At 47.7% G+C, this 140790-nt stretch overlaps 9 protein-coding genes and 5 non-coding genes across 17 annotated transcripts in view; 8 read left to right on the top strand and 6 right to left on the bottom strand.

Annotated features, from left to right (window-relative positions):
- The window catches only part of LOC105181743 (aminopeptidase M1-C), a 7999-nt gene extending 2731 nt beyond the window's left edge, over positions 1-5268 (top strand). Inside the window, exons 4-9 of the mRNA XM_025307456.1 lie at positions 25-293; positions 788-922; positions 996-1279; positions 1883-1971; positions 4999-5078; positions 5147-5268. Of these exons, the coding sequence (XP_025163241.1) occupies positions 25-293; positions 788-922; positions 996-1279; positions 1883-1971; positions 4999-5075 (854 nt within the window). The 3' untranslated portion in view covers positions 5076-5078; positions 5147-5268. The remainder of the gene's footprint in view (positions 1-24; positions 294-787; positions 923-995; positions 1280-1882; positions 1972-4998; positions 5079-5146) is intronic.
- Positions 5269-6161: 893 nt separating this feature from the next.
- On the top strand, positions 6162-12270 carry LOC105181727 (uncharacterized). Its single transcript, XM_011138690.3, has 7 exons — positions 6162-6259; positions 6527-6635; positions 7812-8026; positions 8426-8642; positions 8728-8892; positions 9656-10215; positions 10731-12270. The coding sequence occupies exons 2-6, from the start codon at positions 6576-6578 to the stop codon at positions 9794-9796; spliced, it is 798 nt and encodes a 265-aa protein (XP_011136992.2). The 5' UTR covers positions 6162-6259; positions 6527-6575; the 3' UTR covers positions 9797-10215; positions 10731-12270.
- Positions 10827-11642, top strand: LOC105181741 (spermatogenesis-associated protein 17). The gene is made up of 3 exons (XM_011138717.1): positions 10827-10946; positions 11026-11315; positions 11549-11642. The coding sequence occupies exons 1-3, from the start codon at positions 10827-10829 to the stop codon at positions 11640-11642; spliced, it is 504 nt and encodes a 167-aa protein (XP_011137019.1).
- Positions 12271-13440: 1170 nt separating the features above from the next.
- Vgn (vitellogenin) lies at positions 13441-20397 on the bottom strand. The gene is made up of 7 exons (XM_011138688.2): positions 20208-20397; positions 19183-19862; positions 18141-19061; positions 16691-17744; positions 14863-16440; positions 14208-14650; positions 13441-14129 (listed from the first exon to the last, which is right to left on the bottom strand). The coding sequence occupies exons 1-7, from the start codon at positions 20236-20238 to the stop codon at positions 13572-13574; spliced, it is 5265 nt and encodes a 1754-aa protein (XP_011136990.1). The 5' UTR covers positions 20239-20397; the 3' UTR covers positions 13441-13571.
- Positions 20398-21873: 1476 nt separating this feature from the next.
- Positions 21874-31103, bottom strand: LOC105181725 (alanine--glyoxylate aminotransferase 2-like). Its single transcript, XM_011138687.3, has 9 exons — positions 30932-31103; positions 28196-28302; positions 27987-28105; positions 26990-27224; positions 25233-25326; positions 24125-24333; positions 23822-24047; positions 23159-23557; positions 21874-22858 (listed from the first exon to the last, which is right to left on the bottom strand). The coding sequence occupies exons 2-9, from the start codon at positions 28258-28260 to the stop codon at positions 22751-22753; spliced, it is 1455 nt and encodes a 484-aa protein (XP_011136989.1). The 5' UTR covers positions 28261-28302; positions 30932-31103; the 3' UTR covers positions 21874-22750.
- Positions 31104-39117: 8014 nt separating this feature from the next.
- Positions 39118-39199, bottom strand: TRNAS-AGA (transfer RNA serine (anticodon AGA)). Its single transcript has one exon. It is a non-coding gene; the product is annotated as a tRNA-Ser (tRNA).
- A 13850-nt stretch (positions 39200-53049) lies between these two features.
- Positions 53050-122252, bottom strand: Dora (zinc finger SWIM domain-containing dorado). The gene is made up of 21 exons (XM_011138686.3): positions 122078-122252; positions 61875-62126; positions 61423-61598; positions 60701-61011; positions 59462-59888; positions 59131-59382; positions 58727-59026; positions 57996-58601; positions 57748-57924; positions 57440-57626; positions 56860-56986; positions 56611-56767; positions 56330-56529; positions 55735-56227; positions 55501-55629; positions 54995-55208; positions 54602-54897; positions 54320-54424; positions 53862-54229; positions 53486-53635; positions 53050-53226 (listed from the first exon to the last, which is right to left on the bottom strand). Exons 1-21 carry the CDS (start codon positions 122097-122099, stop codon positions 53160-53162), a joined length of 5016 nt encoding a protein of 1671 aa, XP_011136988.3. The 5' UTR covers positions 122100-122252; the 3' UTR covers positions 53050-53159.
- Positions 107373-107443, top strand: TRNAG-GCC (transfer RNA glycine (anticodon GCC)). The gene has a single exon. It is a non-coding gene; the product is annotated as a tRNA-Gly (tRNA).
- Positions 107706-107777, top strand: TRNAD-GUC (transfer RNA aspartic acid (anticodon GUC)). The gene has a single exon. It is a non-coding gene; the product is annotated as a tRNA-Asp (tRNA).
- TRNAD-GUC (transfer RNA aspartic acid (anticodon GUC)) lies at positions 108011-108082 on the top strand. Its single transcript has one exon. It is a non-coding gene; the product is annotated as a tRNA-Asp (tRNA).
- Positions 108252-108323, bottom strand: TRNAD-GUC (transfer RNA aspartic acid (anticodon GUC)). The gene has a single exon. It is a non-coding gene; the product is annotated as a tRNA-Asp (tRNA).
- A 4044-nt stretch (positions 122253-126296) lies between the features above and the next one.
- mre11 (double strand break repair nuclease mre11) lies at positions 126297-129314 on the top strand. Its single transcript, XM_011138685.2, has 12 exons — positions 126297-126539; positions 126607-126778; positions 126875-127011; positions 127090-127280; positions 127354-127555; positions 127639-127893; positions 127980-128061; positions 128167-128311; positions 128399-128562; positions 128643-128769; positions 128848-129075; positions 129153-129314. Exons 1-12 carry the CDS (start codon positions 126431-126433, stop codon positions 129213-129215), a joined length of 1875 nt encoding a protein of 624 aa, XP_011136987.1. The 5' UTR covers positions 126297-126430; the 3' UTR covers positions 129216-129314.
- An 841-nt stretch (positions 129315-130155) lies between these two features.
- On the top strand, positions 130156-131509 carry Rps14 (ribosomal protein S14). Of its 3 annotated transcripts, none has more exons than XM_011138681.3 (4): positions 130156-130328; positions 130623-130783; positions 130868-130955; positions 131237-131509. In XM_011138681.3, the coding sequence occupies exons 2-4, from the start codon at positions 130635-130637 to the stop codon at positions 131453-131455; spliced, it is 456 nt and encodes a 151-aa protein (XP_011136983.1). In that variant the 5' UTR covers positions 130156-130328; positions 130623-130634; the 3' UTR covers positions 131456-131509. The 3 variants fall into 3 exon arrangements, with proteins under 3 accessions (XP_011136983.1, XP_011136984.1, XP_011136986.1); XM_011138682.3 differs by having other exon boundaries at positions 130212-130328; positions 130633-130783; XM_011138684.3 differs by lacking the exon at positions 130156-130328 and adding an exon at positions 130501-130518.
- A 244-nt stretch (positions 131510-131753) lies between these two features.
- On the bottom strand, positions 131754-134285 carry DCTN4-p62 (dynactin subunit 4). Of its 2 annotated transcripts, none has more exons than XM_011138679.3 (9): positions 134055-134285; positions 133857-133927; positions 133584-133783; positions 133325-133467; positions 133083-133248; positions 132810-132993; positions 132512-132716; positions 132237-132427; positions 131754-132139 (listed from the first exon to the last, which is right to left on the bottom strand). In XM_011138679.3, exons 1-9 carry the CDS (start codon positions 134181-134183, stop codon positions 131926-131928), a joined length of 1503 nt encoding a protein of 500 aa, XP_011136981.1. In that variant the 5' UTR covers positions 134184-134285; the 3' UTR covers positions 131754-131925. The 2 variants fall into 2 exon arrangements, with proteins under 2 accessions (XP_011136981.1, XP_011136982.1); XM_011138680.3 differs by having other exon boundaries at positions 132512-132701; positions 134055-134284.
- Positions 134286-140790: the final 6505 nt, after the last annotated feature.

The raw sequence follows: 140790 nt of genomic DNA, 5'->3' as shown, positions 1-140790 counted from the left end.
TCAATTGGAATTCCCGCTGAGCAGACCTGGTCGCGGTCCCCGACTTCGCCGCCGGCGCCATGGAGAACTGGGGCCTGGTGACCTTCCGCGAAGCGAAGCTCCTCCGCGACGGAGCTCGCACCTCGTACGCGGACATGCGGAGCATTGCTCTCACGGTGGCGCACGAGCTGGCGCACATGTGGTTCGGCGACTCGGTCACCATGAAGTGGTGGAACGACCTGTGGTTAAGCGAGGGATTCGCCACGTACATGCAGCACCGAGCCGTAGATTCTATTTTTCCGGCCTGGCGGCAGGTTCGCGAGAATTTATCCCAGGATTAGCTTAGAGCGTCCTCTCCCTCCTTCCCACCCCCCTCCCCCCGCGCCACGAATGTTAAAGCGGCCTGAAATTATTATCCTTGATAAAACGAACACGCGCGCGCGCGTGGTCTCGCGTACATTTGCGAGACCCGTTTAATCTCGTGCGCGCGAAATTCGCTATCTCTCTCTCTCTCTCTCTCTCTCTCTCTTTCTCGCACCCCTCTTCCTTTTCTCTGATTTTTATTAATCGTCGAATTGATACGCTCTTCTAAAAACGTGGCCGATACTGCATGCGCTAATTGTCGATCTTGTAATTCCTAGTCTTGTAATAACTTCCTTCGCTTTTATCGCTTCGCCTTTTTATTCACTCTTTCTTGGCGTTTTCTGACGTTTCTTGTCCCGGGAAAGCTTGTTCTGAGACATTGATAGATGTTTCTCATTCGCTCACTCTCCCTCTCTCTCTCTCTCTCTCTCTTTCTCTGTCAAAGATGGCAAGTTTCCCGCTAAATACAAAATACGTCGCGATGAAGGAGGACTGCAAGCCGAGCGCGAGGGCGATCGCGACGGACGTGGAGACTCCCGACGAAATCAGTGAGAGATTTGATCGCATGTCTTACCAAAAGGTACGAAGGACCACTGCCAATGCTGGAGCACAGTGATTGACACGGTGTCAAAGCGTCAATGACGGTTTGACAGGCGGCGGCGGTCATCAACATGCTGGAAAGCGCGATGGGCGAGTCCAGGTTCGTCAGCGGGATTAGGAACTACCTCGAGAGGTATCAGTTTCGCAATGTGGAGTCCCGAGAGCTCTTCGAGATCCTGCGTCTCGCCGATGGCGCGGTTGACGTCGTCGAGTTTATGGACCGATGGACGAAGCAGCCCGGGTTCCCGCTCGTCAACGTCCGTCAGGACGGCGCGGCTTTCCGATTGTCGCAGGAGAGATTCGTGGCTAATAAGCAACGCGAGAAAGGAGACTTCACGTGCGTGGGAACACGTCAAGTAGCGGCCGCGAGAAATCGTCCTTACCTTATTAAAACTGGATTCTCACCGGACCCACCTAAGGCTCCGTCATCCTCCGTCAAAATTCCTCTTTGTATTGAAATACGGTCGCGGTATCCGTCGTTTTCGAAATTTTGGTCCTGTTTCTACTTGAACCGACAAACTTGTAGGTTCTTGAGAGAATCGGCAAATTATACGCGTTAAACATTTATACGCGAAATGGACTACTGAGGTGGTCGTACGGCAGCATCCAAACGTCTAATTCGGAATAAATTTGAATTTATATAGAAACGAAAGTTTCCTCCTTTAAATGTCAAAGGACGCTCATTTTGCCACTCGCAGGCTCTTGATAAGACCTCTCGGCAAAGCTGAGCGAGCCCGGCTCATTCATTCGAATCCAAAGAGAACTTGACGGAGGATTGTCACTGTAGTCTGCCGCCGTCTATAAGGACGGTGAGAGAATCAGTTTCGCGAGTTACATTTATTTAGCGCGTCTTTTTGGCTCTATTTGGCGATACAAGCTCGAGTTGAGCACTGAGGAATAATAAGCAGGAGTTAAGAATGCCGTAAATCGATCGTCGCAGGCAAACCTGGATCATCCCTCTAAAGTATGTGACGGACGACAAGAGCGAGGGTGTCCAGTTCGAGTGGTTCCCCGCAAACTCCTCGCGCGGTAAATACGAGCAAAGTACGACGCAACGAAACGAAACGTTACAAGTAAAATTCACACGATACCGTTGGAAAGCGCAAAATTTAATATAAAAATTCTATTCTTACGTGTGTGTGTCATTTATATGCCGAATTCCACGGCTGCGACTGAAAGCTTTCGACGCTCCCCGACCTTACGACCGCGGACGGCGATGATGCGACTCTTCCCCTGGGGAGAGCGAAAACATGAAGAGAGCGAGACAACTCGTCAGAGAACTCTCTCACATTTTCGTCGCTCGAAAACGCACGCGCAATCTCTAAAGTCGAAACATAGTTCGGCCGAAATGCTTCGCTCTTCATGTTCCCGCTATTGGGGACAAGTTGACATGACCGTCAACCGACTAAGCTGCAGATTGCATCCACGGCGTACCGTAGCGACAGTTGTTGCTTTTTCTTTCTCCCGATATAACCCCGACACCCCGTGTGACAAATCGCAGTGAGGCTGTCCGTCCAGAGACCGGCGCGATGGATCAAACTGAATCACGGCTCGGTCGGCTACTACATCGTCAATTATACGGAAGACGCGTGGGCCCGATTCGACGATCTATTGTCTCGCGACACGCGGGTAAATTCTCCCGGATAAACGTCGGAAATTATAGTTTAACGAAGCCTGATTCTGCCGGTCGGTTTTCCCACACCTTTTGTTTTGCCTCTGCTCCCCTCCGCGATTTATTCGGGCCGTGTTGCAGCCTCTGGACGCGATCGACAGAGCGGATTTACTGCACGACGCGTTTCTCCTGGCGGATGCCACGGATATGTGTTATTGCGTCGCCATGAATTTATCGACTTATCTTCGACACGAAACGGCCCTGCAGCCTTGGACCGTCGCCAGTCGGTGGCTCGTTCAGACTAGCAGACTGTTGCACGGCACATATGCCTATGCTCGATTTCAGGTAACCACCGTTCCCGTTCCCGAAGTTTCGGTCGTTTCGCGTCTCGTGACCGAACGAGCGCACCCCGTTGTGCTCCGCGAGACCGGCCTATCGGGCACAATTCGCGTCGCGAAACTAATTCCAAGCAAGTAATCATTGCACTCTCAGCCCTTCTGGCGCTGACAGAGGTACGCGCGGGTCGGCTGATCGGCGGCTGATCTACCGGAGACTTATGCATACACACTAAGAGCCGAATGAATAGAGCAGTTCGAAGTAGTAAACACAAAAAAAACAATAGATAGCGTAACGATAATACGATAATTCAGATGCCCGTCGGTGGAGGTCAAGCGGGATACGGAGACGCACCGAGTGCCAGAACACCTTCGAGTCAGGCTTTCGCGCAATTACCTCACGCGATAATTGATTAAAAATGGCGGTCCGAATGGGTACGCGCACGAGGAAATCACCAACGTATCCCGGTCTAAAGCTCACCAGCACCGATAGGTACAATGGACATCAAAGGAAAGCGCACGAGATGTCCCTCTCAGCTGCTGGCTCAGATCACTCAGGTCATACCGGCTCCCCCTCCCTCCCTCCCCCCCCCCGCCCCGGGAAACGCACGTCGAGCCCGGTCACTGGCGGCCAAGAAAATATCTGAATCGGACCGGTGTCGAAGGGGAAACGCACGACGACACCGGTATTCGGAATTAAGAGAAATCAACTAATTGTGCAAGGGAACAATGCTCGACCCCGGTCACCCGATGAATATTAGAAAACAATGATTTGATCAACACTCACCAAGCTTCCGCACGAGTGACGATGGCACGTCTACTTCGGGCGTCCAACTGCCTACCTCTATCGCGACATCGTTTTTATGATACGCGTCTCTATCTTCCAAACGTAAACACATCGTTTTCTCCACCATTGACCTCACTGCGATCGTTATTGTTTTTCAACGCTCCGAATGCCCATTTCGGATTTTCATATGCAGTACTCACATCTCGTACGATATGAATGGTTAGGTATTGTAGAAGCAAGAATAAATTCATATATTTTTATTACAATTGTGCGCTTTTCTTCAAAGGTATATATACAACAACAGATCGACGGTATTCTTTAGAAAAGGAAAAAGAAAAAGGGGCGAACAAGCAAAGAAAAAGAAAAGAAAAGAATATTTGTCTCACAATTGAATTAATATAAAAGTTTTATTCTTGCGTGTGTGTCATTTATATGCCGAATCATTTATTTTAAAGTAATATTAATTATAAAAAGTATTAGAAAAAAACTGCACTAAATAAACTGCACTAAATAAGTATATATATATATATAGGTAAATATATATATATATACAGGGTGTCTTAAAAATACCGAAATCCCCGGATAACTTTGCAAGATCAAGTTTTCATGAAAAACTTTAAATATCGAGGAAAACTTGATAACTTTTTCAATATTTAACTTGCGATATCTCGCTAACTATTTGTCGGAAGAAAAAGTAGTACTAGACTTTCTTGTTTATTTAGTCTTAAGAATATATTGTTACAATAGCGCCCTGACTTTTGTTAACTTGCTGACTTTTGGAAATTTTAAAATCATCAAATTAACAAAAATCAGGGCACTCTTGTGACAATATATTCTTGAGACTAAATAAACCAAGAAAGTCTAGTACTACTTTTTCTTTCGACAAATAATTGGAGAGATATCATAAGTTAAACATTGAAGAAGTTATCAAGTTTTTCTCAAATATCTCAAAAAATATTAGGCAAATAAAAAATGTTTTAGACAAAAGTTGTTCATATTAATTGGTAAAAAAAAAAAAAAAAACAGTATAATAAAAAATAGGGGTTCCTACTTAAAAAACGCAAGTTGACCTCCAAATGACCTTGAAAATAGTTCAAAGTCAAGGTCACCATAAGGTAGCTCACTTAAATCCCTACAACTTTTATTCAGATCATTTTCCTTGAAACTCCAAAAACTGAAGAGTTATTAGGGTGGTCCGTTACTTTTGTATATACACATATATGGAACCCCTGAAGACACAAGTGTTTGAATATCATGGGCAACGCATGATGCCGGGAATGCTATAATATATTTCTCAAGCCAAACATTTGTCACGTTTGCAGAGGTACGCGCGGGCCCTGATCGACGGCATCTACCGGAGACTCGGTTGGGACGTCGACAGCAGCGAGTCGTTCGCTAGCAGGTTAGTTTGACCTCGCCAAGTATTTTATCCTCCAGACTAGACTATCAAGTCAACCTGCTCTTTTCAAGAGAGCTGCGCGCGATAATCCTGCACGCGGCCTGCGGCGCCGCTCATGAACACTGCCTCGCCTTCGCCAGCAACTCCCTGAGAGCCTTCGCGAGCAACGACAACGCGGAGCCGCCTCATCCCGACGTCCGCTCGGTCGTGTACTCCTTCGGTAAGCAGGTTGAGCTCCGCTCAGGGTGAACACGTCGATTTTCCATCCGTTTTCACGAGAACGCGTCGCGCGTGGTCCAGGCATCGCCGCACGCTCGGACGACGCCGAGGCTACGTTCGACAAGCTGTGGCGACGGTTCCTGCGGGAGAGCGACGTCCACGAGAGGGAGAGACTGATGATCGCGTTGGCCAGCGTTCGAAACGTCACCGTTCTCCGCCGGTCTGTGCTTCTATCGCGCGCACTGCGTTTCTCGAAGTAAAAATGTCATTTGCCTCGAAAGAGCGCTCCTCGCGCCCGAATTCGCGAGTTCGCGGCGCGGCGCGTGAAATTTATTCAAAAGACGTCCCGAATTCCGCGAGTGAGTTCTCAGCGCACCAGTCGGCGATATTAGATTGTGAAAGAGTATTAAGTGGAAAGGAGACTTCGCTTGGCGCTTTTCTCATGCGGAGCGGAATTTTCGGAACATCCTTGAAAGGAGAACAAATTCCCCTCTCTTTAGGCTACGCGATAGTGAGCTCCTTTCAAATTTGCGACGAGTGTATTTCCAGGCCAATCTCAAGAGAGCTTAAATATTCTTTGCTGAAGATGGTCGTTACTTAACAGAGGAAAGGTGTCCCAAGCGATCGCTTCTCTCAGCAAGGAGAGAGAGAGAGAGAGAGAGAGAGAGAGAGAGAGAGAGAGAGAGAGAGAGAGAGAGCAAGAGTAGAATATTTGTCTCTGCGTGCAAACGATCAGAAGGCTATCGACAGAATTTATAGTTTCTAATATTCCCATCTATTTGAAGAGAGAAAATTACGCGGGTCGAGGCAGCGGAGCCAATTTGAAGTAATTCTTTTCTCTTCCCCGTCAGGTATCTCGAGAGAGCGGCGAGTGAGAATTTTATTCGTAGCCAGGATTTCCTCGAGGTGCTCGTGAGAGTCGCTCTGAATCCCGCGGGACTCGATATCGCGTGGAACTATATACGGTATATATATATATATATCTTTTGTTTTTCGCGCGTTCATTATCGCGTTACATTGGGGGCTTGCAAAAGCCCCCGTCGTGTTGTCAACAGTGCTTCTCTCATTAGCAGCGACGAAACGGTACGTGCGCTGTGTCCAGTCACAGTTCACAACCTGGCGTCATTATTCGCCGCCCGCGTCGCGTCTCAGATAATTGCCCAATTGCAAGATCCCGATATTAGCGATATCGCGTTATCGTATAATTAAAGCCGTTTTTTACGCGTGTGCAGGTCAAGGTGGGACGACCTCGTCAGGAAATACACGCTGAGTGACTACACCATGGGCAACGCGATTGCCGCGATAGTGTCTCTTTTTAAAGACGAGGCCAGATTGAGAGAGGTGAGAGACAGAGATAGAGTGAGATGGGAAGGGAGACGGGAGAGAGAAGCAGACAGAGCGTTTTGTTAGATTAAGCAGAGTTGCTTCATGCCCCGCCGACATTGCTATTTTAGGCCTTGCAATTTTTCGACAAGCATCCGGAGGCGGGGGCCGGCGCGAGCGCGAGGATAAGCGCTATCGAGGAAGTGGAGTTCAACATCAACTGGCTCCGGGTAAATGTGCGGAGAATAGATCAATGGCTGAGAGTCAGCGGCTGCGATCGAGTAGCGGCTCTGTGCTCGTAGGGATCCTGGGAGATCTGGCAGATTAATGATGCCTTTAATTCGTCAGGCGTAACGAATGATCGAGGAAATACGAGGCGGAGATTTTCGTGTGCAACGTACACATTGTAACAAAATTTGTCCGAACACGAGGCATAAAATACAATGCGACGAACCAAGTACTCGATCGTATATCGTCAATGTTATAGACTCAACGTTACGCACAAATGACGTAAAAACAGGCCGAAAAAGTGAGGCAGGAATAATTCAGTGTGATAAATTTAATATCATCAAACCGACAGCAGATACAACTTCTAACGAGTGTCGGGAGAATAAACGACTAAATCGTATCGCTCCGCGGGGACGCGACTTTATACAACTTTATATATAACTACGTTTAACTCGTATATATATATATATATATAACTTCAATCTGTATCCCAGATAATTATGAATTTCCTCGCATATTATTCCCTCTCAGTACAGAGAACTCGAAAGTCGCTTATAATCCGTTGACGCTTTAATCGGAGACCCTGCTTTAAAAAGAGCAATCGTCCACCGTGAGAACAACGCCCGTGCGTTGTTCGGCGCGACAGTTGGTCGCGCTCGGCCGAAGAGAATTCGGCGATTCGCGGCGATTAATCGGACCGACGTCCGCGCTGCGCGCACGAAACGGCCGAGAGCGAGCGTGTTATCGAGTTTATCAAAATTTCTTTCGTTGCTCACTGGCTACGTACAGCCGGCGTAAACAACCCGCGCAGCCTCTCTCTCTCTCTCCCCCCTCTCCCCCCTCTGTCTATCTGTCTGCCTGCCTGCCTGCCTCTCTCTCTCTCTCTCTCTCTCTCTCTCTCTCTCTCTCTCTCTCTCGTTATGACGTGTCCAAACGCGAATACGATAGCAGCAATCTGTCATCCAGCGCTTTTCGCTCGCGGCGAAAGTTTCTGTCGTCCGCGGCAGCGAGATGAACGGACCGGTGCATTACGCGCTGGTGGCCTTCTGGGAGAAGTCCGGCTGCAAGATCGTGGCGGATTACCCCGCGGATCGGGACCCGGCCTATCGAGCGATCGCCCTCAGCACCGTCGACGGCCTGAAGACGCTCGAGGACGACAAAATCAGCATCGATCGGGGCAAGTAAGATCTCTCCTCCTCTTCCTCCTCCTCCTCCTCCTCCTCTTTGCCCGTCGCGACTCGCGCTCGATCCCGAGGAGAGACGCGCTTCTTCTTTCCCTTTCTTTTCTCTCGCGCGCGATAAGCGACGTTTATTCCCCGAGGTTGCTGAGCGCGTCGATATATGCCGGCGCATCAGACGAGCGTCGAAGGTTTTCCTCATTATGGCGCCCGCGGATGCCGTTTAACCAGTGTAATAGCTCGCGATGGATTAATTAACGTCCCTCTGCGCGCGCCTGAGCGATAAGATCAATACTCTTTCTCTCTCTCTCTCTCTCTCTCTCTCTCTCTCGCTCGCTCGCTCGCTCGTCTCGTGGTCCTTTTTGTCGCTTCCGGAGGTGAAGTGACCCAATGCCACCGCAGGTACACCGTGCACGTGCTGATCGGCGAGCTCCACTACGCCTGCTTGACATCCAAGTCGGACTGCCCCTCGTCGGCGATTCGATCGGAGTCTTGCTCCCAAGTGTTCCTGGAGAGGCTGCGGACCGTTTACCGGGAGTTACCGATGTTAGCGGATCTCTCGAGAGACCTGACCAACCTCGCGGTGGTGGATCTCTCGAAGCCGCTGAAGAAGATAACCGTAAGCGTCGGCTTTCTTCTCGCCTCTTCGTTCGAGCAAGAAGAAGCCATTTAAACGAGGGACCACACCCGCCCTGCTGTTGCAGGAAGAGTTCAACCAGCAGGATGTCGATCCCAAGACGCTGATCCCGAGGCTGGAGGGTGAATTGGCGGAAATACGCCACGCGCTGATGGACGGGGTGCAGAAGCTGATCGACCGGGGCCAGCGACTGGACGAACTCGTGCGCAAAACGCAGAGCCTCCAAATTACGGTAAATAAAGCTAACTTCTCTGCGAGTGCGCTCCCGCGCACCCCCTCGCCTTAGCCGTTGGCTTCACTCCGAGGATCGGGAGGGTTGTGGGTGGATGAGAGACGGCGACCGCGATGTTTCCGCGAGCTGACGCTCGTTGATTCATTAATTAACCCTAATTTTGTCACTCACAGTCAAGCCGAGGAGCGAGCTGAAAATTAGAATTGCTGAATCTCGGGTTAAATTCTCTCTTCGTGGTAAGCGCGATACGTCCACCTGCTACTTCACGTGTAGAATCTACATTGTCGCCTCCTGCATTCTCGAGGTAACGACTGAGAGCAATTCTTCGAACGTAACTTTGTGTTTGTGTTGAGATCTATCATATCTGCACACCGAGTGAGCGCATTTATAAGTCTGCCCGCGAGCAGCGAGGAACAACTGCTGCGCTAACGAGGGTGGTCGGGTCGCGACTTCGCGCTCGGCAATTCAGCGCTCTGAATATAACTCGCTCGTCGGCGAGCTTGAACGCCGGCTGCTCATTAAGCCGAGGGACATGCTCGCGCCGAATGACCGCGGCGGAGGAACGCCGCCGAGTCGTCTCAGTATTATTTATGGACGACCGTAACACGCACGAGAGACACACGAAGGAATTAATTATCGTAATCTCGCGCGCCGATTAAGGCGGGGTCGCGACTCACTGACCGCGAGCGAAGGTTACGGCAATCATCGCGCGCTATTGACTATCGCGGCAATCCCGACACTTGTGCGAACGTCCCTGTTGCAGCTGCGGAAGGACTTTCACGTGGTGCCGAGGAACTCGCGGAAGAAGAAGAAGAAGAGCGTCCTGCTGGCGACCGGCGCGGCGGCCCTCATGTTCATATCGGCCTCGCTCTTCATGCTCTTGGTCTACATGGGGATCCTGTGATCGTTCCCTGCGCGAAACATCGTTTCGATATCTTCAAGTGCGCCGTCGGAGTTTCTGCGAAATAAAAGAGACGCGTCGCTCTCTCTCTCTCTCTCTCCCTCTCTCTCTCTCTCTCTCTCTCTCTCTCTCCCCCTCTCTCTCTCTCTCTCGAGTGGCGAGGAAACGCACAACGGAGACTCTTTGTAACCCTGTCCGTTATCATTGTTCCCATGGCCGCAACTCGCGCTGCATTCGCGTTAATCGCACACGCGATATAATTAGGTTACTAGGTTACTTTTTTAACCGCGTGCGATATTGACGATCGATTGCTCCACGAAGGATGGCAACGCGCGCGATGAGTCAAGTCGCTGATCTGTGCTGCGCTGCGATAGTCGCTCCACGCGATAGTTCGCGTCTGAAAACGAAGGTTATAAAACAAGGTGATAAAGGAATAATCTTGCAGCATATAATAGTATTTTTTATAGTAGATACCCGCGAGCAAAAAGGATTATACATATATATATATATATAAAAATTATATATAATTACAGGTGAAACCCACATGTTAATCTCGTCGCGTGTACATTGTGTTAATTGTGTGTCGCGTGTTAATTCTGTGTAATTATACACGTCCGCATGGAGGAGAAGCGCCGTTAACCGAGGGAGAAAAATAATTGTATTCAATTAAACGTCTACGTCGCCGGCTGCGCGACAGAGCGAAGCGAAGCGAGCAAAGTTTGCTTCAATTGTATCTGCGTGCAGCCGCAGCGATATTAATTGCGACGATATATCTTTTCGCACAGTATACGATTGCGTGCAGGAAAATGATTAATAATCGAATGGCACAATTACACATGATTGACACGTGACCGTGTAGAGAGACAAAATTCCCTTCTACCTTCTCTTCTGCAATTCAATCCTATTTTGTCTTGTATAATTCTCTTTTCTCGGGTAGGCATATTGCGCGATTAGAAGAGCGGTTTGCGGTGAGCTCCACATGAGTCTATCTAGGCACGAGGTACCTTGTGCCTAGCTTCCGAGTAGCCGAGGAATGGCGACGCTGCTGAGGTTCAAGATCGAGCCAGACGAGTTGCGACGCGCGATCCAAGCGAGGCACGACCAGGCCGAGCTGTCGAGACGCTCGCACTTTGTCGCGGCGCGCAAAATTCAAGTGAGTCGCCATCCGGCCGGTGTCGACGGTAACCCTGAGGACATTACGTATACATATTGGAAATCCCCGATGAATCCAGGCCTGGTTCCGCGGCGTCGTCACTCGCGCTCATCTCCGTAGGCTCCACGAGTGCGCGACGACGCTGCAGCGTCACTGGCGCGGCTACCGCACCAGGATACTCGCCAGGCGCTACCTCATCGAACATGTACACCAGATGTGGCAGGATTATTACGACAGCATGGCGACGAGGATCCAAGCCATCTGGCGGGGTTATTGGGCGAGAAAAACGCGGGCGAATGTTGTGCAGCTGCGACGGTGGCTGCGGGCCGTTTACGCGAAGAACGACGAAGTTTGCGAGAACATGAAGAAGTTAGTTAGTTCTTCATTCATACTTGTCGCTTGTTATCAGAGCCTCTGATGCATCAGATTGCGGATTAGAAGTTAGGTTTGATCAGAGTTAATTAATCTGAATTTAATTTTGGACGGATTTCGATCCTGGCTTCGTCGACCTTCGTCGCAAGTTTGCGACCTCAAATCTTCAGTTTCCAGTTATCTAGCACGATGCGAGCTTCAGCTTGACGCGTATTCTCTTCGTCTCATAGATACAGGCAAGCGGAACTCGAGAACATGGAGAGCGCGAGCGAGCGAGAGTCGTTGCTACGGGTTTTGTTCGTTCTCTTCAAGGTAGGACGTTAAAGCTCTTACTTTAGAATAGAGTTCCCACATGCGAGCTCGAGGTCGCATTTAACGTCTCGTTCGTGTGACGCGTCGCCGCAGCTGCATCATTTGCTGAGGACCGAATGCCGTCCTGGTGTCATCACGAGGATCGACGAAACTCGCTTCACGTACATCGAGGAGATGCTCAGGTGTCTGCGTTACAAGCACTACCTCCCGCGAACAAAATTCCCTCGCCAAGACCGCCGAATCGGCGGCCGTGGGTCCTCCTCAGTCTCCCGCGACGTTTGCTCGCGAATGTGCAAGAGGAAGTTGCAAGAGTTCGAGCAGAGTTTGCGAAACGTGCCCGTTTTCAGAAGCGCGGTCGGTTAGTATACGTCAGCCTTGACTCGCGGCGTAATTATATTGAGAGAGAGAGAGAGAGAGAGAGATAATTATATTAAGCCAAAAGACAAGAAGAGAATATTTATTCGGTGGATACGGAATGAGATATCCACTCAGATCTAAATGCTCTTCTTTGAACGGAACGAGCGATTGCACTAGGAAAAAAATTTAGTATCTCTGACAAAACTGTTTAGTTGAGGCATTTTTTAACAGCAACCAAATATCTTGTTTTATATAACAAAAGATTTAGTTGTCTCAACTAAATATATTTTTCTGCTTTGTTCTCTGGACCAAATGATTTTGTTCTCAGACTTCATCGCGTAAAAATTAAGCATTTTAGTTATTTTTATCCTTTTGTAAGAATTACATGATAATGAAATATTATTTTGCATAAACTAAAATAATGCCCAATGGATACTATTTTGTCCTTCTGCGCACTGAAATTTAGATTTTATGTATTAAGAAAAAATTATAGTATTTTTAACAAAATTCATACATAGTTGAAGCTTTTTCGTTGCTATGACAAAAGTATTACGTTATACGAACAAACCGTAATCAAACAAGATATTTGTTTACAGCAACTAAACAGTTTTGTCGGGCATATTTTAACCAAATTATTTTGTTGTTACGACAAAATTTTGGTTCACGCAACAATACATTTTTCCTAGCGTGCTTTCGCACGGAGAGCTGTATATAATTTTCTCAGTCGAACGAAATCTTTTCTCATGCCGTAAAAATGTGTGTACTGATACAAGTAACTGTATCATTGATAACAACGGTGAGCATAATAGCAGTGGTAATGAAATAAAACTCGATTGAACATTTTATTTTTTCAATTCAAATTCTCCCCTCTCCCGTGTATGACTCCCTAACCGTACGCGTTATTGATTTATTATTTATTGATTATTAGTGCGGCAGTACCAAACTGTGCTGCTGCGGTGGCTTCGCGTCAGCAACCACCAAATTACCGTTCGCGTTGAGGCTAGTCTGCGAGTGAACGTGCGTCAAGCACGGTAGTTCGCTTCGATTTCTTGACGACCAAGGTCATTGTACCAAATTTTGCCACCGACGCAGGGCCGCCATATTTCCTCACCGACGTGAGAACTTTCTCACCTTTTGCCTGCAGGGCAGCCTTCCGCCGGAGGAAACAGAACCGCTGCGAGAAACGAGCGCTCGAGTGGCGGACGAAGCGACGAATTTTCCAGCGAGTGTCCGCATCGGAACTTCGCACCTGTCGAGCTGTGCGAGACTATCGGCAGGATGGACTGTCGGCTGGATCGCCTCCGGCTCAAGTGTCCCATCCACAGCTTCGTTGCTTGAAGTCCGGCGAGCCCGGCGACCGTCGCAAAGTCGTCCGCGCTTCTCGCGCCTCGTTCGCGGTCAAAGGGGGAAACGAAGGGGTAACCGCGCGGGAGAATAAAGTGGCGGTCGTTGGTACGTTGAGAACGCTCAACTTTATTGCATTACTAAAATAACAGGTTTCTAGTTTCTTAAAAAAAGGAAGATAAAAAAGCCTCGATCAATCGCACGTCTCGGCGATCCGCCAAGTCTGCCGACGTCGCCGAATTATGGCCTGCATGAAGCCGGAACCTGCAAGTTCTCGTGCAAAGAGACCTTCCTGTCGCGGAAGTCTGGATTGGCACCCGACTGAATTCTGTTCTTCAATGCCACTACCTCGGAATTTATCGGCTCGCAGAAATGCGCAATTGCCTTCGAGACCATTTTCGTGGGTTTGCATCCTTCGTTACAGTATGGAAGGGGTCTCAGAGAGAAGCAGTACTCGTCGTCCTTCTCCAACCAGTGAGTCTTCATCGTCGTGCAATAATGATTGAAGGAAATTCCTGCAAATTTCTCGCGCCAGAGCTGTTGTTGAGTAGCTTTCCCTGTCTCCAAGTCGGTCACATAGTCGGTTTGATGGTGCTCGTGTTCGATGCAGTTCTTCGTGGCGTATTCTTTGGCCTTTTCAACTAAGGGATCTTCATTCGCGGGATCGTAGGCATACAACTCGACCACGTCTGCGGGTTCCTCCACGTAGCATCCTGCCGGGGTTATCAACTGGTGCTCGCGGATATTGGCCTTGGCGCCGCACAAACCGCGCAGTTCTCCGTTGTACTTGTCGGAAGCCTGGCACAGAACAGATTTGTCTCGGGTTAGATCTCGCACAGCCGCGTGTCAACCGCGTCGTTCTTGCTTCTCACTTACCTTGATTTGCACATTCGTAGAGTCGTACCAGATGGTGATCTCGGACGAGTCCAATAAAATTTCGTGCACGTTGCTCGGTAATGTGGAGATATGTATATCTAGTTGTGTCAAGGTGTGCCACAATTCCAGCGGGGATTCTAAATTCTGTCCGTCCACTAGAATTCGTACATCTGTAGAACCTGGAGCGGGTGGCAATATCTCGACCGTCCTCTCCTTTTTCATTATAATTAAACTCCTCCTGCCGTTGTCCAATTGCTGAACCAGAACAGCCACGTTCGTTTCGTCCGGTGTGCCCTGAATAGCGCTGATTAAATTCGACCTCTCATTGAGCCCTTGACGCGTGGGATTGATCAGTAACACGTATGGATGTTTCTGCCCCAGTCTGACGGAGTACTCCAGGCCGTTGAAACTGACAAGGTGGTCTGCGCTGAGTACGCATTTTCCTGTAAACGGAAAGATTTGTTGATTGCGACACACAGCTTGGAATACAGGTTATACATATTCGCCGACGAAGCCGATAAAACGCGTGCGAGACGTGTCTTATTCGTGCTCCAATAAAAACCATAATATGTGGTGGTGAGAAGGAAGGAAAATATTGAAAGATCAGACACGAAGGTGTTTGCAAGTTTCGTGCAAGTGAAATTTTAACACTCACTCGCGTCTGACTGGCCAAACAATAACTCCAACTGATGTTTATTGAAGAAACTATCAGGTAGATCGATGAGATCCATATGCATATAAGCCCTTAATGGCGGAGCGACCATGGTGATGTTCAACATTTCGTCATAGAGCGGCTTGTTGACCATGACGCTGATGGACCGGTGCGAATGTTCTTGCGGTTGCGGTTCCCAGTCCTCCAGTTCTAGGTGCATTATAGGCATGAGATGAGCAGCGAGCGCTTTAAGGAAGAGGTATTTCATATAGTGGAACGGCTTGTTGCCAACCTTCATCGTCATATGCATCTCATCCTTCTGATCGATGAACTTGCAGAATTCCTGGCAGTTCTTCAAGCCAACGGTGTGCCTTTCCTTCTCCATCATGCACTTCTTGTGCATTTCGGAATTTACCAAGAAGTTATTCAGTTCTTCACTTTGCTCTTGAATCGCGAGTAAATGGATTGTCTGCTTGGTTTTGTCAGGTGATTCATAATGTAGCAACGCATTCCATATATTATGATGCTTGGAGTGTAGGTCTAAAGTCGGACATGCAGAAGGCGCGCTCTCTAGATCTAGTACGGCGGCAAACTTCCACGCGGAATGCGACGTTTGAAGAATGGCCTTGTAATGCATTGTCGTGTCGTGCTCGCTGTGTTGCATTATAGTTTCATTCATGTGCCAATGAATATGTTTGTTCGGTATTTTCATGTCCATTCTGACCAACTTCATAGCCTTTGGGTCGCTCTTGTGTTGCTTTGATATTTTCTTCATTTCACTCATCCATAAATCGTCCGATATCTCAAAATCATCTTCTATCCTCTTATGCAACATGTCATTAGGCGGGAGAATGTCATCGTAAGAGATCGTGAAGGATATAGTGTTGTCTGTATTTGGGTCGAATTTCGTTCCCACTTCTATCTTATTATAATGGACATCTTTGTCAATTAATTGTGTTATTTGCTCAACAACAACCGGAAATAAGAAATTTTGCATAGTCACATTAGGCCTGAAATGATCGGTCTCAATTGTGATGACAAGATCTCCCATATTTTCTACTGTTTTACTGGGCGGTTGCTTCCAATACAATATGTACGCTTGCTCGTGCAGAAGAACAGGCTTGATGGTACAGAAATCGACGATCGCGTTATGCGGAACGACGCTGTAGTGCAACAACGTCGTGCGGAGTTTGTCTTTGGGTGGCTCGTAAACAACGTTGAGTTGTCTCGCCGCTTCATCTACGTGGAGTTTCAACTTTGCTGGTAGATGTAGTTGCATATTGACATCAAAACCGGAGAGATAACGCTGGTTGTCGAAGACTGTTACAAAATCGAGTCTGCTCATGACCTTTCTGCTCAATAGTACATCTAATTCGACGTCCATCTGCAAATCATATGGATTCGGTTTGTCCTTCCAGTGCAATTTGCTCCTCATGTAGCCCAGCTGGGGCTTCTGCAAGCGATAAGTCACAGGCAGGCCGAGTTCAGACGGGTAACTAATCGCTAACTCCCAGCTCATCATGCTGGCTAACATAAGGTCGCTCTTATCTTCTTCCGCAAGTTTAAAAACTCTCAGGAAGCCTGCGATACAAACAACGATCCTTATATTCTTCAGGGTAACGTACACTCATGTGCAGGTAGTATGCCCGTAACTTTTGACGAGTTCCAGGACGTATCCGTCTGGTCCAATGGAAGATTTTGTTTCTCGCCGAGAGGGTTCTCCCATTACGGTCAGTACGGAGGCGTTCCGCAACTCGGACAAAACAAATTACGGACGGGCTTCCTGCCCACGCGACTGGACTTGAAAATATGAAATTCACCATATACTTACTCTCGAGTAGGTCGAATATCTCATGCTTGTCGAGGACAATCAAATTCACCGCATACTCGGAGTCCATGACAAAGCTGGTCTCTAATAACTCCTCATCCTGAAGTGGGATCTGCAGGTTCTTAGCTACTGCATCAACTGCCGACAGGCTTTTCGTTGGCAAATTCGGGTGGAACAGCAGTTGTAGCAAGCGCAATAGAAGTTCACTGCCCGTGCTAGCGACCGCTATTTTTAAATTGGGCGGCGAAAGATGGGACCTGTTAGTCCCTAGTTCTACAGACGCGGAGGCGGGTGAGAATCTTTTGAAGCCACGGATGGTATTTACATACACCGCGGCCTCGAATTCCTTCTGTTCATTCACATAATCCTGGCCGAAAATGTAAGATTCGCGCATATTGGGCTTTACTTTTGGATTCAACAGTTTCCTAACGGCTTGCGCATTGTGTGCATCTTGACGGTTTCTCTCTCGGCTCAATTTGCTGAGGTATCTTATGCCGGTTACAACGGCGTTGTTCACTTCCCCGTTGGGTTCGTAGTGAGTTCTCTCCGCCATGCGTTTCAACATGTCCAGAGGTGGGTGGGACATCATCAGAAGTTGGACCGCTGCGATGCGCACTTCCTGATGCTCTTTGTCGTTCTGGTAGATCCTGTAGACAATCGGCCTGACGACGTCCGGCTGATGTTCCATTAGCTTCCTCAACGAGGCGACTATCGTCATACGCTGGAACGAGGTTATCTTCAGCTTGCCCTCCAAGTACGGTTCCAACACCGGAACGATGGCTGGGTGACCTATATTACCCAGAGCTATAATATACGTCAGGATTTTGCTGTTATGGTGTTTTTGTTGGGCATCCATCAGCTCTTGGGCTAGGTAGGGGATATAGACATCGGTCAGCGCTTTTTTCTCCTCATTGTTGACGAACATGCCAAATGTACGCACGGGGTAAAAGAACTTTTGATCCCAGACCATGACGTAGCGAACCAGTTCGGCGAAAGCGTAGGGCGCGGTGGTGTTTAGGAGAAATTCGTTCTTCACGCTCGGCTCTTTAAGGAGTTCCTGTATGAAGATTGGATCACAGTGAAATGAAAGTCAGAGCGCGATTTGCGATCGTCGTTACAAAGACGCGAGTTTCTCGTTACGTGGAATTTTGTGGTAAAAATTACCGTGGAGTTTCGCAAGCGAGAAACACATCGGCATTCTGTCTTAATTTGTCATCTCGCCGTTGTATATAAAGAAATCAAAGAAACGAAAGGAACGTGTAAAAAATATATCTTTAAATCGGAGTTCTCCTGCCGCGCGTCAGAAACTTATTCCTTGAAAAAGTAAATTTTACGGTCAATTTCTGCACTATGAGCAAACTATGAGGCAAGGTCGAGAAGAGCTGATAAAGGGGGAAGCGATAACAGTCTCTTCGTGTATTCTACTTCAAGCGCACGCGAGAGGTATACTCACGAAAAAGGCTTTGATGTATTCCGCCGTGGGCATGTGCACGACTCGGGGGAGTCGTGAGAGTAATTGCGCCGCTTCGAAATCCCGGACTTTCTTCTCCAGAATCCACCCGCGGATTGTGAGAAAAGCAGGCCCGGTCCCGGCCTGCACTACCGCGTCGCGCCAGATCTTCCAACGAAGTAACGGTTCCTTACTCTTCTGAGGTAATATCTTCGGTGAGAGGTCGTTCTCCACGGTGGCCAGTTCTTTCTCGTTCAAGTGACGCAACAAGCTCGTCAACATCATGAACTTCTCCAACGTATGTTGCCTCAGCACTTCGTCGGATGACTGGACTTCCGACACCATCTCGTTAACCAGTATGACAACTTGTTTCATCATCTCAGCCGGGTCAAGCATCTTGCTGCCGTCGTTCTTATTGAGGCCGAGAATCGAAGGCAATACGTTGTTCATACTCTCGTGCATTTCCGCCTTTGATATAAAGTAACCGTACTCTCGGTCGTGGAATTCCGTGTTGCTCATAAAGTTATTACCAAAGCGATTAAGTTTCTGGTGAATGGAGCGCCTGAGGAAGTTGCTGGAACTGGCTTTCTCCGAGGAGCTCGATTCGTGACTTTTGTCGGACTTCGGGTCCGTTTCTAGATAGTCGACCTTGGGTTCGATCCTTGTCTTGTCCAACTGATGATCGTGCATCAGATGATGAACGTACAACAGATTGCCGGCGGGCACCAGATTTAGGGGTGGGTCTTTCATTTCTGTCATAGGCTCCAACTTCGTCAAAGTCAGCTTCATCTTAGTTAAGATATTGGAGTTTGCGAAATCGTTGAGCTTGGGCCTGACGTCTATTGTGCCTTTCATTACGCTGGACCGAATGGTAGTGAGGTCATCCTTGTCACGCGAGATAACCATGTTCACCTGGGTCGATCTCTGCAACAATCGTACAACAGTCACGATCAGTCTCACCAGCCTCACCTCTTCGCGACGTCGTTTTGCGCACGCACGGAAAACGCGAGCGCGCGTTGAAAATTCCGATGAAAATTCCACTCACCTTCAGATACCGCTCGTGTATATCGTGATCCATGTTCTTCACTATGCTGAACTGGTACATCGGCATGCTCAGGCAATCTCTGTAGTTCCGAGTCTTCATCACGTCCCAGTACATTTCGTCCTTGAGTGCTGGTATACGCACTAGTGGATGTAATTCGAGCTGGGACTTGGCCATTGGTTGGATGTTGTAACTGGTATTGCAGTGGCCACTGACGGACTGCTCATCGACAATGAACTCGGAGAAGCTCGCTTTTTCCATCGGCAGATCCTCAGGTTCCACAATACTCAACTGCAGCTGGCTCAAGATACCCTTCATAACGTTCAATTGCCAGCGGGGTGACTGCGGCTCGGTGTATATCTTCTGCATATTCCCATGCTGGAAATCGACCTTGTAGGTAGTCTGGATCCATGAGTTCTTATAGTGCAGCTGCTGGTCGGAGACTTTAGTGTGCCAGCTATCTTGCAATTCTTTGAGTATCTGGGTATGCTGTACGTTCTGCAGATGCACTAACAAGACGTTCGGCTCGGTCACCTCAATCACGAGCTCGCCCCTCAGTTGGAGTCCAGCGAACTGCTGAGATACCTTATTCATGCCCGCCAGGCCTTGAGTCTCTACACGGTAGTGGTACGTGTGGTTCGGCTTCCATATTAGCAAATCCGTATGAGCTAGAGCCGAGCTAACTGTCGGGGGAAGAGAGAATCGTCAGTTTCCTCTTCTGTCTTCTATGTATGACTTACAGTAATCGAAACGTCTGTCGCGTCGCGTCGAGTCAGGATTCGCGTGCAATTCGCGCGGAGAGGAGTTTCTCACGCAAGTAGCCATTGGAGCGAAAGAGCTCGGCAAAGGAAGACCAAACATCTCCGTGGCTCCCGTTGATCCGGATTCACGCTAACGCGACGGAGATGATTTCAGGAACACGGACAGACGAAAGACGAAGGACTATCGATTCCGATATTCGATTCGGGCCTCGAATTCCCGTCGGAGAGCTTTCACGCCCGCTAGTGCGCAAAGTCGACGATACTCACCGAAAAGAAGCAGGGCGAGAGGGGCCCACATGGTGACGTTATGTGGTCAATACCCAAATGCGAAATGATGGCTCTCCGTCGTTGATTGAATTTATATGCACCGGCTGCTAACTCAGCACGACCTGCCGCCGATCGCCACCGATTCAAATCCCGTGTCCGCGCGAACTTGAAACTGCGGTGTTTACGCGTGACGAACTTTTTCTGACCTTGCACACTCTTGACATCTGCAACATAGTTGAGAAAGTGCTGGCACGCTCGTGACGTCGGATTTCCGCTAGAACTTCGACTCCCGGCTCGTACATCGATCGAAAAAAGCCGGCACTTTTATCGATATTTGCATTTTCCACTTGTACCGTGTTGAGAGAAAAAGAAAGGACGAAGCGGGCCTATCCCGGATACCCGAGGTAATCGTGAAATGTTCGAGAAACAACGCCGACGGTGGGTAGGCGGAAAGAAAAATGCCGAGACTCCTCGGAGGAGGAGGAGGAGACGTTTGCTTGAGGAAAAAAAAGTGCGATGAGAGTAATCGATATCACCAAGTATATTTAATTTTGATAAGAGACGCGCTGTTATGCTACATCGCGTTAGTACTTTATGTAATGCCGTATTTTTCTATGCTTCTAATCATCAGGATTTTTCTTCTCTTCTTTCGCCGCCGAAGACCGCACGAGCTCTCGTAGTTGCATGTACCTAACATGTTGGCCGGATAAGCGGCACCGCGCAGGTTCGCGACCTGGTCACCGATAATCTTCCGCAAGCGGTGTCGAATTGCCGTTTCGTGCTTAAATGAGCTTACGTCGTCGCTCGCAGTTTTCTATCTCCGGATAACGAGCGACGGAGAATCTCGCCGAGCGGATGTTGCGTAAACTCGCGTGTACGGTCTTTAATGAAACATAAAAGTTAATAATATCGCTCCCCGGGTCGCGACATGTCGTTGTCGACGACAGGAGATATTTTTAAACCACGATTACACGATCAGAAAGTCCATACGAGTGAATAATAATATTCCTGAGACTGTCATTTTATCAATAAACAGCGATAAGTGTCGTTTAAAAATTGCATTTCTTGCGCCGCCGAGAAGAAGATATTATGAATGGACGATGATTCTTTCATGCGGGATGCTGGTTATTGCTTCAACGATTAATTCAATCGAGCCGTGTAGCGTTTTATTAAGAAACATCAAATATTCGTACACATTACATACAAGTTAAAAATATTATTTATATATGCATATATGTATATATATGTATATATATATATATATATAATATATATATATATATAATTATATAAGCGCGTGCGTAATTATTATAATATGTAACTCTATATTATATATTGTATACAGTTGTTATATATATAATTATATATATATAATATATATTTTATATGTTATATATTATTATATGTGTAATTTATATATATATATGTATGTATGTATACGTGCACAATATAAAGTATCACCGCTACACACGGAGAAGGAGTTGGTTGAATTAAAACGACACGATTTATTTGAGCAAACAGAATTTCGGATTTTTACGAAATCCGCTTTTCAACAGCGAGAAATTCCGTTTCCACTTTCACCGAAACGCGCTCAGTTACATTCATTCAATCCTTTAATTCAATCAATCCTTTTCTCTCTCTCTCTCTCTCTCTCTCTCTCTCTTTGTATACGTAAGTTAAACGCACCTCAGTGGAAGTGTCTCACACATCCTCCGTTGAATTAATTCTAATTCTTATTTATACGTATATTTCTACCTTCGGCATGAAACAGGTATAAAATACCATAATAAATGATATAACAAAAATCATCTTAAACTATAATAATACTTTCACAATGAAACGACCACAAGTTGGACACCCTTGAAACTCGACGTTTAAAATGTACCTATCGTTCAGGCTCCTCTTTCCTCGTTGCAGCTATCTTGAATGGTGACGTCGAGAGCAAGGAAGTCCATGCTAAGAATTCCTACGAATTACGTCGGAAGAAAAGGGTATGTCCACAAAATAACACGTGTAATCGTCTCTGAGCGCATCTCTGAAATGCTCCGAAAATCTCTTTCTTGCTGAAGCGCCCAATAAGCGAAAGATCAACGCGACGAAATCACGAGAGAAGGCAGGTTGAAGTGGAAGATTGCGTATCACATTAATCTGCCGGTTATTTACTGATTGTTCGAGCAAAGGGACAGTTTTCGGAGCATCTTAGAAGTGCGCTCAATCTCAATTGCGAACGTTATTTTATGAATATATATCTTTCTTTATTTAGACTTAATCCGTAGGAATTGTTAGCGTGAATCTCCTCGCTTCTGACATCACCAGGTAAGGGTTCTGCGACGAGATGACAGAAAAGCCACACTGAACTTCCCTTTCCCCTGCTCATTGACAAGTCTAGCTCCGAAACAAGACGCAACCATGAGATATTTTCGTAATTATTACGAAATACATGTTATTTGACGAATAAAACCTGCTTCGACAACCTGTGTCATCGTTAGATCATGCACGGCGTGGCCGTCACATTACGTAAAATAACTCCGGCACAGAACTTGTCAATTAGCACGAACGAGCAGTGAATTGCCGCTGCTAACCCCTGTGCTTCTGTCGACGTCGATGGGCGAGAAGGTCGCTTGAATAATGGCCGTGGTGGGTTCCGGTTCCTGAAACAGTCGGTCAGTTAGCCGATTCCTTCCTCAAGATGAAACAAGGATAATCACTTTCATTTTTTATAATTTGTTTTATAACAGATAACTAGGACGTCGTCTAAGTCGTAACAACGATTGAATAATGATGATATTATTTACATCATTATTGTTATCATATTATTTATCATATTAGTGCTAATATTTTTATATATCAAAAAATTAAGTCAAAAAGAAACACATATGTAACGGCAATATCGGGAGTAGCAGTGGTATGATAAAAAATAATAGAGCAATAGAATGGGAGCGAAAATCCACCTCGTCGAAACCGATGTCGATCTCCTCGAGGACTTCTTCGAGAACGGATACGAAATGGTTGACGTTCTCAATGGTGAAGACCATCGGCGGTTTCAGCTTCAGGACGTTATTGTCGGGACCGTCGCTGCTGACGAGAATCTTCTTCTCCTTCATCCTGGACACAACGTGTTGCGCCTCTGCCGTCGCCGGTATCCTCTTGGTCCTGTCGCGTACCAGCTCGATGCCCACGAACAGCCCAACGCCGCGCACGTCGCCGATGATCTTCCGCCGTTCCGCCAACTTCTTCAGCTCGGCAATTAAATGACTGCCGACTTTCGATGCGTTATCTAGGAGGTTCTCGCGTTCGATCACCTCCATCACCGCGTTCGCTATCGCGCAGGACACAGGATTGCCGCCGTACTGGAATCGTACGAGACATTGTTCGTTTTTATTTCTTACAGTGCTCGGGAGATTTGCGACCGAACGCGCATTCACTCGAAATACCGGAGTCTCGGAATTTGAGAACTCGCTAAAGTTTTGTAAATTTATAATGACAAATCATTAATTTAATTTAATTTAAATTAATTTGCATTTTGACGAAATTGCATCTCCGGGAGACCTGCCCGGGTAATCGGATTTCCGCATCACGAGTTTTCGGGAAACTTTCTTCTGTTACAAACTAACCGTGTTGAAGTACTCGATGCCGCTGGCGCGGAAACTACTCGCGATTTCCGGCGTGGTGACGACGGCCGCTACCGGATGGCCGTTACCCATCGGCTTGCCCACGGTGACGATGTCTGGGATCACGTCTTCGCCGTACACTTGGAAGGCCCACATGTGAGTACCGACCCTGCCGAAACCGACCTGGACCTCGTCGACGATGCAGACACCGCCGGCTTCGCGTACGTGCCTGCGGAATCAAACGTCGCTTACGGCCACCGCGTGTTTTCACGCGTGTACGCGGACAATGAAATGACTTGCACTCACTTGAATGCGTTACGAAAATAATTCTGCGGCGGTATGATCTGTCCGCCGACCGATACAAAGCTCTCCGCGATGTACGCGCAGAGTCCGCGGCCCGTTGCCTCGATGTTCTGGCAAATCTCCCCCACGTCCTTGGCGTACTTGATGCCGAGGTCCTCGTCCGGGTAATCGTCAGCGCGGTATTTGCCGCGATAGACGTCCGGGCACGGAGCCTAGAAGCGTAAACGAGAGGTATGTAGAAAGAGAAATACCGACGTTGCGAGCATCGAAAATGATTGAACATCAAACAAAGAAGGGGATTATATAAGTATACGATTAAATATATAGTATAGTAATAATAAAAATATTAATAAAAATAATAATAATAATATAATAATAAAAAATAATAATAATAACATTAATAAAATCACTAATAAAATCTAATATTAATAAAAAACGGAGCCTAGAAGCGTAAACGAGAGATGTGTAGAAAGAGAAATACCGACGTTGCGAGCATCGAAAATGATTGAACATCAAATAAAGAAGGGGATTATATAAGTATACGATTAAATATATAGTATAGTAATAATAAAAATATTAATAAAAATAATAATAATAATATAATAATAAAAAAAATAATAATAACATTAATAAAATCACTAATAAAATCTAATATTAATAAAAAATGATAATAAAGATATTAATAAAAAAATATGGTTATATAGAGATATAGAATATTATTGATGTTGACTGCCATGGTAGTCTCACCGGTATAGCCGACGCTATAACATTAAACATCGTTGTGTTTCACCGATTATGTATGAAAAACCCAGCCAACTGTGTACAACGAATTAAATGCATCGCCGATAGGGAGGTTAATAAAATGAAGGGGATAAAATTATCGAACACGAAACACATAGAACGAAACAAATAGAATTAACAATAGAATCGTTCAGAGCCAGGAATAAATAACCAGGAATGAAATTACAATTAAAAGTGTTAAATACGAAAAGTCGATCAGTGTGTGAGATTAGAAATAGAAATTCGAGATAAATTCAATCGCACGTACAGTTGTTAATTAATGAAAAATGTATGAAATGGACTACGAGGGATAGTTTCTCAGATACTCAACCACGTGCACCCAGTCCTTCTTGCCGGTGCCTTTCGCCTGGTTGAACTTGTACGGCGAGATATCGATGGTCGTGGTCAGATGTCCATGGTAAGCGCTAAAAGCAGAAGAAGCAAGCGGTCATTAACATCGCCTTCGTTCAAACCTTCGTTCTTCAACTCTCTACGAGCTATCGCGCACGTGACCCTCGGAGACTCGCCGAGACGCATCTGAAAATGATCATCAGTCAATATCGAGTCGCTCGAAAGGTCCGCTGCGACCGCTGGGAGCGAACGGCTCGTCAACGAGACTCATCATCAAGCAACCGTATCGCCGAGGCAGACGGCTAGCAGGGGCCGTGGTCGGTGAAGAGAGAAGGAACAGAAATCATCAAGTGCGAGACAGAGAGAGGAGAGAGAGAGAGAAAAAGCGGACGACAAACAAAACAGGAAAAGACGATCTTTGCCCTCCGCCGACGATCCCCCGTGCGGCTCATTCGTGCAGGGCTCCGCCGTGGACCAAGCGAGAGCGGTCGAAACGCACTTTTCGGCCGACCCAATAACGCTCTCGCCTTCGGCGAGAGCGCAGACACTCTGAAAGCGCAATTGTCCTCTTTCCTCCTCCGCCGTGGCCGCGCCGAAGGTGAGCGCAACGAGCCCGCCGTGGTAACACGTCGCGCAGAGCGATTCCAATTAGCGAGTCCAACTGCCGCCTCTGACCGAGATCTATAACCCACTGACATTACCTAATGAACTCCCGCCTTCGTTTCGCGCTGTCCCTCCCGGGCCGTGTCCTCCCTCGGCGTCGGCCGTTCGTCACTCGCTACGACACCTAAAACGACAAGATCTTTATGCCTCTGTATTTTATTCCGGCTGGGCTGCGGAGAAACCGGACTCGTCCATCCGGTCCGTTTCGCTGGAGTCACCGCTGCAGCCACCGCCGCCGCCACCGCCGCCGCTGCCGCCGCCACCGCTGCCGCCAGCACCGCCGCCGCAGCCGCCGACGCCGTCGCCGACGCCGCCGCCAGCACCGTCGCCGCAGCCGCCGCCGCTGGCCCGTCCCGCTGGTCTACCTCGGGAAAAATCAAAGCTGCAAACAGGCAAACAGACAAGTACGGTTTCGATTAGTTCGGCGGGTGAAATCGTTTCGCTCATCGTGCGTCGTGTTCGCAGCCTGAAATGTCCAAGAGGCGTAGCCTCGCCGCTTGCGAGGAACGAAGGTCACGAAGAGAAGAAGAAGAAGAAGAAGAAGAAGAAGAAGAGAACGAGGGTACAGAGGTACAGAGGTGAAGTAGAAGAAGCAGCGGTAGAAGAGAGGACCGATCCGAGAGCAGGAACATGCAACGGAGGTGTGTGTCTTTTCGCATTCGCCCGCCTGTTAACCTCGGCGGATCCTTGTTCGGCGGAAACGTTCTCGGAGATCGTTGCGGTAAAGAGTTACGGGTCGGGATCACGTTCCTTCGTACACAATACTTCTGTAAGTCTGGACTACACCGATAGATCGTAGAGTTCGAGTCTCGCTAGAAAAATAGCAGACGATCAGCAAGGATCAGGATAACGAGACACACTCGAGAAGTTGCGATACCGGCGACGAAGGGCATAGTCCAAGGTTACAAAAATCTTGGCTCGCACTTTTTACCGCACTTTCTTATCTCCTCCGTGAAGAGTGCAGCGGGTGATTCTCGCTTCTCGACGGCGAGACGAGGGTGTTGAAGCGCGCGTGCGATGCTTTCGCAGGTTGACGAACGTCTCGCCGGAGTCGGCTCGCGCGGGGGAACTTACTGATCCAGCGCGATGACATCCCGGCTCTTCGTGTGCGCCTGTGCCAGCCGAAGGGCGAGATCGTTCGCCTCGCTACCGGAGTTCACCAGGAAGCAGACCGACAGCGGTTCCGGCATCGTCGACGCCAATCGGCTCGCGCATATCACCAGATTGTCGTGTAGGAAGCGGCTGTTCGTCGACAGCTGGGCCATCTGCTTCTGCCCGGCCCGCACGACGTCCGGATGACAATGGCCGACTGCGATGAGTAATCGACGATTAACACGTCACTCGCGCGAACGCCTGATAATTCAATTACTCGATGCGCGGTGAAGAAACATCATTTGTGTTTAGCGACAGATATAAGTATATTGAACTTTGGACGCTGAATCTTGAACCTGTCGCTGGACATGATAAAGTCATCATATATAATTGTAAATTAGGTAATTCTGAACCTGAAAAGAAATCCTTTATCATATTTGGCAAATAAGCACGCAAATTTTCAAGTTATCAATTAAAAGAGCCTCTAGATGCGGTGTCATTTTCAACCATTACTTGATAATTGAAAACTTGATAATTATTGCGATTTTTGCAAAATGGTAAGAGACCTTTCTTCCAAGCTTGATTCGATTAATCTCCACAATTCTTTCTTTCCAATAGATCCCGGACATCCTGTATATATATATACATATATATATATATATATCGTAATATTTTTATATTATGATACTGTAACATGTTGTAATCTGATTGTCATCTTGACGAGTTTGATTGCACACTTGATAACAACCGTAATTCCAAGTTAGTGCAACAACATCAGTCCGACGACCTTCACGGCTGAGTTGATCGAAAGCAAACATGAAATTCACTCGTCCGACACAGATCGCTCAGTCTTTCTCTCTCTCTCTCTCTCTCTCTCTCTCTCTCTTTCTCTCTATTTTGATCAGAGATTCAGCCTGACGATAAGGATCGCGAGTGTCACGCGCGATAACGCGCGTTATCCTGCGATTTGCGTACTTACCATGCGCAACGTTGTTTATGCAGTCCAGATAACGATTGCCCTTCTCGTCGTACATATACTGCCCCTCGGCTCTCACGATTTTCAGCGGGCTCGACTTGTAGAACAGCTTGCACGATTGTCTAAAGTTCGATTGAACAACATCAACGTGAATCATCGATTATCGCGCTTTGTCAGCTTCTTTTCTCACGACTCTCGGACTCTTTACTCACCCGATAAAACGGTCGCGCAGCCTCATCGTGTCAGTCTTCGGCATTTGCTCCAGGGATTCCGCCATGGTGAGTATCCTTCTCGATTGGTCCTTGCCGAGTTTCCGCACCTACGAGAAATCCACCATCGACAATCATCGCGGGGACCTCAGCCATCCGGCTTATCGTATCAATCGATGACGATCGCGATTACTAGCACGCGCTCCACCGCGCCGGTTTCTCCAGATCGATAAATTTGTTATTGTAGTAAATAGAGCGATTGTTCCTCTAATTAACGAGAGAAGCGCGCGCGATAAGAATAAGTGGATCATAATAGGAGCGCTTATCAGAGCCAGAGCCAGTGTAGCTTCCAGCGAAGCTGCTTCGTTACGCGAAGAGAGTCATCTTCGTGCAAATGGAAAATTACACGGGGCTTTGGTTCGTTGCAAAAGATGTTGTCTATATTTTATGTTCACTTTATGTTTATCTTTTATTTAACACGCTTTTTTGCGAAATTCATTCACGGTCGCGTCATCTGGCCTGAAAATCTCAGTATGTTCGGACTCTACGTGTCACCCAGAGCAGATCGGTCATTTAACATTCCGCATATTGACTGATAATGTCGTCGTATCAGTTATGGTAAGTTTGAATCGGATTCGTTTGTTATCGAGCGAATATTCGGTGACCTCTTTAAAGCGTTTTAAAGACGTCCGCAACGATCCCAGACGTAAATTGCCGACGAGAAGTGCGGCGTGTGTACTCAAAATATTGGTACACCATTTCCTTGCATATATAGGGTGTTTCAAAAAGGGCTGGCTCTATATAATATTCTTCTCATCGAGCAAACGAGAAAGTTCCTTCGTGAAGAAAGCGGCTAAAACGCTCGAAAGGATCAATGTCGAGTCAAGATTGAGAGTTTGACAAAGGAGGAAGATATCAATTCGTAGTTAATTTTCCATCACATAAATACGCGACGCGTTCTCTACTAAATTCATACTCGCGAAGCTTCGAGTGTACGCAAGAAGCAAGTGCTTCGCCTCGAAACAGCCGACGCAAAACAACAATGTACGGTAACAATGCGAACAATCGTTGGCCTCGGTTCGATTCTTTCTCTTCCTTGCACGCGCTTCTCACTTCGCATTGTCTCCGAAACACGCGAGGAGCGCGTGTTAGAGAAAACGCGGTAAACGCGTAAGAAAATATTGTTTTACTCTGCTTTGACTGCCGGCAATAAGTATTATCGTCGCGTTAAAACTCTGCGTATTCCCGTCCAGGAGCATTTCCGTTTATGGTCTCTCCGACGACCATAAACGGAAATCTACTTTTCCTCGATCTTAACATCACGATATATACGTGAAGTTAAGTTAATGTACGACGAAGAAAACATCCCTAAATATTTTGAATACATTTCGCTTCATGGTCCGGCAACTTTTCAACGACAATGTGATCTGACTCGCGTCTTCTCTTCTCGCCGACTTCTGTATTTGTATAATTAAATATTCATGTTAAAAGTCCGTATGCAAAATTTTCCTAAGAACTGAGCATACCAAAGATTTTTACTTGCGTGGAAAAATAAATAAGCGAATAATTAATATTAAAGCGCCGGTTATCAGTGCGACAGTCGGCGTGTGAGACAGCAATTTGAAGAAACGTCATCAAACTTTTCTGCCTCTCGAGTTGGTTCACCAAAGTAATTGGCAAATCAGTCATCAAAATTAATCAGTCGCCAAGCACGTGATCGCACGCGCGCGCTCGCGTGGATAATTTAATTTCTGCTGATAAAATTAATCAGCGTATAATCGATGAAATCGAAGCGATCGATCGGAACAATCTTTACATTACACGCAACTCGCTCGATTAATTCCGTTAATTTCGATTACTTTTCAAGTATGTCTCGATTATTACAGTCGAGTAAAATTTTCATCGATCCCACCCGACGACTTTTTCCTCTGACTGCGAATTGTCGTGAGAAGAGACAAATTATCAAAGCGCGCTATTACACGCGCGTATAGCGCGGACTTTCCGTGTGTGTGTGTGTGTGTGTGTTCATATATTATATATTCGAACGCTCCACCCCCCGCTTTTCCCGTGGCGAAATAGACTTCGAAATGCACGCGCTGCAAGTCGCGGCTGCTTTATTTTTAACAATTGCGCATAGGACCGTTCTTCGACCGAAGGTACGTGTCGCGCTGATCGCGTGCGTCGCATATTTGCAAATGTGAGATAAACGCGTCGATGTGCGCGACTTTCTGCCTAACTATCGGTCTGCCGATTAGCGCAGTTTATCGCCGGGCTATAGCCGCGTCGTCCGATCGTCGGGCTGACACGCGAGAGTGCTTCTGCATCGCGAGCGGAAGCTCGCGCGTTGAAGAAGTACCGATAACGCGCGATTACGTCGCTCCGCTTCCTCGGGAGGGAAAATCGCTCGCGGGCGATAACGCGAAAAATTGGCCGTCGCGTCGCTCTCGGCGAGTGCGAGACTCGCTTGCCTCTCTTCGTCGCGGAGATAAACGAAAATCGGCGATCATCGGTGAGCGGTGACGAAAAAGCCCCCTTGTCGTAAAAGAAGGAAATCCAATTTAGGGGGTGAGATCAGCGCGACCCCCGCCGACTTTTCCATCGCTGGGGAATTACACGCCGCTGAAGACGACCCGGGTGACGTCTCACCGTGGAATCGAGGCGAGACGAGAAGTAAAGAAACGAAGAAGAGGAAAAGTGAAGAAAGAGAGAAAAATTTGCGCGCGTTTTTCTCGGCCGTACCTGAATTTCCGGGCGACGTCACGGTTCCTCGATCACTGCGAGTGCAGCCGAAGGCAGAGTGTTGCGACCTGCACCAGTGACGTCATATATATAGCAGAGTAAGTCAGCGGGGATGAAAGGTAGGAAAACCTGCGCACGCGTGCCAATTGTGCCTCCCTCCTCGAACGACACCCCACTTCTCGTGCGCTTGGCGTACGTCATTTCGTCGTTTGTCTATATTTCGACAGAGTTTATTGTAGAACGTAATGCTTGCATAATAAAGAGCGAGCCGAGCTCCGTGTGCTGCACAATCCAGAGCCGCCGTCGAGCCGACGCACTTTGCGCCTCGCGAATCTGATCTCAGGATGCAAAAAAAGAGAAAAAAAGAGAGAAAGGGAAGTAGACAGGAAGAGATTCGCTCCGCTCCGTGTCCTTCGAGGGTTGATCGGCGCGTCGATCGCGTCAATTCGCCAATTATGCGGCGTGAGTTTCGCGTCTCGACGAGGTACGAGTGAAGCGTACAAGCGTCGCGGAAATACAGGACGTCCTTCACAGCTAGAGCAACGCGGGCGAGAAACGTTCGCAGTGTTCTTATCGTCACTTTCAGTGTCGTTATTTTTAGTGTCGCGCGAAGAAAAGAGACCTTGCGCTTGCAAACGCAGAGAGACGCTGACCGGTCGGGAGCAAGGTTTGGCAAAATAGAACGTCGACACAGCTCTGCGCTTGGCCGGTCGCTCGCGCTTGCCGGCAAAATCAGCAAACACGCTCGGGTGTCGTGTAGACCGCCGCGATCGCGAGGGTTGGATCGAGGATATCATGTTTAACGAACGGAGTGAACTTTGATTCCGTCTTCTAGACACGTGTGTCGTTCTCGACTTCGTGTGTAATTTTCCACTCGAGCCGCGTGCTTCGACCGACCGTGGTGTCTTCTATCCGGGCCGCTCGAGATTTATTATTTATTATTATTATTTCAGTTACTCGGGCATTCGGTGGAACAAAGTGTCTCGCAAGCTCTTCGAATGATCAGGGCTACCGACCGGGAGATCCATCCTCTCGTGTTCTCTTTTTAAAGCCTTCAATCTCCGCGGGTTCTTAACTTTAATCCAGAATTAATTTGAGTTCCAGATTAGTTAACAACCTTTCTTCATCGCGTACATATCAATTTACATTAAGATCAAACTTGCTTTATGATTTTCATGGAGACATGGAGAGTTTTGTAGTAGAAACTAAAAGACTTTTCGGTACCTCTACAGAAGGAAATTGATAGAAAGTACTCAACGAGCACTTTCCGCGGTCAGAAGAAGCGTTTTTCCTGAATGACCGCCGGGGTGATCTCGCCCGACGGATTCTTCCCACGAGACTCTCGATCCCCGCGAAATTCCGGAAACAGGAAAGATCAACATTTGCTCGCTCGACGAGCAAGTGTTTCGGGACAGAGAATTCGGAACAGAGTCTGGTTAACGCTCGATAAGGTCAACGGGTAAATATCGGCAAAGGCGCAGCTCCGACAAACGTGCGAGCAGCACGTGGACGGCGGCGGTATGCCGACACGTGACGCGCATTAGAGAGCGGATCGAACGCGACGGCGGCAATCGCGTGATGCACAATCGCTCTAATAGTCGCCGCGATATCGCTGTTTAGCAAATACAATCACATGTAAGTCACGTTCGTCCGATCACAAATCTTCCACTGCGGGCGCGAAGTCAACAAGCGTCGCTGCCGATTTTCAGGGAGCCGCGCTCTCGTTATCTCGCTAATAATGAACGGGCTAATTATATCGGAATCGCAATTACAGGCGACGCGTTTTCGGCACGCCGGCGCCGATCTCGCGATCTCGCCGCGGCAGTTTGTGATCATTTATTTTATCCGCTGTACAAATTATTAGAGATGTGCGAACTATTCGAATTCGAATCGAATCGAATCGAATCTAATGTAATTCGATTCGATTCGAATCCGAATCCTTATGATTCGAATCTGAATAATTCGAAAATTTCGAATCGAAGATTCAATTACGAATCAAATATATTAACGTGCATTATATTTACATGCATCAGGTACAAAACGAGTCATCTGGGCCTGTATGTTTGAACCCTTAACTTGTAATTAATTCAACTTATAATTAATAACTTGATTATAAATTACTTTAAATATTTAAATATATATTTTACTTTAAGATGATATTACAATATCAATATCCCTTTTCATATTAAAATCTTCCATCATTATATGCATGTTTAATAGTCATGTTAAATTTTTCAATGATTCGATTCGATTCGAATTCGAATTAAAAGAAATGAGATTCGATTCGATTCGATTCGACATAAAAATTCTTGATTCGCACATCTCTACAAATTATACATGTGTCGCATGAGCGACGTAGACTACATATATTTAAGTTGAAGAGTCAATAAGCTTTAGCTCAACTCACAACAGACAGGTAACTTTGGAGGAGTTGATTTTTAACTTGGAGTGACTTTAGAATGCATTGACACGTAAAGTTGTGGACTTTCTTTCTTTTTTTTTTATATAAAATGAAACAGCCCATCGGTATTGAGATTATCGCGAGTTGTTTATGACGTACGAAAGAGGCAAGCAAGAAATAATGTCGGTAAAATTTTCTTTCCTCGTGTGCAAAACAGTCGGTATTTTCTCGTAAAAGATCTTTATTTTTTCGCAAAAGATTTTTATTATTTCGCAAAAAATTCAACACGCGATTAAAAGAACTGCTTCACACAGAAACACGTGACTATTGATCTACACGATTAACTCTCTTTTAACCATAATAAGTTAATCCCATTTCAACTTGACTGTGTGTGTTAATTAAGTTAGTTTTCCTTTAAGTAACTTTTAACGCAGTCAAGTTTGTTTCATAGGTGCTTAACAGTGAACTTGATTTAGTTAAAAAAAATATACCAACTTCTACACTAGGAAAAATGTATTGTTGCGTGAACCAAAATTTTGTTGTAACAACAAAATAATTCGGTTAAAATATGCCCAACAAAACTGTTTAGTTCCTGTAAACAAATATCTTGTTTAATTACGGTTTGTTCGTATAACGTAATACTTTTGTCATAGCAACCAAAAAGCTTCAATTATATATGAATTTTGTTAAAGATACTATAATTTTTTCGTAATATATAAAATCTAAATTTTAATGCACAGAAAGACAAAATAGTATCCATTGGGCATTATTTCAGTTTATGTAAAATAATATTTCGTTATTATGTAATTTTTATGGATAAAATAACTAAAATGCTTAATTTTTACGTGATGAAGTCTGAGAACAAAATCATTTGGTCCAGAGAACAAAGTAGAAAAATATATTTAGTTGAGACAACTAAATCTTTTGTTATATAAAACAAGATATTTGGTTGCCACTGAAAAATGCTTCAACTAAACAGTTTTGTTAGAGATACTAAATTTTTTTTCTTAGTGTATAAATAAATATTGGACCAACCCTGATATCTACCGTCTCGGCCACCTTTAAAACATTCGACCGAGCGCAAACACCATATTCCACAGATGAAAGCGAATAAAAAGGTTTTGACAAAGTTACATCAAATCAAGTTACATCAGTTACTTAAAATTATTTTCTGAGACATATAAAGAAAAATCTGGCTTGTCGCTGTTGTCAATCCCATCGACTTTTATCTTAAAACTTTGGCTTGCGCCTCGCGAGCGCATCTCGTAAAATCGTTCTTTTGCCTTTGGCCGACTTCAGCGGTTCCTGAGGAGTCGTGCTTCAGCAGCATCTACTGCAGGCAGTCACACACACACACACACACACACACACTCGGTCGGTTCTTGTGTCAACTTTATTACGCGAGTAAAGTTGAAGTCAGCCTCCTCGTCGTTAACGTCAAATCAACGCGCGGAAATCCCGCGCTCGTTACTGCACTCGCCGCTCTTCGCCCTCGCAGCGAATTATCGCCACGTTATCCACATCGCGAGTGTTCCTTGCGCAATCTATCGCTCCACCGACGATTTTTCTTCTGCGCGCAGCACGCTGCAAGGTCATTCGTCGCCGCTCGCGGCGGCGAAATTAAAACTCAATCGCTCCGCGGTGTCCTTTTTCCTTCCTCCGCGAAAAATCAGATGAAACGGCCGTGTGTTTATCGGACGCGATATCGCGCGTCATGCCAACGAGCCGTATTTTTGTGGCCTGATTGCCGCCTAGATCTTAAGCGGCCGATGTGAAGTGCAGTGTTATTCGATTGTGATAATGGCCGCGCGCGTGCGAATTGCACAATTCGCGAGTCTCTCTTTCTCCGAGGACTTGTTCAACTGCGAATTGCGACGAATTACAGCGAAGCAAGTCCTCTTTCTCGAGGGAGCTGGCGCTCCTTATTGACATGTTGATGAGCAACAAGTAATGAAATAAACAAGTTGGAATGAAACGAAATGCGCTTGCCTCGCTCTCCAGCGAGCTCTTCGGGTAAAGACAGGCCAAGGTGTATTTCTTTTTCACTGTAACTCGTTGCACCGATGTCGCACGAGTTCAACAAGTTCTTCAAGGAGGGACAGGCCGCAAATTGTCTCGTGCATTGCCTCGCGACGGACGCTCGTTATTGGCCGAATGACGCGGCTCGCGGAGTGACGTCTTTGACACGAGTTTGCGTCACACGCGGGTCATGCCGCGCGTATCTCATCGTCGACTAATACGCGATATCATCGAGATTCTACGGTCTCTCCGAGAGTTTCCTCCTTTTCGTCCGCTGAAAGGCGACCAGGTGAAATCGCGATTGGCCATTTTGTTTCCCTCGAGGGGCTGAGAAACCCCTGGACCAGGTATCGGAAAATCTTTTTAACCCTTTCACTGTTAGTGCGAAGTGTACTTCCCACCTTTTCTTGATTCAATTTTGCGTTGTTTATATCACGTAATTTTGAAGAACTAATCGGAGATTTGAGTTTTCCAGATAACTGAATAGTTGTTCAACACACTCCAACAGGTTCTTACACCCAATTATTCATTTGTGATTATTTATAACAAAGCAAAGTTGAAAAGAATGCTTCTTTTAGGGAAAAATCGATTCCTCGGAGAGTATTGAATGTAGAGGTCTGACATTTTCACCAAATATTTTTCTGGTGTTGTACGAAAACATACATTTTTTTCAGTACATTTTTGCAGGTTAGATTTTTTTTATAAACAAATATTTCTACAAAAACGGCCGAAATTTGATTCTTTTGCACTTTCTAGCTCTATTTTCTCTAGTTTTTTCATTCTGTATCTCCATCTTATCCATACTATGAATATTATTTTACTCAAAAATGAACGTTTAATCTCTAGTAAGCATAAATATGCAGTATTAAACATTTTCCCACATACATTTTTTCCAGCTCGATCCATCGAGTTCCATCGTCTAGAATCATATGTTCTTATTACGACCTGGTCATTATTTAATAATAATTGGAATTTTCATTAATTTTGTACATCATGATCGCCATATTGAGTCCGGCATTTTGAATTTTGCAAATTTGACTTTAGATTCGTAATCAGCGACCCAAAAAATGTAGGACTATCAAATATTTTAATCATTTTCTCAAGGAAAGTTAATTCAGCAGGGTTGAAAGGGTTAAAGCAAGGGATAACATGTTCCTGAAAGGACTAAGAACAACTGTATTCCTACGTCCTTCCGATCTCCTCGTCGACCTTGAGGACGCGAAGAGCGCGTCCGCGCGCCGAAAACAGGCCGACGATCAGTTCCCCGAGGAAGACGAGGAGCGACAGCAGACACCCCGTGAAAACGGCGATGATTGCGATGTACTTGGAGTAATCCCTGATGGTGATTCCGCCCCTGTCCCTTGTCCTGCGTGCTCCTCGACGCTCCCAGAAGTCGCGTAGGTGCTTGCTCGTGAAGCCGTGCTCCGCCAGTGCGAGCAGTACCCCGTCGACGACGCTTTTGTAGGGCGACCTCACGGGCAACGTGTGCACTCGGTAGAGGTACATCACGCACAGGTCGTAGACCTTGAAGAGCCGCTCACCGCGGCTGTCCAGTTTCGTCAGCTCTGCCAGTTTGCCGCTCGTCTCCGGCATGAAGTACGCCTGGTCGGTGTCCAACGTGGCCGGGTCGCCGTCGAGCTCCAGCGACGGCTGGAACCTCCGAAGGAACGCGGCCGGCAGCCGCTCCAGCGCCCCGATCGTCCGCTTCGTCTCGTACACCACCGGCGGCACCAGCACCTTCAGGCCGGTCTTGTAGAGGTCCCAGAAACTCGACACGCGCGCGTGCCCGGTGTACTGCACGTTGAAGCGGAAGAGCTCCGCGTGGAAGACGTTCGCGTACTCCGCCGTCGACAGCATCACCGTCACGAACATGATCCTCTCCACGGTCGAGTGCGCTACGTTCATCGGCGGGATGCACAGGATCTGGCTGATGATGTTGAGAGGCGCACGCAGCTGGTCGCCCACCGACAAGGTCACCGACGCACTCCACACTATCGCTATGATGAGGAAACCTATGACGAGCGACATGACAACCTGTGTGAGGTCTATGAGCATCCGCGGCTGCGGCAACAACGGCAACAGCAGACACACCTCGTCGTGGCCGACGCTCACGGTGTGCTCGTAGCTCGCGCTATAGCCCTTGCTGTGCAGCAACAGCCGAGCGTCGTACAGCAGGTCGCTTTCGCTTGGATTGCCGCTCGGCAGCACCGTGGCGTTCACCAAGCGCGACATCGCCTCGGCGAAGTCCTCGGCTAAGCCTTCGAGTCTAGCGCCGATCGGCTTCCAGCTGCCGTACAGAGCGGTGGCCTTGAAGGCCACCCACAGCCTGGCGCCGTGCATGTTTCGCGGCTTGTCCGGGAACCAGTCGACCCCGACGAGGTCGTGCGAAGCCGTCAGCCTCGCGTAGCGCTGGACAAAGCCGTCGTAGACGTGCGCAGCCACGAGCGCCGGCTCCGACGGCCTTGGCGGCAGACTCATCTCCAGGATGACCACGTTGAAGAGCCGCAGGTGCCATAGGTACTTGAGCTGCTGCAGCGCGCTCGATGAGTTCGTAGCCGACTTGGACGCGCACACCAGCAGCAGCCTTGGCAGCTGCTTCGGCTGGGACAGCAGTCGGGTCTCCTGCAGCACGACGCGCAGCTGCCCATAGTCGAGGGTCTCGGCTGAGGGACAGAGGTAAATCAGCAGGGTGCGACTGGAGGCCACAGTCGTTGGCCGCGACGTAGCCTGGAGCCTTGCGGACACCAATATCTGCGTCGGCCATGTGCCAATCACGGCGTCGCTCACCACCTCCAGCAGACGCCTCATCCCGTCGTCCAAGTAGCGTTCTTGAATCCTGATGATCACGTCCTCGCGTGCGGCTGACCGCAGGACCTCTCGGATCGCTTGGTTGCTGTGGGCTCTCTCCCAGAGGAAGCTCGATCGGACGATACCGATGACGGACAAGAAAGATACAATTCGCCTCGGAAGCTTCGTCCCTCCCGAGCGGGATTGCTTTCTCCGCATGATCGATTGGACACGTCGAACCCGTGAGCAGAACTGCGGGAATGTACCCTTAGCGGGGTGTCTTCAACGCAATGAACTCTGAACCTTGACTGGAGTGGCGGCTGGGCCTGCCGGTTTCGGAACCACCCTTGTTTTGTATAATTTTATCAAAATGTACTACGTTAGGAAGAAAGATAGATGTATCATGCCTCTGTTTCTCTTTCAAGTTGGCTCACATGGGCTGGGGGTAATAGCCATGCTGATTCCACTTCAGGTGAAATTCGTCAGTCGCTGAAGAGTAGAAAACATCGACCGGTTATCGACGATAACGGTAAGCTGTTTGTCCATGTCGACTTTATCTACGATCGCAGGCACGAACGTTTCCCGTAAAATCGCCTAGTTTTCCGAGTCTGACGGTCGAGTTTCATAATCTATCATCATTAGCCGCTCGCTCATGTGATTGATTAGCCGTTCGCCGTGTATTCTCGTAATTTCCTATATCTTTTGCTCCATCGGCCGATTCGAACTTGAATTATCTGAGCCAAGCACAGATAATGCGATACTGATACGGCAGTAAGAAATCACGATTGACGTAACGGCCAATCGCGCAATCGTGACGGATATTTTAGTAGGTCGATATGGAAATTACTGAACGTTGTATCGCGCTTAATGTTTTAACGAGCAATCGCGCATTTGTCGTTCGTGTGCACACAGAGATAGAAAATGAAGAAAGAAACAGATTTGGCGAAAAAAAAAGAAAAAAAAAATATCGAACCAACCTCGCAGTCGGTAGGACTCGAACCTACGCTCCCAGAGGGAATCTGATTTCTAGTCAGACGCCTTAACCACTCGGCCACGACTGCTACGCTCCTGTGCCTCCGCTTGCTGTCATTACCATACAATCTGCAGGAATTTTTAGATCGCGATGCGGTCGATATCTCGTTCGAAGTTTCGCGCGCATTTCGATTCCGATCGCGTTGTGCATCTCATTTCAAATATGACGGACAGGATTTTAATCGCTGAATTTTTCCAACTTTTATGGGGAGTTTAAGTTGTTCATAACATTTTCTCAGAAGTGACTGAAGTGTCATTTGGTGGACACGACAGTTTGGCCTCGTTCAAGTTAAGGAAGGAAAATCACGTAGGAATGCGAAAAGTGACTACCTAGTGCGAGGGAGCGATGATGGTGAAGAAAAGTCGAGAAGGCTCTCAATTTAAAGTGTTCTATTAAAAGTCACGCAGAACACGTTTGATTACATTAACGATCGACGGATTCATAAATAGATCCACTCCACAACATTCACGATTACCATGCCGTAATAGCCGATAATAAGTGTCTTAGCGGGAATAATGACAGATTTTTTTTCTTTTTTTTTTTTCCTTCTTTTAATGTGTACTCTTACGCGATTCCGTAGAAGAGTAAGCGAGAGTGGCCCCTTTCCTTCCAATCGGAGCACGACGAGAGGCCACATTTACGCAATAATCTATAACAATACATCAATGACGATGCGAGAAATTGTACATTTTGATATATAATATTTATATATGTATATATTTATAGTATATATTATACACACACGCGCGACCGCGCGCAACGCTCTTTTGGTGAGATAATATATACGTGTCTATAGATAGGGGCCTATATTTAGAACACGCTTGTAATTATGTTAGCGCGCTGTTAACCAATGAAAAGCCACGCAATATACTCTCTGATTAGTTAACAGCGCATTAAATTATAAGCATCTTCTGAATATGGGTCATATAATATATGTGTTGCGTGTATACCGCGTATGTGTATGTCTGTGTTTGTGTACATGAACACGTCCGTGTGCGTGTGGGTGCGTATACGTGTCTGTGTGCGGTGTTGCGTGTCGTGTCGTAACGTACTTGTGCGTGTCCGTGTGCTTATAAAATATTCCTCGTCATTTAACACCTAGAAGTTGAAAAATTCTACGCCCTACTACTCAATGACCTGAAGAGTAAACCTGATATCATATACGATAGTCATGACGAATATATCTCGAATGACGATGCGTCGTTGATCGAGAGCAAGATAGATATCTCCGACAGCGGAGCCGAGATACGAGAACGACATGGCAGAGGACGAACGCATACGTCTCTTCGTGTGATAGTTTCGGGTCAATGCCGATTGCAATGCGAATTGCAGATACGAAGACGCGCGAAGACAGATACGCGTCGCGGCTTGCGTGCAAAAATCACTCCTGCCCCTCCACCTCCTGCACGCGGGAACAAATCGAAAGAGCGTTCCTCTCATTTCCCCAGACTCGTCAGGCTCCTTGAAGAGACTTCGACGCGCGGGTCGGCGAAATGAACTCTTTAAGTTTCGCGCGCGAGGACTTCCCGAACTTCCAACGGAGACTGAGCCGCTTCCCAAGATACACTCGCGATACATATCCGTAATTTTTCACAGGAGTTTCAGGACGCGTCCGTTTCGCCCAATGTTAGGGCGTAATCTGCTTTTTATCGGAAGGATATCCTCCAGGATATCGGGCAGGACGAATACGTTCTGAGACTCGTGCGAAAGGACAGAGTTTGTCGGGCGGCCTTCTACGAGGAGGAGGGTGAAGGTTTTTCCAGTCGCCGTGTCGCGCTGGTCGATCAACGACGCGATCAGTTCTTGCACAATCAATGTGTATACGTATCATCTATGCGGGGATCAGCGCAGCGATGCGAAGAGCACGGCGATCGCGAGGCGAGCCGAGTTGGATTCGCGCACGTCGGCGGGAACCGTCGCCGTTCGACGATACCGATTTCTAATAATATTGAGCTTCGCCACGCAGGCGGTCTTTGCGCGCAATCGCGTTCGCACTTTCCCTCTTCCTCTCTACCTCCATTCATCTTTTCTCCTCCCTGCATCTTGGCATCTCGCTGGATGAGCGCGCTCTCGCAAAACTGCGCTGGTCGTCTCGATATTTAAAACCTGATCACTCGTGCGTGATCGACGAGTGATCGAGAATCATCAACTACTACGACGTCGCAGGATCGTACCACGACAAGGACTCGACTCTCCGAGAAACGGGGCGGGGTAATTTCGTTAAATCTCTGAAAACTCGTCATCCTCGAAAAATATACTCGGCGCGATCGGATTTCGCGACTTGGCTAAATTTCCGTTATCTGCTATACTGCTTAGAGAAAAATGTCGTGTCCCTCGTAATCGCGATCGAGCGGCAAAAACACGATCTGCTTTCCTCTTCTCTTTTTTCTCTCCTTCTCTTCGCCCTATTTACAATATACAGATACAGATACATATATATATATATATATATATTAGAGATGTGCGAACTAACCGATTTCGAATCGAATCGAATCGAATCTAATGTAATTCGATTCGATTCGAATCCGAATCCCTATGATTCGAATTCGAATAATTCGAAAATTTCGAATCGCGGAGATTCAAATACGAATCAAATACATTAGCGTTTGAGCGTATCAGCTACAAAACGGGCCATCTAGGCCTGTATGTTTGAACCCTTAGCTTATAATTAACTTAACTAATTACTAACTTAATTATAAATTACTTTAAATATTTAAATATATATTTTACTTTAAGATGATATTACAATATCAATATTCCCTTTAATATTAAAATCTTCCATCATTATTTGCATGTTTAATAGTCATGTTAAATTTTTTAATGATTCGATTCAATTTTATTCGATTCGATTCGATTCGACATAAAAATTCTTGACTCACACATCTCTAATATATATACAGGATGTCCCATTTTAATCTATCACCCCTCGTAACTTTGCAGGGAGCGGTCGTAGAGAAAAATGTTTCATACAAAAGTATTTTGACTTCGAGGGGAACATAAGGTGGTGTTATTGGTTTGACCTTGGATAGTCGTTTGAAGATCACGTGAAGGTCACCTTCAATTATTTAAATAGAAACTCCTATTTTTCAATGCATATTCTTGTAGCTTGTCTCAAGAGCTTTCCAAAGCACTATAAGAAAATATTTTTTCGTCAAGTACCTTTCGAGTTATAAGACTTGAAAGTTACTTGACAATACCGTCGGCATTAGCATTACCCAAGATGCACCACCCGGAGGTTGCCCGGTCGGATTTACACATGTTGTGTGTTTGTGTGTGTGTGTGTTTGTGTGTGTATGTGTGCATGTGTCTCACAGCAGAGGTAAGGAGCCCACGGTTCGTCACTCCCGCGGTATTTAACGACTCCAAACCCTCTCTGCTGTGTGCGTGAGTGTGTGTGTGTATACGTGCGTGCGCCTGCGCATGCGTGCGTGTGTGCGTGCGTAGGTTTATTGAAAGTGTTCGAAAATATGTCTCCCTTCTTGGATACATAAACGCAATCTTTCATAAAAATTGTTACGAACTCTTTCAAGCATGGTTGAAATTATGCTCCTGAATACATTACGAATGCATTGTTGCATATCTTCAATAGTCGTTGGCTCAGTCTCGTACACTTTCTCTTTAACATATCCCCAGAGAAAAAAATCCAATGGCGTCATGTCAGGAGATCCTAGTGGCCATTCATGAGTTTGACTACCTAAGCCAATCCATTGGTTTCCAAATACATTATTTAGATAGTTCCTGACATTGCGTGTTCTGTGAGCTGGCGCCCCATCTTGCATAAACCACATTCGAATACATATGTGAAGAGGGACATTTTCTGAAAGAATCGGCAATTGATTTTGCAAAACAATCAAATAATTTTGTTCATTGAGGTTTTCTTGAAACAAGTATGGACCAATAATGTGATTTCCTATTATACCTGCCCACACATTAACAGACCACTGTCTTTGTAATTTTTCACTCCGTTGCCAATGTGGATTTCTTTCAAAATAGTAGTGGCAGTTATGTCTATTGACGCCTCCATTGTTACTGAAATTTGTTTCATCAGAAAAAAGCATATGATGAAAGAATAGCGGATTTCGTCTTATTTGGTTTTCAGCCCAATTACAAAATCTTACGCGACGGATAAAATCCTCGTTTTTCAAGGCTTGGGTCAAATGAATATGACACGGATGAAATTTATAAGTTCGCAAAATACGATTCGCAATTTTCCTTGGTACATCATGCTGACGTTGAATTTTTCTCGTTGAAGTATGCGGATCCGTCACAGTAGCAACAATAGTGACCAGTATTTTCATTTCGTCGTTATCAGTCTTTCGACGATTTCTCTTTAAATTACCACTTTCCGCTCTGTCAACTAAATGTTTAATTGTCAATCGTGTTGGATATCGTCTGTCAGGAAATCTCTCAGCGTATAATCTTTCCGCAGCCTTATACTTGTCCCCAGTCTCACTTAAGATACGTATCTACAATACATATCAACAACGATTTCTTGTGGCGGATAGTCTGCCATATTTCAGAATTGATGAAAAGAGCTCTCTCTAAGCACCGATAAAAATACAATGGCATCAAAATAAATCGATGCGATCGAATTGAAGGTCTTCGAAAACGCGTCCCCCTTCTTGGATACATAAACGCAATCTTTCACAAAAAGAATGAAATAGCTCGACTAGCAAAGTTTGGAAAAGTATTCCTTAATTCACTGTGTTACTACTTGATAAATGTTTCGTAGTGTCAATTGTGGGATAAGAGAGAATCGTCTTTTATTTGAAGGAATGCCGGAGCATGGCTCAGAGAATTAAGAAAATGAAAAGGAGAAAGACTTTAGTCGCAGGATAAGATGGCTTTATTCTTGGTCAATAATTACGGATAATCAGGAGCATTTTGAGGACTTATAAATTTCATCCGTGTCATTCATTTGACCCAAGCCTTGAAAAACGAGGATTTTATCCGTCGCGTAAGATTTTGTAATTGGGCTGAAAACCAAATAAGACGAAATCCGCTATTCTTTCATCATATGCTTTTTTCTGATGAAACAAATTTCAGTAACAATGGAGGCGTTAATAGACATAACTGCCACTATTATTTTGAAAGAAATCCACATTGGCAACGGAGTGAAAAATTACAAAGACAGTGGTCTGTTAATGTGTGGGCAGGTATAATAGGAAATAATATTATTGGTCCATACTTGTTTCAAGAAAACCTTAATGGACAAAATTATTTGATTGTTTTGCAAAATCAATTGCCGATTCTTTCAGAAAATGTCCCTCTTCACATATGTATTCGAATGTGGTTTATGCAAGATGGGGCGCCAGCTCACAGAACACGCAATGTCAGGAACTATCTAAATAATGTATTTGGAAACCAATGGATTGGCTTAGGTAGTCAAACTCATGAATGGCCACTAGGATCTCCTGACATGACGCCATTGGATTTTTTTCTCTGGGGATATGTTAAAGAGAAAGTGTACGAGACTGAGCCAACGACTATTGAAGATATGCAACAATGCATTCGTAATGTATTCAGGAGCATAATTTCAACCATGCTTGAAAGAGTTCGTAACAATTTTTATGAAAGATTGCGTTTATGTATCCAAGAAGGGAGACATATTTTCGAACACTTTCAATAAACCTACGCACGCACACACGCACGCATGCGCAGGCGCACGCACGTATACACACACATTCACGCACACAGCAGAGAGGGTTTGGAGTCGTTAAATACCGCGGGAGTGACGAACCGTGGGCTCCTTACCTCTGCTGTGAGACACAAACACACACATATACACACACACACGCACACACACAAACACACAACATGTGTAAATCCGACCGGGCAACCTCCGGGTGGTGCATCTTGGGTAATGCTAATGCCGACGGTATTGTAACTTTCAAGTCTTATAACTCGAAAGGTACTTGACGAAAAAATATTTTCTTATAGTGCTTTGGAAAGCTCTTGAGACAAGCTACAAGAATATGCATTGAAAAATAGGAGTTTCTATTTAAATAATTGAAGGTGACCTTCACGTGATCTTCAAACGACTATCCAAGGTCAAACCAATAACACCACCTTATGTTCCCCTCGAAGTCAAAATACTTTTGTATGAAACATTTTTCTCTACGACCGCTCCCTGCAAAGTTACGAGGGGTGATAGATTAAAATGGGACACCCTGTATATATATATACATATATATATATATATATATATCGTGTATATCTCGAACGCGACGGAAGAAAACTCGTCCCGTTCCGTCGATCCGACGCAGTAAATATCCGAATAAAAATAGTAGGGCCAATCTCTGTAAATCCGCACCAGCTCCATACGTGAATAACAATAATCGTCGCCTCACACACACGCGAGCGCGCGCACACCCACACATACAAACGCGATAAGTGCAATTTGTGCTTTCTCCGCTATCGCGCGATACCTTTCGCTGCGGAAAAAGCACCGCGCCGGGCAGATCGTCTTCAGGATCGCGTCGCGTAATTCTTCGAACAGATCGTCACCCCGGCGACGGAGATTGTCAAAGGGTCGAAATGATAACGCGATATTTGACGAAAACGACGTGAAAACTTCGTTTTCCATCGCTCAACTGGCTGCGTTATTCTGCTTATCTTTTACAGCCTTTTTTCCTTTTAAAAAGAGACAGGGACGTGGATTTGTTCTCATTTTCTCTCCTCCCGAACTAATCTCAACTGTAATTAATTTCACCTGCCTTTTTTTAAAAGTTCGAGACGTGTATACCAGCTTAACGATGGAAAATAAGCTTCGGGTGAGACGAGAGTACACGTCGTTTCCTCTTCTCTTTCTTTTTTAACGAACAAAGAAAAAGATCATTCCGACCGTGCACAGTGACACATCAACGCACTTATGCGCCATCGCTCTTCTTCTCTTTAACTCTCTCTCTCTCTCTCTCTCTCTCTCTCTCTCTCTCTCTCTCTCTCTCTCTTTCTCTCTCTCTCCCTTTCGTTACGTCGACGGGAATGTCTGACGACTCGTTTGGTCTTTTTCTCTCAGCGCTAACACAATTCAGTCAAAAGATTTGCTTTCTACCTGCTGTAGGGAAGTGGAAAAAGGACCTTGATCTCTTCGGAATGCGTTCCTCATCGCATATCCCTCTTGCCCTCCCATATCTTGCCGATGCAGACACGCGACAAACGTTGACTTTCTTTCCTACTATTTTTTCGGAAAATTCACTGAGTCTGACGAGTGAGTCTGACGCAACTGAGTCGGACGACGATTGAGCAAGTAATCGGGAAAATCGGGTGGTGACTAAGCCGACGCGAGAAAGGTAGTAGAGGAAACCAGCGGGAAACCGCTGAGACAAGGAAGTCGCAGATGCACGTTACGAGGAGTAAGTCGCAGTCGCGCGGCAGACTGATCGCCGCGACTTCGAGCTCACGATTGTTATCGGACATTAACTAACTATATCGCGACCGCTATAAATATTTCTCTCTCTCTCTCACACACACACACACACACACACACACACACACACACACACACACATATACTCTCTGTCGAAGAGCAATAGAAAAACAATGATCTCTCTCTCTCTCCCTCTCTCTCTCTCTCTCTTTCTCTCTCTCTCCCTCTCTCTCTCGTAATCAGACGGACGCGTCCGCTTATTCGCTCTGCTATATCGCTATATATATCTGCTATATCGCTCTGCTTATTACTAGCGTTTTCACGATCGGAGGAGGATCGAGTTTGCGCGCACGCAAATATTCGTCGTCAGAAAGTTTCCAAAAGTTCTCTCTCTCCCTCTCTTCGGTCACGTTGTCCTTCCTTCGTGTATTTCGATGGGCATCACGTGACCCGAGACCAAAATATCACACACACACACACACAAACATACACACACACACACACACACACACACACACGTACACACACAAACGTCGCGTATCTCGTACGATTAATATTAAACTCCTATTGAGATCTCCTTCAGAGTAAAAGTCTTTTTCCTATTACGGAACCTCGCGTTTCTACACGTGTCATTCCCTCTTCTACTTTGAGGTAATTAATTCTCGACGTCCTCGATCTTTCCTCTCCGCTCTCTCTCTCTCTCTCTCTCTCTCTCTCTCTCTCTCTCTCTCCCCCCCCTCCGTCTCACATTCTTTCTCTCTTTCTAGTGTAAAAATATACCGATTTGACACTTTTCTCCGCCTGCCAGACCAAAAAACCCGAATGTTTAACTCACTAATAAGGTCTCCCGCGGACACGCAAGCCGTTACCCCCTCGGAGACGCATTTCCCGTTCCGTCTTCATTTCCCGGTAGAAACGCGAGTGCCTAACACGGCCCCGAAACAGCCTAAACGCGAGCTACACGCGTCGCTCCGCGTAATTTCCTCGCCAATTTTCATGTACAAGCATATACACGAATCGACATTTTTACAAGCACGCGCCGTAAGTTGAGGTGAGATTGCCGTCTCGCTTGGCGGCTCGGCAAGAAGAAACGTCTTCGATCGCTTGTTCCTCCCCTCCCCCGCCCTCTTTGTTCCTCCGTGGCAATTACAAATATATCGCTTTGCCCGCATCGCGCGATCGCGACGAATTAGTCCGATGAGCGAATCCCTTCCTCTCCGATCGGCGCCGAAACCGAGCACGTCGGCGCGACATCGTCCTAACTTACGGCACGTAGATAATCGGGACAGTGGATTCTCTTTATAGCAAACTACGTGTCGCGTCTAAATACACCTAGTATGTATATTATTATGCGTTAACCCCACCGCCGCGAAGGACGACATTTCTCTCGCCGTGAAAGCGTCCTCTCCCCGCGAGAAATCGCGCGGACCGCGGTCCCTATTCTTAGTCAAGGAAAAAGTCCTCTAATCGCGTAAGTAGGCTAATGAGAGACTGCATCCTACTGCTACGAGCATCGTTTTTTTCTTCTTTTTCCTTTTATCTCTTTTCTTTATTCGATTATGTGCACAACACGCAACTGTATCTAGAGCAAATACTACGACGACGCTTCTCCTCCTCCTCCTCTATCTCCTCTTACGCCTCTTCCTCCTCCCTCTCCTCCTCCTCCTCCTCCTCCTCCTCTTCCTCTTCCTCCTCCTCCTCCTCCTTTCGAGCATCCTGAATTATTCACCAGATGCTATTCAATACGTAAGAAATGTTTATACGAACGAAACACACACGTTCCCTCCCCCCTCCCTACCCTCCCCCGCAACCCCCTATTGATCGCGACGCGAAGTATTTGTACAATATTGTTGACTGTCTGTGTGGCGGAGTTGGGTGTCACGATAGTCACGGCTTCGGCGACGCGGCGGATCCCGATCTCTCGTTCGGCGCGAGTAATCGTGCAGCAACTAATATCGAGCGCGCTACATTAATTACTATCGCGAGGCGGCTAATTGGACACAACGATAAGGACAACGACGATAAGGAGACGCTGACGACATCTCTGTGTCTCTCTCTCTCTCTCTCTCTCTCTCTCTCTCTCTCTCTCGTCTCATACATGAGACCGATCTCGCGAAGCGCTCCGTGAGAAAAAATCGTCCTTTTTCACATCGTGATGACCGGCAATTCTCAGCCTGCCACTCGTGAAACCTCGTTTTCGCCGAGGTCGACGCGGTCGAGAGTAGAAATCGGCCTGACGATCGTGAGTCTCCTCCTTCAGCGTGAGCTCGTGGAAAATGAATATTCCTAAATCCCAGGCAGAGCCGAAAATCACGATGACATGAGAATGACGAGAAAATAATCGGATCATGATGAAAAAACGAATTTTCCTCATCATTTTGACGTCATTTTGGTATCATCATGATTTTCTGTTCTGCCTGGGATTGGACAATCAAGTTGGAAAATGCCCGCTTCCGGCGAGTTCACGTTGGAGGAGATTCATCGGCTCCCCGATGTGAACTCGTGAACGAGTGAACGATTTCCAAACACTTTGGGCAGTTTTCGCTTGTCACGAGTTCCTCGCCGAAGCAGAAGGTTCAGGATCGACCTCTGACTTCGTCCGAGGACGAGCGGACGAAGGGGACGAAGATACAGAAGCAGGGACCGTGACTACGAAGGTCTCTCCGCTGACGGGAAGCACTGAAGCGCGGTCTTGACTTTGTAGGCGCGAAGACGCGCCTTCGATGCGTCGGGCTAACGATCGTGTCACTTCTTCTCGGTGAACTCCACCCTGACTGGAGTCGATCATGAACCCTTTTCCTCTAGCGTGACCTCGTGAGCAGCGAGAGCTTCTTCCGGCTTGGGAACGTTCGGAAGGACTCATCTTCACGAGTTCGCGCTACATGGAGAAGAGCATCGTGGAGGGAGATTATCGCGTGAAATTACGTTTCTTCTTGCGTTTCCTTTTTCTTTTGCAAAGCTGGACTGCACCGATTTCGTAGCATAAGCGTGTATTATACAGGTAGAATAAGCGACGTAAAACGGAACATTCGGGCAACTACAATAACTCGCAGTAAAACGTCAAACGTGCGCGTGCGACATTTCTCGAAGAAATAATTTCTAGTAATTTCAGTCATAATTTCTGTTTGGTCCAAGATTGCGAAAATTCGTTCTCGCGAGAATTTTTCTCTCCGCAATACTTTCTCCATGTGAGGGAAAAGATTCACGTCGCCTCTGGCCACGGAACTCTTGCTGTTTCGCGCGTTTTATACAAATCGGTATATCGTTTATTTCGCGCTGTAGCCTAATTAGATATTAGTTCGTTAGGAAAAGATAGGTTAGATATACTCTCAGATCAGGCCACGTGGCCTGAGAACAATAGCCGCGCTCGTCCCGTCTTGGGTGGAGTTCAGCGCTCTTTCTTAAGAGCGGAAACGTAAAACTAAAGCTTTACGTGTGAACTCGACGATTCAACGACGATGCAACCCTTCGAAGTAGAAGAAATGTGCGATACACCTCGCACATTCTTTCGCGTATTCGCAGGAAAGAATACACGATCGCCAGCCTCGCAGCTGGTCGGTGACGCACGATATTAAGCCGCTCCTGATCGAGATACCGGTAATTGAGAGTGGCAGTGCTATATATTTCCGACGTTTGTTTTCCTTCGCACTGAGCCTACATGACGAGCCTACGCTCCTCGAGAGCTCATTCTATTATCTACGAGTCTATCTAGTCGCTCTAGATTCGCGAGCGCGCTTGGCACTATCTCGACACTAGCGAGAAGGACGTGAATAAACGCGTCATCGGGATCATCGACGCTAGAAAGCGGTTCGCACTGCCGTCGCCGCGCTCGAGTTTATGGGCCACGTATTGTCCCGCAAACAATGTACCGAGGTTGAAGGAAAACAACGGGACGATTTCCTGAAATCGTAACACCGAAATACGAAATTTCTGCGATTTTGCCGAGATCTGTTTCTTCGTTTGAATTGTTCCTTCGTTTGAATTGTTTCTTGTTACGAATAAATGAATTTCGGCAAGATTTCGGGACGTTGCCTCCGCAGTACATTCGAGTTTCGATGTCGCGACTTTTCGCGGGAAATCGAGCCAGATTTCGAATTTCGAGGTGCCGATTTTTCAGGATAATGCATGTCCGCCGGGTTCTCGCTCACGTTTTCTTCAGCGTTTTCTCGAGAGCGAGGCGAACCTTCCGGATGAGAGACGCGATCGCACAAATCCGCTCATTCTCGTTGGCTCATTCGCGCTTCGAGGAGCGGCTGATGGAACACGCGACGCCGAACGGATTCGACGCGTCGAAGCGGCGCGCGATTCTGCAAAACTCGCGGATTTTCGCAACGCGGTCGAATTCCGCACAATCGACGTCGTTCACGCCGACACTTTGCTTGCTTCGGACGTTCTACGAGGCGGCTTTGCGAAGCAAACTTTTTCTGTCTTTAACGTCGCTCGAGTAGCCCCTCCTCTCTTCCTCCTCCTCCTCCTCCTCTTCTTTTTCCTCTTCTCCTGCTGCTTTCTTTCTACATACTGCGCACACTATTACGCGTAGTGTGTTGACGAAGAGATTACGGAATTACAGACAGTAGACAATATCGTAGACGATTTACAGACAGTAGACATTATGCAGAACATCTCTCGGCATGCGGAAAATGTTTCACATAGACTTCGACGAGGCACTGTTCAGAGTTCATCATACTAAAAACAATAACAAGTATTTATATTTATCGTAATACACTTCGCGCGGCGTCTCTCTCTCTCTCTCTCTCTCTCTCTCTCTCTCTTTCGCTCTCTCTCTCTCTCTCTCTCTCTCGCTCTCTCTCTCTCTCTCTCTCTCGCTCTCTCGCGCGCGTATTATAGCGTTTAATTACATAGTGAAAATAAATCTTTCTTTTCTTACCGTCTTATATGTCGTAGTATTATTTAATCTTTATCATTCACTTAGGCTACCAGATATTCAATATAAGCAATGAACTCTCTCTTTCTCCCCCTAATCTCTCCTTGCTTTTCCTTTTCTACGACAGTATGTAATATATGACTTGAGAGAGGAAAAAAAATAAAAATAAATCATAACCAACGTAAAGAAAAGGAAAAAGAAAGCACACTGACGTGTTCACCGCTAACGTTCACGAGCCACCCAGTCATGTCAACTGTCATCGAGAGAACAGTGAGAAACAGTACGTACAACGCGACATATTCATCATCTATTGTCGTTCCACCGGGAAAAAAGAAAACTGTTGATACAACCCATTCGTTTGCGGCAGAAACCCACGAAAGGAATATAGAGATACAGTTTATCAGTTTATCAGTGGTATTTCGTAGGACACGAATCTGGCGTCGCCAGGTGGATAGGTGGCTCAAATCTAAAGGTGATATGTCGGCTGCATGTAATGTGTGTTTTCTTCTTTATTTGTATCTCAAATTACTTTAATTTAAAAATTACAGAGATCATTTCGTTATTACGGATTGTCAGTAGTGACAAACGAAAAAGTATGTTGCGATCGGTTTATAGCATAAGTCTACGGTAGAGTAAAAAAAAAAAAAAAGAAAGAAAGAAATAGAAGAACCGAAAAAACGAAACGAAGGAAATTAACGAAATCTCAAAAGCATAATATATACGGGACATAGAGAGAAAAGAAGAAAACGTAGGGGGGGAATGGCGCTACGACTCACCAGGAGACGCTAAAGTGCCGCTAAACGAGAATCTAGAGAAATTCGCTCCTACAAAAATTTTGGCGCAACGTTAAGTAAACTTTACTTACATACGGATCTGATCCTACGATCGTTTATATATAAATAGACGATATCGGTATTCGGAATTTGTTTACAAAAATAAAACAACACGGGAGAATTAATTCTCTACCTATAAATGAGAAATAAAATTCACTATCTAATCGCAGCTAGAAAGACACAATGAAAGAAATGATCCGACCGACGATTCCCTTGCGTGTCCAGCATGAGTCCAAGTCCAAACGCGAATTTTGATTCTTGGCCGTTAATATAATGTACATGTATCACTTTATGCAAAAAGATGCTTCTATAGATCAGTGGCGCTTTCAGTATCATCATCATCATCTCTATATAGATCTTAGAGAATCGTATATATCTAAAACCTATACTCGTAGCTGCTGTTATACTTAACTGCTGACTTAGTGATACCTAACCTAACCTAACTCATCCTCGAAGTTATATACGCTTAACTAAAGTACTTTGTGATCTAAATACACATTAACTAAACTTAAAATATATCTCGAGCGTCTCTGGGATTGATCCCTTGAGAACCACGGCCGTCGGTTGTTGGTTCTTGCCACGCGGACGGTCCCGGCATACCGGCCATCATCTGGTGCTGAGGAGGAGGAGGAGGTGCCAATTGATGCGTCACCTCCTCGACAATGCACGATATCGAGATCTTGTCCCAAGCAAACTTGTTGAGATTAGGATTGAGGGCCAGTCCGTGGACGCATACGACGCTCTGTGGATGAGGGTGACAGGGGTGTTGATGTTGCAACACGAGAGTCGTGGTCGTGGGTGGTGGTGGTGGCGGTGGCGGCGGCGGCGGCGGCGGCGGTGGTGGAGGTTGAGGGTGATGAGGAAGGGAGGTGAGCCACGTCGCGGCTGGCTCGATTCTGTGTCATTTGCCGGTCTGTTGTAGCGCCGCGTTAATCTGCGTCCACAATTCTTTATTGCAGGATTGAGATCTGAAAGCAAGACGACGGCTATGAGTTAGCATGCTGGGCAGCATTTCGGACACTTATACAGGGTTGGGAAGTAACGCGCTACTTGTGTTTTTTTTTTTTTTTTTTCACTAACTTGGTAACGTTATATTCAGAAATTCTAACGATTCTCGTTACTTTTTGAACAACAAACACTTTTCTCTTCAATTGGTCACGATTAACGATTGACGCGTTACTCTCCGGAAGTATTAGCTTCCCCCGACCTTGCGCTTGGGCTGCTCACCTTTTAATGGATTGCAGCCATTCCTTGAACTGAGTATTTCCTTCGGGATTGATCTGGAAGGCAGCCCGTGCCGCGCATACAACACTGGCGAATTCTTCGTAATCGCTAGATGTTAAGTGGTAGAGCTTCTGATGCATACACTGAATATACCTGGAATCGAAAACGACGCATAGTGTCATTGGACGCTGACCGGAAACGCGGCAAGGTCTCTGACCGCATGATCTCTCGAGTTCTGTTGTTTTTAGCTGAAATAGCTCTGCATTTTCTGCCCTCCAAGCGAGACAAGTGTGTGATTCAACGGTGTCAAAGGGAAAACAGTCCAGTACAGTTCAGCTAAAAAAAACCGACTTCTCGTGCGATAGAGAACGCTACTAACATCTGTTGGCACTTGTGTACTAGCGGCGCCAATAGGGCAGATCTCAAGTGCTGCAGAATGAGCGCCGGGTTGTTTCTAGCAAGATACTGAGCCGCTTCCAGAGCGACATGGTGAAGAACAAAGGGACTGACGATGCTGTTGACAGCGCAGATACAGAGCTGGTGCATGTACTGTGTGCCGAGGCGTTTCGCAACCCTGAGCAGAAACTTGACGTCCTCCCCGTAGGGCGGATTTCGAGCATACTTTGCCTGAGGTCGGTCATCATGTACTCTACGAGCTAATGTTTCCAAAGCTAACATTCCCACGCGATAGGCGGAGACGAGAGTCCGCAAATGTTGCTGACTGAATTGTTGATTTTGCCTGTGAACCTGCGGCACAATGAAATCAATCAGCATTTTCATCTGTAACGACACACATCAAGTTATAGTCTTACATTCTTATCGCATCATGGAAATTACCTGGGGTTGAGCTCTCACAGTAGATATTATGGGTTGTGTTTGGACCAATTGCGGTCCGGGTAAGGTGTTTTGTCCTGGGAGAGGACCAGCTACTCCCGCTTGGACCTGAGTGAGATATGAGTTAATGTATATCAAGAGAAAGAGAGAGAGAGAGAGAGAGAGAGAGAAAGAGAGAGAGAGAGAGAGAGAGAGAGAGAGAGAGAGAGAGAGAGAGAGAGAGAGAGAGAGAGAGAGAGAGAGAGAGAGACATAAGAGAAATGAGTAGCAAAATAACGCGCTTACATTGACTGGCATGGGATACAAGTGATGAGGCGCTCCTGGCGTCGGTGGAGGCTGTGCCGTGTAATACTGCGGCCCAGGTGGCGGCGGTGCGGGTGGAGGTGGGTGATGCGGGTGTGGGGGATGTTGCGGATGCTGCGGATGCCCGGGGTGAGGTGGAAACGCATGGTACATCTGCATATGCGGGGGTGCGGGTGGTAGAGTGACACGATGAGGCGGCATCGGGCCACTGAATGTCGCGATAGAATGATGGGGATGTACAAAACTGAAGGGGCCTACAGCGTATGGCATGCCGACTCCTGGAAAAGAATTACAATGTAAATTACGATCGGGTAATAGTGAGACAGCTCGATGGCGTCTTCGAGTCAGCAGAGTAGACACTATCGTTTGTTTTACCTAGAGGCGCCAAAGTTGTAATTGTCGGGTGAGCGGAGTAAGGCTGAGGCGGCGGTTGCGTGCTGGTCACAACAACCGCTTGAGTCGGTCCGGGCATCATCTGGCTATTCGGCAAGTCCACGGGAGGCCCTGGCTCGACTAACAACACTCCGTTGAGATCCAGTTGCAAAGGATCATGTGGAACTTCATCCTGCTGATCGCCGCCAGGATTTCGCTGCTCAGAGAAGAACGTGAAGGCAAATGTAGGGGTAATCGTACAGACAAGGTTACACATCTCGGGTTTCTTGGATCTTAAGATTTCTTACTTCTTAGAGAGTGTAATTCGAGTCATTCGTACTCTAAAGATCCGCGAGACGTGTTACGTCTCTTACATATGATCACTAAGATGTATTTAATAAACTGGAAATGCGAATAAAAGTAATCTAAGGCATTTAAATAAGGCAAATAAATTTGACACACACACACACACACACATACAGACACCCATCGCCAAGTTTTGAACTTACCCGGAGAAACAATTCGTACCAATACTTGGCCACCTGGAAAAGCACCTCCGGGTAAACACCGCCGCCTTTCGCGGTGTTCTCCACTGTGATGCATGCTTTCTCCAGCATAGCTTCACTCTGTTCCTTACACTGCGCGAGAAGAATGAAGCATCGTGTAATGAACAATCTGCGCAATCTGATGCAACAATAAATGATATATAATAGCGTAGGCTCTCTCGGCCGCATCGTACGTACTTGAGATATAGCTCTCTGGATTTCGTTGGGATTGAGCGCGTGTGCGTGCGGCAGGCAAGACAAAGCGAGCTCCGACGCCGCTCTGACCATATTCGGGTCGCTGCCTCTCGAAGACTTGTCAGCTATACTGGCAGCCTCCGGCGGTGTCAAGTGGCCTTCCCAGCTGTCGATGAGGAACCAGATAGCCGGCGCTCCGATCTCCATCGCCTGACCGGTTATCCAGGACACGTGGCTCGAGTATGTGCGACTGAGCCAGTTCGGACTGACACAATTATGCAGACCGAGGGCGTACAAACCGAGCTGAAAAGCGCACATATGAAGCGCTCTGTGCGGACCGTGATGGTTCTGACTGGTGGATGGCTGATGGAACAACGAGGTCGAGCTGGTGCCACCAGCCTTCGCTAGGACAGTTTTGGCGAGCTCGCACATGAAGTGTGCGCTCGCTTCCGACGGCTGATTGGGAATAGACGGATATACTCTTTTACTCTTATATCTGGATACAGAAAGGAAAACAGAGACACATCAGACATACAGTTCTCGACGCCTGACACGTGTCGTATCGTGTTGCATGAGCGTTTATTCAGTCACCACATACCGCGTTTCTTTAGTTCTAATAGGCACAGATGGCTGAACAATCTGCGGTTGTACGGTCAGCGCGCTTATACCACTCTCTAGCTCGGCGCTCGTACTGCTGTGAGGTCTGCTGCTACCGCCGACGATGTTATCACCATTCCCGCCGTTGTCCATCCCGGTGAGAGGCGACGAGCGTTCCTCGTCGTGAACACATCTTGACATCTGCGAATTTAGAGTAACGTTAAAAAGCACGTGCGAGGGAGCAGCGCTCCGCGTCACGAGAAATACCTTCACGGTTCTTACCTCGCTCTTAGTAGGAGGGTTGGAGGTGTAGTAGCTACTGAGAATGGGCGATTTGATTAGTTGATGAACGTCTCGGTCCAGTAATTTGTCCATGATTCTAGCCAATTTCACGGGATCGTCTTTGTAATGAACGAGCAATGTGATAGCCAACTCCCCTCTGAGAAAGAAAGAAATTGCGTGCTCTTATTTGCATTGACGCACGTGCACACCGATGCACGCTAATGCTAACGACCGCCACAAACCAGTTACCTCTGTCTACGCGTCCCCTCGCAAAGAAGAGGATGATCCGCTTCGCTCACGTTCGCTTTCAATCCCAAGACAGCCACGGCTGCGTCGAATCCGAGATTCGGGTCGATCTCTGCCGGCAATTTCACTCCTACAAAGTATTCCATCTTAATTTCCCCGTCCTACTTGTCTTCAACAAGGACAGTTATTTCTTCCTTTATATAATTATCAATTCAACAATATAAGAAATAGAATTTAATTAAATATTGAATTTTCCATTTCTGCTTGGGATAACACAAGTATGTTACAAACAATACGAAACATTCCATCTCATTGTTTCCATCTTGCTTTGTGCAAACTTGTCAGTAAACTAATCGAATATTTATTTGTGGGAGATGGCATAGATGGGGCTATGTTACAAAGAAGACTGCGTATTTGGACGGCGCATTTAGTGTTAAGTACGTGTGGCGTGTCGGTCCTTGAAGTGAACTGGACTTAACATTACGTATAAATCTCGGGTGTAAGACAAACATAACTCGGATTCGGACGGCCACACTTAACACGAAAGTGCGCAGTCCAAATGTGGACCGAGTGTGCTGCATACTTGGCACGTCGAGCGCGTCGTATATGAAGCTGGCCAACATGATGGGCAAGAGCGCGTGTCCTCTTGATCGCATAACGCCGTCCCTCAATTGCTCCGCTCTCTGTCGTATCATGGCTAACTCCGCCGGTCCCAGGGGGATTCTCTTTAGTAATACTACTAATTCGCTTTCCTGATGAGCCAGCTTGACCTGGTCAAGTCGAAAGCGACCGTGAGTCATGAGCGAGCGACACTCACACACACACATACACACACACACACATACCACACACAACAATAAACAATGCAATTCGTATCTCGCCTAATCCTACCTCCAACGGCTTCGTGTTCGCCGGCGGCCTGGCCATCTCCAAGCCGAAGAGGCCCACGCGAAACGCCAGATTGTGATGCTCCGGATTCTCGGCCAACACCGTGCACAGGAAGCCGCATTTCGCCAGAGTTGCCGACGCGAGACACGTTAACTGGTGAGACGCCGGATTCACGTGTTGCTGTAACGCAGTCAAACGTTATACGCGATATTAATTCAGTGGCTGGCCTTCGTGAAATCGAGAAACCTTACCTTTTTCCGTTTGCTCTTCACTGGCGCTGGCGGTCCCTCGATCATGAGATCGGGCGGATTGGCCAAGAGCTCCTCGGCCAGCTGCACACCGAGGATGCAGGCTTCCCTCGTGTGACCGTGAGCGTAGAGGCCTTCCGCTCGCGAGAACAGGATGTCCCATGGATCCTCAATTTTCTTCAGATTGTCCAAGACCGTGCTGGCGTCCGGAGTGCTCGTGGCGTGGCTGGTGTTTTTCATGTATTTGCTCGGCAAGCCACCGTTGTTGGTCATGGTCTTGGGATCGTAATAATACACATGATACTCATCGCCCGAGGGACTGTCACTACTGGACGAGGAGCTCTCGTCCTTGAACGGTCGCCTGGCTTCTTTCTCTTGATCGGATTCCTGCTCGCTCTTGACCGTCGCGTCCTTATGCACGCGCGACTTGTCGCGATTCTCCGGGTGATTCATCCTGCTGCACTTGACCTCGCAGGAGGCCTTGTTATTACTACTGTCGTTACTATCACTATTCGTCTCGGACGAGGCGTTTGAGCGGGGATTGTCCGAGCCTTGAGCATCCTTCAAGCTGACGTTGCTGTTAGAAGACGACTCGCTGCCACCTCCCTCCTGAAAACATAAGAGCGACGTGGCCCGAGGATGAACGTCACGCAGGCGGCAAAGAGACACGCTGACACGTTTGCCATGAAACCCGAGCGCCATGCGAAGAAGAAAGAGAAAGAGAATAGACTCACCTGCGAATCCGTATCACCACAGTTGTTCAGCTGAGCGCACCCTTGTCTAACGAGGACGACTTGAGATTCCGTGATGTCGGGAATGTCAGTGTCGTTCTCGCAGAAGCCCTCGGAGCTGACGCTGCTACGATTCCCATCGCCGCCACCGCCAGCGTTCCTCGAGCACATCGAGAACTCGCGCGGATTCAGTCGCCGTCTGTCCAGGTAACTGAATTCGACCAGGCCAACGTTCAACGGTCGACGACTGTGATGATGTGAGATCGGCGGTTGATAATTTAACACGGCCGAGCTTGAGTTCACCTGGGGAAGAGAAGCGTTTCGTCGAGCCACGAACCACGTAACGAAGGAGGATCAACGGCCTCTTAAGAGGCCTTTCTTCGGGAGAGAAAGCGAGCGCTACCGACCTGATTCACCTCCGTTCTCGTGTCCCCGGCGTGTCGAAAGCAGGTAAACGGACAGTGATACATGGGGTTGCTACCGGCGGTGTAGGTGATGCCGGGCAAGATGTACTCGTCCCAGTCCAGGTAGCAAGCCTCGAGTGCAGGCTTGAAACCGGTGAATACAGCGACGTCATGCTTTAAGGAATCTTTCTGCATACCGCTGTTGTTCCTGTTGTGCGGATTGTGCGAGACCGAACTGCCGCGGCTCTTGGTGACCTGCGACGGACACGGATCGTTAGAAAAAGCCGGAACCCCCCGACGGGGTCGCGTGTTGCAGGTAGGTCAGGACGCTCACTTTGTCTATGATCTTCAGGTGCCAAGTCATAAATTGAGCATGCAGCATTTCACGTTCCGCTGGCGAGAGGCCGGGATTCAACGAGGCTAATCGCCATAATACAACGATCTCATCGCACAGGGATGAGCACGCGTGCTGGGAAGCGTGAACGTTGCTGTTCATATTATGCTTGCCGCCGTATCCAGTGCCGTTGAGCAGCGCGACCTTGGTGTTGAACCACCAGACGAGGATCTGCTCGCAGGCCATGCACTCCTCCGTGATGATCTCCAGAAGAGGTATAGCGTTGCGGTCATTCCGCTTGAACATCTCGCGCACAATCGAGAGAAGGTTCCACATGCCCTCCGGTTCACGGCCTCTGAGTGGCCGTAGCAACGACGCCCATTCGGCAGCCGCGGGAGGCGCGGTTGTGCTCAGGTAATTAACGTCGCTGGAAGATGGAGGAATCAAGTGACGCCGGGTCGAGGAGGTGCAGCGCATCGCACCGGTCAATGCGTGACAGCCTTGACACGTGAAATCCTACTTTTCTAGGGCGTACTATGTACACGTCGCTTACTCAACGCTGGAATGTCCGACGATTAATGACTTGCTTTTATCAAGGCGGTTGAAACTAGAGCAGGTATTTGAAAGAGTACTAGGCAATGCGGAGAAGAAATGCTTGTTTATCTTCCTTTCAGTCCCGCTCAACCCGGTCAATTCAAAGAGTAAAATGAATATAAAATATTCGAGATATAAAATGTAAGAGTTTGAGTAAGTGACTTATGAGAGAAGTGACAAGGCAAATTACAATTTTCATCTTGGCGCTCTTGGTAGTTGCGTAGAGAAGTTGAAAGTTGCAACACTTTTACCTCGTCCTGCATTTCTAATAGCGAATTTGGTGCAAGTGCGACCAAGTTCATAGTCTGTTCTTGTATTTAAAAATCGTCTTAAGTACATCTTCAAGTATCTTTTAGCCAGTAAAATTATCTGTACAGCAATTGAGTTTGCTGATAGAAAAAACTAGAAAAATCGGTATCTCCAGAGAATCACTAAGGAAACTGGAATTCTCCTGTTGGACACGGGAACTCATACGCTGAAACTCATCGAGATAAAAGAGTTGCAACCTTCGAGAATCTGAAGCATCCGACCGTGGTCCTCGTCGAAAAGCTCTAGAATACCGTAACTCTCCATGTGTCAAGGCTATTATGTCGGTTTGTATACATACTGATCGATGACTTACGGCGGTCCGTTTGGGATACTTACCTGAACACTATGGGAGCTGGAACGCAGAACTTGATGAGGATCTTCTTTATATTATCGTGCAACGTCTTCTCGTCTAAATACCAGGACGTCTGGTCGTGAGCCGAGGCTCCTGCGGTAGGGTCGGGCGCTCCGCAATAAATGTTGATGGCGCTCGGTTGCATCGACAGTAGCTCGTCTAACAGCCGCTGAGCAGTAGGTAGAATCTGCTGCGGCAACTCGCTGATGAGATATTGGGCGAACTTTTGCAGTTGCTCCCGGTGTAATCTCGACAGGGACTCGCTGACGGGAGCCCTCAGACATACTTGGGTTGGCTGAGGAAGAATCGTGTGACGGTGAGAGAGATAATTGTCTTCCGACGAGAATAAAACACAGCAGAGCAATAAGACAAATAGCAAAAAGTAATATAAAAAGTAACGCAAGTTACAAATGTAATAAAAGTATAACGATGACAGAAATATAATAAAATCATAGTAAAAATGTAACAAAACAGAGAACGTTGCTGGTTTTCTTGTAACGTAAAACAATCGGTCCGAAATAACTCATATAACTCATAACTTGATCTAAATAAATAAATAAATGAGAGCAATTTCAGGGTGAAGCGCAATTGTCTCGATTCCTTCAAAGAAATTGCATTCCTTTAATTTCTCGTTCGCGTGAGACAACTGGAAAATGTCGCTCGGTAAGATTGATCTTCGGCGCAACGTTAGTCATATTCCGCGTACCATGTGTATCCTGTGTAAGCACACGGCTACCACGTGCGCGCACCAGTAGGCCGTTGAGGAGCAGGTGCAATTGCAGGACGTGATTTTCCGCCGGTCGAAGGTCACGGCGACGTTGAACTGAGGTCGCACGCCATTCGGGACCATTTGCGGGTTCACGCTGGCGTTCAGGTGGAATCCTATTTCAGACGCGTCACGTGGATGCGATTAGTGTGCGGTCGTCGTCAGGTATTAACACATTGTTGACCTGCTGGACCCAATACCTCTGCCGCCCAATACCTTTGTCTCCAGATGTTGTTTTGACCAATGTCAAAACGTAGTCGAAGAAGCAAGCGGCAGCAGCGTTTGACCAGCCGCGAAACACGAGTTTCCTCGAGTGATCGGTCGACAATGTGTTACGGAACAACAAAGGCAATCCTCGTAATCTCAACAAAGCGGTGCGTAAATCGACTTACCGATCTGTAGGGGTTCCTTCACGCTTCTAGAACGGAATAGGTGTTCTCCGCGAAGGAACTCGTCGGCGCTACCGTTCGCCAGGCACGAATAGAGCCGTATGTCCTCTTCGTTGTCGGGGAAGCTCCAGAAGGCGATGCGCAGCTGGAGCTGTTCCGGTACCGGCGGGTAAAAGTGCTCCACCAGCTCGAAGGGGATGTGGGAGGCGACGCATCGTGCCGCGAGCTCGCACAGAGTTGGCACCGGTTGTTCGTCTGCGGAGAACAAGAAGAGATATCGATTATGACGATGTCGCGGAATCTCCGGAGAAATCGAGAGAAATCGAAAACGAGTTATTTCCGACGAATGACAAAGATTCCGAGTAAAACGAAGATTATTGCAGTTTCACTTTAAATACAAAACTTTACATTCACGTCATTCAACATATTGCTTTTCGCTCGAGATATTTATAATTTATTTGAAAAAGAGGTTGAGCAAAATACTGGAAACGGTTTGACGACATTTACACGTTTTAAGTATTTACGTTTGTAAAGCGGACGTGAAAAATACTCAAAGCGTGTCAGATATTTTACTCAACTTGAGTATAAAATAGAAATGAAGGAAAAGGTAACTTGAAGAAGAAAGAAACGTTCGCTAGAGAAAATGGGATCTATCTTTCGCATTTTGGAAATCAATCAGAACCCATCTCCATCTAATTATGGATTCTAATTAGATCCCAGAAAATTTTCTATGCGGAAATCTGCACAGAATTCGTCAAATCGAACTAGATCTCCGTTAGACAATTTTCTACACGATTCGCAGATTATATAATTCATCGAGATTCTATATCATCAGATATAGAATATATTCATCAGATTATATAATTCGAGAGATTCTGTCTCTCTCTCTCTCTCTCTCTCTCTCTCTCTCTCTCTCTCTCTCTCTCTCTCTTTCTCTCTCTCTCTCCCTCTCTCGTTTCTCGCTCCACGGCTGCGAGGCGCCCGCGCTCGCTTATCGCGCAGCTGAAAAATAATCGCGCGGCACTTCGGCCTTCCCGATATTATACGACTCGTGCAGAAAAATAGTTTGTCGCGAGTTAGCCGCGACAGCGATATTTTCTTGCGACCAGTCGAGTCGCGGGACATACTAGGTCAGGCACGTAACTACCCCTTGGTCCCTCACCCCCAGCCCGCGATAACAACCGAGGGTATTTTGTGTACGAGTTCCCTCTCTCTCTCTCTCTCTCTCTCTCTCTCTCTCTCTCTCTCTCTCTCTCCCTTGCAGGTTCGCGAGCTAGCGTGTCCACCACGGTCGGCCGATTTTCCCGAAAGATAAACCTGACGGCGAAACGCTCGGGGAAAAAGAAGAATGGAAGAGACCCGGAATTACCGTCGATTTTCGTGAAATCGCTCGGAAGCGTCGCTTCGGAACCTGCATACACCCCCCTACCACCGCCAACCCGCCGCACGAAACTCGACGCTTCGGTACAGCTGATCTTTTTGAAAAAAATGTACTAGGTCGGCGCAAAAGGTTTGTCGTAAACTGAAAAACTGAAGTATTCAGTTTCGAAGGATTACAATTTTATGCGAGCAACATCGGCTCGACATTTCTTCAGACATCCTGCGAAGACCTCCTATTTACCTTTTTCGATCGTTCCACGAGAATTTAATAGAAAACTGACACAGGTCTTTTTATCTTATCGCTGTAATATTTTTCTTTCAGATTCGATACGAGAGAGAAAGATGGAACTTCGAACGCACGACGATTCAGCAATCGTCATGCGATTATTCCCGCGATATTCGCAATTCACGCTTCAATCCGGACACTCATTTCCCCGTCTCTCTCGCAAGAGGGCGCGTTTCCGTGGTCAACAACGCGCGCATGGCTTTAACGAGGGACAATAACGAAAACGACTCATTAACAACTTCAAACAACAGTGTGGACGGATTACGGATGCTAATACATTTATGCTCGCGCTGTGTGTGCCGCGTCAAATACGAGATGCCGCTAGTCTCTAAATGGCTTCAATCGAAACACCGCGCGTGCAATTATAATAGACTCCGGTTGCGTCAATTCGTGGCGCATGCGCACGTGACGCCGCGACATCGGCAAACAACGCGAGAAAAAACATTTCTCCGCTCGCGTGACACGAGTGACAGCGTCGCGGACTCCCCCGTCGAGCCGGAGTCAAAAATACATTAGAAATGTACCGCGAAGTAATAATAGCTGCGCTCACAGAAAACACGGCTGAACTTTCGAAAGCCATTCGCGTCCTGTTGCCATGCATTTCGGTGAAAATATTTCAAACAAGCACTCTTAAATGGATTTTCATAGCGACACAGATCGTTCGATGCCGAACGAGTTCAGATAACATTATACTTCGCTGATAAATTATAATAATTTCCTAGACAAGTCTCAAAACAAGCTGCGATCACCTGCTTCTTTACTCACTTGTCTTGGTCACCTAATTTTTCTGTAATGTCCTTTTTTGTAATGTATTTTTTTCCAAAATCGGAAAGTCGATGACGCCCAAACGTCATGTTGTCTAAACGCGGCCAAACGTGCATCCGCAGTCCTCGTGGATAACGACGCTTTCTCCACTTGACGAGGGATAAGTTCAAAGGGCGTTTATCTTGCTTCTATTTTATCACGTAAAAGGAAAGTGTCAGGTCAGTGTCGGAGATAAAAAGCTAAAAGTCGGGGATTCGATGGAACAAGTTATTTGGGATTTGACTTGCGTTATCTCGGTATTTGCGTGAATGTTCTTCTAGTCCGAACAAGACAGGCATCTTTCGGGCTTGCTTCGTCGGGTCAACATACGAATGGGTGACGAATCGTTAGCCAGAGGTGTATGCCCCAAAATTCTTCAGACGTGCACCACCTGGAGCATTTCGATCACATGCGACGTCGTCCATGTTGAGTTTCATTGTACGACATGTGACAGATTCGATTCTTTTAATAGAATTTGTATTTTGTTTATTAACAAATACCCGGGATCTGTTGGCGTAATTCAACGACCGCTTGCCTCCCAGTTTCGAAATCCAACGAACGCTTTCAGGTATAGCCTGATACGTGCTCTCTCGGCTTGAAGCATCTAAATGCGACCATCGTTGCGTCAACTTTAGGGGATACCTCTGCAGAGAGCTTATTTTTCCGTTCTCTCATCGTGTATGTCTCAAAGACAAAGGCTCTTATATACGTAGACTGCGCCTTCTTCAGGAGGCTTGGAGACAAGACATGAAAGATAACTGTATTCCCCTCCCACTGTCCACACAGGTGCATCATCTTCGTCTGGCTTTCTTCTTTAGAAGTGAAGCTAGACAAAGATCCGTACTTTCCAAAAGGTGCCAAAATCCCGTAAAAAAAATAAATAAATAATAAATGACGTAGTGTGAATCTCCTTTTGCGCCACTCCTCGGATTACTCCGCGAAATGATCCCAGCCGTTGGAGCAACCAATGAGAACCAATGAGCGAATTCGTCTCGCGGTGTCGGTACGAGAGGGAGTCTCATGCGAAAGTCCACACACTTAATTAAGTTTCGAAGCGCCAGGAATAACTCGGATAATATCACGAGCGAGACACGAGAACGCGCGCGCGCGTTCATAAGAGGGAGGGGTTCTTTCGTCAGAGATAATTACGATCGATGATATCAATCATCGTTAGCGGGACCGTCCGCGTCCGCGCGCGAGGTAGTCGAGCGGCGAAAAATTTCACGCGTCTCTTGTACGCGGAGCTCCGTCACAAAGAGCGGTGCGCTAACAATAAGAGCGGCCGGAAAAGGGAACAATCAAGCGCCATCGGCGGGAAATGAGGTGGCGAGCCGGCGAACCCGCGGATTCTAATCCGCGACACGTCGTGGCAACAATCGTCGAGACTCGAAGAAAATTCCCCCCTGCCGGTCCTTTTCGTCCCCCCACCCTCTGCCTGGACATCAACGAAAATAATTAAAATCTTTCTCCAGAGCAGCCCTGTCGGCAAGATTCCTCATTATTCGGCCTGTTTATCGCGGACTAATTTCAAAGGCTGATCTTTATGGTCGGAGCTAACATCGTCCGAAGATTACCTTCAAATACTGCGCGGATCGTTTCGCTGGCTAGCCGACTATTAAATATAAAATCCGGCTGTGAATATCCGGTTTGATTGTACTCGCAGGATTTTTAATTCTGTTTTCCCTTTGTTCTATAATTTCCTGCTCCTAATCCCGGGACAAACAACGACAAACGCATTTATCTATCTATCTATAGGTCTCTCTCTCTCTCTCTCTCTCTCTCTCTCTCTCTCTCCCTCGATGTGGTACGATTACATTAGCGATACACTGCAAGTATATATCATTCTTCCAGAGCGGCCGTGTGCAACAGTTTCCGCGGAATATTACTCGGCGCTTTATCGATCTCGTCGGCCGGCGGGGGCGCGAGAGTTTGAGTTTCCAACGCGGGCGGTAGGTAGCACATCGGCTATTTTCCCGGAAAGTAAGACCGCCGAGGATCGATAGCGAAAAATGCGTTTCGCGCGCTGCGGGCGTACGTACGTGCATAAAAACACGCAGGCACACACGTACACACGCAGGAGGACACGCGCACACGTGGACACACGTACGCGCGCATACACGGAGAAGCACACGCTCTGCATATTCATGATTAACCTTACACGGAATACAATGCAGCGCACCGAGAAAACACCTCTCGCCGTTCCGAAAATAGCCGGTCGGGTTAATGAATGGGCGCTCGTTCGCGAGAACGCACAACGGCAACGCGTAAATGCGCTTTATCTCGCGTGTGTGCGTGTGCGTGTGCGTGTGTCCGCGACATTCGACGCGACGCGGAAGCTCGCGGGCGACTCGCCTCGCGTCGCGCAGCTGAAGGGAGAATTACTGTTAAATGAATAAAAAGCGCATTTTTTCCTCTCGTCTTCCAACTCCGCAGCCGGGGTTTTCCTCGGCGAGCGCGCGCGCGCGCGGGGCCGTGACGAGCTTCGCGGTCGCGGTTTTGCCGCGCAATGTAATTTCCTCCGGTTCCGACGAAAACTGCGGCGGCGGCGGCGGCGGCGGCGGCGGGAAATTCTCTCGGATGGTCGCACGCCGGCTTGTCCAATCTAGGCATCGAGCGTCGACAATTTGCAAAAATTTCCATTGCTCCGCGAACGTGTTGCTTTTTTTGCTCGATCGAACGGAGAGGCAGCGAGAGAGAAAGAGAGAGAGAGAGAGAGAGAGAGAGAGAAGGAGGACAAAGGCAGGCGTCTATCGAGTGCCTCGATTTAGTCACCATTGTCGGTGATTGAGTCACCATTTAATTTCGCAAAGCGCCATCGTTCGCCACATGTCACGACGTCGCGATCCTTGAGAGAGCGGAAAACAATGGAGAGATGAAGAGAAAGAGATATCTCGCTTCGTCGGAAAGAAAAAAAATTGAGAAAAAAACATATCACGACGCAGGAAGTGTAACCCCCCTCTGCCCTCCTGCATATATCTTTATTTATCTGTTTATTGGGTGAGTGTAAAAATTTTAGTAGATTTCGCAAAGCTGTCGCGTCATCGATCCACTTTCGGTGTATTCAAGGCAGCACTTAGAAATATTTAGATGCATAATATACTATCGAAAAGACATATTTTTAACAATCACTTGATAGAGCGAATAAATCGTTTTCAATAAAATTATTTAGTTTCACACACACAACTTTCTCCATCCTAAAATCTATCAAAACTTTTGTAATTATCCGATATATAAATATATATATTTAATAACATTTACGATATAACTCGGGCGGGTCAATATATATATATATATATATATATATGTATGTATTGACTCGCCCGCGCTACATTGTAAGCTGTCCGCAATTAATTAAAGAGACAGCCATAATATCGGAAATGCCCCGAGGGACAGGACCGCCGGTTGGAGGAGGACACCGCAACAATATCCTGCGGATCTATCGGGCGCGCGCGCGGTCAAGACACGTTATTAAAAATGTATGTAATATTTTATCACTTGGTGAGCGTACCCAGGGGGAGGCAAAGGGGCGCGAGGGCGGCACGTCGAGAACGGACGCGCGAACAAACATTTCCACGAGTTCGCAGAGCGAAAGTGGCGGCGGCGGCAGTGCCAGAGCGATGTTCAGTCTCAGCGCTCCGGATACTCGGCAATCAAATTGAAATTGAATCAATAGAAATTGAATTTCCATTAATAATAGGCCGCGGCGACGGCACGGTGTAACGTCATTTCCGCCCGGCGTGCGTTCGACGCTCGCGAGAGAAGCTCTTCATCTCTCTCCCCTTCTCTCTCTCTCTCGTCCGTCTCACGGATGCACGGCAAATACGATCGGGCGCGCGATAGGATAATCGAACTGTCGGGCTTAGCGATCACATTAAGCCACCTCCATCGCCGTGACAGTCGCGTTGCTTACAATTATGTTGGCCGCCGCCGCCGCTGCTATCAGCACGCGGACGCGGCGAGCGCGATATTTAAGAAGCACCATGCTCGCGATAAGCGCTCGCGGTAACCGCGCGCGATATTTCCTTGCGCGAGGATACGCTGAAACGCACTCCTGCGCCGAGACTATCGCGAGGTCCGCGCGAGCTTCCGACGCGCCGAACACGCATCGACGCGGAGCTTATTTTCTATGTAAATGGAAGTTGAATCGCCGCCGAGTATGCACACTCTCTCTCTCTCTCTCTCTCTCTCTCTCTCTCTCTCTCTCTCTCTCTCTCTCTCTCTCCCTAGCGACAAGCGGCGAGGTTATCTTTTAAATTCCTTGAAATACAATCCCGACAGGGAGCGAATAAAATTTGCATCTAATTCTGAATTCGCCTTATCCGCCTCGGCTATTACACGGCACGTTGCGCTGTTTGTACTGATCCGCAATATGCAACATTCTCTTTCTCTGTTTCTCTCCCTCTCTCTCTCTCTCTCTTTTTCTCTCTCTCTCTCTCTCTCTCTCTCTTTCTCTAGCTGCTTCCTCCCAGCGGAGGAATACTTTTCGTTTTATCTCCGCCGGCGTTCGTGCCGGTTTTACGGCTGAACGCGGAGTAACGCTCCGCGGATTCGCAAAAAGGATCGTTCTGTGCGCAAAAATGTTTTATAATTCGGCGCGCCCTGTTTGTGTGTGCACACGCGGCGACACGGCCGCCGCCGGTGCATTGTCCCGGCGAGACAAATGCGTCGAGATCGAAGGAGCGGGCCGATTTCCCGGGAAGTCGTAATACCAAAATCGGAAAAGAGCGCGAGGCAATCTCCCGGAGTGCAATCCCGCCGACATATTGGGGATTTTGTCTCGTTGCGTGGCATTAGTATCCGCTCGTCCGAGAGCGCAGCGATTCAAACAGACTGGCATTAACCTTCGCAACTTTCGGAAAGCCGCTGCAGTCACGTGATGGGTCCCGGGCTCTCGTATTTCTCACAAATCTTGCTGGAAAATTCCTTTTCAAACGTTGCTAAAGCCGTCCGAGGAGTTAATCGCAACATCTGCCGCACAGTGAATTACGGCAAGAATCCGCGGGGGAGGAGAGGAAATTTCGCCGCTGAATTTTGCGCTAAGCCAAACACTCGCTGAGAGGAAACTCGAGTCGTCATCGTCGTCGTCGTCGTCGTCGTCGTCGTCGTCGTCGTCGTCGTCGTCGTCGTCGTCGTCGTCGTCGTCGTCGTCGTCGTCGTCGTCGTCGTCGTCGTCGTCGTCGTCGTCGTCGTCGTCGTCGTCGTCGTCGGGCTGATCTCCCTCCCGATTTTATCGCCGAAACGTTATATCCCCGGGTATTTAAGCGAGATCAGATCAACGTGCGGCGAGTCTCCCCCCTCCCCCTAAAAAGCGAGCGAGCGAGGAGGAGAGACGGAGAACGCTCGGCCGGACGAGGGATCGGAAAAGTGATTACGCGCGCTTCCAAAGGGTTAGGAGAATTTATTCTGCGAGAGGACACGATTGTGCTTCTCTGTCGCAGGCGAGACCGGCGCGTCGCTTTTTCCGACGAGGCGAATTCGCTCCTGTCCGCCGATGTTGCTTCTGTTTTCTTGCAGGCAGAGCGGAGCGAGCGAACAAACAGTGCGGCAAGATTGGCCGTTCGCTGCGAACCCGAGCGTGATTTTTCTACACGTGTCATCACTTTTACAAAATGTGTAAAAAATTCTTCGCACAAACGTTTGCGCGCAGAAAAGTGCGTTCAGCCGGAGCGTTCTTCCCTTCGTCGCCTTAACCCTTTATTATCCTGACGGCCCTGGAAACGCCCGCTCTGTATAATCGCTCAAATATTTTTAAACTTTTTTCTGTGTTTTAAGTAAGTACTACTACTACTGCCACTACTACTACTACTACTTAAAACTTAATAGTAACTACTACTTAAAGTAAGTAACTACTTCTTAAAACTTAATCATTAAACAGCTGTAAAATTTATTTTCCTATTCCTTATGTTCAAAATATACCAAAAGCTATTGAATTACACGGCGATTTAGTAAGGTCTTAGGTAAATTAATTTCAGATATAAAGGGTTAAACCACGTTATTCGACACGCTAAGATATTTATCGGCTGACATGGCTCAAGACAAGGCAAGCAGCGCGTGGAGAAAGCTGCAGGCAGTCTCACATGTACTTATGCGTGTACAAATAACGCACTCGGGTTTGCAGCGTTGTGCCATCATGGGACATCAAAGCGCGTCCATCGACGCGTTGATCGGTGGAAGAACGCGGGGGTGGATGGTTCGTTAACCACCGCCCGTCCGCTGCCAATTTTCAGCTCGTTCCATCCGTCCTCTTTCCCACCCCCGCCGCCGCTGCCGCCCCCGAGACGGCTTCGCTGCCGCGACCGAATCGCCGATCGATCCCCGATGACGGGTCGATGGATCGCCCGGTGAACTTCGACCCGTGCGGCGCGAACGCACCGAGCGAGCTGCCGAGCGAGTGTGAAAAACGCGATTGAATCGTCTTTCGAGCGGTTTGCCGCAGCGACGATACTTCTGTTGTTATCGATATCGCCGACATGGGAATATCCCGGACGGAGCGCTTGACGAGAGCTAATTAGCGGCCGAGGGAGAAGTCGCGCGCGCTTCGGGCAGTTCTCTCGCGCGGCCATATTATTTTCGGTTTAACAGAGAGAGAGAGAGAGAGAGGGAGAGGGGGGGAAGAAGAGGGAAGGGAGAGAGGAACTTGCGATGGGCCGAAGTGGTTTCTTTTGTTATTTCCCCCGCCTCCCGCCCATTCTTTCTTCTATTTCGCTCTCTTTTGTTCTTTTGTTATTTCATTGCCAGATTTTTTACGCTCCGAACGTGACGTAGCGAATCCTCGAGACGTGCACGAACAAAGCAAAAAAGGAGCACCACGTGTGAGCCGAGCGATCGCGGAGTGCTGCGATTTCTCCCTTGGCGAATATCGTTACATCAGCCCCTTCGCCTTAGATCAAAGGACGGTTAGGCGTCGTGGACGCCTAACCGTCCCTCAGATCGAGAGTTGCGCGATTTTCAGCCTTACATATATCAGCTCGAAAATTACACGAGTAATTGTAATCGCAAGGATTCCAAGCAAGGATATAAAGAGCATCCTTTAATGTACGTAATATAATAAAAGTAATTGAGGATGAAACAGACACACAGGGGATCGAGCGTTAAATATAGAGAATACGCAAAATGAAATGAATACATAAATAATTAATACAGATAACGTAGAGAGAGCACGTAAAGAGACAACAAAGCTAGGGGATGTAAAAATAAATTAAACAACTAACAGACGGCTTATCCGCCTACGTGTGACGTGGAAAATGACGAAGGAAAAGCGAGCGACATCAAGTAGGATAAGCGTGTAAAGAAAAAGAGAAAAATAAAAAAAAATAACGAAAAAGAATAAAAAGAAATATAAAAAAATACGAAAGGTGCAAATGTCAGAATATACAAAATTAATAAACAAAATAAAAAAACAAATAATGAATAACCGCTGATTGCGCGTTGATAGGCGACGATTGAAGCACACGGGCGAAGTGAACGCCAATGTTGCAACCCCGAGCGGAGTATCGCTTCAATTCGCGCGTCCTCTCGAGCGCAGGATCGATCGATAGCAAGCGAGCAGGAGGGAAGGATCCCGTCTCACCCGTCATTTCGCGGAGCGGCCGTGCAAAGGAGCCGCGAACTTAATCCGGATGAGGAACTGGCGACGTTAAATACGCCCAGCCTCGGCAGGGGTGGGTTGGGGGTGGAAGAAGGCCGCGCGGGGAGAAATCGCAGGAACTTTTAACGTAATAAAAGGACCGACTCGGGCCGTCTTGTGTCTCGGTGCGTCGCCCTTACCACCCTGCCCCCTGCCCGCGTGATGAAATTGCATTCTACCGAATGGCCGGGATATAAGGAGGCCGTAACTCAGCGCGAAGGCTGAACTTTGTTTTAATACGATAGTTTGCAACGTGACTCCGTTAGTTACTTCGCTCGGCGCCGGTCGTATAGTCCGGAGACACACGCATCTAATGGACAACAAAGATGCCCGGCAGGATGCGATCCTGTGACAACGCCCTGCGAAGGAGGACAGATGTTTGGCGTTTGCGTGATGGCGATCGCCAAGCGGAGGAGTTCTTTCGTGATAAGGGAAAGAAATTTGCGCGTAGCGACTGCGATTATTACTTTATACGGGCTGACCTCCACGTGAGGCTTGACAACTTGATATCCTGAGGACCGCGATCAGTTTTAATCGGCCCGCTCTCGAACGCCATAAGTCCCAGGAGCCTTCAAATCAACGTCCAGACAGTACCTTCGTTCATCCCCTTCGAAGGGTCGAGCGAAGGGGCTGACTTTAACATTTCAGACGGCTAAACTTTAGCAGACATGATCTCGTTGGGCCACTCTGTATTACGTCGCTACTTTTTCGCTCGGAACAAGAAGAGACAGCTGGCGCCGAGAGTGAAACGGTACTTTCAACGACATTAATTGTTTTAATGATAGTAAAAATTAATCGCTTCTTCCTCCTCTCAGTGCGGCACCTATCAATTACGCGCATCGAGGGACACTGAGCGATTTGGTCGCCCTGATCGATCCCAGAAAATCCAGAATTATTCCTCGCTTCCCTCGCTTTCTCCCCAGACCAACCAACTGATCGTCCTCAAAACGCGCACGAATAAAGGGAAATCCTGCGAGACGTCGACGGTTTCTCCGCCGAAAAAACGAACTGGAACGTTCATAAACCGTTCGTCGGGAACGAATCCACGGTGGGCGGCCAGCTGAAAGCCAAGCCGGATCAGCGCCGGTCCGAAATGACCTCCGCAGAAACGCGGAGGAAAAGCCTGCGCGCGATCGCTCCATCGAATGTTTCACTTGCATAAAGGCGCGCGGTCACGTCTCGAACTTGCGCTCGGCTCGGAAAGCGCGGCGGCTTGTTTGCGAGCGGCGGCGACAAACTAAGTGGAAGTTTGAGAGCCGCCGCGGAGAGCCGGAAAGTGGGCCACGCGCGCCGATTTTTCATCGGGCGACCGAAGCCACGCGAATTGCACGCGCGGGAGGAGGAGAGGCTTTTCATTGGCCGGGGCAAGAGGAAACGAGAGGAACGCGCGGCGCGGACTTCCCTCCTCGAGCGAAACTCGACTGATGCACGCGCCGTCTGCAAAAGTGGGTTACTCAACTCTCCATTTTGATAAAATACAATTTCAGTTCGCGTCTTTGCCCCTTCTCCCCCTCTCCCCTTTCTATCTCTTTCGTCACGCCGTCGCACAGCGCGACGACGATTTTTCCTCACGCGTCGATCGCGCTCGCAAGAAGCGCGCCGGCAACAACAAACTGCCGGATTCCGGACGACTGCGTTCGCTTTAGCGCGGAATTTCTCCGGATTAAAAGTTTCCCTTAACGCGAACTTTCCTGACTGTATCATGAATTAAGTATGATTCACGGGGCAGTCAACGTATTACAAACTTTCCTCCTCCACGGATAAGACAGAAAGATCGGGAAAGGGCGGGCAGGGAGGTGGAGAGGCGGGGAAGGAGGCCGGATAGAAAAGTCTTTCCGCAAACTACCTTAAATCACTAAGGGTTTTCACCCCCTCCCCCCTTCTCTCCCGCGCAGGCCGTAGGCAACTTCCGTGTGGATCTCGCGCGAGCTCGTTTAAATACGCTGAACTTTACGCTCTCGTCGTCGTCGTTGTTATCGTCGCCGCCAAGACGCCGAACGATTATTAGTCGTCATAGAGATATATTTCGTCGTCGACGCCGCGTTTCGTTAAGAGGCGCGATCGGCTGGGAAAAAAGGATGTCCACAGGCGAGACGTTGTTTTCTCTCCTCAACCTTGCTCCCTCTCTCTCTCTCTCTCTCTCCCCCCCCCGTCTCGTCCCCTCAGACTGCGAATTACCTCATCGCCACGGCGGATTCTCGCGCTCGAAAGCGGCGAATAGGACTTAACAAGCACAAACGCGCGAATCGCGTCTCGCAGGATTACCGTTCGGCGAGAAGGTGTATCGGGGAATTTTTCATCTCTCTCGTGTGATTTTAATAACAAAGGGCCGTTGGCTCGCCGGAGGGGGGAGGGGGCGTAATAACGCGTTTACTATCCGGGAGGAGGGTAAACCCAAGTGCCTTAAGGGTTCTACATTTAAGCGCGAGCGCGCATACACGCGTGCGCGCGCACACACACATTGCCGCCGACGTGCCATTTTACCTCGGCTTTAATCCTTTTTTCAAATTCCACGGCAGAGAGGAGAGAGACACTTTCCCGATTACAACCGCGGGCATTAACCATTGTTTTCCCAACGAGAGCCCGAGCCTCTCTCGCCTCCCTGTCACCCTCATTTGCGTAATGCCCCTTGTTCTCGCTCATAGTCGCGACGGCCGTGCATGCGAACGTTTTCACCCTCCCCCTCCCCCCGTTGTTTCCGTCCCTCCTTCATTTCCTCGCTCGGCAACGAGGCCCATTTTTCGGTGCCCCTTCCCACGACAAGGCGCGCCAGCTATTCTCGAGTCCGAGTCGCCGAGACGAGAAGTGTCTGCTCGTCGAGATCGCTGAGATTCGACTTCGCTCTTTCGAGATGCGGACGAAAAGATGCGACATTCGATCGTCGCTGTGATTTCGCGCCTTTCACGCGGCGCCTCTTCAGGCTCTTGAACGACGATATGGGGGTTGGAACGCTGTCTCGTCCTCCCTCTCCCTCCCTCTCCCTCTCCGTCCCTCCCTCTCTCTCTCTCTCTCTCTCTCTCTCGCTTTCTCTTTCTAGCCGGACCTCTCGCCCGCTTGGCACACCTTGTTCAGCGCGTTTTATGCACTACTTCCTGAGAGAACGCACGGTGCACTAGGTGACGAGGAGGGGGGGGGGGGGCGAGTTGCACGCGCGCAGCGTCCTGTTAATTTCCACCTAAAATAGCGCCGCTCTCACGCTTTGTTTCCCGTTTACAACGTTCCCTTCGTATGTCGGGGTTGTTTCAGTTGGTACCACGCGGCTCTCACTCCTTCTCTCCGTCTCGCTCCCTCCCGCGAGATATATCGGCAAAAGTTGTGCCCCATAAAAATCGAAGCTCCGACGGGTCAAGCGTGTAGTCGAGGCGGGAAACGATTGTATTAAAAAGAATGAAAGAAAAAAAAATCATTTTTCAATGCCGCGCACGCGCGGTCTTTTTTTCCCGTTCCTTTGTAGAACGCGGTTTATCAGTCTGGGGGATTACGCTGGATGGCCCCACGGACGTGGTTAATTTATACAGCGCGCCTCGCGGGACAAATTAGTGAAGATTATGCGCGGGGATACGCTCAGTGTGGGAGTACGTGCGGAGGCTGGTCTACAAATTTGATCATCAAATTTGTAGATGAGGAGATCAAATTCGTTCGTATCAAAGGTATTCCTCGTGATACCCGCCGTCACGGCTGTCTGGACAAGAGAGAGAGAGAGAGAGAGAGAGAGAGAAAAGGCGCTTTCGCGTTCTAGGCGGATGACGATACCATGCATGAGCTATTATTACAAAGGACCCTTGTAGGAAACGAACCCTGCTCGAATGCTCGGGATCTGCTCCCACCAGCGCGTCGAGCGCGACGCTAATGAAATACCTTACGAATGCCGGGAATTTCAGGAAGCATCGAGTGCCTTAATTAAAAGCGGGCTTTAGCGCAAAAATATCGTGTTGTTCGCGCATAGTGTGACTGCAACAACTTCGTAATGATCAATTAACGCTGCGACAGAGCGGAGGGAGAGGGGAGGGGGGGCAGGCAGGAGACGGACGCGACTTTGGAGATTGTCTCTTCTCTAGCCGAGCCTCGAACGTCGGTGCGATAATGAATGCGAAACGCTGAGAGAAGAAGCAATGGTGGTGTAATTAGCAGCGGTAGTACACCGAGGAAAAGAAAGAGTTCGGTATTCGTAAGGTATAATCGCATAATGGCAGATTTATTGCAGGGAGAACCATTTTTTCACCAAGTGTCATTGTAACACGCGATATGAATAGACTAGGGCTGTCTAATGGTAAACTGAATCAGCTGAGGAGAAGAATAATGGTCTACAAGAAGCAAATCAAGCTCTTGGCGCGAATAATTTTTTGAATGATGGGAGCATGATGACATTCTCCGGATTCGCGTGCGCGGCGAACGAGCCTTCCATATCCAGCCGTCATTGATGTTAATGAAGAATCGATTATCCATTCGCAATTAATGTTATTTTGCGTTAATCAATTCTACTTAAACATATTTAAATAGAGACACTTAAAATTGCACATTAATACTGATTATTGATATTAATGGTCATATTAATATTGATAATATTAATATTGCTTATATTAACCTTTTCACTGCTGAATTAACTTCCCTTGAGAAAATTATTAAAATATTTGGTAGTCCTACGTTCTTTGGGTCGCTGATTACAAATCTAAAGTCAGATTTGCAAAATTCAAAATGCCGGACTCAATATGGCGATCATGATGTACAAAATTAATGAAAATTCCAATTATTATTAAGTAATTACCAGGTCGTAATAAGAACATATGATTCTAGACGGATGGATGGAACTCGATCGAGCTGGAGAAAATTTATGTGGCGAAATGTTCAATACTGCATATTTATGCTTACTAGAGATTAAACATTCATTTTTGAGTAAAATAATATTGATAGTATGGATAAGATGGAGATACAGAATGAAAAAACTAGAGAAAATAGAGCTAAAAAGTGCAAGAAAATCAAATTTCAGCCGTTTTTATAGAAATATTTGTTTATAAAAAAAAAACGTAACCTGCAAAAAGGTACTGAAAAAAATATACATTTTTGTACAACATCAGAAAAATATGTGGTGAAAATGTCAGACCTCTACATTCAATATTCCCCGAGGAATCGATTTTTCCCTAAAAAAAAAAGCATTCTTTTCAACTTTGATTTGTTATAAATAATCACAAATGAATAATTGGGTATAAAAACCTATTGAAGTATGTTAAACAACTATTCACTTATCTGGAAAACTCAAATCCCCGATTAGTTCTTCAAAATTATGTGTATTTACAACGCAAAATTGAATCAAGGAAAGGTGGGAAGTATACTTCCCACTAAAAGTTAAATAAACATTGGTACTTAATAACACATCGGGACTTTCGCGATCTTGCCGAATTTTATTTTCGAAAGTGCAGTCTTGCCGTTAGCACCGCGAGAAGATATAGTTAGCGTCGAACATATCTTCTTGTCTATAATTTTAGAGAGAATAATCATTCTTCTCCCTCTGTGCGCGCGCGATGGCAAATAGCGTATACAGAGGCAGGCCCGACGCCCCGGAAACATACGATTACAGTGCGATATGCGCTAAAGTACGGACGCGGGATGTGAGTTTGATAGTTATTCGGAATACTTCGCCGCGCAAAACGACCGGCGACGGAGTGAAATACGCGATGACGAGGGAGCGATGAACGACGCGGCAACGCGACTTTCGCGAGCGCGCGTGTCGACAGACGCGAAATGTCGGTGTGTGCGCCCCTTGCCGAGTGCATCGCGACGCGATACGCGGCTCGACGAAAAAGAAGAAGATGAAGAAGAAGAAGAAGAAAAAGAAGTAAAAGAGGAACGAAGAAACGCGCTTTCCCCCCCACCCCCCCACCGCCAATCGCGATTGACATTTTGGCTCGACTCCGTCGTCGGCCGTGAATTTCGGAACGCCTTCCTGGGCCTTTCGTTTCCTGGGCCGCGCTCTGAAAATGAATATCACGTAGCGCAACGTCGGTGCATCGACCCCGACGATCGATATCCGCCCGGCAGCTCGAAAAGCGACGCGAGGACGTATGAAAAGGCGCACCCGTGAGATTTCAATTTTTATCTTCTCCACCGCCATAAAAATTGTTTATTCTCTTGCGCGCGCCCGCCGAGCGAGCCGCCGCTCGTCGCCGATAACTGCACCGGCGGGCCAATTTTTTTCACCGGGAATTTCGAGCCTCCTCTCCTCCCCTTTTCTCTCAGCTTCTCACTCTCACTCTCTCTCTCTCTCTCCCTCTCTCTCTCTCCCTCTCTCCCTCTCTCTCTCTCTCTCTCTCTCTCTCGCGTGCGCGCGCGTCGTTCCTGAGCTGATTTTCGTCGCGAGCGTCGCGACGAGCCCCGGAACTTTCATCTCGCGCAGCACATCGCGTCAACATTATTGATTAATGCGTGTTGACCGTGTGCACAATGTTTTATCGCCTATCTCCCGATAATGAGATTTCTCCGCGCAGAAAATTTCACACGGCGTCTCCCTTCTCTTCACTCCAGCGCCACTTTCCATGTCATTATATTTCCCATCTATTTTCCACTAGTCACCAAAGAGATAACGAGAGAGTGAGAACAGAGAAAGATGGAGAAACAATACTGTGATGTTTTCAACTCCTCAAAGTCGAAATTCTGAATCTACTTTCGACCTCAGTGCTCCATTCCACGCTAATTTTTCGCACTATCGCGTCCTCGTGATCTGTAATTAATTTAAACAACAGTCGACCATGACAAGTTCCGAGCACGACCTCAATGTAGCCACGATAATCGACAAGTTTTGATTGCGCTAGGCAGAGAGCCGAGAGAAGGGGAGAGAGAGAGAGAGAGAGAGAGAGAGAGAGTGAGAGTGTGTGTATGTGTGTATGTACGCTGACAATGGGAGAAACAAAGAAAAATAGGACCTGCCCCGGCGTGTAGTTAACTCGTAAATCCACGTCGACCATAGCGTGTGTCTTGTTTTGTCCAAATAGGAGAAAAAATCTTGGAAAAAGGACAAAGGGAAAAAGGAAGGAGAGAGAGAGAGAGAGAGAGAGTGGGGGGGGGGTGGGAGCTTCGAAAAAGTCCTGCCGACGTACGAGCATCCGGCACACAATCGCAACATCCGGCAACATCCGGCTGAAATTATGACGTTCTCCGCCTCGCGCCGAATGAGTTGAAATTCACGGGCGATCAATCGCAAAATAATTGACAGATCATTAACGCGGCTTTACGGTGCGCGCGAGGAGCATACGTCTGGCGAGTGCACTCTCGGCGGAGTGCGCGCGCGTTCACTGACGTGAATATTTTTCTTTTACAGGATTATAGACGTCTCGAGTCTCTCACGGATGGGCTCGATGGATGGGTCCTCCTTCCGCCGAGAGGAAGCGCCGCTTTCCGCAGTCGAGTGTAATACCAGCCGGCGAGCCCTGTCCTTCCCAACGGCCGAATCGTGCTCGTCGATTTTTATCGAGGCCTCAGTGACGGCGATATTGAATTTGCGGTCGGGCGAGATGGCTCTTCCGGCCCCGGAGCTGGAGGAGCTCACCGCGAGCATTATGGAAATAAAACAGGAGTATTCTGGAAGGCAGGCCGAGCACACGCCTGTATTATTACTGGTAGAATCGATCCTCCCCGAGGAATGAGATCGATGATTTCGCACGCGGCTGGGATCGCGTGAGATCGCGTTGAAAGGATTTCTTTCATCTTCTTTCACCAACGTTGGACCAAGTCTGTCCGTCGAGCGAGACCATGCGAGGGCTATCGATCCGACGACGTCCTCCGAGTCGAAATTTTAATCCCACCGTCGACTTAAAAATTCCATTTAATGTTCTGAAACGCTAATTTAATGTTCTCTGAAACTTGTGTAAAATTATTTCAATTATATTTAACCTACAGTCTTTACTGCGAAAGATCCTGTTGAGAATCCACAAGTGGCAAATCACAAAATTTCACAAGTGCGTTTTTCGTCGTATTGAGGCGCTGAGTAAGAAGTTTCAATTTCTATATATAAATTAAATAATAAATTAAATCTCCACTAGTCCGAATCGATAGATGTTGGATGGTTCGAGTCGAGAGTAGAGCCAAAATTTCGACTTCGCGTTAGCCTCAGTCTCTACGATAGCGAGGACGATCAACGCGCTGATAGCGCGCGGCATTAGCCCGTGTCGTCCTGCGCGATTTTCAGGCGAGGTATTTCGACTTGTTTATTGAAACGTCAAGCGTCAAACGTCGTCGTGGTCGTGTAGCCGAGCGAGTAAAAAAGAGTAGGACGACGCATAAATGGGCGTCACGGCGATTGTGCAGCGGCGAAGGATCGAACGTGTGTGTATACACAGGGCCTTTCTGGCGCAGCTCCTGCTCATATTTCAGAATCCCTTTCCGCCGCTGCACCCTGAAAGAGGTCGCCCACCCTCGCTGTGTGTGTACAAGAGAAGGAGAGAGCGAGCGGTAGTGCACGTGCGAGCGAAAACGAGGGCAAAGAGCCATTTTTGCCGTAATGCGATATGTCACGTTGCCGTACGAGGACCATTCTGTATAGCCGATTTAATCCTGCGCGTGAGGATTCCTCCGTCACTCTGATCCTCCGTCGCTCCGTAAAAGCGGCGGACGGCGGGACGCGGCGCTTCCTTCGTCGGAGGTCCCTCGAATCGCGTAGCTCGGCCGCGATTTCGCAAGGAAGATCGATCAAGCGAGCGAAAAAATTCGAGAGGGAGGGAGGAAGAGACGAAGCATTATTTATTGCGCGTTCCGGGTTGAAGACCCCTCTAAGCGCATACGGGACGATACCGATTATTAATGTACACTCAAAATTTCTCGATTCGCGGAAATATATGAAGAAAGAAAGGGAGAAGAACTGACGAGAGAGAGAGAGAGAGAGAGAGAGAGAGAGAGAGAGAATTAGTCCCGAGGAAGAAAGGGGGAAACGAAAAGTCGCGATGGAAATTTGATCGACGAGACGCGCCTTCGTCGACCCGCAAAAAAAGGAAAGCGAATGCCCGCCTTGGGGAGGCACGCTATCTCTAGCGACGATTGCGAGACTTATCGATCATATCTGTCGCATTAATCAAAGTACACACAACCGCCGATATTCGTGTAGTACGGCGAGAGCCCCCATAAAATCATACCTCGCCGGAACCGTCTAGCTCGCCTCGAGGTACCGATTTCATTAATCTTCTTACGTCAATGCGATACCTTTCATCTCCGCATGCACGCACGAGCTGGCTCCTGCGTTTAGGCCGCGCACTGCATATCCGCACAAAAGCCTCGCCTGCGTATGCAAATCTCAATGGCGATCTAAATGATTGCCCATTAAGCTAACTGTATCCTTGCGCGCGCGCGCCATCGACGGGAAAAAGCTTACCACCGCGAGATAAATCAGGATAAGATATACTCGCAGGTGCCGATCGACGGCCGCCGCGATGGCGCGCACGTTAGAATCACGTTGGGACCGTCATGGCGCTGATATTCAGGAGAAGCAAAAACGCCCGATGGAATGGACAATGCGCGCTCGCTCGTCAGTCGTCTCTCCGCGATCCTTCCGCTCGTTCATGCAAAAGCAAGAGCTACGAGAGAAAAAAGCACACATTTGTAACCGTGATCGCGTGGCGAGAGGCGAGAGGTGGCCGGTAGGAGCGCGCTTTTGCAGTAAGTGTTATTGTTACGAGGTCAAAGCGATGATAAAATCCTGCGTGTGGATGTTATCGCTTCACCACTTGGTCAGACCGACAGAAGGCGATAGTTGAGCGCGAATTACGATAGGAGCGAAGAATTACGATAATTTCGCAGCGGTTCTCCGAGCAAACGCGCTTGACCGAACGGGTTGCTGAAGAAGAATTCAGCAGGCCATCTAGACGTTGCGACGCGAAGAAGAAGATGAAGGAGGAGGCGAGTGTTTCTTTCGTGTATTAAATTACGCTCGAGTAGCCGTCTCTCTCCACACTTTGCCCCCGACATTTTCCTATTCTTCATTACGATTCCAACACGACACTTTCCCATTTTCTTCACCCTCAGGGTGTCACGGACAAGAGGCGAATCGATGATCGGTTAACACAGTTAGCCCTCTATTCCCGGAAAGCACTCTGTACTCTCGTAATATTCGAATAATGTAGCTTTCTTTCCGCGTGGCCTCGAGCATCGCTGCTCGTTATTACCTCATTAGCTTGTGTAGCAGCTGGTTACCCGGGCAGCGAAGCTTTCTACCTGAAATGTATAACGCGCGAGGGAAGAATGGCGCGCGCGTTTCGCGTCGGCATCGCGTCGGCCCGGCCAGCGCGGCGGTTTACTTTCCCTGTCTCGCGGCCGGAGGAGCAAACCCGCTCTCGGGCATACTTCGCTCGGCGAGAAAGTACAAGCCGATCTCTCTCTCTCTCGTGCAACGGATGCGCGCGGTTGCACCTCGAGAGCGGCCATCATTCGGGTCGCGCGCGTCTCTGGAATAATTCGAAGTAACCGAGCGTACGAGGAGAGGACGTAATGGCTGCGACTTCGGGGGTTACGGGCCCGGCTGGTACTCCGGATGTACTCGGCTATCAGAGACTACTGGTCGGTCCATACCGACGGCATTAATATGAAATATGGCCGGCGGTAACGTATACATCCGAGAGATACGTGAATAGCAGCAGCAGCAGCAGCAGCAGCAGCAGAGACACTCGCGGGGCAGGGCGGCGAGGACGAAGCACGACGCGCGCGCGTTATTACCGTTGCCTGACATTTGTCTTCGTCAGGCCGCGGTCTCTCTCTCTCTCTCTCGCTCTCGCGAAGGCTCGCTCGGAAGGGCTCGGAATGAGCATCTCACGGCTGATAGGAATTATCGAGAAGGGATTATCATTCCGCCGCGAGAAGGGTACCCTCCCGCCCATGCCGGGAGTGACTGCCACGTTAGAAATGGAGATCGCGAGGGTGCGGATGCAGCCGAGAGCGGATCGAGAACGCGGGAGTAGTCCGCGTGGAAATTTCTCTGGAGACTTCTCCGAGACGCGCGACGTGCGCACGGTAAAAACAATTCCGTCGGTGGAGCTGAATTCCCCGCCGCCAACGAGGATACGGGCCAGTCGTGGAGAAGTCGTTTGCAGGAACGGTTGGATTTCCGGAAGAGGCCCTCAAGCGGTCAATTGTCTTCGGTTGTCTCAATCGAGTTTCAATGAGGCGAGCGAGCTCATCGTGAAAATAATGGACTGACAAGTAACGTAAAGTTGACTTTGTGGGAAAGCCTGATCATGCGTGGGCGTCGAATTGTGTTACGTTCTCACAGCCGAATGTTCGGAGGAATCTCTTCGATCGCGGCAACAGATTCACGCGCTTCTGATTCACGTGACGTGAAAATCGGGGATCCTATTCTTATCCCAAACGTCAGTCCTCTGCCTGGAATCGAGACGATACTGTGGAAACTCGCGTTTCGCAGTCAGGTAACGTATCGGTGCGTTTTTATGGTGTGGAAAAAAAGGGAGAACTTTTTTTGTATCAAGTATTGTACTCGAGAAAATAAAAAAAAAAAAAACGAGAGAAATAAGATTCTATTGTAAAGGGAAGAACAGAGAAAGTATCTCGAGAAAAAATCTCGGTTTCTCTGTTTAAAATCGCGTACTTCAAAACATCACGCTTCCAACAAACAAATGTAGAAGCGAATCTGAACCAGACGCCGTCGTCCGAGCGAATGTTCAACGAAGAGAAATTGCGCTTGAACATTCCCCCCACCTGCTATCATTCGGGTCGAATTCGGTTAAAAAAAGAGAAAAAAAAGTTACAATACAACCGAAAGATATTACACCTGTAACTTTGGAATCTGCGTGGATTTTCGGCAGCCGGACTGGATCCGAATCAGATCCCACATTTTCTACGCAGGAGAAATCGCTGAGGACGAAATCCGTTTTGACGCGGGGGGAGGGGGTAAGAGGGATAGAAGAATTTCTCGACGCGTCACGTTCCGGGGAAGCGACGAGTCGGCTTTCGAGGGTTTCGGTCGGCACCGAGACGTCACAGGGTGGTGTATGTGTTCACGGGCCATTAATCCCGACAAGCGGATCCTATTATGTTGCGCTGCGAGGACGTCGCGAGAAGAAGAAGAAGAAGGATCGCGCGGCGCACGATCGAAATCCCGAAGCATCGCGCCTCATCTGACTGCTCGAAAGGGGGAGGCTTAAGGATGCTCCCGATCTACTTTCCGATCGGGATGCCGATAATGCGTGAGCGGTTACGTGCTCGGCTAATGGGCGCTGAGAGAAGGCAGCGTTATCCTGCGGGAATCCGTCGAGGGAATCCTGAGTTCTGCCACGATTCTACAGCGGCCTTGAATCGATCATTTTTGCCGGACCGAAACAACGAAAACCGACACCGAGCGACATCGTGATTGCATTTAACGATTGTCTCCGATTACTTTGATGAAATTAATTATGTACCGGTTGTTAATTATTAATAGTTGCATCAATCGATGGAATTGTTCAAAATTCCCACAGATATGACGATTAATCGATCTCGATCTCGATGATCGATCTGCCGATTATTCTAGTTAGGCGCGATTTTAACCGATCAAAGCCCGGCTGCGCGATGAAGATTCCGATCGCACCGACGAGTGGCAATCAACTCGGCGGAACTTTGAAAAATTTTACGATACAAATATTCTTTCTCTCTCTTCTTCTCTCTCGCCAAAAATTATTTTTTCAAGTCGGGCTGAAAAACGCCTAGCGAATTTCCGAAATCGCGGGGGGACTTGGATGAGGAAATCCCGCTGAGAGCCGCGCGGCGGTTTCTCGCACACGGATATGACTGTCGGCGAGCGCTTCGTCCGTGCCAAAAAGGAGTTCGTAAAAATAACGATGACGTAGCGAACATGTACTTTCACCGTGCGCGCCCGAATGAACCGGAAACGTCGTCGGAAAGCCGCTCGACAGAGTTTGATTATCGCGAGACAATAACGCTAATTCGTTACCGCGAAAATCGCGGGTTGCATTGTGCGCTTTTTTAGAATATAATTACAGCGCGTGATTCGAGTGAAATCCGTCGCGTGTCGCTTTCCCTTCTCTCTCTTTACACGCAGAATAGTCCCCTTGACGCGGCTTGAGGAAGCCGAATGCAAGATTGCTGGATACCGAAGACGTTCGATTCAGCCTCATCCCGATCTGGATGACAGAGCGGGTGGGAAGGAGGGGTGGAAAAAGAAGGGGGAAGGCAGAGTGCTGACTGGGACTTTTCCTCATCTCCACCTCTCTTTCTCTCTCTCTCTCTCTCTCTCTCTCTCTCTCTCTCTCTCTCTCTCTCCCCCTCCCCGTCACCTATAATCTCCTTTATCAACCCCTTTCTTCCTCATCATTTTCCTCCTTAATACTTCGCCGAACAATGAGCCGGGCGATTTTCTCATTGAGGAGCGCTGTGAAACACCGCGAAATTTTGTCGCGATTTGCCATGATTTTTATCGTTATTACATCGTCGTTGGATTTTTATTATCCTTACACACGGCTACTTTATACTTTACGTATATACATCGTTGCTATTATTTATGTCAGTATTTATTATCATAATATTATTATTTTATATTATTATTTCATAATATATTATTGTTACTATATCGGTATTATACATATTGCCGCGACGAATTCTCAGTTCCTCGTCTACGTCGTCAGCGAGGGCGCTTGATCGGCATCGTCCTCGATCGCGAGACGCGATCTCGCCGATTCGCAGGAAAATTTACGCAGCCGAGTGCGTAATCGCGCGTCGACGTCGACGCGCGTTTTCGAGAGACGCGCGAAATTCCCGGCGCTTGAATCGCGGCTTCCGGTGCGGAGATCGCGGACGACCTTACGCACTCTGCTGGCGCGCGTGGCCCCGCAGCGTGCGTGAGACGCACGTCACGTGAAACGGGCTCGCTCCTGCGGAACGACCACAAATGCGATCGCGAGTCGTTCCTTCTGCCATGCGACAGCCACGGCGCGCGCGGCGGCGAACACGACGGTTCGATCGTATTGCCGGAAGGTACGTGTCAACAGGAAGTGTCGTCCCTCAACAAACAGTCGGCCGCGAACGAGAAACTCGAGCGCGTTTCCGCGAGCGAGCGGGCGGGAGCAAACCGCGCCGCGAAATGAAGACCAGGAAGTGGTAACTTTCGTACATACCGTCGCCGCTACCGCTATTGTCGGAAGTCAGATAAATCGGGAGGACACACAGCTGCGAGGCCGCAGGCCAGGCTAGCGGGAGGATTCGCGCCGGGGAGGAGGCACCGAATGTAAATATTTCAATTTCGTTCTCTTCCTTCCTTCCTTCCTTCCTTCCTTCCTCCATCTTTCTCTCCGCCTGCGCGCGCCCATGGCGCACACGCGCGGAGCTTCGAGAAATTCCCAACGCCCGTTCTTGTACGCGGTCACAATCATTTTTACTATTCCCTTATTGCTCCTTATTCCCTCGGCTGATTATTATTACAAAGTGATTATCGCGGCGCTTGATTCTCAACTGCAGCGAAATATTTCGATACCGTCTCTCGCCTTGCTCTCCTTCTGCTTCCTCTGCCTTTTTCTTTCCTTCATTGGGTGCGTTCAGGGAATATACGTGAATTGAAGAGCCTCGGGAACATAAAAATCGAGCGGGATATTGAGGTCGCGAGTGGGACTCAAATTCCGACTCTGTAATGGAGATTGAGTTTACACAGAAACTGAAATTTTCTACTCAGCGCCATGAAATGGCGGAAAACTGCGCAATCCGCCACTTGTAGATCCTCAAGAGGACTTCTCGGCGCGGCTGCACCGAGTTGAATACAATCAAGAGAGTTTGGTTATATACTTCGGAACATTAAATTGGGTCATTAAATGGAATATTGAGCTGTTTAAATGGAACAAAGTTTCGGGATTCTGCATACTGCAGGCTCACTCGCTCGACCGCTCGTGCAAATGCCGTCAAACGCGGAAGTGAGTCGCGGATTAAAACGCAAAACCGGCTGGCTGATTCAGGAAAGCCGCGAACGCGGGCGTCATTTCCTGCCGCGACATCGGACGCACGAGGAGCGCGAGAGTCCGAGAGTATCGCGAGTCTTCGCCACGTGTCTGGCGACGTTCCAGAGGAACACAAAGTAGCGGTCTGCTTATCGTGCATGGCGCGGGGTCGAATTCGCCGCAATGTCAGCCGGCGATAAAGCGCGACGCGATCCTCTCTTTATGCGCGATCAAACAGCAAGCGGCGACGGCTTTTCCGTGCGGAACGCGGCCCACTTGAGTTTTAACGACGCGCCACTTTGCCGACGGATTACGATCGCGGTCCTGCGCGGCCACTCAGCGCGCGAGTTGCGGCGCGAGTTTCCGTTATTTTTCTTCGGAAGTTATTCCGAACTGCGGCCGCACTTGCCGGACTCGACATTTTGATCCTGCTTTCGACTCAATATTCTCAATATCCCATTTAACGTTAATTTAATACTCCGAAGCCTACGTTGACGCGACTTGACATAAGATTTGCCAAGAGGCTTTCTTGAGGACCTACAAGTGGCCAATTTGTACGTTTTCCGCCATTTCGAGGCGCCGAATAGGACTTCATCCTCTACACTGCGGTAAATCTCCATTACCGAGGCGAAATTTTGATCCTGCTTTCGACCTCGGTACTCCAACGTTCAACGTTAATTCAGAACTCTGAAGCCTGTATCGATCTCTCCTTGGGTTATGTTTAACCTACTTAATTCAAATTTTTCTGAGAAGCTTCCTCGAGAGCCTAGAGAGCCTGCAAAATGTGCCGAGTAGGACTTCGGTTCTTCAGTTTCTCACATAAATTAAATTCCCATTACCAAGTCGAAATGTTGATCCTGCTTCCCCGACCCGAATACTCCATTTAACGCTAATTCAATACTCCGAGGCTTATATCGACCTCTTTAGATCTTATTTAACCCACTTAGCTCGAAATTCGCCGAGAAGCCTTTTCAAGAAAAAGAAGCAAATTGTGTGTTCTCTGTCATTTGAAGACAGCGAAGAGGAATGATGGGGCTTCCGGTTCTGTGTAAATCAACATTCTTTTTTCTCCTTCCTCACAGAATCTATAAAAATTTTCAGGCCGGAAACGAGAGCGAGATGTCGACTCGGGTCGGCCGAAAGACGCACTCGAAAAGTACACATCCGAGCCGAGCGCAGCCGCGAGCTTGTGGGCGCGGATGATATTAGCATCCCATTTCGTGCACGAATTGGATTACGAGCAAAGACACTATGTCGAAGTTTTAATTGCGCTCCGCGGCAACAACCGCGACGACGACGACAACGACAACGACGGTAATGGCGGCGGCGGCGGCGGCGACGAATGACGAGATGCCTTCAGTGCAACTTCGATTACCACACCGCCGCGGCAATTATACCACGCGCGCGCGTTTGTCGGACGCTTATTGGCTCAAGGCGTCTTGCGAGAGCGACGGTGAATTAATCTGTAAGTCGATCGCATTTCTATCTCGCACACGAGCGCGACGAGCGCGGTCCGCGCGTCGCGCTACATGCACGCGCGATCGGAATCACCGACATTCCTGATACCCTCGATTCGATTGTGCAAGTCTTTCGCTATGCGATTACAGCCGCAAGCTCCAAGTCGCGGAGGACAAAAGACCGCTCGAACGAACGTGACGATAAACTTACGAAGCGAACTCGGCTCCGCGAAGCGGAAATTCTGTTTCCTCCGATCAAAAGAGCGATCGTTTCGTTCATCGTCACGTGAGTTCGAGCGGTCTCTCCCCTCTGTGCGAGCACTTTCCTCGGTGAAAGATTCAAATCAAGCTTACATCTGGCCGCTAAACTCGATCCAGGACCTAGCACGAAGGGTGGAAGATCGATAGCGCGCGGCGCGAGGAGCGATTTCGGCGTGATTCGGCGAAAACCTGCGAGCCCGGACACAAATCGCGCCGCCGATTAAAGGCTGTCGCTGGAATCAACGATGGAGAATTTCGGATACGCTTTGACGTCACGGGCAAATGACACAAATTCGCCGGAATGTCAAAATGCGCGTAGCGCCGGTAATCGTCGCGGCTGTGCCGCTGACGCGGCAATAACTCGAATATTTATCAGTGGGCGCGAATGTGATTATAATACCGGTCGACCGCGGCGTGATTGAAGCTTCGGCGAAATTGCTTCTGCACGAAAACAGCCCGGGAGCTTCCCCGCCCCCTCTCCCCCTCCCTCTCTCCTTTCGCTTTCGCTCTGTCCGTGGGTCTGCGAGCTTCGAAAGGATTAACGCATGATTAACGCGCTGATTTTTATATCTGCCCATCGCAAGCCGCAAAGATCCTTCTCTTCCCTCGCTGAAGCTTTTTATGTAAAGCCAAGCTCTTTCAGGAAGCCCGGTACAGTCAAACCGGAAAACACGCCCGTTTTTACGCTCTTTTAAGCTCTCACAGGTCCGAAAGGCAGCCCGAGGGGGTCAAAGAACTTGAGCGCGACTCGCGGCGATGGACTATAAGAGAGACGCGTCTCTCTTACTCCGCAACGAAAGTTTAAGTTTTCGTTGCCGTGGCCGGCCGACGTCGACGTCTTCGGCGCGCAAGATTCACGAGGTGCATTAACACGTCGACCGTTGTGCCGGGGTCACCACCGACCGACCGACGCCGCGACCCGCTACGATTTACGCTGATGAGGACACGCGACTCTCCACCGAGATCCTCTGCATTATGTGATTAAAAGTAAACAAGTGAGCACGTATTTAAATTCAAGAATGTCGGCCGTACGGTCGATGGGTTTTTATTTTATTTGGGACGGCTTGTCTGAAAAGATAACCTTTTACTCAACAGCCACCGCCAATCGAAATCTTTCGTCAGCGTGTACGACGAGGCTGACAATAAGCTCGACAAATATCTGGAATGTTGAGGAGGTTGACTGCATTGAGGCCGAAAGTGGCCATTTTCAGCATGTTCCCATAAAGGCAAGCAGCTGCACATTAAAGTTGCGGCACAAAACGGCCATATCTCGGCAAGGTCAAATAGGACACATGGTTATAAAAATCTTTTGCTTTCGTGTCCTTCGTCCCCCTCCCCTAATTCGGAATGAGTCCCAATTAAATCTCGGGGCATTCTACGCGGCGAGTGCAACGAGAGAACGCCATTCTCCCCCCCCCGTCTCTCTCTCTCTCTCTCTCTCTCTCTCTCGGCGTGCGATTCCTCCGTTTCTCATGCGCGCATGAGTGTTTCTGAAAGTAACAGCCGGCGAAGAGCAACTCGACTGCGCCGGACAATATCGCGCGTTCCGCGCGGCGGACGTGAAGGACGCGCGAGGTGGTCCTTACGGGTCTCGCGAAGTTGCGTCCGCTCGCTGCAAGAAAGACTCGTCGCCGTTAGGTACACACGGTCCGGCAATTTTCTCTTCTTTTCTCTCTCCCGCCTTCTTTCTTTCGCTCGGCCGGCCGTAGCGGCGGTGACCTTTAAATGGACCGCGCGCGCGGAGGGGCAGGATCCGCTTTGCACGTGTGCGTGGCGGCGTTTGTGAAAACACACCGGGCTGCGGGCTTCGGCCCCGGCGGGTCATCCACCGTCTGTTGCTAAAAGCCCTTTGTGCCGCGCGATGTGCAGTCGACGAGTCCGACTGAAAGGGAAGAGAGTTCCCCAGGCTGGCGACATTCCTCGAGCGACGAGGATAATTTGGCACCTTGCGCGAGCGAGCGAGCGGCCGAATGAGGAGGAGCGCGGGTGCGACGTCACGTGTGCCGACGACGACGATGACAGCCGCCGGAGCGGCGCTCCTCCGCTACCTGTTTCGCGCGCGGACGTGCGCGAAATGGGACAGGCAGGAGGCATCCTGTCTGCCGCGTCTCGTCATTACACCGCGCGAATCGCGCCGGCCGGGTCATTCTGCTTTTTCGCGACTCTTCCTCCTTTTGTCTCGCTATCATTGTCGGCCCCGCCGCCGCCGCCGCCGCCACCGTCGCCATTGTTGCGACCGCCCGAGGCTACGTCGCGCGCTCGTTTGCCAAACGGTTTTCATGCATTTCTTTCCGCTCCAGCTGAGAGCGCGAGCGAGCACGATGGCGAGCCGCTCGCAACCTCAGCGTGTCATCTCGGCTGAAGCCTTTTTCCTTTACGTTGCTCGCCTACGCCTCAAATTGAAGCGCCGTTTAACACGTCGTTTCAGCGTGTGAAACTGACTTGTAACTCAATACATCTCGGCGTTTTCGATGAGGTGACTTTGAGCGACGAGAAGCGTACGTTTTCTAGCTGGGATTAATTTTGTTGTAGATTTGGCTCGACAACTACGTCCGTTTGAGATTGGGGGATGAACTTTGGAAATTTGCGAATTTGAATATTATCTTTCCACAGCTTGTTTCGTTGATTATTACAAAAGACAAAATTCCGCGATGCTTTTGATGTAGTGGTATTTCCAAACATTTGGCGAAAAGATCGATAGTATAAAAGCGTATCGACGTTACCGATAGAAAAAAGCCGGAATTCCCCCATTGAGCGTTTCCCTGCGTCGATTCCAGACAAAGAACCCGTGTTTCCGACGAGAATGGGATTCCCGATTAGTATCGTGATCGGCCGGGCAATGTTGGGACAAATTTGGGCACTCTAATCGATCTTTGCCGGAGTCGGGAAAATCCTGGGAAATTTCTGACGCGGACTAACGCGTCAGCCCGCGGAGAATCGATCTCGAACGCGAGACAGCGACGAGCGGAGCCTTCACCGGCGAGCTTTTTCCACTGGCTTTTCACCTCACTTTCGGCTTTTGGAAAAGACGCCGACCGCTGTGTTTCTGCCGTCGTCGCAGCAGCCGAGTTCACCCCTTTGCCAGCCTGACGCGCTCCTTTGTCGGTCGCGCGGTATTATCTTTCCTGTCGACGATTTAGATACGCGCGGTGTGCAGATCCCGCGGATCGGCGAGAGAGCGAGCGAGCGAGAGAGAGAGAGAGAGAGAGAGAGAGAGAGAGAGAGAGAGAGGGAAAGAGAGATAACGATCCTTCTCGTCAAAGCGATACGTCGTCGACTTCAGGCGACGACGAGGGTTCAACGACCGCTGGCGGCGGCGAAGTCGTCGTCGTCGTCGTCTTTCTCTTTCTCTTTCTCTCACTCTCCCTGGCTACCCGCAATAAATAAATTTCAGGCCTTTGTTTAGTCTGCGGCGCTAAGCGGTGCGTTTTACACCTGGTTGCGACCTTGGCTCGGAGCAGCCGGCCGAGGCGAAAAATCGAATCGACCGGACCGAATCAGCCGTCGCATCTGTCAAGATCTGTAATTTAACTCTACCGTTCCAGTTTCGCCGCGCGCTCTCGTCCTTCTCGTCGGCCGACGACGTCCCCCGGGTACGTACTAACGCGGCTATCCCCTCCCCCCCCCCACGATGTCCCGTGATTTATTTATACTAATACATGAGGACGAGCGAGTTCGACGTTGCTGCGACACGACAATTCGAGAGGCACTTTGTGCCAAACGAGAGATAAGAGAGAGGGAGAAAGAGACAAAGAGAGGAAGAGGCAGAGAGAGAGAGAGAGAGAGAGAGAGAGAGAGAAAGAGAGAGAGAGAGAGAGAAACTGACGAAGCAAGGCTGCTCCGACGCGGCGTTCTTTCTAATTTCGACGGCTCGGATTTCCATATGACATGACGTTGCGAATTCAAACGAGTCACATCGAATTCCGAAGACGAATTCCCGAGCGAGCGACGAGTCGACGGGGACGCGGGAATTAATTTGCGGCCGAGCCCGGGCGCTCGATCTCCTAACTCTTGAGCAACTATCGCGCGTGGGTATGCGCGCGCGTTGAATGTGGCACAACTCGCAACTCCCGCAGAGCCTACTCGTATTAACGCGGCGGGATAGAATTCGCTAACTGTGAATCGTTTCGTACATATCTCCGCGGCCCGTGGGGATCGATACGGTCGCCATGACGACGCCGGCTCCTCTCTCTCTCTCTCTCTCTCGCGCGCTCTCTCTCTCTCTCTCTCTCTCTCTCTCTCTCTCTCTCTCTCTCTCTCGCGCGCGCGTTCTCTCGCCCTCTCTCGCTTTCCCTCCCCCCCGCTTTCTGTACGAATACAGATACAGGGATACATCTCAATACGAGCGTACTCTCTCCCCCCTCCTCATCTCTTTCTTTCTTTCTCCTTCTGCCCCATCCCCCGACTGTATCTATCTCTTTTTCTCTCTCTCTCTCTCTCTCTCTCATCTTCCGTCCTCCGTTCGCCGCGGTCCCCTCACTTTTCCACTCTGTGTCCCTCCTTTTTCGTTCCCCTTCGACTCCGACTCTTTGTCTCCTCGCTAACTTTTCGCCCGGCTCGGCTTACGCGCGCGCGCGCGCCACGATGTATTTTTTCCCTCCCGCGGACAGTAATTATTGAGATTACGAGAGGGGGCGAGCACGATCCTCGGGGAAGGAGGAGTCGAGCCGAAGCGGCTCGGAGCACCGTCGAATGCGTTATTCGCGAAGGATTCCGACCGGTTTGAATTGTCGACGGGGCAAGTAAGGGTAGAGAGCAAGGCAGCGGGCAGAAGAAGGGAATGGAAAAGCACCCTCTCAGGTGGGTGAGACTCTGGCGAGATGAGTAGGTTTTTCGCAAAAAAAAAAAAAAAAAAAAAAAATAAAAAGAAAGAGAAAAAGTGCGCGAGCCCGAAACCGTGTCGGCGACGGTGCGCCCCCGCTGGCGGGAATAGTCCATCGATTCGCCCTTCTGCCCCCGACCCCTCCTCCTCCCCCCTCGGCCGGAGTTGTACCACGAGATATTCCGTGTAGCTGAGCGCACACAGACAAATCCACAGAGGGTGTTGCTTCTCCGCGCGGGCCGTTATCCTGCCGATATTGCTCGTATTGCACCACGGCCTTATTAAGTTCGCGAGGCATAAAACCCGGCTGGCAATACGTGCTCCGTATATACGCACACATGCACCAACCTACACACATGCAAACGTCGCACGCAGAGGCAGAGACGAGAGGCCGCTCTTTCATTGCGCCGACTTAATTAACAGTTTTCCTATTAAATTAAATCCACAGAGTCGACTTTCAACGCCCGGCGTTTCAGCCACTTTCCGAGCGAAAACGGATAGGTCTCGAGTTCGTGAGACGATTATTAATTACGTCCTCGTGAGAGTAGGAGAACCGAGGCCCACTCGTCGTGGCGAGCTTTCCCCGGTATCACGCGAACTCGCGACCTGATCGCGCGCTGAACGGAGGTGGAAAATCGCGGCGATTTACCGGGATCATCGCGCTCTTACGAGCCGGAGAAGGAGGGGAGGGGGGGAGGTGGATGAAGAACGTGAGGGAACACGTCGCGATGAGAGACCAGGCGTCGCTCAGTGATCCTCGCACCGAGCGAGATCCGGCTCTCCTTTCCTTCGTCTTTCCGTCAAGCCCAGTCAATTTATCACGAATTTACCTCGCCGGCTCCAACGATAACGAGGAGTGGTGAAAGCCACCGACCACCGGCGGGATAATCGAAGAGTCGGAAGAAATCGAGGAAGAACGTAGGTATTACAGCCTTCCGGCCCCGTCTCCCCCCCCCCATATGTACACAAACCTGATTACAAGTTCTCCCTCGTTTCGTTCGACGCGAGCGGAAAACTGGGCCAATAACGTAAACGACGAAATTTTCCACGGGCGAGCGTGTGCAGCTCTCGTTTTCGACGACGCGGGATTTCCCCCGGCCCGATTTCAGCGCGCCAAGGATCCCCCTCCTCCCTTACCCTCGCTTTCGTTCGTTAATATGACCAAGTGGAAAAAAGCGTGGCTTTTCCTCGCAAGTCGACCAGTCGCGCGCCGTTGCTTACGGCGGCGAGCAGCACGCGGCCGAGGAGACAATGCTTCCCCTCCCCCAGTTTCACGCTTGTACAGCCAGTAGATCGTAGCGCGACGGGGGGAGGGGGGAGGGGGAGAAGGAGGGGGGGACGCATTGTCCCGACACGATCGAATTCCTTTTCAGCCGGACCGAATGGGCCGTTTCCTCCCGATCTCTCGGCGACACTCTCGCAATTGCTCGCGGGAGAGCGAGCGAGAGCGAGCTCTCGTCTCTCGTCGCAGCACGACGGCGATTCGTCGACTCGACCGGCCGAAAACAAAGCGAGCCGTCGACGAAGACGCGCTCGAGTCCCGGACGCGATATTACCGCTTTATCGTGGCCGCGCTCGCGTAAAACCGTTTTACGCGAGAGACGACATTCCATACCCCGGCGATGTCCTTACATTGTTTCCACGTACGCGAGCTTGCGAGCAACCAGCGAATCTCAGCGCGAGGAGGTGTTCGTCTCGCGACTTTAACGATCTCGTGTGTAATCGCTCGCCGGCAACAAGGCAGGTGAGGGAAAGCAGACCGAGGGAGCGCTCTAATGAAAATGGCAGATTAGAGAGCTTCGATTAAAATGTCACGTCTCTCGGAGGGTAAGAAGCGAAATTACGCGGCTGTTTATTTATAATAACGCTCTCGCGTCAGATTGCACGCGGAGGTAAATGTCATTCTACGGTCAGGAAAAGCGATTGCTCCGTTTTAGATTCTTTCAAGCAACGATTTTATCTTCAACGAGAAATGTTTTCGTGATAACAGCGAGAAATTACGCTCACCACGAATTTGAAAGGAGCTCACATCCTCCTGAAAAGGAGGATTTATTCCCTCTTCAAGGCTATTATAAAATTCTTTACACGGGGGAGTCAAACTAATTTTTGTCATAAATTTATACTTTTGTTTCAATTTAATATCATCGATGTGAACCTGGCAAGGAACTTTATAAAAAAAAAAAAATTCGCGATACAGTTCGATTGTACTTCGTTTGTACCTGTTCGTATCACTTTTTGTTTCGTTTGTACCTCGAAGGATAAACAGATGAGGGAAGGGGGAAAAATAGCCAGCAAGCAAGCATAAGATATCGCAAAACGGCCAACGCCGTTCGAAAGAAGATCGTTTGTACCCGTTTGTATCTCCCTTCAAACCGTTTGCACCTCAAAGAAACCAGAAATACGAAAGTAACCTTCCGATACATTTTAAAGATCCTGTACTTCCGGTTTCTTTGAGGTACAAACGATTTGAAGGAAGGTACAAACGGATACAAACGATTCTCTTTCGGATGACGTTGGCCATTTTCGGATATCTTATACTTGCTGGCTATTTTTCCCCCTTCTCCTATCTTTTTATTCTTTGAGGTACAAACGAAACGAAAAGTGGTACAAACGGGTACAAACGAAGTACAATCGAACCGTATTGAGAATTTTTTTTTTTTGATTAAATTGTTTTCCAGGGTCACATCGGTTTTAATTTTAATATCCTCGATTGAGATATTCAACTTGACAGAATTCGGAATGCGGTCTGAATAAAATTCGATACTTATGGACTCACAACAGACGCGCGGATACACAAACTAATGAGATACTCGAAAAGCAAGTAACGTTTCCCTCAATGCAGCGTGTATCTTTCTGTGCACGTCGCAACGTTGTGACGCATATCGCGCGACAAGACGCCGCGTCTCGGCGACATCTTATATTATTTCATTATACAACGCTGCAAATAACAGCACAAGTTCCACTACGGAGATGTTGGAACGAACCTTCGCGTTTCGTCTTGTAATTTTAACGACCTCGTGTAATCGACTCGCTGTCAAAGCAGACGACGGTAGACCTAAAGCGCGCCGGTGAAAATGGCAAATCCGAGTACCTCGGCTAAGATGTCGCATCCCTCGAAGAAAGGGAAGTGAAATTATGTCGCTGTTTATTCATAACGACGCTCTCGCTGTCTTTTTCTCTCTCTCTCTCTCTCTCTCTCTCTCTCCCTCCCTCTCTCTCGCTCTTCGCACCGCGGCGTTACGATGTACATCGCGCGCCTTTTACCATGTCGCTTTCGCCGGGAAACGTGTGACGTAATGCAGTCGCAAGGGCGCAAACGGCGGGAGTAAGATATACAATTTCCTCCGCATACAACCGAGAAAAAGAGAGCGGGAGAGAGAGAGAGAGAGAGAGAGGGAAAGATATATATATTTCACAAACCATTGCTAGCTTTCACCGTACGACGTGAGAAGCAAGAGCAGCGAGTGCTCGCAACTCTCGTTGTACAACTGCAACGTAACGTTCGTCAAACGTATCAAACGATTTTGGCAGTTCGCGATTGAATAATCCGCGAATAATTATTATATAGAGGTAAAATTCGTATACGGATCATATGTAATAATACATAATTTATATATAATTATATATGATTTTATGTAATGACACATAGGGCTGGTTGTTCCAATTCCTTGGCAAGTCAACTGATAGTTGAATCATACGTCTGTCTTTGTCTAAATTGAAGAAAAAACAAAGACAAACGTAAACCTTTTAATGGTCCTTTTAATCGCGTAGATTCCCGAAAAATTCTAACTGGACGCCAGTTAGGTCGCAAGAAACTCTCTACACGGATCGTGTACTCCTCGATATCGAGCGTTCTCCTTCGCTTCTCGACACAATCCCGCCTAATTCCCTTTAATTACGCCTCATGTACGGCGGACCACACATGACAGATACTGATTAGCCTGATCGGAGACCGGGGCGACGCGGTCCCCGGGCGCACCGCGAGTGACTCACCGCGAGCGCGTGGACGCTTCCGCGAAGCGCAGCTCTCTTTGGGAGAGAGAGAGAGAGAGAGAGAGAGAGAGAGAGAGAGAGAGAGAGAGAGAGAGAGAGAGAGAGCGATGACTCAGGAAAATTCTTGAAAATCCATTCCCCTGTTCCGGTCGGAGGAATCACTTATGAATCAACGTGGATGCATCTCGCACGAAATAAAAATTCTGAGTATCCGTGGCATCATGGCGGCAGTTACAGCATCCCCGACCACGAGGACGTCGTATAATCAGTACTTTGAGCCACTTTGGCAGTCGAGCCACCGAGGAAGTTCGTGCGATGCGCGCTCCGGCCTCGTCGTCGACATTGCGTTAAATACGCGAAGTGCATGTCGTAAATGCGCGACAAGCATCGCGCTATGAAATATGCAAGGACAGGACGTTTATATGACTGAATAAGGATCGGACGGAAATTCGACGGTGGAAAATGGCGTCTCTATTGGCGTGACCGGAGACATTCGTCCGTACTGTAAAAAGCCACGTGCTTTGTTGCGCCGAGAGAAATGACATTCTGCTAAACGATTGCTCGGTTTACGTTCCTTTCCTCGGGTAATCATCCTCAACAAAGTTACCCGACAAAGAATATTTTCTTGGTAATAACCTGAAACTACGCTCATCGCGTCGTGTACTCGAAGGAAGAATTTATCGTCTTCCTGTCAGAAAAGGGAATATCGTAAAACTTCAGCGGAGCGTTAGTTTCACCAACGGAGTTGATTCCTTCTTCGTACCATGGTATATGTCCGCTTCCCGCGCTGTTCAACGAAACGGCAACATACATACGCGCGTCGTTTGAGAATAATCGCCGTGCGCTCATTGTTCGCGTTGATCCCATCGGCGTGCGACAACGCGAACTGCTCGGCCGGCGCGACGACTGGCCGGCTACGCGTAATAAAATAGCAATACACCGGACATTGGCGCAGCGCGCGGACATTTCTCGAAAGAAGCGTCCAGGTGAGCGCAGGGTGTCGGAAAGGCCAATCTCTCTCTCTCTCTCTCTCTCTCTCTCTCTCTCTCTCTCTCTCTCTCCTCCTTTCCTCTCTGTTTCTCTCAGGTAAAGCCGCGAGAGAGAATCCCACCGGCCTGTGTCAATACCAATCTTGCCGTCGCATCGTTCGCACGACATTGAATCCACGTCGCCGTCGGCGCACGTGAAAATACACCCTCGATCGACCCGCATATGTTCACGGCGGAGGCGGCTGCGCTGCTATTCTCTTCTCCTTCGGATCTGGTTATTTGTACTGCGAGCGTGAGATACAAAAGACGCCCTCGCGCGCCGCCCCGAGAGATCGTCGTGCCTCCCTCCATTTTGTTGTGCCTCATAAAGTAACGCGCATCCTGCGTCCGCCGCTCGACAGCGTGAGGAAAATGAAAATGTACCCATAATTTGCACCGCGGGTACAACGGCGACTGGAAGAAGAGTAGCGGAGGACGAAGGGCGGAAGAGGGGACGAAACAGTGCAGCTAACACAAGCCGCCGTCGTTTGCGGAATGAATAATGCTGACTGCTCGTTAAACCGCGCGTTTCCAGCCGCCCGATATTACGGCTGATTATTAGACACGAGTTAGTAATTAATATTGCGAGAGAGCCGCTGTCGAAGCTTGCAAAATGACATTTTCGCGGCGAGCAGGTGAACCCGCGTGGGAACTCGCGCGGCAGATGCGAGCTGCCGCCGGCTGCCGCGAGCTGTCGCTCTCGTAGCCGCCGGCGTCGCGAGAAAGAAGCGGCCGGACGTTACGGCCGGTTACGGACAGTTACAATTAGGATGAACTTGGTTTTTTCCAATTAATCTAATCTATTCCACGCGGCAGACGTCGCACGCGACCGAGCCGAGTACGCTGCTCGCACAAAGGGATGTGCGCGCGCTCGCGCATTTTCCCACTAGTTAGGCGCATTTTATTTTCAGCGTCGAGCAAACACCTGGACGGCCAGTGACCTCATTTGCGCGAGATTAAAATTTATGCCAAGCCCGGAGTTGCCGAATGCACCTGCCGCCGTCGTCGTCGTCGTCGTCGTCGTCGTCGTCGTCGTCCGATCGGTCGGTCGCGCCTTAATCTTATCGAGCGATGTTGATCCGCCACTTCGGTCGTTGTCGCGGTTATTGTTGTACGTCGGGATAGATCGCGACCCGTGCACGCTCGGCGCACGCGTTGTTTACGTACGCGTTGTGCGACGCGCGTGAAATTCACCAGCCGCATGTACCGGGTGTCCCCGGGACAACGACGAGTGCAGCGATGGATTCGCAGCGAGCTGCATGGGGTTCTCTCTTTCTCTTTTTCCTCATGAGTGTACGTGCCGACGACATCCCGCGCGGTCACAGGTGCAAGAAGACCCCTCGCCCCCTCCCAGCGATCGCTACGACGACTGGTTCTGTGAGTTGCAACAATGTCGCGGCTAAGTGACTTCGCTCGGAGCTCGTTCGCGAGTTTAAAGCGCCAGCGGGTGTTGTATTTTTAGTGCGTCGACTCGCGCGACGAAGCGAGCCAGAGACGAGGACGAGAACGGGTTTCGCCCGAGCCCCGTTCGACTTGTCTCTCCTTCCCTCCTCCCCAGCCTTTTTGTCCCCTTAACATTTAACTATGCGTTTAATTATTCCGCGTCATCCGCCGTCTACCGACCGTAGGCTCTCGCATATGTCACGCGTTTTGTAATCGCTCCGCCGCGCCGGTTGGCCCGGCTGAGAAAGTTGTCTCTCATTCGGATCGAAAGCGATGTCAGACTGTCGTGATAATGAATAATAATAGCTGAGAAGAAATTAACGGCCGATCCGTCTGTCGGACGTGACACGTTGCCGCCGTTGTCGCGGCTTGAAGACGCTTTCTTGCGAGCGCCGAGTCGGCCGCTCTCGCGTATATAAATCCTCCGGTGCCTGACGTTTTCTCGGGAACAAACCGCAATTCACTCCTTCATTGGGCTAAATCGCCACTGCAATTAGCCGACCCTAAGAGGGCTAAGGTCGCGTAATGACGGCCGTCGTGAACGTCCAGTTTTTTCGACGTCGTGCCGTCAACGGCCTCGTCGTCGTCGTCGTCGTTCGTCCTCGTGTATTCTCGCATACACGGAGCTTATCCGAGGAACGATGTCGTTATTCGCGATGGACATCCGATACCGCCGGAGAGGATCGTTGTATCATATAGACCGTAACCAGAGGCACTTATGAAAATCCGATATAGCCGCGGTCGCTGGGAGCTTCGAAAAATCCGCACGCGTCATTGCCTGCGCAATCTTGAGACGCGCGGAGGAGAAAGATTGATTAAACTAACACGAGGACAGCACGATTGAACGCGTTTCGGAATGCCGGAGAACCGAATCTAGGACCGCTCATAAAAAAATTGGAAATTCTTTTTCCTTCGACTAAAAAACGGCTCTTTAACACCGTTCTTAGGAATCAAATTCGCTATTTAAAGACCAGAAATTTTCCTTCCGTTAAACGAAACTTAATTTAATCGTGTCATTGTCACGTCGATTCCACCAATTTTGTTTCCAGCTCGCAGTAAAATACAAAACGATCCGCGGTTTTGTTCGACAAAACCGCCGGTTGATAAAAATATCGATGTTTCTTCAGCAATTAATAATATTCCCCCGTTGGTATTTAATTGACGTTCGTATGAGACACCATACGCGTCTATTGAGAGAAAAAGAATAGTAAATGTTACTGCGTCCCAAATCACGATTTTTACGCTATTTTCAATTTCAACGTTCCATGTAATGCTAATGTAATATTCTGAAGCCTACATCAACCGCTTTTGATTGCATTAAACCGCAGCTCTTTACCGAAAGAGCTTGAGAACTTACAAATAGCAAATTGTAGGACTTCAGTTTCTATACACAGGGTATTTCGTGTATTTTGATCAGCTGATATATTTCTATTGTGTCTGACGACGCGAAAAAATGCCCGAAGTAAAGCCGAGGAAAGGTTGCACTGTTCAAAGGAGCAATTATGACGATAGGGCCCAGAATAGGTCCCGAATCGCGGCAGTGACCGGTTTTATTATGCGCTTACTTGGGCCACGCGAAAGCGATATTTCGCGTTGCAGGCCGTTCATCGTCCGCCACGTAGATGCGCGACGGTGATATCACGACGGAACAGTCGAACGATCCATTGTCCTCCGCACCGCGCGGGCAAGGAGAATTCGCGAGGGGCGAGTGGGGGGGGAGGCAGAAGGGGCGAATTCTGTGCGCCGGGCAGACCGGAGCCGTTATTTATTGCCGCGGCCAATCGGTCCCTTTTATTCTCGCATTCAGCGGGACTCGGTGAATATGCGATGCCGTTTTCGCGCACGCCTAAGCGCCATCCGGCGCTAATTTGCATGAGGACATAAGGCCGACGCCGGCTGAAACTAACGCCGAAAGCCGACGTGGACAGTCGCACGGAGAGCGAGTCGAAGCGCGTCGCATCCCGAAATCGCGAAATTCGGAGATTGGAGCGATTCTTCTCGAAGGGTCATTCTCGCGGAAAGCGTCTCGCGCGAATTTGTGTGCGACGCGGCCTCAAATCCCGCGGCGCGTCATCCTCGTCGGACAAAGCGAGGGTGCGAGCTCTGTCTCTGCCGTGAGAAACGACGCACGTGCGCGAGACTCGGACGAGACTTTTAAGCTCGAAGGCGTGATCACTTATTCATAGAGCGGGCACGCGCGAGTGAATTGTTGCTACTAGCTCCGGCGGGCGATATCGATTTGTGCTCGAAAAAATGAGAGAAAATGTCTGCTCGCGCTGTCGCACACACAGACACACACACGTATATAACGGTGCGCGCGATCGGTTAAATGGCATCAATTATTGCACGAATTTTTTCGAGGCAGTTCCACACGCGCGCGCGCATGTGTGTGTGCGTTCAAGCCCGCCGCGCGATCGGTATTATTTATTGAATTTATTTCACGAAGACACGAAATCACGTGCGGTTTCATATGGAACGCGAATCGCAGGCCCCCCGTGCAATTAAGAGTGCAGCGGTGCGCGCTGGAACAGCGCGATTATGTGCAACAACCGTGGCAGAACGGTGACTTTCGATCGGCGTGACAAACTCACACACACGCACACGTATTGTTAACGTGCTCGGTAATTCCTCTCTCTCCCTGGCGATTAGCATCTTCGTGCTAACCGCAATTTACGAACGCGTAAAAGTTTGCCCGCCCGTGCGTTTGCTCTCGCTCGGCGGAGGAGGGGCGCGAGAGGAAAGGAAGAGGAGGAGGAGGAGGAGAACAAGTCCAACGCGACGTGCGCGAAATGTTGCCATTAACCGCCAAGCGAGCCAAGCGAGTTAGTCGCGGGTCACACCGAAATGACGTAAAATTAGCGCGATGGCACGGGGAGATACGGTTCTTACATTTGTACCGTTTGTTTGTCTCGTCGATTTGTTATCGCGTCGCGAGGTGAAACTAAAAAAAAAGAGACAGGAGAGATAAAGGAAACACGTGCAAAGTATGAGCTCATTCCTTCACTTGTATTATCGCTCAGCAACGTTCCTCATGGCAGAGGAAAAGGAGACGAAATGAGAGAGAGAGAGATAGAGAGAGAGAGAGAAAGGAAGAGTCGACAGCGTTTAACATAATATCCGGTAATCTCCTTTGCGCGTACGAGACCAATTCTTTTTAATTAAATTCCATAAAATAAATTGCGTGATTCGCGACGCTTGAACGCAGCCGATGGAAACGCGCTTTGTAAACGCGTGGACAAAGGTGGCTTTAAACGCAGGCAAGATGGACGGACGGACAGTCCGATCGATACGCGACTACCCTCGCGTGCGCGCAAAACATCGTAAGAATCGCGGCATTTGATCATTCCCGAACGGCGCGGAGGACACTTTTCAATACTGTTCGCCGACGAATCAATTGGAGCGCTCGGTGATGAATCAAAGACAGGCTCTCATTCGCCGTATGGCGCGTCCACGGTATTTGCTCAAGTCGAAATTGCGGCTCTACTTTCGGCCGCAGCTGCCCACCATTAATAAATTCCGCAGGACCGATGAAAATTTCACTTATACAAAATAGATTGATATAGATTTTAACAAGTTAAATTAACGTTAAACGGAATACTGAGGTCGAAAGTTGCATTAATATTTCGACTCGGAAATGGAGATTCAATTTATGTATAGAAATTGAATTCCTACACAAGTTAGCACTCGGTTAAAATCTTGACTCAATTTTCGGCCTCAACTGTCTACCCTTTCCGGAGGAGAGCAATGGAGATTTAATTTGTACAGAAACAAAAGTCCTATTCACAACACAGAAAAAGCACAATTGCCGCTTGCAGATTCTCGAGAGGACTTCTCGGCAAAGTTCTAAGTTAGATACAATCAAAGTAGCTCGACGCAGACTTCAAGCTGTTAAATTAACGTTAAATGAAATACCACGGTCGAAAGTAGAATCCAAATTTCCACTCAGAATGACGATAAAGAAACGCAGGGAGGACAAAAAAAGAAATAAGAAGCCTTGCCGAAAGAATTATCGAAAGAAGTTTCGGGTTTCCTATTTCGGGAGCCGCTTCTTTGGGACATCATATTTCCAACTGGTATCTACCTCGATTTCGGGAAACCGGGCCAGATCCCGACGAAGGAAAAACATGAAAGCGGAAAGAATTTTCCGTGCGGCTTTCTCCCCCCCCCCTGTCCCCATCCCGCCGTCGTCACGCTATTTTCGAGACCGCTCGAGCGTAACGAGAATACGCGGGTCGCTATTAATCAATCGCGATGTCACACCGAGGATATTAACTCGAATCCGAGGCTGTCGGCAAACGTATGACGAATTATCCTCGTGACGACTGCTCCTCCTCTCGGACGGAGCCTCTCGCGCGGTCGTTACACGTCCGACGGCGAAACGCAAGGCTGATATTATGTCTATCAAGTTCCGACGCGCGCAAAGAATGAGCGACGGGCCGACGACGACGGGCAGCGCGGCAGGACGCGCAAAGTTTGTCGTGCGTTCGCGTGGTCTGTTTTTAGCGATCGCGCGGAGAGGTGAACAAACCTTTGGCTCCTTTATCGCGCCGGTGTACAAGGTGCGACGAGAGGGGGCGCGAGCGAAGGAGAAGAATCGCAGCGCGATGCACACGCGCATTAATCGCGGCCGCATCGGAGGAGAAGGAAGAGGAGGAGAAGAAAGAAGAAAAGGCAGCAGCAGAAGAAGAAGAAGAGGAGGAGTAACGAGTGTTCCTGGCTAAACTTGGAGTCCGATGACCCGACGGGGACGCGAAGACTCGCGTGCGCGCACGCAAGTATGCGCAGGACGAAAAGCAGACAGACTCGCGCTCGCAATTAGGACTTTCCTCGTACAATCATCGTTCTTTGCGTCATCGTTATCTGCCCTTTTCCCTTCTTAGCTTGTTATCGCGGCTCATCTTCCCGTAGCCGGGCAGCGATTGAAAAGAGAGGAGAAGAAGAAAGGAAGAAAAAAGGACGAGGGGACGAAAGGGCTGTTCGTTCTCTCTCGCTGCTCGCCCTCCGCTGAATCTCGTCGCGGCGGAATCGATCCTGCGGTCCCCGAAGCAAGACGACGGCCATGAACCTCCTCGCCGAAGAGACACACGGTCGCCTCCACCTCCGCGGTGCATCCCGCAAGGAGCCTCTCCTCCGGCTGTGCGGTTCAGCGAGACTCGTAATACCCGCTTACCATCGCGCGGCCCTCTGTCCCTTTTTCTCGTCCTATCCCTCCCGTCGATCGTGATCGACGATTCGCGGAGGCCAGTGGCGTGGCCTTGTCCTGGAGTCCGGAATCGACGGGTAACCGCCGCCGCCGCGAACACGACGCGCCGAGAGGCGACCCCCGTGTACGCCGACTACCTCGCCCATCGCCGCGATCCTCGCACGACCGAGTTTTTCCGATCCGCCCTGGTGAAAGCGCATGTATTTGCTTTCGATCTGCGCGAGCGAGCGAGTGCCGCCGCTTTCGCTGAATCGCTTTCGTGACGAGATATTCAAGAGGGGCAGGGGGGAGAGATATTACGCTAGATCGCGCGGATTCTAAGAGTCGAATTAGGAGCGACGACAATGAGGACGACGAGGACGACAATTGCGCCGCTACGGCGAAAGTACCGACGCCTCGGTGAAATTTACCCTCGAAAATGCGGCGGTATTCGCGTGTGATGCAATTTTCGAATGATTCTGCCGTCGATCGTTTATCTTCCATCGGAGAGTGGTTTTCTCGTTGGGTCTCGGTAAAAAGAAAAAAAGAGCGGAAGCGAAGCAGCGAGAAAGAAAGAAACCGGAGCAAGAGAGGAGCAAGAAGGGGGAGGGGAGAGAGGCTGAGCGATCGCGTAGCTTGCGTAAGTAGGAGACAGCTCTCGAAGATCGGGCCGAGACGCTGCTACGGGCCAGGTGCATTGACTTCGTTCCACGGCAAACCGGATGTCGGAGTCGACTACCTGCCCTATCTCGCCGCGCTTTTCTTCGGATTCGATTCAGAGACCGCGCGTATGTTGTGCATCGTGTCTGCCCGTTTCGTGACACGAGTAGTCCCTCCGCTTATTACTCTCGTGCTCTTGTAGTCCCGTACCTAATCGAAGTACGAGATAGCATCGACGGGTTGTCCACGAGAGGGAAAAACGGAAACAGAGAGAGAGAGAGAGAGGGGGGGAGGGGAGGGGGAAGAGAAAAATCTCATGCATGTAAACTAACGTTTCTTTCGTTACAGAGTCGACCGTATGCGTCGGGGCATCTCGATTCGCATGGCATTCGCCCGAGTCGTAATTTCAGCCTTGTTTTCGACCTCAACATTTATAGATTCTGAAAGTCCAAAGCGGATTTAATTTACATGGAAAGTAGTTTATCGAGCACTTCTAAATCGCTGAGAACCCACAATTTGCCTGTTTTAAGTATACAAGAAGACCGCTCAGTGCAGCTGTAAGTTAAATACGATCAAACGAGGTTAATATACGCTTCGGAGTATTAAATTAGCGTTGAATGGAATATTAAGGTCGTAAGTAGGATCAAAATTCCGACTCTGGGAAATAGAGATCTAATTTATATAGAATCTAACATTTCTTCGCAAACGAGGTTGATGCGTGCTTCAGAACGTTAAGTCTCAGCATTAAATGGAATATTGAGATCGAAAGTAATATTCAAGTTCCGACAACTAGGCTGTAAAGTGGATTATTAAGTAGACGCAATAGGAATGCAATGGGATTGTAGGTAACCTCGATTTGATTTTTCGACGAAGCGATGGTAAGAAAACCGACGGACACATAGCGTGTAACCGAGTACACGAGGCGCTTGTCAAGGTGCAACGAATGAAACTCCAATTTCCACTCGTATTCTCCTTTTCCTCGGGGCACTCGATCGTGAGATCGCTCGAATCGCCGTGTTCGAAAGAAAGATACGCGCGGCCATGCATCGAGCCGCGGTACTCGCCGTTGCCCTTCGTGAGGGCACGAAGACAATCTTATCGTACGAAGACCGAGACGGCCATAAATACTAACGCCGAAAGTCGCGAGCCCCACGAATAACACGAGCCCGTGTTGACCAGGCGCGTTCTCTTTGTTACTCAGGCCACGATGGTGCAACGACCGGCGGGCGGCCCTGAACCAGAGTCATCGGCGAAACGGACAGGCGATTCGTTATTGTCTCGTTCTCTGTTTAACCCTGCTGCACCTCGTTTAAAGTTCGCCTCTCGGATGACGCGCGCGCGATGCGAATGCACGGGAGATATTTTTCGTCCCTCTAACGGTCTCACGATAATCGTATTCTGAGTCTTTTAACAAAATATACCGCCCAGGTACGCGTGTTTTGTTTACCCAACGTCGTACTCGTCACGACAGTAACCTTGGTATCTGACATTTCGATGTGTACGCAAGTACATAAAAATTTCATCTCTCGCGACGACTGACTTTCTTTTACATTTTTCTTCCTATACGATTACAGATTTCTACTGAATGCATAAACTATTCTCGCGTTAATCATAGTTCAGCTACAAAACGGGTAGGCACTTTCATACAAGCATCGGTGGTTCAGTGGTAGAATGCTCGCCTGCCACGCGGGCGGCCCGGGTTCGATTCCCGGCCGATGCAATGTAATTTTTTTTATATTTTACAAATATTTTTTACAAAATAAAAAATATCAAGTCTCGCGAGAAAAGGAAAAAGTAACGTTCTGTATTTCAATGCGGAAAAGGATTCTCGAGCATTGGTATGCTCACGCTACATGATAGAACAGTACTGTTAATGTGTCTAACGTGATGCTTTTTAATAAAACTTAAAAATCTTTTAATTTTTCTGCAACTATTCGACATGATTCTATAACTACTCAAATTTGAAAGAGGTTACCATGTTTTCCTCGATAGTATAGTGGTTAGTATCCCCGCCTGTCACGCGGGAGACCGGGGTTCGATTCCCCGTCGGGGAGGTTTTTATTTTGCTCCTTAAAAAAACTGTTTGCTTTCATATTATTATATCACGTAAAAATAAATATATATTTATACATCTACGTGTGAACTTAAATGTATATTTTTATTTATTTATTTATTTATTTATTTATACAGGATAGCATATCAATGAGAAAAAAGAGCAAAATAAAATATTCACGATATATATACTAGCTCCTATAGTACCATATTAGAGAAGGTTTTCCATGTGTTCTCCTCGATAGTATAGTGGTTAGTATCCCCGCCTGTCACGCGGGAGACCGGGGTTCGATTCCCCGTCGGGGAGTATTTAATTTTTGCTTTTTTTTTCTTTCCTTTTAATATACTGTTTTTTATATGTGTAAGCAAAATATATATTTATTTTTATACGTTGATATGTAAATATATGTTTATTTTTACACGATGTAGTATAAATTGAGAGCAAACAAAGATTCTAAAATATACAAAATAAGATACTCCCCGACGGGGAATCGAACCCCGGTCTCCCGCGTGACAGGCGGGGATACTAACCACTATACTATCGAGGAGAACACGGTAGCTTCTCGTAATTTCGTGTAGACATGTATCATGTTGGATATTTACAGAAATTGCAAAAGATTTCCAAGTGTATATATATATATATATGTTTGTCATTAAATAATTAATAATTTTATTAACCTTGTGAATGCTATAGAGACGCGTATATGTGTTACATAAATTTCTTCGGTTTATACTTTCGACACAAGTAAAGTTTATCAACTATTATAACGTGAACCTATATTCATTTCTTCATTACATCTCTTAACAATCGTAACAAAAAGAAGATTTCATTTCGACCTGCTTTCGATTTTTCAGAAACTCGTCTTCCCGGTCGCTTCACGGCAGCCCGAAGTGTTTCGTCCTCAGCGACTCATTTAGCTCTGAGACGCTCCGCATTCAAAGAGTTAATTGTGACTCATACAACATATATGTACGCGTGCGAAAGAAAATAACCAGCAAGCTTTTAACTATTCTGCACAAAGTTACACAAGAACGGGAAGAGAAAGAGAGAGGAAGAACAAGGCGATGAGATTTCGCAAGTTACCGTCCGGCTGCTCTGGCGAGCGCGTTGTTCATGGCCGTATATAAAGAAAAAGGAGCTCTTCTGATCGGGAAACAACACGATCGCACGGCGTACAGGTACGTGAGGAGTGACCGTCGTCTTAAATTACGACATGCATGCGAGGAGGCGATCATTATCCTCGGTCTCACGAGGTTTGCATCGATCAGTGTCTGCTGCCCTTCGAGGAAGCGAGGACAAAGCGAACGTCCGTCCGATCTCGGTCGCCCTTTCGCCCGCAGGTTCTTTCGGCTTGTAAAAAGCCACGAGGCCGCGCGAGCAGGCATATCTCGAAAGCAACGAGGGCGTCGTTTTCGCGCTCGGTTTTGCAGCGCGACCGTCACATCATTAGCGATCGGCGGAGACGCGCGTCGCGTCGCGCGACCGAAAGGACTGTCCCTTACCGCGGAGTTAACCCCGTTACGATCAAGAGGTCGAGAGAGCACGTTTCCCTCCCCGAGACCTCGCCGGCGGATCCGCCGTGAAAAGAGAACGAAAGCCCTCGCGCGCGCGCGCGCGCGAGAGAGAGAGCGAGGTGCCTCCCTCAGATCGCAGCAGGGCGAATGCGAGCCCCGCTGCCGTTAGTCCTTAACGACTCTCAAACTCACGCTCGCGCCTGTAATGAACACAAAGGCGGAGAGTCGACTGATCGTGTGGGTGTGCGTCTCGCCTTTTCACCGACGGCGTCGTGCCGTCACGCGACCGCGGTAATTAAATGCGAGCGACACCGAACGCCAGGAGCGCGAACGGGAGCGCGCGCATAACGCACACACGCGTAACATATACACAGCCTGCGGACTCTCGACCAGCCCTTTCGAGAGACGCGGGGAGGACTATTTGTTCGCGGTAGGTAACACGTAGCGCACGAGCGCTGCCTCGCGCTGCGCACCCCGGTGAGAATTCGAGCAGACGAAGTTTGCCGGCGAATCGAATTTGCGGCCGTCGTTAGCGTCCCTTTCTGTCAAGCCGCGCGATAGCTTTGTCGAGAGAGAGAGAGAGAGAGAGAGAGAGAGAGAGAGAAAGACACACATACATTCACACGTATAGTATACTCGATGAAAGATGGACGTGTATTGTCCCGAAAAATCTGCACCTTGGAATCTGGGACAATTTCCCGGGCAAAGACGTGAAATGTGAATATATGACAAAACGATATTCCGAATACAATTTTTCCAGAGTATGCAATTGTGCCGAGAGGGGATAATTATCCTGAAAGCAGTACAGGTGTATGAACCGTCAGATTGCGAGCCGCTCAGAAGCAGAACGGAAGCAGATCGCCGTATGTGGCGCCAAATTAAATGTATATAAGTGAATGTCCCAATTAATGACAGTGTACCATTTTGCGATAATTGCGCCGGTTTTTCTTAATAAATCAGCTAACACGAATCTGTATCTTAAAGACGCATTTTTCTTTTTTATTCTAAGCTTGAATTCTAACCAAAATAAAATTTTAAATAATATTTTTTTATATTCCATAAAATTTTAATAAACGTCCTAAATAAAAAATTAAGTCAACAAGAAATTAACGAATAAAATTTCTAAATTTTACATTGTTATCAATAATAAGTTCAGATAAACCTAAAAGTCACATCAAACTTTAGAGCAGTTACTCTTTAAATTCTTTAAAACTGAACCGTCAATCAAAAATGAAACTAAACCGTCATGTCGCCAAACAGTGCCCGCCATTTCTGCGGTGAAACGCATATCAATTAAAACCTTCCTACGAGTTGGAAAAATACAACACGAATTAAAGTTCCAAATTTCCTGAGATTCTCTGCACACTTGAGCTTAATAACAGTTTATTAATTCATTTCTACGATGATGCGCGTTGTTTGCTTGTTAATCGGGTTATTCAGCTTCGCGCTAGTCATTGCGATGTCAACAAATGAGAACGCCTAAGAGCGCTGTTCGCACACGGTGAAGACGGTCTCATCAGGAGCCTCTACAAGCATTGTCCCAAGGCTTAATATCTAGCCATTTGAGTACACCGTCGTTGTATTCAAACGAGTAGGTACTAATGTACCCGGCCGAAAATCAATACGCCCCGCTGGGAACGCTGGGATTGAGGCAATGACGGAAATGCAATTTTCGGGGATATTATAGGCGAAATTTATCGTAGGTGCAGCCGGGTTGTATAACGAGAGGCGATTCCGATATTTCGGTAAAATTGCATTTCGGAAGATTGCCTCGGTGGCCGGATTTCGGTGTATCGTGACTTCCCGGGAGATAGTCTCGCTTTGTCAATTTCGGTATGTTTCTCCTTCTTGGCGCGTCCATCGATAAATGCAACACGCCGCGATTCGCGCGGGCGAATGTCAAACGAGAGGACACCGCGTTGCTTTCCCACTAAGTCGTCATAATTGCGAGAGGGAGGGGGGCTTTGGACTAAAAGGAAGCAGTTTCCGATCTCCGCGAAAGGCGTCCGTTATTCGCGAATTCAAAATGCACGGCGTGGCGAGAGACGAGGCGCGGGGGCGTACTTCCCGTTCCTCTCTCGCGTCTACTTTATCCGACTTTCCTGAGACTTCCGGACGACACGAGGATATTGCGCCACGAGCCAAAACACAGCACAAGCGTTTTCCTTCGACCGTGACTAAAATTTCCCCGCGAGCGAGCGAGCGAGCGAACAGTGAAGGCGTGCGCTGCGACAGAACTCGCCGGTAAGCTCGTAACAATAGCTATTAAGTAGTTTGTTTGCATTGAGGAATTCGCTTCGAGCGCTTCATTCTCATCCGACCAGACAAGCCCTTAAGGACTCTCAAGGCGATCCTCGCAGCGAGAAGTAGCTTTGTTCCATCGCATTACATTTCCACGTTACGATCTTCTAATTTCTTACTTGACGCTCGTCGGGACTACCTCTTGCGGAATCGCGAGAATGGGACGCCCTAAGAGAGAGAGAGAGAGAGAGAGAGAGAGAGAGAGAGAGAGAGAGAGAGAGAGAGAGCGCTCGCGAGTCCGCGAGATTCGCGAAGGGTTCGCAGAGACGGTGCCGCGGCACTTTGTGGGCGGATCGCGCCGACTTAATTCCGCGATTTTCGCGAAACACGCATGCGATGGCCGAATGATCGATCGGCGCTTCGACGCGACGAAATATCCGCGCAGCGACACGCGCTACCTCGCGCGCGGCAACGCGGAATAATTTATTTCAATTTCCCGCACGTCAATATCGATACGCGCGCACGCCACAAGCGCGTTCGCGATGCACGAACGAGGAGACCGCTGACCCGGGAGGAGAGGAGAAGAGGAGAGAAAAATCGATACGCGCGCTGCGCTGGGAACGCCGGGATTAAGGCAATGACGGAAACGTAATTTTCAGGGGACCATATTCTGACGTCCGACGCGAGATGCCCCGTTAAAATTTATTAACACGTTCTTTCTCCCTTTCTCCCCTCCTAGTGCCGCGCGTGTCGTTTATTGTCGTCGTTCGCTGCGAACGTTTTCGCGAGAGAGAAAGAGAGAGAGAGAGTAGAAAAAGAAAATAAAGAAGAAAAAAGGACAATTAAGTCATCGACATGAAAATCTCCAAACGAAACATTCCGTGAGAGTCTAATTGGCGATCAAGGAAAGTTGCGGACTTTTATATTTCGGACTTTTTTGTCTTTTTCTTTTTTTTTTGGTTTTTCGCCCTATCTTCCAATTGGAGCCGTGACGTTCACGAGCGATTGAAATATAGCGCCTTTGGAGAAATTCACTACAACGATCTTTATCGCGTTTATTTATCTATTCATTCACGGCGAAATATTTCTCTGGTACAACATCTGATTTCCAACCCGCGACAACGCGTAAAAGGGGGACAGAATACAAGAGCGGGATCGATAATACCGCGGGAAATATAATGCAAAAATGAGAGACAAGAGAAACAAACTCACCGCAGCGAAAACTCACGACACGAACGCCAGAGAAAGAGGAAACGACCGACTATTATAAAGAATCCGTTCAGTCCGCAACGCATTGTAAGATGCGCACAAAGCAAGCCGAACGTGAGAGCCGAATGACGGCGTGCGTCGAGCCGAGCGACCCGAAATACCCCAAAACTTTCCCCCCTCACCGCAACTTGGTACAGCCCCTCGTGGCCCAAGTCGCATGCTCCGTCTGGATATTTTTCCGTCGATGTCGTCGAACACTCCGCGAGTCCTCACAAAAAGGAGAAAGAAAAAAAGAGAGAGAGAGAGAGAGAGAGAGAGAGAGAGAGAGAGAGAGAGAGAGAGAGAGAGAGAGAACAGTCACGCTGTCACACGTGCGCGATGCCCTAAGAACGCGCGGCCAGAAACGCGCAACAGGGACGAGAATGCGCGCATCTGTTGCCGGAACAGTAATTGTGGCCGCGAGCTGGATAAGTACGGCGGTGATGGACGCACGTGTGCGCCGAGCTGCACGTGAACCTGCACACTCTCCTCACCCCCGGGTGTGCGTGCGTGCGTGCGTGCGTGCGTGCGTCTGTGCAAGACCCAGCGCATAGATGGTGCGCCTAGACCTCAGAGGTGCGCAACGCGATAAAAAAGGAGGATGACACTCGCCAGGCCCTTCGGGATGAAAACCCGAAAGCGACTCGACTCCTCGCCGCGTCGCCCTTACTGACTCACTGTGTGACATTTCAGCTGGTAATCATCGCCGGGTCTGATCGTCTTGAGTCCAACCTCAGATGCTCCCCGCAGCCGATGAAACGATTTGCACTGAAGCTTCAGCTGAACTCACACACGCGATCTTATAAGTAACAACTGACTATGATTAGCGTTCTCAGCTCTCCGCGCAGTGATTGATTCAATTACGACGAATCGGCTAAAGGTGGGACAAGTAGAAATCGGCTACCCGAAGTCATCTGTTGTCTGCATTGATACAGAAATATGTAACTGCTATAATCCCAACTATAATTTATTTCGAAGGCGTACATTTCTTCCTTTACAATCTCTATTTTCATGTAATTTGCTATTTGCAATTTTCTGTATAATAATAATAATAATAATAATACTATTTTCCATTTCAATACGAGTTACGAGGTAGAGGTAGGTGCAAAGTCTCAGCTCGAATTTCCTGATAAAAGTAACGAGGGCGCACATCCAAGAGGCACGTCATCCTGTCCCGACCGATTGTCGATTCCTCCGCGAATTCGGCAATTTTGCCGCGGGAAAAGAACGAAAGCTGTCACCGGCGACACGGTGTCGCGAATTTCCAGCTTGCTGTCGGAGTTGTGCACCTCTGGCCTAGGCGAACGGCACGAGAAAGACCCTCGCCCTCGAACGGCGAGCTGCGCGGTAATTACGTAGGGGAGACGCTCTCCATTGTTCTACGTTAGTTCTGTAGCAGGTAATGGGTACTTATATGCCGGTAGCTTCCGCGACGCGCGAGGGCTTTACGTCGTTGCGGGAATTCTAAGCGGGCTCTGTCACGGCAGTCGATATTATTACAATCGCGTCGCCGCGTCGATATCTTACCGCGGGAAACACAGTCTGGCGGGTCGAAATTTCGGCCTGATCGCTCCAGCATCCGGAGATAGATCCCGGAGGTCGATGAAGATTTAATTTACATAGAAGCTGATGAAGACCTACCGAGCGTCTCAAAAGTGGCAGAAAATTGCACGACTCGCCACGCTTGCGGGTTCGTCGGGCGTTGAACGCGTCGCGGAAAGCATCGGAAGGAGTGTTTAAATCGTTCTGCGGATGAATGTACGTGAAAATGAGTCTCTCTCTCTCTCTCTCTCTCTCTCTCTCTCTCTCTCTCTCTCTCTCTCTCTTTCTCTCCTCTTCTCTCCCGCTCGCAGATCGAGAAGATAGAGAGCCGCGCCCTCGGAATGACCGCTGGTTAATTACGCGAGCGGCTGCTATTGTTCTATATCGAGAGCACGTCCGTGCCACGGAGGCGACCACGAGGTCGCCCGGGGCCTCTCGAGATGCCGATAGGCTGCGATATTTCGAATGAATATTCCGAGCCGAAATTTCGGCTCCATTTTCAACCCGAAATCGGCCCGTCATCTACAAGTTGCAGATCTACAAGTTTGCAGGCCAAAATGGGGATTTGATTTATACAGAAACTCGAGTCCTCTATAAAGCGCTTCTAAATGGCAGGCGGCGTTTGTAAGCTCTAGAAACACGACAGAGCTACAAGTTCGAAAAAAGCTATAAGTTAAAAAAATAAAGCAGAAACAAAATTTCGATTCGAGAATGGAGATTTGGTTTACATAAAAAAAGAGAAAAAAAACTACTAGTCCAACTGCTCGACGCCTCTGAACGAAAGGAAACTTTCGCCGCGAGTCTGTGAGTTTAAACATTACCAATATCGAAGCAATAAATTAACATTAAAAAGCGGGTCAAAAGCGGGATGAAAATTTCGACTCGCCACCGAAGACTCGGCTTGTATCGAGAGTGAAATTTTCCATTCAGCGGCCCGAATTGGCCGAAAGCGCTTGTCCACCCTTCGGCTCTCACGAAGCATCAGGCTGCAAGGCTCATCGCGATGCGATCGAGATAGCTTGACGTGCGCTTCAGAATACGAAATGAACGTTAAATATCGACGTCGGAAGTGATGTCAGGATTGCGACTCGCTGGACGCGAAGCAAGCGTGATCGTGCGAGAGCACGTCGATTTTCCTTCCTGCCTGCTCTCCGGTGAAGAACCGGTGTCGCGGCCGGCTACGTTCATTCCTCCGTGCACGCTCTCTCATCTCGGCACGCTAAATCTCGTTACGCGAATGGCCGCGATGACTCGCGGGCGCATTAACGCTCCCACACGAGCGCGCGCGCTGATTCTCGATTTGCGCTCGCGCTCATCGATCACTGTCGCGGCGAGTCCTTCGAACGGCCGCCTGATTTATACGCATTTACACACGTAGCCGCCGGGGCCACGCATTACACAGCCCCGGCACTTACGGCGGAGCGGCTAAAAAGCCCGGTCCGGCTCGATAAGCACCGGCGATTCATCGCGCGGAATCAATCCCGATCAATCTCTCCATCCGATACGATGCTGCGCGTGACTGCGTGCGTGCGTGCGTGCATGCGTGCGTGCGTGCCCTATGCACACGGTGTAATACCCGCTGGAACTGGCCCCCCCGTGTAACCTGATACCCGGATATTACCATGCAAACGCGACGCGACGCGACGCGACGCGACGCGACGCGACACGACGCGGCGGTCCGAATTTCGGGGCAACAAAGCGGGTTAGTCTGGCCGCAAACTCGCGTAATTGCAAGCGTGCTCCGGCCGCTCGAAAAACGCTCACGTTACATCGTCATGAGACACGCGGGAATGTCGACGTCTCCGGGAGCGCCGGGTTCGACGTGATCCGGGCGCTCTTGCGGATTTTACCAACCGTCAAGCAGCGTGCGGATTAAAGATAGTAAGGTAAATATCCCAGTAACCGGACGTTTAAGCGTAGATAAGCGTCATAAGAAATACAATATATAATATTAAGAATAGTTTTGATACAAGTATCTGCATTTATTCGAAAACTTAAGATTCTCTTAAGTAGAGAAAAATGATTTAAACCAATGTGTATATACATATATATATATCTATTATTAATGAAATATTTACTTTTATTTACAATTAGAAAATTAATATGTGCTAATAGAAAATAATATAAATATAGATGCTATCTCTTAATGAATTTATTAACGATTGACCATTATTTTGCCAATCCATAGGTCCATACTTATTTATTTAATATTTATTTTGATACAAAAATATCAAATTGGGTTTTTTTTCCCAACTAATCGCCAAATATTGAAGTTTTTTTTTACAATAATTATTACTTTCATTCATTATTGTTGAAATAAATAGTAAATATTTTTTTTCAAAGTGGTCGGATGGGATGTCCGGCCATTGGGACGTTTACCTTGGATGAATAACAATTATACTTGGATGTTTTATCCGGCAATTTGGCGCGCTTTCGCGGCGGAGAGGAACACTTCATTCAAGTGAGACCCGACAAGCACAAATAACAGTTAATGATTCTCTGTGCACTTTAATATGTGCCGAAAACTGGCCGAATGTCAACTACGTTGGACGTTTCGCTTTCTAAAATTAGTGTTAAATGGAATATCGAGGTTGAAGGTGCGAGCAAAAAATTTCGACTCGGAAACTAATCGGCGAGTTAGCCAAATCGATCGCGCGATCGGCGCTCGTAATTCGCGACGTCCATATTGCCGAAGCGGAATAAGTGACCCCGGAGTCTTCCGATAAAAACGGCTCTATCGTCGCGCGTAGCCTCGAGAAAGGAGAGCTCCGAGTGCGCAAGTTGAGCGAGTCGTTCGTCGAGCACGCTAGCTAATATCACTATCTCGGAACCTTTAAAGTGTTTGAGCGCGGAGTTTCTTATCTGCACAAGTGCGAGCGGCTCGAATTCTTGCCGTGGCGGGCGCGAAGAAACCTCCGCTTTAAAGGCAACGAGCAAGGCAAGTTTCGCCAAAGTTCTGTCCAATATCGTATTCTGTCCTAATTAAACTTTCCAGAAGCCCTGCTTAATTCTTAATGAAGCTACGACCATGATTTTCCGCCGAATACGGCGGCGTGGAACAACAGCCGGCGCCGCGCGCGAGGAGTTTCAGCCGTCAACGTCGAGACCCGTTTCGCAAAATATCCGCCGACTACTGCATGGCTTAAAAAGAGAGAGAGAGAGAGAGAGAGAAAGAGCAGGTTTCCCGTGCCAGACGAAAAGAACGGTCCTCCGGAGCCGCCGGCGCGCTTCTCGGCGCGCTTCGACGCTGATTTTCGAGCCCTGCAAAATGCAGAAAGGAGCGGCCGAAATTTGCATGCATCCTCGAGCTCGCGGGGCGAACAACCGCGCGCAGAGCGCGCTCGTGTGAGAAAGTTGAAGTTGCATTCAGCGTATACGCACAGGAGGGCTTTTCCCCAAACACGCGCGCGCGCGAAAATCGTTAACGAAAGCCGCTCGCAAACTGCAACTGCGAGCAATTTGCATGATTGTACACGCGTAAGTAATCCCACCTTTCGCGGAGGGAAGGGAAAAAGCGCGACGCGTATCCATTACCGCTATGAGAAATTTTCGCCCGGCCGAGCTTTTCCGCCCTTTTCCCTCCTCCTCGTCGTATCCGGTCGCTCTTAAACGGCGTGTAACGCGATTTTCATCGCGACACTACACATCCCGGCTCATCTCTTCGCCGGAAGGCAGGATCAGGTCGGGGGGAGGGGGGCAGGGAGGGAGGACGCGTCGGGGGAGAGACACGTAACAGCGCGCGCGACGCATGAATGACGCACGCGGCTTCCTCCCGGCGGGCGGCGCGCGACAATGACGCGCGAGTGCGTGTGTACGGCGCGACAAATCCGCGGCGGATTAATCACTCATATCGCGCACACGGCGAACGCTGCCCCCGCCGCCGCTCATTTATCGTGCTCGAGTTCCAAATCGCAGAAACGCGCGCGCTCCTCGCCGACGCGGCGTGGCCGCGTCGAATCGACAAGCTCTTCCGACTCCCGTCGGACGTTTCTAACGTCCGAAACCGCGTCCCGGCGGCAAAACTTGCCGAAGTCTCCCCCGCGGAGCGGAAGCGAAAGAGAACGAGCGGCGCGGAGCGACGGGGATTCGTCTGGCGTCTGGATTCGGAGCCCGCAGGATGACAATCGAGGACGAGCTGTTGCAACTCGGCTGGTCCTCGGCTCACCCGTGTTTTAGGCCCCGACTTGAAGTTTCAGCCTGATTTTTTATCTTAATATCTTGTATAATAGATTCTGAGGGACCAATGGAGATTTGATTTATGTCGAAACAGAAGTCCTACTCAATGGCAGAAAACGCATCACTTTTGCCATTTGTAGGCTCTCAGGAAGAGCTCGGCAAGGTTTTAGATTAAATGTAAGCAAGATAAACTGAGGCTTCAGGGTGGTAAAATCTGCTCGGAACGGAATATCGAGGTCGAAGATGGATTCGAAATTTCGACTCGGAGATGGAGATTTGGTTTGTGGAGATTTGGCAGAAAATGGAATCTTACTCAGCGTGTCTGACGGAAACCGCGCGATTAGTCACTTGAATATTCTCGGAAAGAGGATGAATTTCTTTCTTACACGATAGTGGAGCTTTCTCCAAAGTTTGTGATGGGCGTGTCTTAAGTCTACGACCAAGAAAATAATTCTCTGTTCAGGACAGGCATGATTCAAAAGCAATTGAGTAAAAGTGATCGCTGTTCTTGGCAGCGGAATGATATTTTTCCCCGCGTACGTGTGTGCGGATATCGTTTCTCCGAGTCGCCGCGCCGGGTTCTCGTTCGGTCCCCATCTCGTCTGAAATCTCTTCTTTCCGTGTGCTCTCTTTATTCTCGTCGTGCGTAAGACTCGCCCAAGAAATCGGAAATAATAAATCGCGGCGAAATGCGCGAGAGCACGCTCGCTTTCTAGCCGCGCGGATGATACGCGGATGCGAACGTAAAGCGGGAAAGTGGATCCGCATACTTTCACCGTTACATACGTATGTGTATCGCGCAGTCGATAGCCGGGGATATTTCAGCGCGGGTATTTTACCGAGGCTATTCTCACTGGAGTGGCCGACATTGCGCCGGGTATTACCCGAGTACCCGGTTATTTCGGGCATTACTCGAGACGAGGCGGATAATAGCGCGCGCGCGCTCCCTGTTTGTCGTTGCGAAATAACGAGGAAAACGGAATTCGCCCGGCCTCGAAACTTAAACCCGATTTCGAGCTCATCCTCCGGGCGCACTCGCATCCATCCATCCTCCCATCCATCCATCCATCTATCCGACCATCCGTCGAGATTATATCTCCGTCAACGCAACTCGTAACGCGCACGAAATCCCGATCCGAACGCTCGGCCGAGCCGGTCCAACGAGAGGGAGTAGTACTGCCCTCTCTCTCTCTCTCTCGATTTACTCTCTCCTTCGCATTCCCTCCCGTTTCAGTTTCATCTTATTCTCGGCCTTGATCGCTCCGGCATGGAGCAAGGACCGAGCGGAAAAAGAAAACGAGAGCTGTTCGCGGCTACGAGAAGAGAGAGGACGGGATGCAATCTCTCTTTCTCTCTCTCTCTCTCTTCCCCTCTGCCTCTGTCTTTCTCTTCCTCTGTCGGACCATCGGCTGAGATACACAACACGGGCTGTGTACAGGGTGGCCCGGACTCATATATACGTACGCATATATACGTAAAGAAGTACGCACACACTCGTATGTGAAATGACTCGTCTCGACTGATCGTTCGAATCGCTCGAACCTCCGAACGTTTGTCTCTCTCTCTCTCTCTCTCTCTCTCTCTCTCTCTCTCTCTCTCTCTCTCTCTCTCTCTCTCTCTCTCTCTCTCTCTCTCTCTCTCTCTCTCTCTCTCTCTGTCTCTCTCTCTCTCTCTCTCTCGATTGGAAAGTCTGACCGGACGATCCTGATACATCTCCTGTGCGTTTGGTAATTCTAGGATACGGAGGGAAGCTCTTTGCCAGATTAATCCCTTAAGACCAGCTTCTTGCGCTGTTCGGCCGGGATGGATCTCGTGAGTTCGCGATTTTACGTTATGCTCGAGATTGCGGCGTCCTTTTATTCCGCCTCTGTGTGGAATCGACGCGACTCGAGATACGAGTCATTCGAAGTCGACGAGAACCTCATCGCCGAGATGGACGAGGGAATTCCTCGCGGAAACGCGAACGCGATCGAACTCGCACGCGCGCTCTTTGCGACGACCGAACGCCGCTAGCGGATAAATTAGTCGCTCCTTGTATCGGAGCCGCGTGCAGCTGGTGATTACGAAGACTCGTAATACGCGGCTGCGAGTAACGGGGAAAAATGTCACATAATTTGCCGCGGAACCGACCGCACGCACGTCATGCCGCATCATGCCGCGTGTCTGTGAAGTTAGCACGACGTTTTAAAAATTATTAGAAACAATGTTACTTCCAGTAGCATTTTTCATAGTTCTACAGTTCCTGATGAAAATAAAAAAAATTCCGTATTCTTAATTAATACTAAAAAATCGAAATTGAAAAAATGTCATGCTAACTTCACGTTCCGGCACGACATAGTCTCCTTTAAAGTACAAGAAGCCGATGAATAATACGCTTTTTGACAGCGGAGTTCCCGATAGTTCTAGGCTAGTTCTATAACTATGGAGCATTTCAGAACAAAATTCCAACAATTAATAATTCTGTACAATTTTAAATATTCACCGCCAGCACGACACTCGGTGAAAACATGTCGTGCTGTCAACTCACTGCACTTTTGACGGTAGTTCGAGTTTGTTCTACTCAAGTTCCATATAATTAAACCATTTGCAGTCATTTTGTTCCGCTGTATAACTATTTTTAAATTAATTTTAACCTTTGGCGCTAGCACGACACTCGGTGAAAACACGTCGTGCCGTCGACTTACTGTACTTCTGACGCCAAAAGTCAAAATTAATTTAAAAATAATTGTACGGCGGAACAATGACTGCAAATGGTTGAATTGTATGAAACTCGAGTAGAACTACCGTCAGAAATGTCGGCAAATTATTTACCGGCTTCTTGTACTTTAGAAGAGACTGTGTCGTGCTGAAACGTGAAGTTAGCACCGACATTTGTCCAATTTCGATTTTTTGATATTAAGAATACGGAACATTTTTTTATTTTTATCAGGAACTATAGAATTATGAAAAACGCTACTGGAACTAACATTGTTTTCTAATAATTTCTAAAACGTCGTGCTAACTTCACAGGCACCCATGCCGCAGACACGTGCCGCCTTCGCGCCGCGAAAACGAACCGAAACGAATGTCGCTCGCGGCATTTTTCGCCGACAACGCGCCAAGTCCGTTTCATCTCCGTCGCCTCCGGAACCTCCGGAAAAGTCGAGATTCGGGCAGGATTTCCCGCGGAAAGACGCGTGTCAAATCATTTCCCACACGCTACCCTCCAGTGTTTCAAATAACGCGACTAACATTTCCAGTCAGGCAAGCTGACACGACGCTCCCCCCGGAGAAAGTGAAAAATATCAATATCTTTCGGAAAGATTGTGTTTTCCGTGTTCGGAAAATTGCCTAAATTTTAGTTATTCTAGCTATTCAGGAGATAGTCAAATTTGTCAAATTTCAATTCATTTTCTTTCTTCAGGACAATACGACATATCCGCCATTTCTCTACCGCTTATTAGCGAATCTAGTCTACGAGTCTGCTGCAGTAGCATATAACAGTCTACTAATTTAGCAGCATCTAAGCGCATATACGTTAGAATCTAATAGCTTGGCGTATTGCTACAGCCGAAGCCGAGAAAAGCGAAAAATCACTTACCCTCGAAGGGCTTCTTGGACATGCCGAAGGCCGCGGCGGGTCGTCGCCATCCTCGCCAGTTATTGCAGAGCGACTCGTGCTCGCTGCTGAAGCTGCACAACGAGTCCTCCTCGAAGCGGTCGGAGTCGTCGAAGGAGAAACGGTCGTTCTCTGCCCATTCGAAGAGACCGGAGAGCCCGGCGCCTTCCTCCGTGGCGCCGTTGGCGATCCCGGATTCGGCGGCGGCGGCGGCAGCGGCGGCGGCGGCGGCGGCGGCGGCGGCCGCCCCCGCACTCCTGGAGCACGCACCACCGCCGCCTCCGCTACCACCGTTGCCGCCGCTGCCGCCTCCGCCACCACTGTTACCGGTCCCGCCGCCGCCACTACCGCCGCCGGATCTGCCGGCGTTACGTCCGCCACCGACGCCGCCGCCGCCGCCGCCTCCACCGCCTCCTCCGCCACCGCCGCCGCCGCTGCCGGAGGACCGAGCCAGGTTGCCCGCCAGTTTTAATTGTCGTACGAAACGACGACAACACACGCGACACTACGAGCGCGGCGGTCCCCCGCCGTCTCCGCCACGCCGAGTCCCGCTGGCGCGATCGCGTTGCGTCTTCGCCGACGTGCTCCGAAAAATCTGCGGGGAAGAAACAACGATCTCGTGTGTGTATTCCTGCAAAGTTCCTCCGTCACCGCGGCTGTTCTCCCGCTCGCCACCCCGCTGGCTTCGCTCTCACCCGCTTGGCCGGAGAAATCACTCGCGCGCACAACAGCGTTTCCCAAACTCACGGAGGTCATCCGAGAGAAACATCGCCGAGCGAGGAGACTCGTCGAGAGAGTCTCTCGCTCTGGCTGAGATTCTCCTTTAACGATTTCGCCCGTGATCGATATGACCGTTTTTTCTCTGCCCGTCGAACGCCGGAGAGAGGCGGAAGAGAGGGGGGGGGCGCACGTGAGTTCAGGTGATAGGGAATGTTTGACGTGATGATAAATTAGTGTAAATATCTCGTCTCTCTCGCGACCTTTCTACTGTCGCGGTCGGGGAGACCAGTTTGGGAAACGTAGCTGTGTGTTGTCTTTTCGGCGGATTGCGTATCGCTTCGCTCGCTCTCCTCGAATCGCGGCCGAGTGAGAGAGGAGTCAGCTCGCGAGAGAGGAGGAGCGTTTGCGCAAAAAACAACGCGATAAAAACGAGATAGCGAAGCTTGGTTTGTAACCATCGCCGCTTTTCGGCACTGTCGCGCGGGTTCGATCGAGCTGTATGAGAGAACTGACAAAGAAGCAAATAAACAAATAAAAAAACAGCAACTACCAACCAATTACTAAATCCCTATTACACCTTAATACAGCGCTGACAAAACCCGAACGCGAGAGTTCGCACAATCCGGCTGCCGGGCTCTCTCTCTCTCTCTCTCTCTCTCTCTCTCTCTCTCTCTCTCTCTCTCTCTCTCTCTCTCTCTCTGTCTCTCTCTCTCGGGTTAATCTCGAGATCCAAGTAGAAACGTCGCCGAGTCGCGCACTGAGAGAACGGACAAATGACAGAAAGTCGTGCGCGCTCTCTGTCGCGGCAATGACGGCGAACAAATGAGCAAGTGTCCAACAAAGGAAAGTACGTGCGCGGACAAAGGAATCCGGCGACAGAGAAACTCGCGTTCTCTCAACTTCGCTCGAAAGTCGCCGTCTCAGATACGAACGCGTGCGCGCCTCACGCGAGGCGAGAGTGCAGCCTCGAGGAACGTCAGTTCGCGCTAACGGCCGATGTCAGTGACTGACGGTGCGCGCAGATAACGATCGCTCGTCACACTTCGCCCGGTGCGTGATACGACAGCCGATAAGGTCATGGAAATCAACAAGTTTTTCGCGAGCGGCGAGGAGGCCCCCGTCGTCGCTCGATCGCTATCGCGCGGCGCGCGCACGCACGCGCACGCAGCTCGCGCGACGTTCGAGGGACGACGGGAGAGCGAGCGCGTCTCGGATAAGAGCGGCCGGGGAGCAAAAGTAAAACAGGAACAGCTGATTCGCATGGTTATCTCGTAGATACGCGTATTGATTTTCCAGCCGCGGCACTACGAGCCGTCTCGTCCCGTCTCGTCTCGTCTCGTCGTTTCGAGAGCGAACGTCGCGTACTCTTCGAGTAACGACGCTTTTCACGCATATTGCAAATGTCAAGCGGGGCATCGTTGGAAGCAAGGTTAGGGCGACTTGCTATATCGGCGCGCGATCTGAAGCCGCGGCAAGCGCCCGAGAGAAAGAGAGAAAGAGAGAGAGAGAGAGAGAGAGAGAGAGAGAGAGAGAAAGAGAGAGGATTCGCGCGATATATATCGATGACACGCGACGGAGCGCGCGTGGACCTTGACAGGTCGACAGAACATCGCGTCAAGAACGTGCAACGACCCCGACCCCGTGCACAGAAGCAACCCCCTCCTTCTCCTTCGCTCTTCTCTTATCTCCTCTTCCTCTCTTTCTTACGCCTACGATTCCGCGATGCTTCTCACGCGAATATATTTGCAGGGGCAGCTCGCGTCGCTTTCATGCCCGGCTCTATGTACGTTCCGTGCTGCGCGCGCGCGCGCGCGTGTGTGTGTGTGTGTGTGTATGCACACATATGCACACACGCATGAGTGCGCGCTCGTTAACCAACGGGCGCGCGCACATGTCGTTGCGCTCCAACCCTTGTGTCCGCTTACCTCCACCCCCGAGTCGTCCGAGTGTGTCCGAGAGGTATCCGTGTAGCGGTGCACCACCACACCACACCACCACCACACTACACCACCACCACTCCTCCTCCTCCTCCTCCTCCTCCTCCTCCTCCACCACCTCCTCCTCCTTCTCCTCTTCTCACGCACCGTCTTCCAGTACGTCGAGTGACGAGCGCATCATCGACGAGCGGGCTCGTACGTAACCGGCTTAACGGAGCGAGCGCTCCTACACAAACATAGACACACACGGCGACGCACTTGACAACAGAGCGGTGGGACAGCTGAGCCACCACAAATGCTCCATCGATGTTTCCCCGTTACGTTAGCGATACATGGCGTACGCGCGCGCGCGCGCGCGCGCGCTGCACGCTCCCCGCGAAAACTCGCCGCGGTGGTCGCGTACGCGCGACGTCGCGTACGTTCGGCGTCTCGCCGTCAACCTCGCACACTTCGGAATCGCGGCCGTGTCTGACAGCTCGGCCAGTTCGTAAACGCCAGGCTAGCCTCCCCCATCGACGACAATAACAAATATGGCGAGCAGACCACCTCCTGCGCCTCGTAGCTACGACTGACGGCTGCTTGCAAGATGGCGCTCCGCGTCCTCCTCCCACCACGCTCGCACGCGGCTGGGTATACGATCGGCCTCGCGTATCGCAATCGACCGTCCTCGATTATCTCGATTCGCTGACGGTGAACCGACGCAACTTCGCGTGCCGTGGTCGAATTGCCCGAGCGAGTGCTCGCTGCTTAGAACTCACTTCGCTGCTTTTCTTGCACCTGCCCGAATTTCTCAGGCCTAATTAGTCTGAGGAATATGAATCGTGCGCTTAATTCGGTGTCGCTAGTAGCGATTTTATCGCGAAAAAGAAGAAGGCGCGACGTAACGACGCTCGCGCTCATGAAAGCACAATAGCCATCGCGACCCTCGTCGTCGCGATAAAAATGTTATGGCGGCGTTTCCCGCCGCGCAATGCGATAAAGATGATGGCGTGCCCCCTGCCCAAAATGACGATACAAAGTGATGTTGTAGAACGGTTATAGAAAATTGCCGATCCTTCTGATTTCCTCACTAGCGCGCGCTTTATGTGACGTGCACGATGCCGTCTGATTCCATTTTTCCGATATGAACGTAACGCGTTTTTCTCAAATCCAGAATCATACCTTTCTTTCTACCAAAGAACCTCAATCCAAGTTATTTGCTAGAGAAACGCTCGTCGGACGACATGTTTAACGTTGGATTCAGAATACGGTTCTTGAGGTTATGCAAAAAAACATAAAGTTGTACTAACCTGGTTGATTGAATTAATTGTCACCGCAAGTGCGGCATCTCCATGGCGTGATAACCCACGCGGTTATCGTTCGAGGAAGAGGCGATTAAACATCACCGCGATTATTTCCGCCCGGATAATGTAATTAGCCTGCCGAATCGCTGTCTCCTATTCTGGAAAATATTCAAAAAAGATGCGTTTCAGAGATAGCGCCACTGACTTGCCAGATTGCTAACGTACACTTGAGTGTACGTGTGGTCGCCAGAGGTCAGCATCTCCGCGATTTTGTTCTGTACATGTTCGCGCCATTCTGAAGTGTCAGTTATCGGACCTGATAATTCTGAGAGCTGTATGTAAAGTTATCGTTGGGATATTAATTACTTCTGTTAATGACATTTGATATATAATAAATGAAGAAAATGTCAGAATCCTCCGGCGCACGTGCAGACCCGGAAGACATCATCAACATCTTAGTAGCTACTGACATTCATCTTGGTTTCGATTACAGCAAGCAGAGAGGTTCGTCTTCGAAGTAATATTTAATATTTATTTTGAAATCAATTCTTTGTCATTTTCTTTTCGACAGGGAGGTACTCCGACGATAGTTTTATAACTTTCGAGGAAATCTTGAAACATGCCAAAGATAACGAAGTCGATTGCATTTTATTGGGTGGAGATTTGTTTCACGATACCAAGCCATCGCAGGCCGCGTTGCTCAAGTGTGTAGAATTGCTACGAAAATATTGCCTGGGTACCAGGTTGGTATTTCTTGAATTTTACATAAGAATAGAAGATTTAGGCTTGTCGAAAATATCACAGAGTGTTGCAAACAATAAATTTTGTTGCATTGTCAGGGAATGCAAACTAGAATTCCTGAGTGATTCTGAGCTGGTATTTCGACATTGTGCACAAAAACACGTGAATTATGAAGATCCCAATTTGAATGTTTCAATACCAGTATTTACTATTCATGGGAATCACGATGATCCAAGTATACAGTTTGTTCAATTCCTGGTCATTGTATATATTCAATACATTCAATAAATATACAATTTCGAATCTGTGTTAGGTTTTGGTACCGTTGGATCAATGGATGTACTGTCAGCCACTGGATTTGTGAATTACTTTGGAAAATGGACAGATCTCACTCGTGTGGTTATGCCTCCCATAATCCTGAAGAAACGTAACACTCATATTGCACTCTATGGTTTGAGTTATATCAATGACCAAAGATTATCCAGATTATACAGGGATGACAAGGTATGTTCACTTTAAATATGAATTTTGTATTCAATTCTAATAACTAATACAATCTTCCTTGACAACGTAACAGGTGGAGTTGTTACGTGCAAAAAATATGGAGACTTTCAATATATTTGTTTTACATCAGAATCGTGTAAAACATAGCGATTTTGCTTATATACCTGAAGGTAAACTACACAAGTTTCTTGATCTGGTTATTTGGGGCCATGAACACGAATGTCGTATTACACCTGAATTTAATGCAGAAGGTGGATACCACATTTGCCAACCAGGTAGAATTATATATTTTTCCCTATCAAATTACAATATACTTCACCTATACTTTATATTTAATTAAAATATAAATTAAATATAGGAAGTTCTATTGCCACCTCTTTGTGTGAAGGTGAATCTAAACCTAAGCATGTGGGTCTTTTAAAAGTTAATAAGAAAGAATTCAAGATGAAAAGTATAAAATTAAACAGTATTAGACCATTTGTTTTTGATAATATGATTCTTCGTGATCATCATGACATTAAAGTAGGAATCTCGCTAGCAGAATCCATAAGTCAATATGTAGATCAATATATTGAAAACAATATTATGTGCAAAGTTGCTGAACAACTCACAGGTATGTTATTTGCTTTAAATTAGTTATAATTACTCTTTGAGAGAATTTTTAATATTATCTACATTTATAAAAAATAAACATGATAGGATATCCTGATCAACCTCTTCAACCTTTGATTCGGCTTAGAATATTTCACGAGGACGATAATCAAATATTCGATACTCTAAGGTTTGGAAATATAAGTTTATTCTATATTCCAATGTATTTTCTTTTTCCTCAATCAGTGCACGTCTAAAGGAAAAAAAAAATATATATATATATATATGCTTTTAGCTTAGCACGAAAGTATTGTGATGAAGTTGCTAATCCTATGGAGATGATTATATTTCGTAAAATAAAAAACGTGGAAAAAATAAGACGTGCCATTAGAGATGGACTTGAAGATGTAGAAGAGATTACTGAATTATTCCAAGGAAATGTAAAATCTTTATGAAACTTTTAGTCCTTATTATGAAATATTAAGTCAATTTTATTTCACGCTTTAACATCACTTTTTCTCATGCAGTTAGAGCAAGATTGGAATAGGACCGTGCCAGGTGGAATCAAAAAGTATTTTGACATGGAAGAAAATAAGGATAAGTTAACAGTATTGACTGTAACTGCGTTAAATGAGGCATTGAATCGATACGTTGATAAAGGTGATACGGATGCCTTTAGGAATATAGTAGAGTAAGTCATTGACACAGTTTATATTTCGGAAATTGGTCACTTTACGTGTAACTAAATTATTTCATATTCTCATGCACCAGAGATCAAATGAGAAGAACTATTGACTACGTGAGGAAACAAGATACTTCGACAGAGGAGGATATTCGTCGGGAGATTAAAAATTTCCGCGATCAAAGACTTTCGGAGGAACAACAGGAAAAGAAAAAAGTAAGAACACATGGAAGAGTTCATATATACGTGTATGCGATATGTCACTTTCGTCTACCGATATTTTTATTTTCCTAGGCTATACAGGTATTAAACACATCAAGGAATCCAAAGAGTAGTCAACAAGCTCACGATATCAATACAAGTGACAGCGATGAACCGTTTGATATAACGTCGTCGTTCAATATAACGTCTCCGGTTAAAACTAATGCGAGAAGTAGGAGTTCTAGAGGTGGTCGAGTAGCTAGAGGGAGTCGTAGTCGTGCAAAAACTAATGAAAAAAATACATCTGTTGCAAAAATGCCGGTAAATAAGATATATTATCGTTAGCCGTGTTACCTTATTTATGTATAATGAAGATAGTAATGATTTTTTCTTTATAGCGCTCTAGAAGCATAAAATCGAAACAAAGTGCTGGGCCGTTCGTTATTATAGACTCTGATTAGTTATTAAGTATTATACTCAAAACTACAAACACACATTTTTATATATGTAAATAAATATATATTTGTATGGAACCTTAATAAAAATAGGAGAACAAAGAATATATACTCTTATGTTGAATACATTTTGAGAAAACATGTCCATGTAAAAATTGCGAAATATAATAACACATGCCTATTTCTATCAACTGAGGTTAATTTAACCGGCTAGTTCCATCGGAATTGACCAATCGCATTTGTCAATTCTGACTAACGACGGATGCGATTAGTCAATTTCATTGAAAATAAAATTGAAGATAAGAAAAGTCAAATGGGACATCCTGTAAATAATGATTTCGTAATGTGACAAAATTGTCAGGAACTTTAAGTTTAAAATAAATATTTCCAAAAATATTAGATACATTAAGATGGCAGATTAGATATTTAATTTCATATATAATTGACTTAATTCCCTATATTTTGGTCAAAAAATGAAAAATATCTTTGCTTATTTCATGTGTCTCCAAGAAAAATCTTTATAAATCCTCTTGTAGACTCTTAAATATAGGGATCATATAATAAAAATTGTACCAATACAAGAATATCAAACAGATATAAAAAAATGTGTTTATCAAATAACAAAATGGAATCAAACATGAATTTGTTGGCGCGGTCCTATGGTGCGGAACTCGCGGAAATGCAATCGACGCTTGCCAATCAGAAAATTTTTCCCAGTCTCTTCTGTTGTATCCATCGCAACAACGTATTAGGCCCAGTTCCACAACTTGCTAAACTCCGTTTAACTGGGCCTTAATGGCCGCATTCAGTAGACAAAGCTGCTTATTAAGCGCTTAGTGATTATTAACTATGATTGGAATGTTCTTTTAGATCTTTAACAAATCCAAGGAAATGAACCAATCAGGAGCGATAATCACTAAGCGCTTAGTAAGCAGCTATTTCTGCTGAACGCGGCCATTGGCTACGTTTGTGCATTTTCCGTTGTGTGGGACTGCTCTCTAGTGTAGCATCCATATTTCCGATAGAACTCGATTCTGCGCTGTACGCTCGAAGTGTTCTTTTTAAGTTGCGTGAGCGAAGTGTGTCGAGCAACGTAGTTTCTGTATTTGGAGATAACAGGTATTTTAGTAGAAAATATCGTTTCTCCAATTAAACTATGAAGTTAAACTTATAAAGTGAATGTTATCGAGTAAACTGCAATTGCAAGTTTATTTTATATTTGCCACGTTACTCGGATGCAGTTGGATAAATTTTCGTATCAATCGCGTAGCTGTTGCTTGTGTTCTGTCGCAACATAACCATAAAACATGTCCGTGTTTAATCGTTCACACATTTCGATAATCTTGTAACGAACGGTTTAATAATTTGCAGAGTAGGCATTCAGATTGAGAGTTAATAATTTAATATGCTTAGTCTTTTGTAGAAATGCCGCCAAAAAGAGGTAAGGTACAGAAGGAGGAAGTGCAGGTTTCCCTTGGACCTCAACTTCGCGAAGGCGAAGTAGTTTTCGGAGTAGCGCACATTTTCGCGAGTTTCAATGATACTTTTGTGCATGTCACCGATTTATCGGGAAGGTTCGTGTGTTCTGTTATTTCTTATGACACTACAGATAAAAATTTTTAAACGTTAAATATATATATTTTTTAATTTACATTTAGAGAAACAATCGCCAGAGTCACTGGTGGTATGAAGGTGAAGGCTGATCGTGATGAAGCTTCACCGTATGCTGCTATGCTTGCAGCTCAGGTATGTTATTCAGCATTATTGCACTTAGGTTAGCTTGAAGAAAAAAAAGATACTTTGGCTTCCACATCCAGGCAGCACCTAGATGATGTGTCTGTAATCTAAGGAGCGTTCATGTTTGTGGGAAAGCAAATTCTTTTTCATAATTGGGAATATGTGCTCAAATATGTTACACATTTTCTTCTCTACGAGAGAAAGAAGACAGTTAATTCATATTTGATTTTTGATAGTATAAAAAAATGATGAAAATCAACCACTGAAGGATCTTATTCTTCATTTTGCAGGATGTTGCAGAGAAATGTAAGAGTTTAGGGATCACTGCCCTGCATATTAAATTGCGGGCAACAGGAGGAAATAAGACTAAGACACCTGGACCAGGTGCGCAATCCGCTCTGCGAGCTTTGGCTCGTTCAAGCATGAAAATTGGACGTATTGAAGATGTTACACCAATTCCATCAGATTCCACACGCAGAAAGGGAGGTCGCCGTGGACGCAGGCTATAAATTATTATGGCTTTTGGTATTGCTTATCTTGTAATAAAAATTTAGAAAGAAGAATATGCGATGTCTCATCTTACATATGTTTCCTTTCTTTAATCCCTATATAGATCTTTTGGGAATTTAAAATTGCATTTTATTTATTCTGTAATATTATTGTTACAATATTCCAAAGCACAAATCTACACTAGATAGAAAGTTTTATGATAGATAATTATAACCAAGTTGGGATCATGATAGACAAATTACAAAAAGTTAACATAAACAAGTTAAAAAAATGTGCAATAATACAGCAAAGTATAAATATTTAGGCATTCTTAGTATAATGTAATCAGCCACTGTGGCAAAAGACATATAAAGCACTCGTGTGTAGTAGAGCTACTACGATTACATGATTAGTGTAATTAGCCTTACACGATAATTACACGATTAAACATGGTAATCGATTCATATATTCGTGATTAAATCGAAATAGATTATGTTTCACCAACTAGCCGGCCAACGGTAAGATACAACTTGATTTTCACGTCGATTTTCTGCGGCGGTTTGTGCTCGAGCGTTGCGATAGTATTCACATAACCGTGTTGCATGACAAATCCAACTATTACTGGCTCCTCGTTGTCATTGTTTTCATGCGGAGTTACGTGTAAACGTATCACGGCTTTGTTTCCCTTTCTCCATACTACGAGCCTTAAAAAAATGATTTTAAATTATAAGTACACACACACACACACACACACACATATGACTTATAATATTTACGATTTGCACTTTCTAATATACGTACTTTGGATCGTCCTGAAAATTGTGATTATCACTTGTATCATCATATTCGGCAGCGTCGTCCCTTGGCGGTAGGATCAACGGGCTATGAGGCAACACCAAATCGGCGTTTGGTGCAACTTTGATCGGCTTAGGATCTTCCGTCACCGGCATTTGCCGCACGGTAGACGGCAATAGATTCGGGGACTCGCATCCCTGCAATCAGCAGTCAGTGTATCAGAGAACAAACGCAACAATCCTTGGAGAGTATCTTACTGCACGATCTTAATTTGTTATTACTTGTTGCGAATTCTCCTGTTTAAGATCCTCTTTATCTTCAATGAGCGAGGTAGTTAACGAGGTGTCCAACGGCAGTATAGTTATCTGAGTCTGATGCTGCGTCGGATTGCAGAACTTTAGCAACAGTTCGCTCGCTTTACCCGGTCGCAGTGGTTCGCAAGTAACGATCTTCACTTCTGGGATGTGATAACTGAAAAATGTGATTCTGATCCATAGTTATATGTATACAACGTGTGATACAATCGGTATTCTTCCACGGTTGTAATGGGTTTCTCAACGTGACGCTTGCAATGCTTACAGTGCGGCTAATAAAATCTTGAATTTTGTGGACTGCGGGCATAGATCTGATTTGCTGACGTTATGTTCGCACACTCGGCAACGTTGTGACCTCTTGACTAAAAATTGCCTGTGCTGAGGGCGTAGCTCGTTTATCTTCTCAGCTTGCACGTCCGGGTGTTGCAATCTCTGCTCCAACGTGGTAACTATCTCGCAGGAATTTTACGAATAGTTAGAGCAATACCCATGTTTGCCACAAATCATTTATCAGAGATAAAACTGCAAAGTTTCTCACGTTTAGTTATATCCACAGGTTCCGTAAATATATCGCTCGGCAATTCCTCCACTTCCTCGCTCGCAACTGACGGTACCGGTTGCGCGGTCGAGTAAGATTGCGTCGGTGGCTTTATAGGGTGCCCGATACGTTTGCGTACCAGAGCGGATGTGAAACTGTACATTGTCTGTTATTGGGAAGTAGTTGGTTGAAAAAAATGCGTTACATAAACAAATTCATAATGAGTTTTCCCAGAGACTTACAGCTGGCATAAACGAACGTTTCGGACGAAACTTTTTCCTCTCGCATTGTTGCTTCTCTATAGACGCTAGTATCTTATGATAATCGATGAGAGCATTAATTCGTGTCATATTTGGGTTTTCTTGCTCAGGCCAACCTCCAGTTGCTGCACAAATGCATAGTGATAAATTCTGTTTTTCAAACACTAGACTCAATAAAGAAATTATAAGGTTTTCTAGTTATATAATAACAAAATTACTCAATAACAACATATCTTCTTACCTACAGACTGATCAGGTATCCCTGCATCACGAGAACTCCACCGACACAGTGAACAGAAAAGGTAATATACCTTCTTAGGTGTAGCCTTAACATCCTTGCCTTCCTCTGCTTCTGATGCTGCCGATGCTCTCACAGGTGCCAAACCTGCTCTTGTAGATAATGTTTGAAAGCAACAAGGACAGTCAAAACAATTAAAGCATCTGTAAATACATTATTATTATCTTCTCTGAAACATTATCCTTGTAGTATGAAATCTAAAGTATGCAAACATACTTATTCTTTTTAAGGCGTACTTCTGACGATGGCAAGTTTTCCATACAATTAGGGCAGTAATGAGAATCCACCTATACAATAAAAAAGTAATTTTCCTGAATCTTACACATCAATACACATCTGTGCAAAGTCTAGTTGTTAACTGTATTCTTCATTATATATCTGTTTATATTCGCCTACAGATTTTAGGAAACGCACCTCTTGACAGACACAATAACCGCATCGTATTTTCAGGCAGTGTCGACAGAAATATATCTTAGAGATAGGTTTTAATGAACCGCAATTACATATATATCGCACGTAATCCGGTTGGTTCAAATACGTCATGCTGAAATATTTTAAAGACTGACAAGGCAAAATGACAGAAACATCACTGAGCAAGGTTTCTTTCACGATAACCTAAAAAAGCAACCATTTTCTCCGTAAAGTGACGTCTGCTGATATCACTGCGATCAGTGTTGCCAATATTATCTCTGCGAAATTTCTATGTTCAAATTTTTTAATTCAAATTTAAATTATCACATTTCGTTTTTAAATTTCAATCCTTGATCTTAAATTTTTGTATCTCCATTTAAATTTTTAAATCAGATTTGCTGAAACAATAAATAGAGAAGCAAACAATAGCATATTTTTAATTTTCCCGCTTCTCTCGCCAAGCAAACATAAAAATCTTATACCGTTTTGCCACTTGTTGGCTGCTTAAAATCAAGTACGAAAATGTTTAAAAAAAAAAGGTGGTAACGCATTACACTTTTATAGGGTGCGTTCCGAAATTCACTGCCAGTACTGAAAATACATAATTTGTGTCATGTATACTATAGATTTTCAGTGCTGACAGTGAATATCGGAACGCAGTAACAGTAGGTTCACTCGGTGGCGCTTTTGATCTCAGGTGCTACAAGACCGCCATGTTATTGGTTGTGCGCGAGTTATAATTTGAATGACAATGAATAGTAGTTAAAACAGATTTATTGCTGTTTTTCAATATTTACTGTCTACAAATCTATAATATACATTATAAAATAATATAAATATATGAACTATTACTAATATAATATGTTAATAATATTATAATTAATAATATATAGCATATTACTAATTATAATATAGAAAGATTTATATATATACAGGGTGCTAAATTTCAAACGTAACAGGTAAAAAATCTCGAAAACTAAATGATATTGAGGTCCGCCTTTTTTTTATATTGTATTGTTTCGAAGGGGACACATTTTGATTAAAACAAATTTTAACACTTTGCAAATTTAAATTTGCACTTTTGTAGTTTATTATGCAACATTTATACCCACCTCTTTCATTCATTTTACTGATTTTAATAAAACCACAATATTATATTAAAAATTCGGTCATATGGTTAATCGTTACTTACACTTACACATTTTGACGGCTATTAGCCGCCATATTGTTGGTTCGGTCATGCGCGACAAACGACCGTTCGCACTATTTTGTGCTGAGTGAACCTATACTGTTCCTTCTTATACTGTGCTACGGTGCTACTGACGAGAGAATAGCAACTGAGGAATGTTGCGGGGAGTCGCTCCATACATCTCTACATAATTGCCTGGAGCGCCTCGGCCCGCTTGCGGCTCTTTCTGAGTCCGCAGGTAAAAAATCTGGTTTATATTTGAATGACCCTCATAACAGGATATCGGTCAGAGTTTCGGCTCCCGGACATCTTTTTGTTCTCGACAGGTCCTCGTGAAACATCCGTTTCCGTAACAAAGTCTCCTATATAATAAACGATTTGACACGTCTGGAAACGCATGATGTATCGTTGCCTGCGTCCCGTTCCCTTCGTCCTGCTTCTCAATTTAGCATCCCGCCCGCTCCGGACATTCGCTCGTGGCACTGACAATGGCCGTCGGTGAGCATTCGATCTGCTCGGAGGAGCACGTGTTAATCAACGCGACGAGACTCCGATTATAAATATCCCGCGAGTCGACGAAATATCTAAACTTTTAAAAAGAGCATCAAAGAAAATCACGCTGATGTTGTCAAGGGTGAAATCTCACCCTGGTATATATTTTTTTATTTTCGAAATAAAAGAAGCCAAACAAATGCAATTAGATGTTATTTATCATCATTGAATATTAGATGAAAAGTAGAAGAGATATCGTCCGCAGCGGATAATCTAACATTTAATAAGAACGAGACAAAATTCGCGTGGGATGAAATTCCACTCTTTAACGCTACCATGACCTTTAATTATTCTCCGAAAACGGCGTTACAACAATTTTGACAGTCTGTACAATTAGTTGCTGACACATTTCCTAATCGTGCACATTCCTTTTTAATTAACATAAAGCTAACAAATGTCCGATGCTTCGACAGAGAAATTTTCTTTATTTTCAGTAATCAATAAATAGAGTAAATCAATGTCGCGTACATTTGAAAGGCCTCCTCGCATTTCCTCGTCGTTCCGGAACCTTCGAGAAAAGAAGAGACGTCCAAGGGCAAGTCTCTCTTGCTTCAACCGCTGCCGAGGCCCGCAATGTTTACATCGCGCCGATTGTGTTGATCGGCTCGCGAGCGACGACACTTTTTGCCGTCGTATTGACATTCGCATGCCTCGCGTACTCGATCTCATTCCATCGGCAGCAGCCGTGCGCGACGCGTTCGTCACTTCCGTCTCGTATAATTGAAAGGAATGTATCTTGTCGGTCCTCGAGATACTCAATCGGCATCGCGTCGGCATCGCGTTGATTAACCGCGCGATCGAATCGCGAGTATCGACATTAGAAGCGTGAGCGAGTGAAATCCGAAGGACTTCAGCAGCCGGGAAGCAGGACGCCGGCAGCGATACGTCATGTTTTCAGGTATGTGGAATTATTTATTATGCGGGAGGTCTTCAATAACGAGAGCGGAGTTTGACGAATTTTCCGGGAATAAGAAGTCGGAATTTTGCGCTCGGCATACACGATCCGTCATCATCCGACTAGTAATCATGACTTTATGAATCTGCAATTACTCTTGTCAATCTCTGTCTGTCTATCTATTTATTGTATTGTTGTATACAAGAGATATTGATCCAGACAGAGACGGATAACGGTAACCATGAACGCGGATCTCTAATTGATCATGTTCTCAATCAAACATTCTGAATAATTCCCAACTGTGTGAGTATACCTGTCTTGTGTAGAATATTCAACGTATCATATCGCTTCTTAGACTGCGACCTTCTTTGTTTTCGGTCAGCACTTCTTTCAAGTCTGTTTACTCTCGTTACGGATTGCAAATTTAAATGGCCATTCGTAAAAGAGTATTTTCGAGAGCACACAACTGTAGTCTCCGTTTCTTGTTGTCATTTTTTTCGTCAGCTCTTTCAAGAGCTCCAAGTCCTATCTAGACTTTCAATATCAATGAAGAAAAAAACCGTAGTGAATATTCTCCACTCAACCCGACCAAACATTCTTTCTTTATCGCAGCTTACCGATCAGGAACGTTAAATTTTTGTTCCAGACGTTGCGGGAAGCAAGTCCGGCGGACGTGGATGCCGCACCGGAGGATCTGGTTCGGGCCAAGCAGAGTCGGTCGGAAGGTAAAGTTTACAAGTTTCCTACACATCTGTGTTCAACCCTTTGCAATCTTTGCTTTTGCAACTTGTTCCTCATCTCAGCTCTCTTGAAAGCTTCAAGTCTCATTTAAATTTTCAATGTTGGAACAAAAATGTAAAGATAAAAATCCCATATCAAAATATTTCCGTATTTTCGATTCGTCTCGACCAAAGATATTTTCTCTCTACCGCAGATTATTAACTGGGAAAACTACTTTTCTGTTTCAGTTGTTGTAGAAAGCAACAATCCGGCAGATGCGGATGCCGTACCGGAGGACCCGGTTCGGGCCAAGCAGAGTCGGTCGGAAGGTAAAGTTTACAAGTTTCCTACACATCTGTGTTCAACCCTTTACGATCTTTGCTTTTGCAACTTGTTCCTCATCTCAGCTCTCTTGAAAGCTTCAAGTCTCATTTAAATTTTCAATGTTGGAACAAAAATGTAAAGATAAAAATTCCGTATCAAAATATTTCCGTATTTTCGATTCGTCTCGACCAAAGATATTTTCTCTCTACCGCAGATTATTAACTGGGAAAACTACTTTTCTGTTTCAGTTGTTGTAGAAAGCAACAATCCGGTAGATGCGGATGCCGTACCGGAGGACCCGGTTCGGGCCAAGCAGAGTCGGTCGGAAGGTAAAGTTTACAAGTTTCCTACACATCTGTGTTCAACCCTTTACGATCTTTGCTTTTGCAACTTGTTCCTCATCTCAGCTCTCTTGAAAGCTTCAAGTCTCATTTAAATTTTCAATGTTGGAACAAAAATGTAAAGATAAAAATCCCATATCAAAATATTTCCGTATTTTCGATTCGTCTCGACCAAAGATATTTTCTCTCTACCGCAGATTATTAACTGGGAAAACTACTTTTCTGTTTCAGTTGTTGCGGAAAGCAACAGCATTCTGGCAGACGCGGATGCCGCACCGGAGGATCCGGTTCGGGCCAAGCAGAGTCGGCTTGAAGGTAAGTTTACAAGTTTACTATAGTCTTCCGTTTGACCCTTGGCGATCTAGAGCTGGGATATAATTTCCGGCTCGACTTGAATTACGATCGCGGAGGGTAAACTACTCTTTTACTCGCCCGCACTCGTTGGTACAAATCTGATGAGAGAATGTGAATTTTTTGTTACAGAGTTGAAGCGGAACGTGGCCGGCTCTGACTGCAAGTCGTTTCGGTGAGTCAAAATGAAAAGAGAAACAATATTCTGCATGACGGATGTGGGACTAAAAATATCGTTCGAGTCAATGCGAATTGCAAATAGATTCTTGCATGTGTGTGTTTGTGACGTTGAATAAAATACATTACTCGAAACAATCAGGGGATTACTTAATCAATAGCCTGCATTACATACGAGATTTTAAATACCGAATGATTCTCTTTTGATGTTCGGTCATCTGAATAAGAGATATTCATATTTACAAACGCGATACGGTCATTAGCTGCTTTATTTTCATTTTTCAAACGGGCCGCAGAATTATTTAATGACAATTATTTGACAATATTCAATTGTCCATGTAAAATATATTCATACGCATAAATGCCGATACCGTTGGCTACTTTTCCTTTTATTTCCAAAACAGGCTGTAGAATTATTTGGCAATATTGTCCATTCATTACGATCCCTATTGTCTCGAGTAGCGTATAATGCGCTCAGAAATTGCGCCAGTGCACGCCGAGCTTGAGGTATCCTCGCTCGCGTGCCTTTGAATATCGCGGCCGCGGTTATCAAAATACGCGTTTTTACCCGCGCTGCTAACAAAGAAAGCTTAAATTCTCATTTCGCCAAAATATCGCGAACGAAGTAAACTTCGTCGTGACGGAGCTATGCGTGAATGCGGACGATGCGTGAAAACTTTGCCCCGCTCCTCTATCTTTGCGCTCCCTCAGGGCGACCAGTTTCTGATTGTCTAATCTTTACTCGCGTGCATTCGTGTCGCGAATATTTCGTAGATATCGATACTCCCACATTTTCGCGACTTTTCAGACGCGATCGCGAAAAGCGCCGTAAAAATCCGTTAGACGAGTCGATAAATTTTCACATGGTTCTTGCTCCTCGCCGATCGAGTTTATAGAGTCCGTTTTGCAACGCGCAAAAAGTTTCCACCGATAACGACGTAAAACGTTCGTTAATTGACGCAAATATCGCCGCTCTAATACAAATATCGACCGCGTCGCGGAAATGTAGCGAAAGTGTAGCAATCAACGTGGGACGCGCTGCCTGCAAGATAAATGCTGCACGACATGGAGAGCGGCAGCGGACATGGACGGACATTGGTGGATCTGGTTGGATGCAATGGGGCATCATCAATATCATCATCGGTGAGCGTTTGACTCAATGCTCGCAGAGAGCTCTTTTATTATTACATTGTGCATGCCGCAAATTTGCATTGACTTTTGTCGAACGAAAAATATATTCCATAAATTATTGCCATATGTTATGGCCATATATTATTGCCATATATTGTTGCCATATATTGTTGCCATATATTGTTGCCATATATTGTTGCCGTATATTATTGCCATATATTATTGTCTTATATTGCCATGTATTCTCGCCATATATTATGGCCACTTGAAATCGCGCGAGCAATCGAGAAAACTTACCGGTAATCGCAAAGGCGCACGGCAGACGTCACGGACGGATGCCAGCAGCCCGTCTCAAGGCTGCCCGATAACAATACTGTTGCTACAATTTAACTTTGAACCACAGCGGCCTCTGGTCGCAGGAAACTTTCTATCGCGGACTAACCCTTTGCGCGGAATGTTCCCGAGAAGAACTCTTGAGATAAACGCTAGTTATAAGCGAACTTGCCTCGTTAGGGCCCCGTCGCAGTATCGTTGTCGTGGAAAATAAGGAAGAAAGGAGTTAAACACCCGACACCATTGTGAAAAGAGGGGCGATGACGTCCCTTCGCGAGTAGAATGTTAGGCCCTTGCGAACGCGAACGTTAAATTCCACCGCGGCTGCGAACGTCCCCCGACTAATTTCTTCGTGAAAATAACACACTCGAATTTGCAACGACGACATAACGGGAATATTTAGCAAGTGCTACCTTGAAATTTTCGATTAGATTATATTTTTCGTCAGCCGTCGTTCTGTCGCCTAGCCCCATTCTTTCGCCCGAGTGCCTCACCAGCTTACTTGTGTTTTACTTCGCCGGCGGCTTGTCCTTCTTCTTCTTCTTCTTCTTCTTGCACGCTGTCGTTAGATCATGTGGGCCTCTCTTGGCTCGAGCAGCTTCGTTGCTTTTTCGATACCATCTCGGCGCGTACTCATCCATTACATTTCTGTAATTAATAGCTCGGTTGTTGCGCACATCGCAAAATGATATGAGAATTTTATATTTATCTTAATCCGTTCTATGT

The sequence above is a fragment of the Harpegnathos saltator genome, unplaced genomic scaffold, assembly GCF_003227715.2.
Source record: "Harpegnathos saltator strain DR-91 unplaced genomic scaffold, Hsal_v8.6 scaffold87, whole genome shotgun sequence".
NCBI lineage: Eukaryota > Metazoa > Arthropoda > Insecta > Hymenoptera > Formicidae > Harpegnathos > Harpegnathos saltator.
This window is presented reverse-complemented; position numbering and strand designations above follow the sequence as displayed.

Coding starts and splice junctions, on each gene's coding strand:
- Vgn (XM_011138688.2), bottom strand. CDS start 20,238: ATGTGGGCCCCTCTCGCCCTGCTTCTTTTCG. Junction 19,863..20,207: donor TCTCGCCCTGCTTCTTTTCG/GTGAGTATCGTC, acceptor TTCCCCCGACAG/TTAGCTCGGCTCTAGCTCAT. Junction 19,062..19,182: donor TACACGAGCGGTATCTGAAG/GTGAGTGGAATT, acceptor CGATTGTTGCAG/AGATCGACCCAGGTGAACAT.
- Dora (XM_011138686.3), bottom strand. CDS start 122,099: ATGTCCAAGAAGCCCTTCGAGG. Junction 59,889..60,700: donor CCAGCTCCCATAGTGTTCAG/GTAAGTATCCCA, acceptor TCCATCTTCCAG/CGACGTTAATTACCTGAGCA. Junction 56,987..57,439: donor CGACGCGCTCGACGTGCCAA/GTATGCAGCACA, acceptor AATACTTTGTAG/GAGTGAAATTGCCGGCAGAG.
- DCTN4-p62 (XM_011138679.3), bottom strand. CDS start 134,183: ATGACGTATTTGAACCAACCGGATTACGTGCGATATATATGTAATTGC. Junction 133,468..133,583: donor GATACCTGATCAGTCTGTAG/GTAAGAAGATAT, acceptor GCATTTGTGCAG/CAACTGGAGGTTGGCCTGAG. Junction 132,994..133,082: donor ACCTGTGGATATAACTAAAC/GTGAGAAACTTT, acceptor CCTGCGAGATAG/TTACCACGTTGGAGCAGAGA.
- LOC105181741 (XM_011138717.1), top strand. CDS start 10,827: ATGGCGACGCTGCTGAGGTTCAAGATCGAGCCAGACGAGTTGCGACGC. Junction 10,947..11,025: donor TCGCGGCGCGCAAAATTCAA/GTGAGTCGCCAT, acceptor CGATGAATCCAG/GCCTGGTTCCGCGGCGTCGT. Junction 11,316..11,548: donor GTTTGCGAGAACATGAAGAA/GTTAGTTAGTTC, acceptor TTCGTCTCATAG/ATACAGGCAAGCGGAACTCG.
- LOC105181727 (XM_011138690.3), top strand. CDS start 6,576: ATGGGCAACGCGATTGCCGCGATAGTGTCTCTTTTTAAAGACGAGGCC. Junction 8,027..8,425: donor ATCAGCATCGATCGGGGCAA/GTAAGATCTCTC, acceptor ATGCCACCGCAG/GTACACCGTGCACGTGCTGA. Junction 8,643..8,727: donor AGCCGCTGAAGAAGATAACC/GTAAGCGTCGGC, acceptor CTGCTGTTGCAG/GAAGAGTTCAACCAGCAGGA.
- mre11 (XM_011138685.2), top strand. CDS start 126,431: ATGAAGAAAATGTCAGAATCCTCCGGCGCACGTGCAGACCCGGAAGAC. Junction 126,540..126,606: donor CGATTACAGCAAGCAGAGAG/GTTCGTCTTCGA, acceptor TCTTTTCGACAG/GGAGGTACTCCGACGATAGT. Junction 127,894..127,979: donor AGTTGCTGAACAACTCACAG/GTATGTTATTTG, acceptor TAAACATGATAG/GATATCCTGATCAACCTCTT.
- LOC105181725 (XM_011138687.3), bottom strand. CDS start 28,260: ATGGCGGAATCCCTGGAGCAAATGCCGAAGACTGACACGATGAGGCTG. Junction 27,225..27,986: donor CATAAACAACGTTGCGCATG/GTAAGTACGCAA, acceptor TACTCATCGCAG/TCGGCCATTGTCATCCGGAC. Junction 25,327..26,989: donor GATGTCATCGCGCTGGATCA/GTAAGTTCCCCC, acceptor TTCTGCTTTTAG/CGCTTACCATGGACATCTGA.
- Rps14 (XM_011138681.3), top strand. CDS start 130,635: ATGCCGCCAAAAAGAGGTAAGGTACAGAAGGAGGAAGTGCAGGTTTCC. Junction 130,784..130,867: donor GTCACCGATTTATCGGGAAG/GTTCGTGTGTTC, acceptor ATTTACATTTAG/AGAAACAATCGCCAGAGTCA. Junction 130,956..131,236: donor CTGCTATGCTTGCAGCTCAG/GTATGTTATTCA, acceptor TTCATTTTGCAG/GATGTTGCAGAGAAATGTAA.